Below are 144,179 nucleotides of genomic sequence, written 5' to 3'. Positions count from 1 at the left end.
AGCTCCATTTACACCCTCTGCTGCTCCTCACCTGCTCCCAGCCTCCCCAAACCACTCTGTGACGTGACGCGGCCATTACTGATGTGATGCTAGGTGAGGAAAGTGTCTGACACAAACATTTCAGAAACATGGTCATTGTGTTGTATATTACCCGCTAGTGCGCTGAACTTCACTCCATCAAATGCTAAGAGAGAGAAGGGGAGAGCTGATACACTTATCACCTGTCACAACTGCTCGTGGTGTGGTTTGACGAAAGGCTGCACTGTAGGCAGATTTGAATGCGAAGTACACCCATCTTATAGGTTGCGGCAGAGACAATTGTCCTGTATGGAGATACATTATAGAGATATATAGATATATTAGAATTTTTTTTTAATTTAAGATTTTTACATTTTTAATTGAAATTACTGTCCCTCACATGGGTTCAGTAAGTTGCATGATGCACAAATTCCCACCAAGTGGACAAATGGAAATATCTCTGATGACTATTATCAGTTTTGTCTTGTTTTTCTTCATAATAACGCAGAACAAAACACAGTCTTTAGGTCTGTTTCAGTCTTCATCAACTCTTAAAGCTCCTCTGGTTCTTCTGGTGCTTAATGCTCCATTATGGTCATCAACAAAACGTTAACCTTGTCGTTCTGGAGTTTAGTGCCGCAGTGGTAGTGTGAAACCAAGTTAACAGAGCTATTTGCTGAAAAAGCTGATGAGACTAGTGAGACTACATCAAATAGTAAAGCCAAGGCAGAGCCAATGAATGACAATTGTATAAGTGACCTCACTCACATTACTTTAGATATTATGTTGTTTTAAATATGCTAAACATACAGCTGTGGTACAATTTATAACCAGAAAATTACAGATAATGACAAAGACAATACTGATGGTCTACATTACATACATGGCAAGAATAATATTATATCCAGGTACCATACAGATGTATTCATTCAGCTTAATACAAACCACACACCGACAGTGCAGAGGCATGTCCTCCTTCACTAAATTCACTAATCTCCTCTGTCGTCGTCCTCCTTTCCTCCTGCCTGGGAGCTCCACCTTTAACATCCTTTGTCCAATACATCCATTATCCCTCCTCTGCACGTGTCCAAACCATCACAGGCTTGCCTCTCTAACTTTGTCTCCAAACTGCTCAACCCGAGCTATCCCTCTTCATTTCTAATCCTGACCTCATTCTGGTCAGACGCACTGAAGATCTTAGCGTTTTCAGCTCTACTACCTCCGGCTCTGTCTCCTGTCTTTTGGTGTCAGTGTCACCATCTCCAAACCATACATCAGAGCAGGTCTCATAGCAGGCCATTTTAAAAATCTTCCTTTCTAACACTTACTGCTACCTTTCTATTATAAAGCACTTCTGGAATTTATTTCCACTCTGCATGCATGAGTTATACACTCTGTTTGTTTGGATGGTTGACCACAGGTATTTAAATCCATCCACCTTCATTCCCTTTACTCCTTGCATCTCCATGCCCGCCTCCTTTTCAGTCACACATGTTCTGCTTCTGATTTCCATAGCATACTCCTACATCCCTGTTCTCACTAGCAATCACAAAGCAGTCTGCAAAGATGATAGTCCACAGAGACTCCTGCCTCACCTCATCTGTCAACCTGTCCATCACCACTGCAAACAAGAAGGGGCTCATGGCAGAACCTTGATTTAACCTCACTCCTACCTTGAACCAACCTGTCACTCCAACTATATACCTCACTATTGTCTCACTGTCCTCATACATGTCTTTACCACCCACACATACTTCTCTGTCACTCATGACTTCATCCTACAGTCCCACAGCTCCTGTCTTGGCACCCAGTCATATGTTTTCTCTAGAGCCACTAAGACTCAGTGAAATTCCTTCTGACTCTATATTTCTCCAACAACACTGGAGTAATTTAATTTTCAGCATGAAGCCATAATGTTGCTCACTCGTCATTATCTCGCTTCTTAACCTTTAATCAACAACTCTTTCCCATACAGTCATCTCTGGACCTGGAAAGCTGAGCTGGAGACTTGTCAACTGGAAAACTGTCAAGAGCGTATGGTACTGTTTTTCACTGTAAATAAACATCACTACCCTATAACACAAGCAGTGTTTGTGCTGTGCTAGGGTCCACTAACTCGCTTGTGTTACACAGGGCCTCTGCTAGACCCTCTCAACACACCCTCAATGTACAGCTGGGTGTGCCAGGTCTGCCTAGCATCCTCCCTTGTCAGCTAATTCAATTCACCACCAGGTGGTGGTCATTTGAAAAGTTCTCCTCCTCTCTTCACCCAAGACATATGGCCACAAGTCTGAAAACCGATCAGCCTGCGATTTAGGGCATCCTGGTGCCACACGCACTTGTGGATAGTCTTATGTTTGAACATAGTGTTTGTTATGGACAAATCATTGTTAGGCAATAACTAAACACCACTCTAGTTGAGATCTGGCAGGCCATTCCTCCTAATCACACACCTCCAGGCCACACTGTCATTATCCACATGTGTACTGAAGTCCCCCTAGAGGACAATGGAGTCCCCAGTATGGGCACCATTAAGTGCCCAGCAGGGGCACTTGATTATGTGTTGTTGTCTGGTCATGTAAATAAGACAAAGGGCTTTTAACAGCCAAAAACAGAGACAAAAAATGTTAAAAGCCAAATAAAATCATAGGTAATTTGCTGATTTCTATATAAATAAAAAACTGCTTTAGGCACATGCCACATCATGTTAATGCATTAGATTGTTAGAACATATCGCCAGTGTTTTAAAACAGGTTTATTTCTCACTGTTATTTTAAAGCATGTTGGTTTTTTGTTTTTTATTGATTTGTTTTTTGTTTTTGTTTGTCTGTCTGTCTGTCTGTCTGTCTGTTTGTTTTGGGGGGGTTATAAAAGTGAGTCAATAAGATTATGAACCTCTTTAAATCTAAAAAAAAAAATGTAATTTCAATCTTGCAGGTGTCTCTCTTTGTGAACCATTAATGGTATATACCAATTTATTTATGTCAGCAACAGGATGATGTTTGAATCTTAAGTGGAAGGTGTGGTACAGTGTAAAACCTAAAATAATCAGGGCAATTTCAGGTAAAAAAGTAAAATTCTTCTTCTTTTCTATTTCTCTATTTCATGTTTGCACAAAATGTCAGCTGTATGAATTCTTGAGTTTTTATCAAAAGCGCTGGTGAATATTTTTGAGCAGTTCAAGACATCTCAAGTTCATAGACAATGAGACAGGTATGTTTAGCTTCCATAAAGAAAGACATAAAAAGTGAAATAATAATGCCTCTTGTCATGGCTGCCATAGACGTGGTGGAAAAACAAATTAAATGCAGTAAGAGGCTTCCCCCTCCCTTATGTTTCGAGAGAAAACAAATCAAATCACAGCCAAGTGACACTTCATCAAGCGTTTCCTTCATCACTGCCTGATTAAAGTCCTGTCAGGAAATGTGCCAGTGTGCAAATGCATACTACAGCTGCTGATCAGATTTGGAGAACTGGCAGTCACAATCTTTAGAATGATGTGTTTTCAAATGAAAGCGAAAGAAAGTGTGACTATGCTTGGAAGGTGCCTTCCAAATTACCAAGAATCAAGAGATAAAAGAAACGATTTTTTTCTTTAAAGAGGCTTATCCCAATCTAAATCTTTTTACCTGTCTGGAAGCAACAAGCTCCAAAAGCAACTTAAAACCAGACCACTCAGCCTCTGTAACAGGATTTAGGTTTTGTGGCTTCATGATGTCAGTTTTTAAGACTTTATCAGTTGACAGTTTCAGGTTCCTGGAAGGCCAGCAGCCTTGGTATAAGAGCCTGGTGAGAGCTGCACGAGGAAAGTAACTACACATTATTGCAAATGAAACTCCATGACACAGAGGTCTTTGATGTATTATAGCAATCATTGGAAGTTTAACATTATTCTGTTGGTGGTTTTCATGGGTGTTAATGACTGTACAGAGTACGAGGACGACCAGTTTTATCTTTTAGCACTTACTTTATCTCATGAAAAAGAGGCTCCAATTTTTGAGGAACACGAAAACCTTTATTTTGATTCTATATTGTTGAACAGCCAAGAAGAAGCAGTAATCTGCCCAAAGTAAAATGGTAGGGGGGGAAATGCAGCACAGTGCAGCACAAGCAGTATGCCATGGCATAAATGATGAGCACTGTTGATCCCAGTCAGTGATCAGAGGTTTAAGGTCAGTGTCAGCCTGCCTCATGAACAAATCAATGATTCTTTAAGATTCAATCTTCACTGAATAAACTGTGTCCAAGTTCCTGAGTTCTAAAAAAAAAAACTGTAAGTCTGTATTAACTGGGAATCATCCAACGTGGGATTAGTTCTGGTGAGCCGAGCTTTCCTAGCACCTCAGCTCAAACTCAGTAACATAACCCCCAAATCACCGAAACACGTGTAATGACTATGCAACAGTTTCCTCTTTAACTTAATACAGTTTTTGGAAGATTAGTTTTTGAGTTTATGTGTTGTTGGGTGATGAAAGAAAGCATTAGGCCAGCCAACACTTGGCTGTGAATTACCTGTGAATTGTAATGTGCAAGAAAAACACATTTTGTGATCTAACAAACACATTTCCAACCTCAAAACATTTGCAAAGCCTCTTTTGAATATTTTGCAACGTGCAAAGTTTGCAATGTTGTCTTCTTCTCCCCCTCCTCTTTCACTAATATTAAAACTGCTCCTAAAAGCTGAAATTGTGTAAAACAAAGTGAGGTCGCACAGTTGCTCTCACCCGCTTCAGGTGGTAGACTTTACCTCATCTGACATTCAACATGCAAAAAGTCAACTTTTAAGGTTTGTTATTTTGATTTTTTATTTATTTTTGTTATGACGTGTTTTTCTTTCTTCAGTGTACCAGGGAGGTTTTATGCTTTTTTCTCCTCTTTCTTTAGCAAACATAAGCTTCTTTGCTTTATCCATTCAATATGTTTTCCTAGTTCATCTAACACTTCATGCAGTTTTTCCCTTTCTTCTTTGCATTAGCCTCCAACCATGACGCATTTGCATTGGTAGCCATTGGAGTCAGCAGAAATGCTGTCATCTTACAAGAATAACACAGGACAACCTTTTTGCATATCTCTGGGGTGCCACTCGCAGTCATAAAATCCACATAATATAATAATAATAACAATAAATGTCATACTGTAACTAACATAAAATTACATTAACTAAAAATAAAGTATTGTGCTTCCAACCTGTCACACAGTGTGACATTACTCTTTTTCTTGTGTTCCTTGTGTTGCTTTATGGAAATTTTCAGATTCCTGTTTTGATTTTATCATTCCTGTACATTGTGCATTTTGGTTGTTGTGATGTTATTGAGTTATGTTTCCCATGTGGAACTCTTTGTTATTTAAGTGATGAATTTTAGTCTTTATATTATTGATTTTATTTCCTGCTCAGACTTAATTGGTATCTGAAAGGACAGGAAAAAAAGGAAGTGAAAGGAGTGAGGTGATTACCTCGGTAGTGAGTGAGAATGAGAGCCACTATCCGGGATGAAATGTCCTGTGAATATAGTGAATACCTCAGGCAGAAGAAACCTGAGAAAGAAGAGTAGCCAGAAGATGAACCATCATGGAAGAATAGGCCCCTGCACAGTATTTACTGCTGGCAGAGAAAAGAAATTGATATTGAGAATGCCCCTGAGATGGTCAAGTGCATAACAGCAGATGCTAACAGGTAGGGCAAAATGGCTGGCATAGTACACAGGAGCATCTGTGGCAAGTATCGACTGAAAGTCCCAAGGTCGAAATAGGATATGCCTATTTGTGGTGGAGAATGACCAACCTAAGATCGCATTGGTTGTCCAGATACAGAAGGACAAACTGGTTAAGCAACCTTAGTAGTGGTAGGCGAGTAAAGGAAGAAGGCTATAGTGATAGATGTAGCTATACCAAGTGATAACAACATCAGGAAGAAGCTTGTGAAATCCCACAGGCTGACCGAGGAGCTAAAGAAGATGAGGAGGGTGAAGGCAACAGTGGTCCTTTGGTAATATATTCATCTTTTTTATTACTATGGTATACTTTATCCAGGTAAAATGGACAATAGCTATTTGCATTTTATGATTGCCTCTATGCTCATTAAGTGAATATGCAGTAATAAGTCCAATCTTATGTTACCCCAACTTCTTATGAATGCAAATTATCCAATGAATAACCCTGGGAAAATGATGATTATTGGTTTGGGCAGAGGAATTAGCCCAAAGCAATAGCTGATGATGAAACTGTTACGGAGGGCCAATCTGTTTACAGCAGAGCACTGTGTCGTCATTGTTGCAGCATGTTCAACATAACTGTATAACACGGGGGTTCATGTGCATTGTGTCTGTGTGTGTGGAAAGATAGTGGGTGAGCCACTGTTTACTCATGTTTATTCATAAGCCAGCTGTTGCATTTATGTATAAAAGTCATATCAGTTAATCAACTGTTAGGCAATAAAATTGAAAAAAAAATTAAAACCTTTACATCATGTTGGAAGGAGACAAAACATCACTGCTACAAATTTATGAAGATATAAAAAAGAAATGCCTACGGTAGATGATAAGATGACAGAGAATCACGAAAGGCAAAATTATTTTCTGCGCTTTTTTGTGGGGAAATAAGGCATTGTAGCTACTGATGAGGACTGAGTTGCACCTCGAACACGTTTTCAAGGCTTTGACACAACATCTGGTGATGTGTCGTTGATCCACTGTTCTGTAGAAGGGTTGGAGAAATGGAAGCCAGGCACTTAGGATGAAAACACAAAGCAGAGTCTTCTGCGTCAGACAGAAGACTCCTGTCACTGTCCGTGGTGCTGCAATTACTTTGAGAGCTTCCGTCTGAGAGAGAAGCTTTCCTCCTCTTCCAGCCCAAGTGCTCAGAGTAATGTTCATATTGTTCATATTGTTATTCAACGGGAATATGTGCCTTAAAGTTTAAAGTGTGTCTTTTCTTACATTAAAATCTGAGAAATGCAACACAAACTGTAACCAGAAAAACAAATAAGTAAAAATAATTTGCATTTACATCTACTCCCGAGCTGGCATTGCTGGGACTAATTCACCAGTCGAGTGCCATTAAAACCATTGTAGAGGAAAATGGTGTGATGAGATGACCTGATTAAAAAGCACATCAGTCAAACCTGAAACAATGCAAAAACAATCAAATGCAAAGTATAATTACAATGCTGTCATTTCCCCACAGAGATCAGATTTATTTTTATCTCTTCAGTGGAGTGGAAGCATGGGTGACTTTTAAACCACCAGTTTCATGTTTGCAATTATTCATTGGCTCAGATCAGTTTCCATTCCAATGCATCAGCCAGTTTTTTTTTTTTTTTTAAATAAACATTTTTACAAATGAATTCTTTTCTTGAGTTTTCAGGGGATTCGTAGTTTTTCATGCCAGAAACAAATATGAAAGAAGAATTGATCTGTATAAGGAAATTTACTTCATCGTATCTAAAAGCAGCAAAGCTTTCAAGCACAATTTCTCACCAGGAAGCTTCAAAACTTTGACTCATATCATTATTACTGGTTTTACTTTCATTATTTCTATTCCTCCACCTCTGAGTGTTTTCATTCTAGCCCCTCACAAGGACACAAAATTGGCCTCAAAATATATATAAATTTGAATAAAACATCAATGCTTCTACTTATTTTGGGGAAACTTACTATGTGAATGCTGTCGGTGTTGTACAAGTTCACGCTTTGCGGGAGTCAGATCAAAGTTCAGTTCAAAAGAATTAGATGGAAATTAATTTGTTCACATTCACAGTTCCCAACTGAGTTCACAGTTCCCAAAACGAACTAATTCATATTAATTTCTTACACTTTTTCAGCGAGCTGCTCTAAGCTATTCTTTTTTCTGTAGAACCACCAACGCAGCCCTCGATCACTGCCACCTCTTTAACTTCTTTCCAAAGCCAACAAAAAACAGTGCACATGTTTTATCACTTAAACAAATACATGATAACACATGGCAGCTCAAAACAGACCCGCTTTCAGATGTAATTCATTCTAATGGTTTCTTCAATCCATCAGCCACATGCAGATTTTTGTTCAAGACAAAGAAGACGAACGCCTCACCTCAATTTGATGTTTCCAATGTGTCAGGTTCACTGTTAATGTTGCTGATTTTCCAAGTTGATATCGACATGAGGTGTTTATATATACACTCCAGTCAAAGTTTAGACACACCTTCTCATTTAATGTTTTTTCTTTATTTTTACTACTTTATACATTGTAGGTGCATGCTGAAGACATCGAATATATCAAGTAAGATATATGGAATTATATACGAAAGAAAAAATTGATAATTAACTCTGAATATGTCTTATATTTTATATTTTAGGCTGTATAAGGACTATTTGACCAAGAAGGAGAATGATGGAGAGCTGTGCCAGATGGCCTGGCCTCCACAGTCACCTGACCTAAACCCAATCGAGATAGTTTGGGATGAGATGGACTGCGGAGTGAAGGTAAAAGGACCAGCAAGTGCTCTTGTTGGTCCCAGTTCTCTGGTCCCAGTTCTCTTTACTACATAATTCCATATTTGTTCATTCATAGTTTTGCCTTCAGTGAAAATCTACAATGTAAATAGTCACGAAATAAAGACAAACCATTAAATGAGAAGGTGTGTCCAAACTTTGACTGGTAGTGTACTCTCAGGCATCGCACTGTTCTTAACACTCAGTTTTAGCCATTTTACCTTCTGTAAAATGTCAGTGATAGCAGACATTCTTAGTTTGTGGACATACGATGGCTGTGAGCAGAAGTCTCTCCTTCCTCCTATTCTTTTGTTTGCGAGCGGCAGACAATCACTAAAAATCTGAGCTTAATGGAATAGAGCTAAAACAGCTTCTTTCAAATAGAAAAATGAGGGGCTCCTCCAAGGCCAGAACAAGATGGCTACGGATTATTTTACAATTATGAATCATGCAAAGATACTCCAGAAGAGTCCAAGAATAAAAATATGGAGGTGAAAATGAGCATTACGGGGCCCTTTAGGGGTGCAAGGACAAGTGAAAGCTGCAGAGTAGAGATTTGCAATAGCATAAAAATGAGTTCAGAGTCAAGCACGTAGCCTTATCTTTGTGACTCATTCCTCCATGAGTATGACTCATTCCAAATTTGAGATGTAAGACGGACCCAAATGCAGCCTGACCCAAGATTATACAGTATTTTATTCCGCAAGAGCTATTGTACAAGAGCATTATAACATAGGAACATATATAACATAGGAAAAAGTCATTTCTTCAAAATGTACTTTAAAAAATATTTATTTTAAAAAACTGAGCCTGACCAGAGTGAATGAAGAAGGATTGAGCACATCAAAGTTAAGCCAGAAGCAGATGATTTGTACAGAGCAGTTATGACTGGCAGATCTTTGGCTCTATAGATGAAAAAGCAGTCTTATTCAGACAGGATGAATTATCCATACTTACTGCAGAGTATGAGGTAAATGGTCACAGATTCTATTCATTCTGATTCATTATTAAATTCAAACCAAACCGGGTTGCAGAATGTAAGACATTGCATTACTCAATTTATAAGAGGCATGAGAAAAGATTGGATCGTATTCCTTCCAGAAAATGTCAAGCAGCAGATTTCAGAGATCAGTCTCAGCTCTGCAGTGACAAGAACTGACTAATCTCATTTATCACATAAAGTATTCCTAAAGTCTTAATTCCCTCTGAGCTACAAAGTAGGTGGGCTTCATATAACTGATTGTCCTCACTGGGCAGAAAAAAAGTATTCCCTAATTATGGAACACATAATGGTTATTATGTATTCAAACTATTTAATTATCTAATAACAACCTTTGTAGCGTTAGTAGTTCTTGTTTGCAATTGTCTTTTAAAATATATCTTTAACTTTTAGTTTTAGGCTGATTTCATCAATTCACTTTTTTTATCTATTTCTTTCAGCTATTTGAGTTATTTAGCTGTTGATCCTTACTTTAGCCAATTTAGCAAAATAAATATAAAAAGTAAAATACATTTCTTGCATTCCCCGTGTATGTGGACATACACGTTTCTCAATCTTTAAACAAATCTAAAGAGTAGATAAAGTCTGCAAGCAAAGAAACACTTAAAGAGTTTTTCCAGATTTATTTGCTTGTGTTTTGATTTGATTGTCAAGAAGAAGGCTGGAATTTTGTGACCGTGTATATATAAAACACACTACACTGTATAGTCAGTGCAATTTATAAAACAAAGCACCGAACATTTCGCCTGTACTGACTAGAGTTCTGACTGGCATGCTGTGCTGTTATGTGCAAATCAAAGAATGCAGTTTTCTGTGTTTCTATACAGTAAAAATTGACACTAGCCAGCCTTTGAACCCTCTTGCTGTGAGGCAACATCAACCACCCTATCAGCTACTACCAATTATATGCACATACATTTATACTAAGAAGGCAACAAAAAAGTGTAACGGGTGCAGAGTTTGGGTAAGATCCTATAGGGAGAGTGTAGTGTAGACTGTAACACCTGAAGCGAAAATGCGTGAGCACTGTAAAAGGAGCCAACTCCAACTATTTTTTTTCACCGTGACACAAAGTCTGTGTTGCATGTGAACATCATCTTAATCTGGTCCCACTAATCACTCCATATAAACTCTAATCAGATCCACTGTTGTAACATAAGCGTCACTTGTGTCTATTAGAACAAGAAATATGAATTTTATCTGGAGTGCATGGATTCATGGATGGATGGCTGGACAGATTCATTCCCGTAAACCTGCCTCCACTAAGCTGAGCTGTTAATACAGATAGCACCAGCATAGTTATTGCTGATTGTGTATACAGAGAGAAGGTGCAGTCAGAGTAACCTTTGTTTTTCTCCTCCAACAAAAGCAGATACAGTAAGCAAGACAAAAAAAAGATCTTAATTCTTGGAACCATCTCAGTCTGTAAGCCTGGACAAAAGGAACAAAGAGAATGATGCAGACAAAGGATGTTTTTTTTCACAGATAGGTGAGAAATGTTCCAATAATGCAGCAGCTTTGATTAGCAAGACCTTTGTAGTGTCTCAGAGATGCTATCAGTCCTGCTAAAGTGGAGACAAAGATCCAATATTGTACTCGCATGGGATCTCAGGAAAAAGAAAACACACTGTGGGGCTTTATAAGGTAGGAGATGGTGTTACTATATGCAGTGTTGGGAAGGTTACTTTTAAAATGTATTCCATTACAGAATACAGAATACATGACCTAAAATGTATTCTGTAACGTATTCCATTACGTTACTCAATGAGAGTAACGTATTCTGAATACTTTGGATTACTTAACATATTATCATGCATTTTACAACTACATGAATGTACTATTGCTGTGTGATTTATTACTATTACTGAAGGTCCGCGGCTCCGAACCGTAGTAAAGGGACCTCTGGCTAATACGGTGGGTTCTGTGTCGGCTCGTAGCTGAAAACTAGCTTTACTTTGTTGTCTGGGTCAACTTTGCTTGCGAGAGACAGAGAGAGGCGTTGAAAGGCTGCTTCAACAGAACTTATTGTTTCGGAGGAAAACAGGTACAAAGCGTACAGTCGAGTCTTAATAGCTTACTTACAACTGGGCTCGTCAGGCGCTCTTCTTGGCTGCAGTGGTTATTATTATATTTACATGCTTCCAGCTCCCGTTTTTGCTCGATGACAACTCGTACTTTTCGACTCTCCTTTTTCTCCCACCTCGTGCTCACAGACACATAACGAGTATGGCAGTCCATTCTCCCTGCAGCACGGACGACGCTGCCCATGATGCTACATTCTGCATTCTGCCTATTAGCTTAGCACAACAACAACAACAAAAGAGGCCTCTCTCACCCAGGAAACACGCAGAGCGAGAGCGTCACCCTGTAACCATGGCAACCGCAACGCTGCCGCCTGGATCTACAGAACGTAGCTGTCAAACAAAACCCAAACAGTCCTGACCCGCCACAATATGAAACAGGGAAGTACCGCCGTGTAATCCGTTTATTTCAACAAAGTAACTGTATTCTAAATACGACCTTTTTAAACGGTACCTGTAACGGAATACAGTTACTCATATTTTGTATTTTAAATACGTAACGGCGGTACATGTATTCCGTTACTCCCCAACACTGACTATATGTGTGCGTGTGCTTGTGCTCACAGTTTGCATGAAAGCATACAAGAGCAGGGTTGTGTTTGTCGTGAACCTTTATTTATACATTGTAGAATTATACATTGCTCTGCAATAACATCTAAGTCTCTGATATTGACCTTTTTTAGCTTGATATGTGCTCGTTATGACCTCCTTGGCATTCGTGCATCAAGTTTCCACAGTTTTGCTTTTTAAAAGGAGCCAAAGAAGGTGTGACCTTCAAGGCTTGCTTTAAGTGATGTGCAGGTGATAAGTGCAGTTTCTTTGGTTTATCAAGCAGCTGTGATGGGCCCCCATGGAGGCAGTATAATGAAAGGGTGACATTTGAAACCTTTATAGGCCTAATCACTACTGGCCCAATAAGACAGATAATGCATGTTTCTGACTGGCCTTTACTGCTGCAGACATCATTTATACCAGCATGGCATGTTTACTGTTGCATCCATTTTTATTTTTATTGCCTATGATGAGTTTACAGTCTAGTGTGTGAGACTTATTAGAAGGCTGAATTTCAGTGAATTTCACAAAATTTCGTGTCTGTTCCGGAAAGCAGCTCTCCTCTAGACATTTTCACATATCTTTAGTGTTTGCCATCCTTTTTATGTAGTATTCATGAAGATGAAGGCAAAATTTTAATTTGCTGCTGTCATATTGAAAAATAACCTCCTTTTTTACAGTATGGTAATTTCAGTCGAGCTACACTCAATGCATCACAACTGGACTTGGTCTTGATTTGCATCCTTTCTTCCATTACTGATGAAATCCTCCCTCTGAGGCAGCTTTTCAACCTTTGAATTAATGCACCCTCTGCAGTGCCTCTTCTCAGCAGGTTCAGATCATCAGACTCAGAGGTAGTGCTTGTGCAGTCTGCCAATCTGTCTCAGCATAATCATTACTCTGCCAATGAGAACTTTTGTATGATTTTCTTTTAGTTCTTTAATAACTATTTACTGTCTCGACAGGAGCAATTATTGGGCATATGGTAAATGGTAAAATGGTAAATGGCCTGTATTTGTATAGCGCTTTTCTAGTCCCTAAGGACCCCAAAGCGCTTTACACAACCTGTCATCCACCCATTCACACACTGGTGATGGCAAGCTACATTGTAGCCACAGCCACCCTGGGGCGCACTGACAAAGGCGATATTTCAAATAAGATAAAGACTAGGGTGACGCTATTGGCCTTGTGGCTGTAGGATGCTTTGGAACAACAGGTATATGCTATAAAAGAGCAGGACATAACACTCTTGACTGCAGCTAGTTTGTTCCTGTGAACATTTGCAGTATTGCAGTATTAAAAAGACAAAAAAGCAGACTCACAGCGAGGGCCAACACGGGAAATAGGCTACTAATGGGCATGTGCAGTGAGTCAAACAACATGGAAAGAGACTCAGAAGCTAGAAAACATTTTCACCTACATGCTAAGAGAGCAATTTTCTCTGAAGTGAGCACACATTATCTTTGAGTCGGGGATGCAGTTCCTGGAATATTTCCATGATAAGCACACACACTGTGTGAAATTCTAACATTATTATGCTAACACACTCATACTGACAGCTGTTCATACAGCTACAGGTTAATCCGCTGTTATACCCCGGATCATAAGCCACAACAGAAAATGGAGACTGACACAAGAGCTTTTAGAAAAGTGGGTTTTACTTAAATTACTAAATCATCTCCCTCCTGTAGGTCTACTATCTGCAAGAAGCACCATATGGGTTGTGCACCTTGAAGTCTCTTGTTGTTTTTCTTTTCTTGCCAGTCAAGGGAGCCTGGAGACCAATGTCCAATTCACAGGACATAGAATGACACTTCTGTGACTGTTCAGAGCACCTAGACTTCTTTGGACTCAATTATCCTTCTTAGGGACTTTAACACTTTGTCACTGCCTAATCTAAATCCTGGACAGGGAAGAACGCTGATTTGAGCGCGGAGTCAAGGAGGCCATTTACGTGAAAAGGGAAAGACCATCTCTGAATCGAGGAGGGAGCCTAAGGGTACATCTTTCGCCATCTTACAATGCTGTGATTGCAGCCATTCCCCAACTCTCTGTGAATGGTACTCAGGGCCATTGATCAGTGGTCTTTGATCAGTGGGTTTTGGTCAGTGGTTGTTGATCAGTGGTCATGAGAATTTGCGTAATTATGATTAAGGAACTGACCTCCCAGCCCTTTGTTCCTTCAGTGGGCTGGTTTCAGTCATTATGCAAATGTACTGTTTATAAGGTTGGGGAAACCTGCAGTCAGCTGAGACTGAAGAAGTCACTTGGATGAGTGATGAAACGTTTCTCCCAGAAAACGCTACGTCCAGATGAACAGAATCAACTTTTGGAGACTAAATCTGAGTGGTGTTCTGTCATTCTGCGGAGGAAGGTGATGGCTTGCCCGTCTCAGAGGTAGAAGTCAGTGACATAGTTAAACAGTTAGTCCTGTTCTGAAGACACTAGTTTAATATTGTCACTTTCACCATCTCTTTCTTATGTTTCAGCCAAAAGTAACCATATTACTTTATCATATGACCAGTTTCTAAAAGGCAGAGTGAATTGCTAAATTATCACCACTAGCATATGCTAGCAATATGGGTACGCTGCACACAGATAACTTCTCATTACTACTAAATAACAAATTAATTATTTATTATTTCCCTCATAAAGGCCCGAGCCTAGACTTTAGCTGTTACTGTAAATAACAGCACAAATAAATAGCAAGGCACAAACACAACAAACTTGGTCCAGCGGTCCAGTGAAGTGAATCAACAGTAAAACACTTAAGTGCCTAGTCATCACCCATCTGTCACATAAAGTGGCCATAACAGCAATGCATAACTTTAATTTAGTACAATTTAAATGGAGCTGTTAGTGGAAATTATTTTATCATTTTTGTTCCATTCTTTTCATATTACTGTTTACAAAACCGAGCATTTTAAAACAACCAGAGTTATTACAATTCACCCTGAGGGCAACATGAATGTGTGCGCCAAATGAGAGATAATAAAGGATATGGCTGCTGAGTCTGTGCACAGCATACATACCACTGCACTGTAATTGTGCTTCAGGTGGATATTGTCTGTAGAAAAGCCCAGCAATGAATATACTTTTAATGCAAACTTTGTGTGTTTCATGTCAGCAGCACTTTTATGCAAATCTTTTATTCCTTTATTGAATCTGTTGTTACATTTAGTTTTGTCAGCTGGTACAGGTCACTGAAGCTAAAAAAGAAACAAGAAGCGACTTCAAGGATCAAGGTGTAGTTACAGCTTGCGGCCAAATTGCAGGTATGACCCTGACTGACCTTCCTCACCTATACAAGATTAAGACTCAGCCTAGATCCTAGCGGCATCTATCTGTCCACAGAAACTCTACACCAACATGTAGGACAAATAGTCAAAAACTGAATAAGAAGGATATCGTTGATCCTTGATCCCCAAATCAAGATATTTCACACAAAACAATCAGCAACAAGAAGATGGTCACCTCACTTGTATCCTTGTATAGGTAAAAATAAATCTTTAGCTGAGAAAGCAACAACCATAATATTATAACATAATAATAATAATGTACTAGAAGTTGTTTCCTGATGTGTGCTATTACTCTTTAGTATATACAAAAAATATACAGCAAGCATTAAAAGGCTGCAAATATGTAAATACCACATTTACAGATTTTATTTCAACCCCCTTAACGTTTGTGATTTTGTTATTATGAGGAGGCTTTATTTTTCATAAGTGACAAGACGAAGCTTTACTGCTCAACAGCAGTTTTTCTCCTCTATTATAAGAACTTTGACTTGAAGAATCAACACCAGCTGACTTGACGTCATTGTGCTCTAATTTCGCCAGAAAGTAATGCTTTTCATTCTTTGTAATTAACGGCTCCACAAATACTTTCTGTGTGTCATGGGAGTGTTTTCTCCTCTTTTGAAGAGAGGCAGACCATGACCCATTCCTCCCACACTATTAACCACTTTTCAAAGTAACTTTTTAATTCTGTGCTTGAAGTTTTCACTGGCAGACTGACTATTCTTGCTTTATGGTGTTGATGAATACAGACAGTGCAACTGCTCTATTCAGTTGTTGTTTCATACGATACAATGTCCTACAAGATAGCTTGAAGTACTCTATCTATCTAGCTTTTCTTCTTGATTTTTTTTTTTTTTTTTTTTTTGCTGTTACTTCAGGCTACAAATTATTCTCATTCACCTAAAGGAAAGATTAGGCATCTAATAACCAGGTGCAGCTTGTACATGGCTACAGAGGGTCATAAGAGCAAACACCGGGCAGGAAACCATCTACCCACAGGACATCATTAGCACCACACCGAGACCAGATCTGCTTATCTGGTCCAGATCCATCAAGACGATCACAATGTTGGCACTCCCAATACGGTGAGAAGAGCACATTAAGGAATTTGCTAGTTCCAGACACTGGTGGACTAATGGTTGTAGAAAGCCTTTAAAATAAGGTGTCTGCCATTAGGTTCGCAGGGAGCTGAGATAAGCTGCCTGGCTCAGGTTTTATCTATTAAGTCAGCTTGCATGCTCTTTGTAACAAATTATGATTGCTCCTAACCTTTGAACCCAATCAGTCACTTATAGTAGTGATGGGATTTCCGGCTCTTTTTAGAGATCCGGCTCTTTCGGCTCGGCTCACTAAAAAGAGCCGGCTCTTTCGGCTCCGAACCGGCTCTTCAGGTTGTTTTGTTGCTTTAATTATTTAATCATTAACAATAATATAAAATTATGCAGAAAAGGAATTACTAATGTAAAAAAAGTGGTTTTATTTATATATGTTTATATATGGCCCCTAGAGACAAAGCACGTACAAACTCTAAAGCATATACAAACTCCAAAAAGCACGTACAAACTCCAAAACACATTTCTAGCGTTTACTGAACTTCCAAAACAGAGCTACCCAGATCACTTAAATTACACAATTGAAAACATGTGTGTATTGTTTGTGTATTTATAGACAAGCACTCATATTTATTCAAATAATTTAAAAAAAAGTTCATTTACCTGTTACTACCACACACCAAATCCGGTTGTTGATACTTCCTGGCTTGTGTAGCCACTAGGTAACAAAAGCTCAACACTGCGCCCTAGAAACCTGGAGCACTTCTGTTGTCTTTTGTACGTGTTTTGGAGTTTGTACGTGCTTCTGAGTTTTTACGTGTTTTGGAGTTTTTACGTGCTTCTGAGTTTTTACGTGTTTTGGAGTTTGTACGTGCTTTGTCTCTAAGGTCCACCATAAATATACTTTATTTATTCACTCCTCATAAAATGTAATAAATAAATCATATAATACAAAAAACAACTATTTACATTTTAAACTTTTAACTATTTAAATTTTCAGCTTTTTCCTTTTAAACAAATTTAACGTGAAACAACACTGCAAACCACAACACAATTAAATATAAATTAAAATATTAAAACAAAAAGAAGATGCACCTTCTCTGTCATATGGGCCTGCATGATTTCTGAATCCTTTATCATCTGCAACTGAAAATAGTGGATGATTACTATACCTTTCTAATGTGACGTTGTTGTCCCTGGCTCTCTTTCTCTCTGGCTCTGTTCCTGTGCTACTGTGAGTGCTACTGTGAGTGTAACTAACGCCCCTCCCCCCTCTGCCCGCCATGCGGAGTTTAGCGGAAAAAAGGGCGAGAGAGAGGGTGAGAGAAAGAAAAAAAAAAAAAACACCTCACGGCTCCCAATAAGGAGCCGGCTCGCGTCGTTCACTTCAAAGAGCCGGCTCTAAGAGCCATTTCGTTCGCGAACGACCCATCACTAACTTATAGTGTTGTGTTATTTTCCTTGAACAAAGAGTAAAACGAAAAGAAATGAAATATGTCAGGGTTTTGGTTCAAATAGCGGGCATCGTAGGTAAGGTAATCCATGGTATATGCTGTTCAGAAAGAGTAATGCAAACAGTGGTCTCTAGTGTTGAATCCACAGTTGTGACACCCATCCATCAATCCCAACTTCCTCCTTTTATAAACGGCGAGGCTTTAAAACAAATTCTCCGAACAGCCGTCTTTGCCTTTTACGCTAATGTTATAAATACTAAGGCCACTAGAGGGCGTGTTCACAATGAAATGTAATAAACTGCTGGCACAATAATAGATTTATGGACTTGTTTTTTAATGGAGGACAGTTTGTATTCTAGATGTAAATAGCATCTCTGATATTTTATGCCATAAACACAAGGTAGATGCTTCCGCTGCATATAAATAGCATAATTTCATGCCAACCATCATTACACGGCAGCATCATTAAACACTGCCTCAGTCAAACAGACCTCCAGAGACAAGCTCAAGCCAAGGTTTGTAATGCCACACTGGTCATACTCTCAAGCCTGCAGCTGTCTCGGGTCTGGTGGTGGAAATTTGTGTCCTTGCATTGGAGTTTTATAACTGGACAGTGTTTGTTTCGTCCTACAAAAAATATATATATATGCATATATAGCGATTTTTGTCTAAGAATTTTAGAGTGACATACTGACCTTCTACTAAACCATGGTTCTCTTTATTGATGTTAGAGTGAATCATGTTTGACTCTCAGACACACATTTCTATTTTCACACAACATGTTATAATTCTGGTTTATTTCAGCACTCTAGGTGTCCTTGATGGAGATCCCTAGTGCGGACTAAGCCAGACATTTATAATGGTTCCTGCATCTATACAACAATAGTGGAGAATGACGATGACATTATCAACAGAGCCACACTGGCCACGTTAAGGGGAAAACAGCAGGCTGAAATAAAGTGGAATTCTCTGTAACCCATTAATTGAAAATGTTTTTAGAACGAGCACGATAATGACTCTGAGAGTGTAATGCTATCTTGGGAAACGCCGTCTGGAGTTGCTAGGATGCAAACATCTGTAAATGCAGTAAGGAGCATGGCGGAGCTGTTAATGTTACCCTGTTTCCTGTGGGGTAATAAACACACCATGGATGGACCGTGCATATGGTTGTCAAATAGTGCTGGGTTTGAAAATAATGCTACAAGTAGGTAATAAGCTTAAATATCTAAGGTGTGTGGAATCTAGCTGTTGTTAGTGAAAATAAGAGTGTTGGTGATTTTTCATCAGACTTAAAATTTATGGTCCCAAGGCTAACAAAAAATGCCATAATTTAGCCTTTTAAATGCTTGTTTTTAAAATGTCATGAGCACAATCAAATCCAGGGCTTGACATTCATGCTGTGCCCAGCTGGGTTGCAGAGTTATTTTATGTGAGGGATTCAGTGAATAAATACAACATTTCTTCTACTCGTGACACATGACGTAGCTTGTAGAAATATTATATTTTTGGGGAAGATCGCATCGCTGAGCTCCCAAATTCGCTGCTATGTTGTGTAAGACTGTAACCTCCTCAAACAAAAAACTCAAAATTGCTTGTATTGCTGTGTCACAATCCTCAACAAATCTTAGATTAAGCACTGCAGCTTGATGTGCTTCCACTGTGAGAGATTATGCAACTGCATTTCACTCTCCGATGAATTAGACATATTCCTTTGCCATTATTCAAACTGTGGCAGATGGGAAGTGAAGTCATCAGCATGCGACGCCTCTAATGCCAGAGCCTGGTTGATGTATTCTGAGGCGGGATGTTGCTATAATCAGATCTAATGGAAACAGATGTTGTGTTCCATGGGACATGGCATCTCTAGCACAGCGTGCTGCCTGCCAGGCAGTTGGTTCATGAGAGACATCGTGCTGCTTTTCATCTTTACACTTCCTACACACCAGAGATAATCTTTCGGGACCAGTTGTAAATAACAACCTCACTCACTAACCGAGGCAAAGTGCAAAAGAGAAAGGATCACAAATGCACGCACAAAGCTGTGTTTATGTGGTAATTTTCATGCATTTTTTTTTTTAATGTGTTTATCTACTCTGCATGTGGAAGAACACAAAAAGAAGCAAATTGCTTTTTTCAATAGCCCTGACATAGCTGCACACAAAATTATCGAAAGGCCAACAGAGAGGCTAAACAATTTCCTGTCAAGTGCAAAAACAGTGGGTGCAAAAGTGGGGGTGCGAGACAAAGAATATTATTATGCATAGACGGTATGTTGTTGAGGATTTTCTAATCGGAAGTCATTTTGCACTCAGTCGTAATAAAGCTTATGGAAACCAAGGTATCATGTCATCATTTGGCAAATTTCTCTTTTAGCTTATATCTCTGAAAGCATGGTGCATCTTTGTTACCAATTTACTAGCTCATGCTTACAGCAAATATGTAGCACCAAAAGACTCTTATAGCTGCAACAAGAAGTCAGAATGGAGGAGTGTGTTACAACTGACCGACGACAGGGCAATCAAACTGATGACATCCCAGCTCTGTCACGAACCATAAAGAAGGCAGAAACGGCAAGACAGAATCCATTATCCCTTCCTCTTCACTCCAAATGAGACCTCTGCAAGCACTCAGAGCTCTCCTTAGTGCCTTGTGAAGACATCTCAGTCAATGGGCTTTAATCACATCCATTTTCCTTCTTTTTTCCCCTCCATTAATAAAAAGGAGAAAATGCCTCAAGCTCAATCAAAGCAAATAACAGTGAAAGGAGCACCATGTCAATGTGGGTGGACAGACAGCATTTAGGGAGGTAAAGGGTCATAAGTTTATCATGATGCAATAACCTACAATGTTCTCATTAGAACCAAAGCCACATAGCATTCGTTTGTTGTTGTCATTGGATGAAGGAAAGCTAACTTTTGTTTTAGTTCAATTTTGACTCACTGAGTAAATATTTAACAAGTAGATTTTTGGCTTGATTGCTAGTTGTTCACTAGTCTCTTAAGTAGTTTGCTTATCTCACTTTAGTTGCTGGATACATTCAGACAGGATGATATGTTATAGGCTAGTTGCACTGTACACTTTAGACTGTTTAGACAGTCTAAAGTGTAGACTGTTTTTAGACTGCTGACATCTGGAGAAGATCTTGAACAGCTCAACTAAACAAGCAAATATGTACTGACGACCAGTGTTGGGAAGGTTACTTTTAAAATGTAGTCCATTACAGAATACAGAATACATGCCCCAAAATGTATTCTGTAACGTATTCCGTTACGTTACTCAATGAGAGTAACGTATTCTGAATACTTTGGATTACTTAATATATTATCATGCTGTTTACAACTACATGAATGTACTATTGCTGTGATTTATTACTGTTACTGAAGGTCCGCAGCTCCGAACCGTAGTAAAGGGACCTCTGGCTAATACAGTGGGTTCTGTGTCGGGCTCGTAGCCGAAAACTAGCTTTACTTTGTTGTCTGGGTCAACTTTGCTAGCGAGAGACAGAGAGAGGCGTTGAAAGGCTGCTCCAACGGAACTTATTGTTTTTGGAGGAAAACACGAGCACGGTGTACAGTCGAGTCTTAATAGCTTACTTACAACTGGGCTCGTCAGGCACTCTTCTTGGCTGAAGTGGTTATTATTATATTTACATGCTTCCAGCTCCCGTTTTTGCTCGATGACAGCTCATACTTTTCCTTTTTCTCCCTCCCTCGCTCACAGACACATAACGTGTATGGCAGTCCATTCTCCCTGCAGCACGGACTACACTGCCTATGATGCTACATTCTTTAGAGCTATACCTGTAGCATTCTGCCTATTAGCTTAGCACAACAACAACAAAAAGGCCTCTCTCACCCAGGAAACACGCAGAGAGAGAGCGTCACCCTGTAACCATGGCAACCGTAACGCTGCCACCTGGAACTACAGAACGTAGCTTTCAAACAAAACCCAAACAGTCCTGACCCGCCACAATATGAAACAGGGAAGTACCGCCGTGTAATCCATTTATTTCAACAAAGTAACTGTATTCTAAATACCACTTTTTTAAACGGTAACTGTAACGGAATACAGTTACTCATATTTTGTATTTTAAATACATAACGGCGGTACATGTATTCTGTTACTCCCCAACACTGCTGACGACTCAGTTCATTAAAATGAAAAACGTGTTACACAGGTCCGCAGAGCTGATCACACATTTCTTTGTTACTGCAAGTGAACATTTCTTAGATTAGATTAGCTTAGTTTATCTTAGATTAGATTAGATTAGATTAGATTTTATTAATCCCTCAGGTGGGTTCCTCCGGGAAATTCTTATCATATACATTACATATACTTCATTTATCCTGAAAATTAAAAATGACTGTTACAGCAGCAAAAACAGAAAAAAGAAGCTCACATAAATGGGGAAAAAGGTGAGGACCTCAATAAATCTAAATCTAAATATGATACAGCACTGACCAAGACTGATATGAGACAAGAAGGGTTTTTAATATTGTTCTTCTGGCAGCTGAGCTGAATAGGTTAAATTAAGGTTTGCTTAATATTGGTTTTGCTAATTATTTATTTTATTTATATTTTCTGCAGTCAAATGTTCTGAGCATTGTCTTCATTTTTATTAAAACCTCTCAGTATCAGCATGTGGGATCCACTTATTTTGAGCATCTGAAGGACTCGAGTATTACCACTATTTGCCATGGCAACGAAAGCAAAAGAGAAAGAAAGCAAGTGACAAGATTCCAGATTAAAATAACTCTCTGCCCATGTCACAGTCCCCGTGTTTGACCATGTTTTGAGTTTGGTATCTTTATTTCATTTATCAAAGTCTGAATTTCTGTTTTGTTTGACCTTCCCCTCACTCTTCATCTTAGCATCTATGTAACTTACCCGCTTATGTTCCTTATGACAATTTGTGTATTTCTCTTCGACTGTTGTTTTTGGACTATTGTTTACTGTCTGATTAAAAGTTTATTTTTGGTTATGTAGCCCACTTCGCCTGCATTTTCAATTCTAAGAACTATGACAACCCAAGGCTTAAAATATCAGCCCCACAGCATTGTGCTCCTTTTTAAAATGGCACACCGCTGAGACAAAGCTGCATGATGGTCTTAATCAAACGCATTCATTTTTAATCTGTGCTCCTCAGTTACTGGGGTTGCATTTGATTAGTGCTCACTTATGAATTCCAATTGAATATGTGTTTGCCCCAATATCCCTGGCTTGTTGCATCGCACACAATTAGTTAGTATCTTCAGTGTTGTTTTGACTGGCTAACACACTGCAAATACACAAAGCAGTACAAGTAAGTCATTAATCTGACAGTGCAGAGACGGCAATTAGGAAAAATGCCACAAAGTGAGAAAATCCAAGCAAATACAGAAACACCTCAGACTGAAGTGACACGTGAAGTCAACTATCTGAAAAGGTGTTGATTTAAATATTGTTTTCAGCTTCAGCTTTCTGCTCAGGGCCGCTGCACCACTCACTTCTTTTTTCGTGATTGGATCAGTTTGTTTGAAATCTCAAGCATATACATCTTTAATTTGGTGAGAACAACACCTCGATTTTGCTATTACCAAGCAAACATGTGTTTCTGTGCAGCTGTGTGCCATTGTATTACTTGTTTTATGTTTTACCCCATTTTACCAGGAAGCCTAGTTACAAAAGACACTTGACCAAGGTAGCGGAAACACACAACATGACATAGAAAACTCCACAATAACAACAACAAAAATCAGCTATTTTTAACACAGAGGCCTTGAAGAAAAAACAGCCACACACTGTTAGAAATACAGTATGGGGTGGCAGGGATAGCTCAGTAGGTAGAGTGGTGGCCCCATGATCGTAAGGTCGGGGGTTCGATTCCCCTGAACAGCTACCCTGCGGTACCCCTGAGCAAGGTACCGTCCCTACACACTGCTCCCTCGGTGCCCAATGGCTGCCCACTGCTTCACTGAGTAAATGGGTTAAATGCAGAGAGGAATTTCCCCACGGGGATCAATAAAGTACACTTTCTTCTTTCTTTCTTATTTTGATATTAAAATGCTGTTCCTTTTAAGAGCAATGTAAATAGCCAGATACCATACCTTGTTATATTGTACTCAAAATCCTGCTGTACTAGGTGTCCCTGTATGGGTTACACTATCTAACCAAAAACATCTCTCCAGAGCCACAATATATTTTTTGACAACATCTTGCATTCACAATGAGAGGTTTGGACTTTTCTCCAGCGTGTCCCAAAGATTCTCAGTGGGGTTAATGTCTGGACTCTGTTGTGGCCAAACCATGTGTGAAAATGATGACTCATTCTCCCTGAACCACTCTTTCACAATTTGAGCCAGATGAATCTTGGCTCTGTCATTTTGGAATATGCCTGTGCCATCACGGTAGAAAAAAAGATCTACTGATGGAAAAACCTGCTCATTCAGCACATTTTTGCACACATGATGTTGCCAAAACTAAACCTGACAACTGAAGCAACCCCAGATTCTAACACTGGCTCCATAGGCTTGTATATCAGACACACGATGAGTGCATCAATCATGAGTTCCTCCTTCCTGTGCCATTTTCAACAGTGCTTCAGTGTAGGGGGAGAAAATGAAGAAAACTACAAAATACAGAAAACCTAACTAGACACTAAAACACCTATGACTCTGGAAGAGGATAAATCTGGACTCATCAGATCTGTTTCCATACCTCCAGAATCCCATCTTTATCCTCCCTTACAAAGCCCTGTTTTGCAGATTAGCTTCCCTGTTAAGTGGTTTTCTTAAAGCCTGAGTTCTCTTTAGGTTTGCTTGTCAAAACTTTACTTTCACTGTTCAAAAAGCCACAATCATCTGTGTTGATTGTTTACAGTTTGATTTCACCAGACAATTTGGTGAGTCCTGACCACAATCATTTAAGATATTCTTCCTAACCAATTATCATCTTCCTCAAAGATGATAAGTGGTGAAGCTGTGGGTGCATGAGCGAGGAGGACTAATGCGCCTTTCAAAGAAATAGTTTTACACTTTAAAAAACACTACACTATACACTAACACTTACTGAAGACAGCACTTGGAAACTATAATGCAATATCTCAGATCTGGTAAATTTAATAGTACTTTAACAGGGAAATTTGTTACAGTGCCTCCTTAACTATTATTAGTGTAAATAAATTTAGTTAATACTCACTATGCTTGACTAAATATGCCAAAATGGTACTAAATGCACCAAAGGCAGACTTGGATGAGAAGGCAAACATTACTTAAATAAGATGCTACACCCAGCAGCCATTTTTTCTTGTCTCAGAAAGAGCAACAAAAAAATTCTTGCAGGCAGAATCACCTAGTCAAGAAACAGGTGTATGAAGTCGACAAATGTGACACAGCTAGTTAGTTATTGAGCTTCAGAAGTGCTGGCTGGTAGTTGATGATATGTATTTGCTTTGGGCAGAGTCGTGCAAGCTGTTTCTCAATTTTTCTAGTATCTGCCTTATAATAAACAAACAGAGTTGCATCAGTGTTCTCATCTTTGCAAAAAAGAAAAGGAACAGGAACAAAAACACAAGTTTATTTCAAGGGTGTGAAGACACTTATATCCACACCTAAAAAACCTCGGGAAAGAATGAGCCCTGTTTGTTTTCAGTCCTTTCCTTTCAGTCCTGTAGCAAAAATAAAACACTATTCAGAAGGGAGATATATTGTACATCACCAGCATCTTCCATATGCCTACCTGCCTCCCACAAGGCAATGCGTGATCTATCTTTTCAAGGTAAGGACCTCACTTGATGTGATGGAGCACCTTGAGGAAGCCTATGAATGCAAAAATTGCATGAAAACGGTTATATACTTACAGATGACAGTGAGGTCCATAGCAGTGAGGTCCATAACAGCCTCCGTGCTTTCCTTTACGTCTGAATGCTTCTGAATAAAATGTGAAGAAAGCTGAAATGCTTCTAAAGAGGTTACAGCGGGAGCAAGGTTTTGACTCCTTTAAGGACCTTGTGTAGAGATGGCTTACTCTTTTCAAAAAAATATCATCAGTGCAAGAGTGATCCCACTTTTCCAACTTCAATGTCAAAGTCGGTGTGAAGGGTGTTGCTTAGAGCCGAGAAGCCATTATTAGACATACTGTTGAAACGGCAACATTTTAATAGCATCCGTTCACAAGGTTGCTGTGAGGACAATATAGAATAGGAAAAAAATTGCTATCAATGGTGTCAGAAATGATTTCAGATCTATACAGTAACACCAATCATTGACAGACGTCTCTATACATGAAGTGACCTTGAGATAGCAAAAAGTCAAGGCGAGCTTACACACAAGCTTTTTGTTATCTCCAGCAGCGTCTACCTCAGAATATCAGTTTTAAAGGCATGACACATGACACGTTTTCAACAAATACATATTACATCACTTCCATTTTCCTGTCACAGGGTATATTATGTCCTTTCCATTTGATTCCTAAACTTTTTATTAGTCTCTCACCTGTTAAATTATTCAAGTCAAAATGATAGTGTCTCTGTACCTCACACAGTCTTCAGTAATTTATTTTGGTAGTAAAAGGGAAGCCGATTGGTTGTAGATGTGCTGAAAATACCTACAAAGCAGGACTATAAAGGCTAGAATCAGTTGCTAAGCTGATCTAATAAAGTTTATTTATAGAGCATATTTCAAAATACAGAGTCTTAGCGCTTTACTGCTATTGAAAGACACTCAGCAGCCAAATGTAAAGTAGACAACCTGGCAATCTGAACAGTAAGCATAAAATAATTATTCAGCCATTTCTTCATAATTATTAAGATACAAGATTAAATGTCTCTTAAGATATAATTTGAAAATGAAGAGCAGACCTAATAGGAAATGGTAACTAGTTCCAAAGTTGGAATTGATAAGTAACTAGAATTTGAAGATCACCAGATACATCTGGTTTAATGATGTGGCCGAGATGTGGAAGTGTTAAGCTATGAAGGATAAAAAAAAATCAAACAAAGCCTTAAAATATATGTTTTTTTAAAATGTAGTCATTAAATGAGATTAAAAGGCAGCACACAGATTTTGGAAGTGGAAATGACTTGCAGTTGTCTAGATGATATAAAAGCATGCATTGCTACTTGTAAGACTCTAATAGAAGTGATTTGATCTTAGAAATTATTTTAAATTGGAAAAAAAAACTGCCTTGATGACTGATTTGATATTTGTCATATTATGAAGATCTTATCAAGTTTCTTTTTAATAATAATAATAATAAAAAGATCCCCACGGGGAAATTGCTCTCTGCATTTAACCCATTCACTCAGTGAAGCAGTGGGCTGCCATTGGGAGCAGTGCGTAGGGACAGTACCTGGATCAGGAGTATCGAACCCCTGACCTTACGATCATGGGGCCACCACTCTACCTACTGAGCTATCCCTGCTCTGAAACCAAGATGAAGATCAGGAACAGTGAGTATGTGGATAAACAAATAACATAGCTATGATGGTATCAAGGGTTCTGCTTTTTTATCTTTGCTGTTTTGTTTTATTTTTATTTTTCCCACAGGGCATAGCTGAATTGCTGGAGAAAAAAAAAAACCCAGGAGGGATTTCTTTAAAGTGATTATGACCACTCCAGTGCTTGTCTGCATTTTGTCACTGGTAGTTCCTGCAACAGTGAAAAAAACCTCCCTTATGGGGATTGCCTGTCATTCTTTCACCTTTTTTGTACAAACTATCTGTTCTGGCCTTGGCTTTACTTATTTTCTGCACTCATCCTGCTTTGATTGTCTATGTATGCAGTGTGACAACGAGCAGGTCAGGAGGTTTCCACCTCTCCTTTATAAAAGACATTTTCACACATGAACTCCTGACAATGTCGTCAGAATCAGCTTGGGGTTTTCGCACATCTAGCACACAGGCGGGAGATAATTTAATTCAGACATGTTGCTAGTACTAGAAAAATAATTCCTATTTAAGCTGGGGCAATGCATGGGTAGAGCGTGCAAAAACATGACACCTATTAACCCAACAACCTCTGATATTCTCTGTGCTATAATCAATTATTGTCAGATTTGAGTGCATCAGAAGCCTTTTTTTTGCACATCCACCTTTGTTGGGTAATGTATAGACATATTTAGAGCCATATAGCACGTGTGCTGTAACAGCAATGTGAAAACATCTTTTGAACTAGCCGCTTTAATGTCAGAAGAAAACATTCAGAAAAATGTTAGATTAAGTTAAAAACAAAAAAATGTATATCTCTTCAGAATGTGCCTAATGAATCCAACTACTCTATTAAAATAAATTAGCAATATCCATCTTCTTCCGCTTATCCGGGGCCGGGTTGCAGGAGCAGCAGCCTAAGCAGAGAAGCCCAAACCTCCCTCTCCCCAGCCACCTCATCCAGTTTGTCCTGGGGAACAGGCCAGTCGAGAGATATAATCTCTCCAGCGTGTCCTGGGTCTGCCCCGGGGCCTCCTCCCAGTGGGACATGCCCGGAAAACCTCACCAAGGAGGTGCCCAGAAGGCATCCTTGTCAAATGCCCGAACCACCTCAACTGGCTACATTCGATGTGGAGGAGCAGCGACTCTACTCCAAACCCCACCCAGATGGCTGAAGTTCTCACCCTATCTCTAAGGTAAAGGCCAGCAACCCTTTGGAGGAAGCTCATTGCTACTGCTTGTATCCGCGATCTCGTTCTTTCGGTCACTACCCACAGCTCGTGACCATAGGTGAGGGTAGGGACTTGGATTGACCAGTAAATTGAGAGCTTCGCTTTTACACTCAGCTCTCTCTTCACCAAGATGGACCGGTACAGTGCCTGCATCGCTGCAGATGCAGCACCAATCCGTCTGTTGATCTCCTGCTCCCTTCTCCCATCACTCGTGAACAAGACCCCGAGATACTTAAACTCCTCCACTCCACTCCTCCAATTCCAATCTATTAAAAGTAAAAGTCTTGCATTCAAATTTTGACATAAAAAGAAAAATTTCTCATGGGTATCAATGTTGTGCTTAAATCATAATCACTCAAATGTGAGTTTCATAAAGTTGTACTAAACTGGTGAAATTGTACTATTAAATACATTAGTTGCTACACTGAACTTTTCAGTTTGGTAATTTCCTTTTGCAGTGTTAGCAAATATCTTATCTCAACCTCTAACAGTAAACCCACTATCAAAATTAAAGAAAAGGCTGCAAGAAACAAGTGATAGGCATAAAAGGCGATAATGAAAGTATCATTGCTAATAGAAGAATATAGAGAAAAGTTTAATCTTATATAAGCTTAAATTTTCCTGACTCTGATAAGTAGAAGAAACAGGCAACATCCAACAGTAATACCGGCAAAAGATTAATGAACCTCTCAATACATAAACTTCTTATCTAACATGGAGAATACCCTGTCCAAAGCTCTCACACTAACCTTGGAGAAAGGTGTTTTTCAGCACTTCCTTACATACTTTGTTTTTTGTCTAATATCAAAAGAGCAGCTAAACACAGCTGTGTGTAGAAACAGCCGATCACCTGATTTTCAAATGAGCAATAGCCGCTTAGTGTTTAAAACGAATAATGTTGCGAAATGCAGTGAGGCTTCAGTGAGGCTCCAACTCTGTCCCATAACCTGGAGTCAAATATCAACAGTCAAATGAGAAGCTTGTACTGTAAATGAATTTTGCTCCCACTGCAGACCTGCAGGAGAGTGATAAACTGGGGGAACAGACATAGACGCGCACTCACATATACACACATATACAGGGTTGTTGAGGACCTACCGTGCTCTCCTCTGAACACCGGAGGCAAATCTAAGTCTGCCTGGATCCTACTCAGTTCCCACCAGATAGTGCAGAGCAAGATGAAGCTCTCCTCCCTGTAGTCATGTATCTTAATGCTAACATGCAGTGGAGCAAATGCTCAAATTAGGAGGAAGAGGATAAAAGTGGGAATTTGGTGCTGAAGCTGGGGCTGGTGGGAGATTGCGTGGAGGATTTTGTATTGATGCCCTAGGTGAATTTTCATGCATAGGTACAAGCAATAACAACCAAAGAGTATTACAGCTCCAGTGAGACTTACCAACAAACCCTAACCGCAGTTAGTGTTGTAACGGCTTCTGGACATGGAAAGCTGGAGATATTCCTTTTGTTTTGTGCATGGTGAGCGTGAGCAGGTGTTTTACACACTCTGGTGAATAGATGGGGTACATGAGGAAAATTGATCCATCACCGTAGAAGTGTCTACGTGCTTAAGTGCACCCACTCGTTCCCTTGCTTACTCAGCATATTGATTTAAAACAGAATAAACAGCCACCTGCAGTGAAAGCTTGCGACTGATACATTCCCAGAAAGCGAGAGATGAGCAATTTGAAAGTCATAAATGTGGACAAGAAGGGGTAAGAGCTGCTCCTTGGTTAAATATGAAGATTATAAGGTAGATGAATGGATCATCAACTCATCACTTAAGTGTGAAATCTATTTAACATGGAATATGTGCAAAAAAAGAAAAAAACAAAACACTGGAGTAAACTACTCTGATCAGTTCAGGCAGACACAGAGTAATAATCACATTTTAAATATGATAAATTGGAAACTGTCATTTTAGGTCATGATTGTTTACGTGGTGATTTCATTACATTACAATTATTTTGTTCTGTTTTATCTTCTTATGGTTTTTCTTCAGTATGTTGCTGTTTTAGAAATCTTAGTCAAAATGGTTACAAAATATCTATGATGTGATCTACAACTGCACAATAAAATGTAACACTGATTTTACCTGGACCATTTGAGGGCTCACAAATGCATACTCCAATCCACACACAAATACAAAGCAATCTGATCACATGTAAAACTATTTTACAAATGCGTTCATCCAAACCTGAATAAATAGCAGTCATTTATGCACTTGAACATTTTAAGTTCAACTTCAAAAATTTGATCATTTTGTCACCACTTCACCAAAAAACATAGATTTACCAATTACAAACACTACAGAGTAGCCCATTAAGGTTAATACATTGTTTAAATAAGCTGCGGCTACAAGCTGTATGTTGTTCTTCTGTGAAAAGTCAGTCAGTGCGTAGCTTACCATGGTTGTACTGTACATCCTCTGAAGTATACGCTAACTGATGTGTGCCCCAGTGAGGCACGGTATTTAAGTTACTTTAACCTTGCCACAAGATTGAAGTGCAGTCTATTTATTTAGAAGAAAGAAACGTCCATTTTATTTGAAAAAACTCTGTAATATTGTGGAAGCCCAGATGTCCCAATTTCCACTGGGACTTCAACATAGCATGCGTTTGTGGACCTCTTGAAGGTCTTTTTCATTTCAATATAAATGGATATAAATTCCTCACTAGACAACAAGCAGCCACGCACTCATGCCCCTAACTCTAAAGGAGTCTATCAGAGAGGAGGGTTTTGGGCTACAAATGCTGGATTTGACCTGATTGTGACCCTAGAATTACACTTTGTGAGAGAGTACACAGATTTCTCACACCACTCCTGAAATACCCTGCACTTATTTTCACACAGTAAACTAGTGGAATAGTTATGGAATAATTCTTTATAGTAGCTATGACCTTTTTTAATTGTTTACCTATTCCTTAATTACTTTGATGTAGTATGAATGCCCATGGGGAAGGTCTTTATCGGTAGGAAAACTTTAAAAAACACTTATAAAACTTAGTCTAAAACTTGTGCCCTCCTTCGCATTTTCCAGTGAGCTGGATGGTAGTCCTTACTGGGCCAATTTTTGCCCCCGGGCCTGTATTTAACACCCCCACACTACAGTAATAGCTGTCTTTAGGGGCGTGTCTATAGAAGAAATATGTGCAGCAGGACTTCACTTTTGACCTTTGCAAGGTTTTATAGTTTGGTTGACCCTGCACCATTTCTTGCTGACCTTTTCCTGAGTGTGGGGCCACATAGGACTTCGTAGTGTAACAGATAGTTGTTCAGATGAGGTTATTTGGCAATACGGGAGTCTGCATATACCCACAGTGAGACACTAAAATGAATATTTGAAAAAGAACTACAGGAAATTTCAAATACACCAAGAAGGCTATGTACTCTGCCCCTGATTGCTGATCACTTTAAATGAGCTGTATGCGATGCCATGCTTAAAATAAACCCAAGCCCTGTAAATCTCACATTAAGTGCCTGAGTGTATGTTATTGTGGCTTTAACCAAAAGTCAGACATGCAGTGCAATAAAGGGAGCAGACAGGCATCACATTCACTATCAGCTCATTTCATGTCCCTGCAAGAGACTGAGCAATCACACCTGACGGGCTTGTGGACAACAAGCCCTTTCAGATGAGCCTTGCATTTTGTGCAGCATGGCAAAAGTGTAATTGCCCTCCTTGTCAGGCAGTGTCATTAAGTCAGGCAAAGTGAAACATGCCATCCGGTTAAAGTGATAGGACACACAAGAGGGAAGAGGCAGACTGGTTGGCTAACAGAGATCTGTGCTGAATGCCAAATAATTCAGCTGTTTACAAAGTGTAAGGATGGCTGAGAGTCACTCTGTGAGAGGACTGGAACCGGGAGGTGACACGGTCACATTGATTATTTGGATCCATCGGCAAGTTGATGTGAAAAAATATTCAGGAAAAAAATAGACAGATGATTTGGACACAGAACACAGACTCGGCCGACTTGGAAAAATAAACAGCAATTGAAATGCTTGTCTTTACTATACCTTGTTGCTTAATTAATAACGTATTATTAAACATGTTAAAACGTTAAATGGTCCAGGGATCCCCTGGGGGTCTTATCTGCAGTCAGTAGAGCGTTTAAAGCAGCTATGATCAACGGATCAAAAAACTACTTACATGTGACAGAGGTCACTCCTAATAACCAGCAGAAAAATAGCATATGCCTCTGCAGCTCTTGACAGCTTCTCTTTTCCACACTCAAGAAAGTCCTTTGCATTTGCAATATTCTCATTTTTTGTGATGCACTCATATAATGTTAACTTTATGTTCTACAGGCATCACACACCAGAGCAAATGCAACTAGTCTTTAAGTCAAATTTATCTAATTTATGAATTATCATTAAGGTCATTTTTTAAAACAAAGTGAAAGGTCAACAGAACTTTTTGGACTGTTGGAGCATATCAACACATCACCTTTTTTGTGCTGTAAATTAAAATTGGTGTCAAGTGAATGTGTGCCAAGGAGGAGGTGCCAGGGTTCTGTGACTGTGTGTGATTCTTCCACATGCTAATGAGGCCTTTGTTTGTTTAATTAATTACTTGTTAAATTACCAATACGTCATGTTTCTTAGACAAAATGACACCAACCCAGAGTCAATAGCCGAACAAGCTGTTTGACATTGGCAGTGAAGATTTTTTATGAGCACAACCCACGTACTCAACTCCTCGCTACTGTGACACCATTTATGAGGAAACAAACAGGCTTTCCAAGAGCGCAAGATTTTATTTTATTTTTTTACCCACAAGCATTATTGTAACAAAGAAATAATCAAATACAAATGTTTCACTTTTTGTGCCAAGTTTAATATTTGGCAATATTTAATTAATGCATCAAGATACTCACATTGGGTTTTATTTTGTTGTTGTTGTTTGGGGTTTTTTTTAGGCATTTCAAGGTTTTATAACTGAAGGAGTGTTCCAGAACAAATATCAATTTAACCACTTTTGCAGTAAAATATTTTTATATACTTAATTTCATAAATTTTCATTGCACTGTTCCCCTTTGAAAGTGGAAGTTCAGAGTTTTTTGAGGGGAAGCCAATCAGAAGTAAGGGGACTTTTGGGGACTGGAGACATTTTTCAGACAAAATAAATTTAAGGATTCCATAAAGGGCCAATAAAGGACCAGTATAAGACATGTGCTACTATGGTGAGGGGCGCCTATAGCAGTGTGAATGTGAACAATGTGAATGCTTGTGAATGTTAGGAAGCGCTTAAGACGTAGGAAAAATTGCTTCTCTGAATGTATGTGTGAAAGAGACATGCTGCATTAGAAAAGTACTATATAAGAACTAGTCTCTGCATAAATAACAGCAATGAGGTCCCTGTACAAAATAATCACCTGAACATTTCTCTCAAAATAAATATAGCCCAAAAGCCAGAGGGTCCCAGTTCATGATGAGGGCCAGTACTCAAATCCTACCAAGAACCGCTACTTTCAGTTGTTTGAAGCGACACCAAACTAACAAGTCATTAATTTATATGCCAGCAGTAAATACAGGCCTATGTGTTATTCAAGTGTCTTAAATACCCATAAATAATGGTTTTTGTGTTTACTAGATTGTCAACTGTGGTTTGGTGCTTTTCATATTCAAGTTTAAAAAATAAATAAATAAAACTGAAGCTTGAAATTAAGCAGAAAACATCTTTAATAGAATGGAATACAGTACAAATCACAACATAATGCTCCACATGCAAATACTGGTAAACTAATCCAGGAGTTTCACATATGGAGAAGGTCATGTCACAAAAAACATTTCTCAAATAACAAATTACAAAAAAATGAAAAAAAAAAAAATCATCAAATCAGCATAGGAAGAAACTTTTACTTCATAATGATACTGAAAAAAAGGCATATTCTTGAAAATGGCATTGCTTCCTGTATAAAGTAACTGTAATTTTAGTTGAGGGATTTCTATATTCAGTTCAACCTGAAGCAGTTACTCAGTTGTATAGTTTTTTTCTTTCCCTCCAGTACTTGATCGGTCACACATCGCTAGTTTTTCTGTTATTCAAATCAGGCTGTTTGAGAACTACTTAATAACTTAATGATAAATGTAAATAAGATTGCTTTGGAAAGATTTGTAATCAAAACAAGTCATCTTTGTGACCACAAACCAGTTTTACATGCATGCCACATAGTGACAAATATAAGGCTGGAAAACAGTTGGATATCTGGCCATGTTCACTGCAGTAGCATTTGGTTAATGAGGGGAAAAAACTGGATGAGATATTCATAGCCACAGAAGACCTTGTCTGTGTATATTTGTGTTTTAGGGGGTAGTGTATATAAGATAATGAAATATGAATGTGAGGCCACATGTTCGACTCCAAAACTGGATGAATGAGCCACTGGCTGGATGGATGGGTAAACGCACAGATGGGATTGGGTGTGGTAATGTTTCACGCAGCCGACCGCCGACGAATGACAAACGCTCCCCTCTGCAGCTGCCCCAGGTAGATCCTCATCTTTGTGCTGTCGCTTGTTTTTCTCACCCAAATCTGGAAATCACACACAGAAGAAACCCTCAATACAGCCAAACTGCTTTCTTCTGCATGTGCACGTTAAAAGGAAGCTGGAAAAGTTCCTCATGAATAAATTCACATTTAACATTAAAAATGAACAGTTTTCCTTCCATTTTAATAAATTTTGTTTTTGAAAATCAAAAAAAACGAGTCAAATCTGTGCAATGAAACAGTTGATGATATCCGTTTTCATTCAACTACTCAAGCAAAACTTTAATGTCGCACTTCATTAATGTAATGGTATTCACCCATCATAATGCATAATGTATGGCACAAACAGAAAAAGGGAGCTGCACAAAGACATCAAGCATGACAACAAATAATGTAGGCGATACCAGAGGGAGAAGTTACCCTCATTCAAAAATCAGTAATGAATAACTTTGTCTATTGTTATTAATGAACATAAGGGAAAGGTTAGCTGAAAAGGTAAAACCGTAGTGAGTTGTAACATTTGCCTGAGTTAAAAGGCCATTTCCAAACAAAGTGAAGATTATTCACAAGTACAAAGCAGTTACCAGTTTTTCCAATGTAGATGTTCCAGCAAATTCACCCTGAGGCCACCATACAGTGCTCAGACAAACTGCCAAAACCCCAAGAACTACAGACAGGCTTTATTTGGGTTTGTTTTGAACCTACAGGACTTGAGCACCTTACAGGCATTGTGTCAACCATAAACTCCTCTGAGCACGACTGAATGGCCATTGCAACACCTTGATTCTTTTTAAAACTCCAGACGTCAAGTTGATTAAAATGCTGTGGCGGGACCTTAAGAGAGCTGTCTAACCACTTGATGTCAGTAGATTTCATTCAACTGAATTCTGGTTTTAAAGTCTGATTTATACTGCGGGAAATCTATGGCGTGACCATCCACGCACCTGTCGAGAAAAGAAACTACACATTGAGTTGATGGCGTGGAAGGGTGGAGTGTAGAGTTAAAAGAGGTTTCCTGTTTTGTTACAATGTAGATTTCCCACTGAAGAATAATACAGGCATTACCTCTCCTAATTCAGGTGCGTAATCGGAGCTACGGCGTTCGCAGTAGGACAAACAACTCTGGTCACCCTTCATGTGTACTGAAGTATAGGCAGTCAGCTTGCTGTTTACCTTAGCTCTCAATAATGTGTCCATGTCTATTTACTCTGGAAGAGGCTATAAAGCTTTTTTAAAGAAGTCTGATACAAACTGATTAGTCAGTGAGTCTCACTTGTGTCGGATCACAGCATTTCTGAGGTGAGTTGTTGAGCATATCTGGTACATTTCTATTGGTAAGTGCTGTTGCCATTACTGATGTTAGCTGCTGTTACCCGGCATTAGTAAAGAAATTTCCCTGAATCTAATATTTTTGGACTCTGAAACTTGGAAAATAAACCTTCATACAATGTTTATGAAATCAAACTTATTACGAGAGTGAAAGTGCAATTTTATTTTATTTTATTTTTTATAGTACACTCAAGCCTGACATTAGCTGTCAAAATGTTAGGTTACAACCGGCTGTTGTTGTTTAGCCAGCTCATAGTCAGCTGTCCAGAGGGTCGCATATGTAATCTGCTGACAATAAGAAACTGTGACAATAAGCTAATTTATGCACATTTCAGTGTGTTAGCCCCCCGCCTTCAGTTCAGGAGATGAGGGCTGAGTTGTGGAGGAATAGAATTAGGTGGAAATGAGGGAGGAGAAAGGCATAATGAGAAAGAGATGACAAAAGGATGCATGTAGACATTGTAATGGCCATGTACAGTTTGGAAGAGTTGTTTGTGATCTTTAATTTATAAGATAAAACTATGTAGCTGGTCTCAACCCACATACAAAAAAATGGAACAGTAACTTCCATGGTGACTTTCACAAACCAGGGTATGCCCCTATGTATTTTGTGAGATTATTCAATTTCTTGAAAAGTGCAATTACACACTCATCAATGGACATTTATTATTACAACATTGTTTTTTCTCTTAAATAATTGCAAAAAATTACTTACTATACCTTTAAAGTCACTGCTGCTAAAAGACTGTAAATTATGGTGTGAGCGTTTTTATTTTTGTTAAATAAATAATGAAATTGTTCAATATTCCTGTTTTGTTCATCTAACTTTTAAAACCTGGAAAGGGAGTCATAGGCTTTATAATGTCTCCTGTATTTAAAAAGCTTAGAATTAATAGAGGGTGTACCATTTTTCTTATGTGAGGATATGTTATTGTTGTTTTAGTAAATTGTAAAAGCTATCAAAAGTCCTATCAGATATCAATACAATATATTAACTAAAAAAAAAAAAAAAGAAAAAAAGAAAAAAACAAGGCATTTTCAAGCTTGTAATGTGCTTGTGGAAACCCAGAAGTACAACTGCTGCACAATTGGTCTCAAATGTCATTTTGATTTTCCCTTTGTTTTTTTCCCTCCCAAATTGTTTTCTAATATCCTAAAACAGCTGGGCACCATACTTTTTAGCAGATGTTCCTCAAACAGAATTGTATACTCAGAGACTATTTTCAGCTGTTTATCAATAAACATTTAGTGCTCTGGTGACTATTCACAGCAGCAGGATAGTACATGTGGCATAGAGTCTGGTAATGATGGAATATGTTGCCCCGCGCAACAGTGTGTCTTGCTGATGTCTTTTTAATGTTTTTTTGGAAAACAATTGAGCGCTATGCCATGGAGAAACATACGATGTTGAGCTTTGACTAGAGAGACTATCTTATTGGATAGGACAATGCTTATGGTCTTCTTGTCTGGTCATCTTATAGGAATGACAATTTTTCTAAAGACTATATACACAGAATACTTCAATCTTAATTAATTATACAGTTCTGTACGCAATTGGATAAGATGCTGATGCTTGGAATGAGAACTAAAACCCACCTCATTGGTTCCTACTGTGCTGATGACACAGCTGATTTTTGTGTTGTCTTTTGACTCCAGGTAGATGGCCTGACTCTTGTGGTACCTGTCAGCATAAACACACACAGACTAAACATCAAACAAACAAGTGCAGACTGGAGGGAAGTTCATTATAAATAATTTTACCCAACTGAATAAACCACATTACTCCTGAGAAGGCACTAAGTAGATAATTGGAATGAAAAATCAAAACAAAAAGTCTGTTATTTTTTAATAGCTCCAACCTTATAGAGGACAGAACAAACCTAGAGGAAGAGACTGACAGAAGGTACTTCATTATTAAGGGCCCACTGAAGAATAATGACGCATGTGCCTCCCTGTGGCTTTTTCAGAAGGCTTTCCAGTGGTGGCATCTTCTTTAGCCATCAATAAATGAGACTTTGCCTTGAAAGAAAAGTGCACATAGCTCTGTCTTCTCAAATTACTTTGTCTATATGAGCGGCTAATAGGACAGAATTCTATTATTTTTACCCATCTTCAAATGACCTTATGCTCTGACGTGTCTGATTCACCACTCAGCTCTAAAATCGAAGAGCAAGGGAGGGCTGTGTCTATTCGGGGATTTTCACTCTTATTTTGGCATAACAGCAGGGAGTGCGTTGCTGGTTCTTGTGCAGACATATTCTACAAATATGCATTTTTAACAGTGCCTTTAAGCATAGTATTCAGTAGCTCCTAAGCAATCTCTCTTTAGCGCAGAAAAAAAAATGAGGCTGCTATCACAGTGATTGTAAAATATCTTTACAGGCTCAAGCTAACATCCAACTCATAACAATGTGGCCATCTAGTGGCGACGCTGTGTATGAATCGCTATCGTGTCAGAGATGCGCAGATTAAAACTTGAAATTCACCATCTTTTATCATAGTAAAGTTTCCCATCCTCGATGCGGGCCTCATAACGCTGGGTGGGGCTCTCCATGGGAGCAGAGGGGACATGTTCTGGAGATGAGGGAGACACTAGGGAGGGAGAAACACCCGATTAATATCCCCCTGCTAATATAAATGTAAGAAACAAAATATTACTGTGATGCATTTTATTGACCCTTTCTCCTAGCAGAAGACCAATGCTACTCTCTTTGTCTGAGAGGTATTAATTTTGTGCTGTAACTCAGTACACACATAAATGTTCATTATAAAAATCCGTAGTAGAAGGCACGTGCAATCATACCTGGTCGCTTTGGTGATTTCAGCTGTAAAAAGCAGGGTTGACAAGATTTATTACAAGGAATTGCTGAGTTATATTGCTTTCCAAAAACACATCACATCTAGAAATTTAGAAGCACTCACCTTATTAAGTGTTCTTAAATCTTCCATTATCTGCTCATCTGTTAGCAAATAATTTAGCTGAGGTTTGAAGAGTCAAAGAAAGTTTTTTGTTTGTTTTAAGACACAAAATCATTTTTTATTTATTTTAAGGTATCTCAAGAAGGAATATTCTACAGTCACAAGTTTATGCAAAGGATATCTGGTGCAGGTTTTCGCCGCTTGTCTGGTATTGGGACTGGATCGTTGGGCCGTCTCCTCAGCTTCCGGGTCATGATAGGCTTTACCTCCATGGAGTCTATGAATAGAAGAAATATGAGTGTGAGCTCCAGATGCATAGATGAATAGAGATCAGCAACTTAACTGTATCTGAAAATTCAGATTTCATTTGATGACTTAATATTAAAATATGTAGAAAGAAGTAAAATACAGCCACCCACATACTTTTTTTTTTTTTTACCCCATCTCTCTTTTGCTGAGCAAGTCCCTGATTAATAATCCTGTTCTGGCTCCCTTACCGCCTGTCAGCTCCATTGTTAATTTCTCGTTCTCAATCATCTTCTTTTTCTCCTCCAGCTCTGCAATTAGGTTTTCCTTTAGCTCAACCTTTTTATCATCGAACTCCTTCACTGCTGCCTTTTTCTCCTTGATGTAGTTCCTCTCCACCTGCTCTGTCTGCAGAAGGTACAAAGCCAGAAAAGGAGAAGAAATGTATGCTTGTATGTCCAAAAAGTACAAAAAAAAAAAAATAATGGCTGATTTTGATTTTACATTAGCGTCAGACCGTCTGAGATACTGTTGTACTTACCTCAAGCTGGAGAAATAGATCTGTAAATGGGAAAAATAAAGCACAACTGGTCACATGAAGCAAACCATTGTTCGATGTCATTAAATTCAATTTATTTACCCTCATAAAAATCATAAAAGAGAATGCTTATAGCACAGGAGCACAAAGTACCAGAAGCTTATAGTAAAATACTGAAGTTCAAGTAAAACTCTGAGAACAATAAGGCACTGACTGTTTATCTTTTAGTCATTTTAGCGTTAGAAATTAACTGATCATTGGTAATTACATACTTACTACTCTCCACTGCAGTGATTATGAGTGTACTACCAGAGCCATTTGGCACTGCATTCCTAACTAAATAAACACTCATTTTGATCAGCAAAAAACTAAGTACATTCCATTCTGGCACACAGCAAGCAAAGGAGAAAGCTGATCACAAACAAGACAAGCTACGGAGTCAACAAAAGCAGAGTATCCAATATAATTAAAGCAGTCAAATGGTTAGAGGACAGGCTGGAAACAGAGAGAAGAAGCTCAGTCTTTTACAAAACAGCATCCTGTAAGTTTAAATGAGTAGACAGTATGCACTTTCATTCCACCCAATACAGTTAAGTGCATCACATGGATTTATGTGTTTGGGACATGTGGGTGTGAGCAGGAGCCCTGCGGAAGAAGGCACACATGTTGTGTGAAGTCAACCACCAAATAACTTAAAATATATACATATATAGCTTTTATAACAAGTAACTGAGCAATATCGTCAGCTGTCTCTTCAGTGAGTCTCTGATAACGTGGCTAAAACTCCCAACTCCACCACCTGGAACTATATCTTGTCATCTTTTTAAGCCTAGCGTAGGATCAGTTTGCAGCAGATGCAGGTTTATATTATCCAGCTCACAGCAGATCTCCAGAGCAGAACAAGGACTACTATTATTCTTACGAAGCAGCTTAATGATACTGAAAACCACCTCAGAAGAAGGCCTTATATGGGAAGGTCAATTTAAGTGTGTGGGAAAAATTGCTGTTTAAAAAGTCCAACCAAGACATTGGCTTGATTCTTTCATTACCCATACTTCTCTTCTTAAATCGATAGTAGCGGCTAGGGCTGCACGATTAATCGTTAGAAAATCGCGATCTCAATTCATACTTATGTGCGATCTCATTTCCAAATGACAACGATTTAAAAAAAAAAAAAAAAAGACGACGACGATTGTACCGCATTTTGATCCGGGACGTAATCTGCATGAAAACAAGCGCTCACTCTTCCTGCTCAACAAATGACAAGGGCGGAGCCTTATACCACATGATACAGAAGCTGGCTGCTAAAATTAGCAGGGAAAAAACAACGGAGAGCTCGTCAGGGATGAGAGAAAGTGACAGGAGAAAATCCGTCCCGGTCAACCACCCAAACATCAATAACGGGAACCTTATACAGCGCTGCCCTATACCCTTTGAACTCCCGCAGGCACAAAGAAATTACGGAGGCTATTACTTATCACCTGACCAAAAGATATGGCTCCCATGAACACTGTGCAAAACGAGGGATTTAGGAAAATGATCAACACCCTAGACAAACGCTACACAGTGCCATCCCGCAACTATTTTTCTATTGTTGCACTACCTGCTCTATACACGCAGTGTCGAGCAACGGTGGAGATGGAATTTCAAGCAGTACAACATTTTGCGGCAACGACAAAACGTGAGACATTTGTTGTTTTTATGTTTATTTATTGTTTTTATGTTCAGTCTCAACTGTTACGAAGTTGATGTGCAGTTAATAAGCGCAATAAATATTTATACTGGAAAAGAAAATCGTGAGAGAATCGTGATCTTAATTCTAAGCAAAAAAATCGTGATTCTCATTTTATGCAACATCGTGCAGCCCTAGTAGCGGCTATTTTTATTTTCAGGTACACACAGTCGTGTGTAGCCCTGTGCTTTTCCCTGAATAAACAAGCCAAACTACAGCAAAAAGCTTCCTTAAATCTAAACAGCGTGCCCAACATTGGTTGGCATGGATGCATCAGAAGTAAAGCACTTCATGTTCTTGCCTGCATTTCGAAGTCTCTCTTTGTACTGTTGGTCCAACTTCTTCATCCTCTTCTGATACTCTTGCAGTGTGCCTAAAAAGACACAAATGTGTTTTAGATATTAATGCTGGCAGTTGTTCACTCATGAAAACACACCATCCAGTATTGTAGACTACCCACTAATATTTTTTTTTTTGCTACACCTTTTACACTGAACCACAGGGTAGACTAAAATACACTGACACTGTGATTACTTTGGGATTTGCAAAACATAACTTATCATTCTGCAGTTTCTACAATCATCAGCATGAGCAGTAAAAGCCTTTTGGGATAGCTGACAGTACTTTCAAACAGCTCACTCAGCAGTTTAGAAGCAGTTTGCATCAGTAAACAACAGACAGTCTTAACAATAAAAATGAGCTCATGGCAGAGGGCCATTTGTCATCACTGTTTTATCTTTTTAGCCAATGACAAGCGAGCACTTTTAAACTGCTCTTCTGCCTGATGATGTAATTTCTAACCACTAAGCACCATGACTAATAAGTAAGGTTTTGGCTATGCCCTTGACAAGTCAAAATTAATCCTCATGCTCACACACAGTACCACACAATAAAAGGCATCAGTCCTTCAAATATGGATAATTCCTGACACCTCCATTCATATGAAAATAAGTCAAAATGATTACCTTCTTGTAACTGCTGCAGCTGCCTTTTCAGAGAGGCCAGTTTGTCTTGATACATTCTGCAATGAAAGAAAAGCTAAAGTCCCAATCCCCTTACAATAGCACAGTAACTTAAAACTTCCATCACCAAAAACGATTTTCAGTGAAAGGTTAGAGCTGCTGATCCTCAGTTGGCAAGAAACTTACTGCTCCTTAATTTCCACATAGTCATCTTCGTCATGTTTGGCAAGATCAGTTTCACTGGCATCCTCAGTGTCTGGAAAATCAAGAAGAAAAAGGAAAGGATTTTCTCAGCTAAAATTTGAAAACATTTTTTCCCCAAATACTTCACATGTGATCATATCAGGAATGTTTACAGGCACAAGTTTTCAAAAACAACCTTGATGCACAGATGGCAGAGATATCTGCAGATGAAAGTATGTGCGTGGCACAGATGAAGCAATGGTCTACACCCTGCTTGGGAATGCCCAGGGGTTGAGAATGTAGACAGTGGGAAATCCACGTATGCCAGGATAACAGCTGATACCTCTACGTATTCTTGAATCGACCGCAGAAAACGCTCAGCTAAACCAAACTAAAGTGGGTACATCGGCTTAACTGCCCTTGGGCTTTTTTTCTCGATGACATTTATAGAAAGAGTGATGATCTATATTTTTAAGCACTTTTCGCAAGGTGTAATTACCAGTACAGATCCCGGCTAACTTGGTAGTGCTGTCAATCCAACAGCAACTATCTCGAAACAACGCCAGCATGTTTCACCAAACCTGGTTTGATGTCAGAAGCTCGGGAACCAAGTTATAACCACATATGTCTGACGAAAAAAAATTCACCGGCTTTACGTTGAAACGTCAAGACGAGCAAAGACTAAGGCCCCTCTCTGTATTCAAGCTGACACAGCACCTTTCATTTTCGGCTAGCATTAATGTGCTAGCATAAGTTAGCCGCGCCTGCTGATAAAGAGTGTAACCCGACTCTAGCTTACGTAGTTAGGCTTAGAAGAACATATCCGGAGAAGAGAAGAAAAATAAGTCCAGCTGTTCGCTTTGGAGGTCAATGTCAGGGAATTGGCTAACCTTGCAGTGTTGCCATCGCCTTCCTCTGATCCGGTCTTTCTTTCCCTTTCCCTGCAATCCGTTCTGTCTCAGTGAAGTGTGTGAAAAGGGCAGAGCAGTGGACACAGCACGCAGGATTTCGCTTGCCTTCCTGCCGACCTGTTAATGCCCGGAGCTAACGTTACGTAGCAAGTTGGCTCATTAACGTTTGGACTGCCATAATTTTTTTAAGAAAAAAAAACCGAATAGTTGAAATTTATAGCTGTGCTTCGGGAGCACTGTTTTAAGCGCACATGTGCGTCAAGGCACTGTGGTCAGTAGTGTTTTCGTTGCGGTTTTCATGCTCTTGTGTATAACGCTAAAAATTAATGCTAGCAATCTTAGCGTGTTTATCACTGATTATTTCTTTCGCTCGACTTGCTGCCAACTCTGAAAAAAACGAACGGTTTGCTTTGCTTAGTGAGCTTAAATCACATACTTCTGAGACAGTTCCACACCAGGCAGACTCTTTGCTCGTGGTACTGTGTACCTAAACGTAGCTAGAAAGCTAACTAAGTAACGTGTGGCTGCATTGAAGTAGCTTTCCAGTTTTGGGAGCGAGAAATACATTTCAACTTGGTTTGTACTAGCGCATACTACGCTACATGGACAAACGGTTTCCACTGGAAGGGGGAAAACGACTTAAATGCTGCATTTTAAGAAAACACATCCAAATTCATACAATAAAGCGCGCATTTCCGTTTTTTCCAACAACTAGACAGAGCCCGACAATCGGGGAAGATATTGTTGAAAACGTTACCTTCTTCCGAGTCTCTCCCCCTGAAACTCCGATCGTCGTCGTCATCCACGCTATCGAGTTCTTCTTCATCATTGTAATAATCCACCATGGGCGACAGCAAAGTCGAAGTCATTTATGCGCTCCGAAAAATGTAAACAAACACAAAATAAACAATCGATTTGTGTTTTGCAGCTTGCTTGGAAGAGCGCCTACAACTGGTAGGACCCCCGGGTGTCAAGCTGTCCAAGAATACGCCTGGGTAGAATTTCGATAATAAACGAGTCGTATAAAACATTTAATCGCAATTTTTAATAGAACTAGCAGAAAAACTTTGAAACAGTCACCGCTAATTAATAGAGGCCAAGTTTTCTATGAGTGATTTGAAATATATGGTAAAACATCTAAACAGGCACATTTCCTATCACATTTGGATAGTTAATAAGTTTCTTTGTTTTTTTCACTACTCTAAGGATTAGCATCGGAAGGTGATTGGTGAACGCCAGTTTTTTTCATTCATGCCACTGCTGATCCCTGTCAGCTGCCTCTTCCCCACCCCAGTGTTCACACATTAACTCAGAAACATTTTCAAACAGTAGTGACCAAAAGAACTACAAAATGTGTTTGTGTTTCTATAGTAATTTTTACAGAAAATCTACGGACAGCTCAAGAAAAAAACAAAACAATCAGATTTAGCATGCTTTATTTAAAAAAATAAAAATAAAAAATAAACAGATAAAACAAAACAAAAAAAAAAAATCACAAAAGCATTCAAAGAAACAAAAACGTATGGTTTACTATTAACCTTTTTTTGGTGTATTTAGTGTATTATGTTGAAAACCTAAACTTTAGGAAAATGCAGTTTACTTTATATGAGCAGAATATGCTCAGTAACGATCTTTCATTGACAGTCTATGGAAATTTGTTTGTTTGTTTTTTTGGTTAACGTTGACATTTACATCCTTAATTTTGGTATCATTTTGGCATTATTTTGGTCATTAGATATGAATTTGACTAAATTAGTGAAATAATTCTGTCAAATAATTGGTGAAATGTTATCATTTTAACAGCAAATATATCAGTGTTGTACTTGGACAGACATAAAAAGTGATAGTTTGACCCCAGTGATGCCAGTGGACGAGAATACTGTTAATCATATAATGCCCAGTTCTACTTGAAGACAGCTTGCACTTCAGTAATGCACTTTGGTACTTAACTTTATCATTTACGTCTCATGCTTTTATCAAAGCATGAGACGTTCTACTCCAGTATATTTTGAATTCAAATATGATACATTATATGGACAAAAATACGGCCATGGAAATCCATACCACGAAATTCCTGCTGCACAGTTTTGATTTTAATACTAAGGGACAGTTGCAACTCTGTGCCTCAGCACTTTGTGACCCTGCTTTGTAACCTTTACATGGTGTACCACTGTGTGGCTGAGTTACTGTGGCTAGTGTGGCTTTGCAACAACACCATTTAGTGGTATAAATGAATGGAAGAAAATTCACAAATGGACTTCCCACAGAGGCATGCTCAAATTTACTGAATGACCCATTCTTTCACAAATATTTGTAAAGGCAGGCTGTGCCATTGTGTGTACTCAGCGTGGCTGCTTGAGTTTTGTGCACCTGTGGCTATGGGACTGAAATCATCTGAATTAAGAACAATTAGGAGGTGTGCCCAAATACTTTTATAGATATAGTGTATTTTTTACTCCATAAAATGTATTTTAAAGCTTGAGTTAGTTATTATTTTTTCAGATTTCTAAACATAAATCTACTGTAGATAAAGTTACCCAGCAGAATATGATTAATTAATCAACACCAAAGTGACACGATAATAAATCGTTAATTGTGAATGAGTGTTACAAAACATATGATTCTGCAAGCACTTTTGCTTGCACTAATAGGCAGTAATGCTAAATACATTTACATTAATTAAATTAATTTCATCTTAAAATGAATTTATTAACAAAGAATTGATGTTGGGAGTGTTAGGCCTACCTCTAGAAGAGAAAGGCATTTCACATTTATAGAAGAGAAAAGAGAAATAAATGTTTAAATAGTTTACCAGTTACAACAAAGAGACACTGTAAAGATCCTATGTTTAGGGCATAAGTCAAGCAATGGCTGATTGCAAACCACATCTGTGATTGCTTTTAACTTAACATAATGTATTGTTTGACAATCTGTGTTTTCAGGTCTGTTTGTATTTTTACTATATTTTTTAATAGTTTCATGTTACCTGCCCAAGTAGTAATGATGTAAATTAGTAGTTCTGGGTAAAAAATCTGGCATATCTACATTTTAGATGTCTATATGATGTCCATTAACATTCACTGTTCCTTTTAAACAATCAAAAGTAAAACTTTTGATTTATTGGGGAAAATAAGTAAGAATACAACTTTTTTATTGATAGTCTGAATACTTGTTTCTCCACATTACAAAACAGCTATTCAGTAGAATGGAATTAATTTAAACAGATCTAGATTTTTATACTCTTAAGTGCCACTTCTGGCATAATGTCTGTATTAGGAAACAGGTCTGGATAAGCCTGAAAATTATAATACTTGAGTTCATTTTTATTATCATATTAAGGAGTGAAACTACAATCCACACATTCTCCTCACCTTACATCTATGTCTACACATGTCCTTATTTCCATGCCGCACCCTCCCTCCCCATTTTTCCTGTTTGTCATCCAAAAGGTATCAGTGGAATCCGTTAGGCCAGGAGCCAGTAATCATTATCAGCAAATATTCTTCATTTGCATCTGAGGTTGAGGTCCTTGCTAGTGAATACGCGGTATTCGTTTCGGATCAAATATTGTGGTTTCCTGTGCCCCATCCTACTCCCCCACTGGTTTTTATTGGTCTCCCCGCTCCCCCGGCCATCCTATTGCAAAAACTCCTGGAAACGACCCTGATGCAGAATAAACGCAATAATTTTACAGTTAAACTTCCAAAGTACAACAGCAGGTGGCATCATCGCACTGAGCATATTTAGCAGACTAGCTGGCTTGCCATCTCTGAAGTTGCAACAGAATCGGGATGACTCAGTCCATGCATCTTTAATGATTTGCAAAGGAAATTGGGTAAAGGATTGTTGGTCGTTCACTTTCAATAATATCTTTATTAATATCTTTATTTTTGAATGCTGCGCCACTGTAAGAATGATTCATACTTTAAAAAATTGTATTGTATTCGGACAAAACAACTGAGCATAAAGTACACGCAAAACAATCAGTCAGACATATATTATGTGGAAAATACCAAGCGCGCAGAGCGCACATCCTCCAGCGGTCGGTTCCCAACACGAGACAACTTTATTTCCGCCTGTCTGTCAGAGTGGCTGTCAAACACGGGCTAGGGGTTGTGCTCCTGCTGCTCCGTCATTCAGGAAGTCTAGACCAACTGACAGCACTTCGAGAAGTCACATCGAAATCTCTAGAGTCGGACAAAATAACCCTGAAGTGCGTACGCTTTTCACCAAGGACGAATTTTACAAAAGGTGAGTAGTTTTTTCACTCCGCTGTTGCGCTGCTGTCAACGTTTGTCCCCATCCACTGTAACGGTTAACAGCTCGTGCTAAAAGCCTCGCGCGCTGAGAACTGAAAATGACACTTCCTCTTGGCTCAACGGCTGAGCTACTGTAGCTAAATGTCAAAGCGGTAAAAGTGGATACAAAGGAGTAGTAGTGTCGATTAGGTTGCACCTGAAGTTGGTAATGACTATCATCGCCTGTTTTCGACGTTGTTCGGCTTGTTGTTTGAACGCAACTCAGAGGTGGTGAGTACGGAGACAAGCATCAGCTCGTTGGGATTAAGTGCGTAGGTTTGCTTTTTAACGGCTTTAACGAAGTGTGCACGTTTGCTCGTTATTGCACCTTTTTTAAGCCTAGGCTGAATTGTGGGTATTTTTTTTTACGCTGTGAACTGACGAAGAAGAAGCTTTGCTGTTTGGTTTGTTCCTCGGGGGGTGAGTATGCTGAGCAAACGAATGACAGCTTGTAGTGAAGTGAACGTTTGGGGTTTTTTTTGCAACAGACAAGGTGGCTGGGTGGTGTATAAACTTGTCCCTGGTGTTATTTTAGCAGTCTCACGCAGTGTGAGTGTCAGTCCGTTTGAATCTGTCACGTCCAAAATGACTGTGGTACCTTCCATTGCACATTGTTGTGAGTGAGCTTTTACTATCAACGCACGGTCACAATGGCTTTCGGTTGAGACAGTGTAACGTCCACTATGCATGACACTACGCATACTTTTACTACGTCTGTCTGAAGCCTTTTTACACAGGCGATCATGATCTGGACACCCTGTTTTGTTCTGTTTTTGTGGGGGGGTTTTAGGATTTAGATTGTAGGATTAGACTGCACTAATTTAATGCAAAGACAACAACGGTACGTCATTCATTGTTTTATTATATAAGTCATTCATGGCTTGAATTGTACCGGACATCTTCACCTGCACACGAGACGGTGCTCCATTAAATGGGCAGTAGTTAAAAGTAAATGTAGGCTAATACGACGCGCTCGAAATGGCAGATGTAGATAGCAAGCTGAGCGCTAAAACCCAAGCTGACCCAATATGATGTCATCTCTTGTGTGTAGAGCGCATGAGTGAGGAAGCAGACCCGTGTTTGACTGCTAAACTGTGTCATTTGTAAAGATTTATTTTAAGAAGCCTGCCCACTCAATTTCAGGCATGGATCGCGGGAATTTAATCCCGTATTATGACACTGCACCTGCATGCAATTCACATCGATTTGTAGTATTTTTTTTCTTTTTTTTTCTGTTATGTCATTTAGCTTAGGAATGATGCACTGTAGATGAAAACCCTGTGTGAATCAATTTTGCACACTGTAGTTTTACACAGTGGTTTACTCATCTTGAGATAATGTTAATTGAGTATTGTAAAACTGATGTCAGTTCTCCTTTATAACATCTGTCAAGTTTGTCTTTCTGTGCTATGTCCGAGTTTCTGTGCCCTACTTCGGTTTTGTTCAAAGGGCAAATACGTCACTGTTGTGCAAGTGTGTTGTGTCCGTTTTTCACATCATTCATATCTAATCGGTTCATCGACCACCCAATCGCAGTTCCACTGAGATAGGGAACAGAAAGTGTCACACTTCCTTATTGGTATCTCCTTTTATGATTTTGATTGTGCCATTTTCTCTGAATGTTTCAACCCCAGTCCCAACATAGACTAGATGTTAAAGGTACATGTAGCTTAATGGTGCACAGATAATGATGGACATAGTATTTTAGTTCACATTTCAGATCAAACCACAAAGTGAAAAGGGATCTATGCACCAAAAGAGGCTCAAGAAGTGCTTTTACTGTGACAGTGTAGAAACATTAAAACATTTTTGGAATGGGTCGGAGTGATATATGCTAAAATGATTTAAAAAGAAATTCCATTAAACCTCAAGCTATTTTTTTTCTGTTTGTAGCCAGGAGGACACGACTACAATTAAAATGAAGAACAATTAATGAACCTCAGTTGTTTGAATGCCAAAGAGCTAATTGTGACGTGTTTGTTGGGTGGGGGAAACACTCAGAGGCCAAATATTACCCACAGGATAAGATAAATAATGTCAATTCTTCCACTAGATAGAATAACACATATATTAAAAGACACAAAGTATAATTGAAATGGTTTGGGTGACATTTTGATTTTTGTGGATGATTTGGATCTAATAGGAAATCAGTGTGAAGTGAGCAACAGCCATCCTATACGCATTTTTACAATGTTCACAGAATGTTTTGTCTTTAATGTAAAAAAAAAAAAAAAAAAAAAGTTGTTTGGGTATTAATTACCTTGTATATTAACAAAATGAGTGTTTTCCTGTTTTTTTTTTTTTGTTTGCATGTTTATTTGTCTTTAACTTGTTTATTTTTTTAAATTGTTGATAAAAAATCTAAACTATTTAAACAAATACTCAGTGCATGTAGAGGAGACAGAGATGCGTGTGTGCGTGCGTGTGTGTCTGTGTGCGTGTGTGTGTCTGTATTCTCATGAATTCAGGAAATCAGTTAGTGCTTTCAAGAAGGCAAGGCATCATGAAATAGAACAGTGGGGAAGGACAGCCTCAAAATTAGTAATCTAATTCAAACCTGCAAGGATTCAACATGCTGGAGAGAGAAAGTGAGAGACATGATGGCTTAGTGTGCTCTGACTCTGTTGTTCTACTCCATAGCCAAATCCCTTATCCTAATGAGAGAATTTATTCTGTTGGGATCTTCAAATTATTGCATTAATGTCACAAAGAGGAAATGGACTCAGCAGAATGGAAACCACAGTTCCCAGTCTTTTATGACAGACGTGGCTTGCTTCTTCTGGGTCTGTCCACATGTCATTGGGATGTACAATGGGCTGCAGCAGATTATCTGTACAACAGATACTGCCATCTTATAAAACAGGCTATATTAGTTATAATAGTTGTCCTGACCTCTATGTGCCCTTTATAGGTCTTGTAATATGCTGCAGCGTCTAATGCAATCTCTGTCTGTCTCAGTGAAATCCTGATTTGTTTTATTTCAGAGAAACTAGAAGCCACTGAAGCCCTCTACTGGCTTTACCGAAGCTGGGATTTAAAAAAAAAAACAACCCAAAAACTTATCACTGGGAAGAGTTTAACTGTATCAGCTATAATCGAGAAATTAAACTCCCAGTCCCCCTATGTGAATGTTAAAGTTATCGAGTTGACCTGTTCTTTTGTAAAACCTAGACAAGCCTACTAGTAGGCCTCTTACAGTTTGGAAACAATTATGTAATAAGGTTATTGGCATTGTCATATCCACATATTTGAAACAGAAATTGTGATATTTTACAACAATTTAACCCCTCAATGAGAAAGAGCTGAATTTGCTTCTAGGTGAAACCTGTTGAAGTGAAAAGCTTTTTCCTTTCACACGATGAAAGGCTGACTTTTGAAACCTATATTACAGAATTGTCAGTTATCCAGTGCCACAGCAGTTTGGTGGTTTATGCTACAGTGGCAGGGCACATCAATATTAAAGGGCTTCTGTCAGGCTTAATGTTATGCAGTGATCTGGTTTAGGATGTCTGATACAGGAATGTTGTCTCAGATGGTAAGGAGAATTATGCCGTTTCTACCCCCACCACTGATGTGTTCATGCATACTGCTTTTAATGATGATTTCAGTTGACAGCAAAACTCTGCACTGTTGCAAGATCATAGTCTTGTGAAGCCAGCAAGAGAGAGTACCAGCACAGATATGTGTTAGCAGAATTTATCTATAGAAGCACTTTGTTTGATTAGCCAGTCAGAACTACCTACATGTGCATGTTCACAGTAGGTGCGTTCCTAAATCTTCTTTTGGTGTGCATTAAAGCAGTGTTTGTGTCCAACTAACAGTGTCTATTTAATTAAATGTGAAGATGGTTAGTTCCTCAAAGCCAATGCCCTTTTTATAAACCATCTGTTGATTCATGTCCAGCTCATAGTTTCTTTTATCGGCATCACTTCTGGATTTTTATGGCAATGGCGTATTTGCACCACTGACCATCATGGGGAAAAATGTGAAATGGATCTAGTCAAGGCCCAGCAGCTGGTGCAGACCTGAGTCATGGCCTTGGTCTACTGAAAGCTGTCTCAGAGGGGGGAAGCCACGGCCCAGCAGATGTCTCATCAACAAATGCCTCCCCAGTGAGTGTGCCACTTCTGCTGTTTACTTGCCACCTTGCACAGCTGAAAACTGTATTAGTCAGACCAACCACTTTAGATCTTGAGCAGAAGTATTCAGCTGTCGCCCACTGAAGTTTTCACAATGAAAATATTGCACACCTAAAAAGGTAATTATTGCAGCAGTTCTGATCTAAGTATGTGTGTGCTTATTCATCTGGAAATTCCAATTGGATTTTATAGGCTTTTCACTAGTGTAGCATCTGGCTCAATTTCTTCACTGAGCACAATAATGTATGTGCTGCATACTATTATGCACCACATATTGGTTGTTAAATACGTCATTCTTCCTAATGTACTACATGTCCATTGTTTCCTTCATTGTTTTTTTTTTTCTTCTTTTCAAATTGTGTCACAAGATAGGTATTTTGGCAAGTTAGCCTCTGTGGGTGTGGGAGGTTAGCACGAGTGACTTGATTACAGAGCTTTATTAGAAGTGTGCATCCAATCCCCTGGTGAGGTTGCAGCTGTGACCATGAGTAGGCCCCCCCCACCCACCCTCTTTTCAACCCCTATTATGTCCAACTACATCTGTCTCCCTTTTTTTTTTTTTTTTTTTTTTCCGTGAAACATGCAAGCCTATCCCTGCTCTTCTATGACTAGGCCAAGTTGAAGTGCTGAGGAATTATGAGGAGCCATCACCATCACCCAAAGAGACATTACCAATGCTGATGGCTGACTTGTCTTATCTCTGCCCACCACTACCCCTCCTGGGCCTAAGGATTAATTTAGCCTGGCAGAATGGCGGAAAAGACTCAGACTGGACTATTTTTAGAACTACATGGTTCACTGTAATATGGGTCTTTAAAAAATTGAAAGTGTCATGTCATAGGCCTACCATTTGCCTCTGTTCTGCTGACTCTCCCCTGCATGCAAGCCAACTGGGAAAACTCTAGTATGCACTGTGAGCCTCATAGAGTGGGGCATGTCAGCAGGGCTTAGGATGCATGAATGTGATGGACACATTTACTGATGTGAGTGGGGGTGAGGTAATACACCGCACCACATCTATTTTGGGAGCTTCCTTTGGCTGCTCAAAGCGCTTTTGTGTCACACGGTTATTCACCATAATTTTTCACTCAGCACCTTTGCTAACATGTCTCCAAACTTCATTCATTTATTTCAGAGCACTTTTCATTGGTGTGAAGGTTCAGAACCTTCATGTTGGCAAAATTGTGGATGCTGTGGTCAACAGTGACCAGCAGTAACCATTATAATAGCTTTTATTCCATAGCACTTCTGAAAGATCTATAGGGCATCTAGGATCAGTAGTGCTACCTAACATGATGTGAATGTTTGATAACTTCTCATCATGTGAGCTACCAAAGTGCATGCCAAAAACGCCCTAGTCCCAAGGGAATCTAGGCCTCTGCCCAAGCTCTGTGCAGCTCTAATACTGTGACTGGACAGCCTCCATTGGGTCAAGTGGAGATTTGTTTCTGATGAAGCTGGGGGAGATTGTGCCGTGCTGTCACCAGCCAGCAGTGTATCAAGACAAATGTGAGTTTTATTTTTCATTTTTAGCTAACTCTGTATTTCAGCCTGGCTTCTTTCACAGGCACTTATTTAAAAGGCAAGAAAACATTAGGACAAACAAGGCATGGTGGTTGGACTAAGAAACAACCCTGAATTTCTCTTGCACTTGCGTCTCTTCCCATAGTTGCTACTTTCCAGCCAAGCTTTTTGTGTTATCTCTGTATTCATCAACCGGACTGTTGTGTGTCATAATGAATGAGGAACATAGGAGTTTCTCATGGAAAAAAATGTAAGGCCAGCCAAAGTAAGTACTTCAGCCACCCCTTTCTTGCTTAATAGTGTTTACCAGGAGAGCTTTTGATGCCTTTATGAACCCTGAGAGCCTGGGGTTAAACTGAACAATTGTCCAATAACACTGCGACTTACCAGTCAACACCCAGCCACTGCTTCCCTCAGTCATTATAGTTTACTCACTCACTCTCTCACACACAGGCTCTCATCATGACCCAGAAGGCTGCAAACCTTAGCATAATTGCAAGGATGATATCGTCCCAGACGGCTAGATAGGAAGTACTTGCATTGTTAGGCCAAGAGGGTATCAAAGAAGCCGACATGCACACGCCCTCACTGGGTTGTCATAGACGGTAGCCAGCCTGACCCACGTCCAGCTATTGTTTCCTGGTATGATACAGGAGCCATGTCAGATAGGAAAGCCTATTGTGCTTTCATAAACAATTTAGAAGGAAGTATCAAGACAATATTACTGCTAGATTAGATGCCAAGCTTCAAGTTGCTTGTTTAAGTTGTGATTATTATAATACACAGTATAATTAAGAAGTTATTCATTGATTAGCTTTCAAACTGTTCATTGTATAGAGAAATTAAATGAGCTGTGCTGAGCATTGGTACTCCATTACACATGACTGCTCTGATAATAAATGAAACAGAGGACCAGCTGCAGGCACTGCATTGGTCAGTACTTGATATTCATCAAGTCTAAAAGCTTCTGTTGGTCTGCCACTCCTTTTTATTCCTCTTCAAACATGAAAACATCCTTTCTCTGACTGTGATATATTTGGCTATTTGTTACAAAATGTTCCTGTTATTTATTTATGCCACTTCCCTGTATCAAAAAATATTTGCAATACAAAAACGCACATGATTAATTATTGATTTGGCAACACATAAAGAACTGTAGGGTTTTGTTGACCACATGGTTCGTGACCTTCTATCAGTGTGTACCAGTGATATCACAGTGCACAATTAAAGCAGAGATGCAGGGATAGTAAGACTTTACCAATTCCAAAGTGACATGGTGCCAGAGGCGTTGAAGAACTTAATAGGTCCCACCAGGAGCAGCAAGCCTGGACTACCAGTCAAAGCTAGAAATGATGGGAAAACACCAGGATAATTACAAAAAAAGCTCAGGGTGATTTACTGATTAATGACACTGTTCTTAAAATCTGTCTAGCACTGCTATTTTTCTACATGTGTCCTGGAGCAGGAAATAAGGCTGAATACCTTCAAAATTGTGATAGGAAAGAAAGTTGCATACAGCTAGGCTGCACACAATGGTTTTTAGCATTTTTCCATCTGGTTCTATTAATGGATCAAATAAAAAGTACAATGAAATTGAGATTGTTAGTATCACAGATCTTGCTGCGGGAACTACCTGATTGTCAGTTAACAGCTAATTAAAACTAAATCTGTGGGCATAAAATTAAATGATAAAAACATTTTAATAATACATTAGTTGTTAAAATAATTCATCAATCAAAGAAGAATTTCCTGTTTTTTCTAGATATAACTTCGGAAAATAGAAGTTTAGAAGTGCTATATACAAAATTCAGGACCACTGAGTACTGCTCTAGAGCATGACCATCTCAGACCGGAATATATAGCCACACCTTTCCCCCTTTCACATTTCATTTCCAACCTTACTGTTTGAACATGGCACACAAGCGTGAAAAGATTGTTAACACTTTTAGCCTTTAAAAAAAACCCCCAAAAAACACTGGGTAGCTTTTACAGGCTATGAGTCACCTGATGCCCCCTATTGTGATGCGTATCTGACTGCTTTTTTGTTGCTCTCCTCTGCACTCTGTTACACTATGTGTGTTTGTGTGTGCCTGCACCTCCAAGAAGAGGAGATACAAACTGAAACTGAGAACAGCAAAATGGCAGTCGTTTCATCTCTGAGAGACAGCTGAAAAGAAATAAGTGGACATAATTTATGTAAAAATCAGAACAAATATACTTGGAGTCAATTCTGGCATGTAGGGCAAATTAGGAGTCATAATTTTGCTGGTGTGGCCAAAAAAATCCACATAGAAATAGCTTGGAGTGGGCATGCACTGGCGCAATAATACATACAACAGATTAGGACTTTTGCAATGAATCTCCTCCCTCGGATCGCTTAGGTCATTATAGTTAAACTTAGCACTGTCATTCTGGCCCTGGGGAACAGAATCAAAGTGCAGAACCGTGTGAATGTTGATGAAACTGTTGAGCACTGCGAGGCACATCATAAAATCTCTACTTAGAATATTTACTGGTAGCACTTGTTGCAGCTGGATCACTGAACCATGCTCCATTTAAGTGCAGCAGGAAGTGTTATGGAATTTCTTATTTTTTATTACTCTTCATAATTGACCAGACCAACCACATCTCCTTAACAGATGCACATATATGCAGAACCATCCTCATCACAACATGGCATAAAAATACAAATCACTAACTTTTTAAATAAAATTCTCTATAACATTGGTGCTACCTTTAAGTTATTTGTATGGGTAAAATCTGGCCTCCATGGGGAAGATATCACATTTATTCCCCATGTCGTGTTTTTTTTTTTTTTTTTTTTTTTTTTTTTTTTTTTGTGAGTGTGAGTAAAAGAGGTTTGGATGAATCAGTAAAGATCTAAAAGAGGAAAGGGGGGAGGCTAAGTTCTGAGCCTGAATTAATTCCCAGACTAATTGCGGGCAGACTTTACAGGGGATAAAAGCTGAAATCCTAAAGCTTAAAGCTCATGGGCCCTCTCCCACTCTGTGTAAACTCCAATGATGATGTACATAATTTATACTGTCAGTGTATATTTGAAAAAAGAAGAGGAAAAAGCAAAACACACGGGAAATGACTCAGTGGCCTAGATGCATGTTTCCTTTTTGGGGTTTCCTCTGCTTAATTTCCTCCCTTCATCTTTCTCTTTCATTTTACTTTAGCATGCTGTCTTTTCTTTTTAAAAGGCAGAGTAAAGAAAAAAATGTTATAGGTTGTTTCTCCTGATGTGTTGTATGCGCTGAGACATACTTTTGACAGATTATCAATCAAGAAAAATACATGTTCCCTTTGATTCTCATTAACATACAACTAAATCAGTTGAGGCACTGTGACATGAGCAAGCAAAGTTTGTTGTGTTTGTCTAGAACAACATGCAGGCTTTGACACACACCTCTTATGGCCCTACTCCTTATAATTTCTTTTAAATCATTATTTTGGTCTTTTCACGGTTAACTGACAGACACAGGCTCCATTAGAAAATGGCAGTGGTACGCTAGCGCTTGCAGGACGGCTTTATTCAGTCTATTATAAAGCTGACATCTTTCGGAGTCCTACCCATTAATGTATAACTGTGATGTGCAACATCCCATGAGGCCTCAACAAAAGACTGCATGACATCATCGCTATTCCTCCAAGAACACAGCCTTCAAGAAAGTCAGAAAGGGTGTCTCATCTGTCCCACATAGGAGTCTTAAATGGAATCCATTCACTGAGCTGTGAGATTTAGTGTAGACTCATGTTCATTGCTTTGGCTTTGTCTGAAGAGAAGGCAGTATTGCTCTGAATTCGACAAACCTTGCTCGGCAGATTAAGAAAAGAAGGCCACTGAAAAGATTAAGATACTTCTCCAGGCAAGGAATCTGAATCTTTGTTCTAAGTCTCTTGCACCAGATTACAGAATTTAGGGAAATCTGATTCACTCACCCTGTTGGAGGCAAATGCTCATATGCAAAGACTGTAGTAGTTTGAGTTCCAATGATGGCACTGGAGCTCCAGTCATTCCCAGCTAATGGCAGCTCAACCTGCCTATTAAATTTTGCTCTTATTAAAATTTCATTATGAACAAAACTCAGCAAGTAGCGGCTACATGTCCTACTCAGTGTAATGACTTCTCTTTTGCACGGCTTTCACCATAAAGCATGCAGTAGGCCTCTATTAATCTTTCTGCTGCTTGATTGGAAAATCCTGTTGGGCTTTAGAGTAGCACTTCACTGAACTCAGCCCTTCACTATACATGTGCATGCGCACATTTGAAACTAGATCAGCTGATGTGTACTTCCACAAGTTAAAATCCACGTCTGTGTGTTTTCGTGCACCTTCCTCAGTGACTATACTTTCATGTAGTGACTATGTGTATTCTTGTGTGACTGTTCATGTACAAAGTGTTTGTGTGTGAGCATTTTCTCATATGTTCAAGCTCATGCATTTTGCATGGCCTTTTGGGAAAGCAGAATGGGGCTACAGCAGTTGGATGATTCACTGTCTGGTGTGGGCATCTGACCACTACCACTTGTTACTGTGGTCTCAAGGACATGCCTAGTGAAGGCTATTGCTAAAAGACTCAAAGAGCAAAGAGTGTTCAAGTCTCTGAAGAACTTAAAATTGATGAGTACAGTAGTGTGTAAAATTTCTCTGTTATCAGTACTTGCCATGTCATGTTTTAAGTAAATAATTCAAATCATATTCCTTTAAATATTATTGTCTGTAAGGCCTTATCGCCTAAGTGAACTGGATATCTCCATTGTGTTTGTGCTGTGGGTGTGTTTTTTTCTTAGTTTTTTTAAAAAAATTTTATTGGAATTATGCAACAATACAGCCCATCTGAAAAACTTGATTTGATGGGGGGTGTTTTATTCAACAGAAGGCAAATTATGTATTTCATTTTAGCCTTAGTAGTGCTGGAAAGTACTTTATCGACTGCTCATTGAAACACTGAAACACATTACTGACAACAGAGAAAGGTTCTGGTTTGCTATTTGGCGCAATCTTGAGTTCAGTATCTTGCCCATTGGCATGTGAAGGAGCTGGGTATCAAATAATTAGTGGACAATCCACTCTACCACCTGAGCAACTATCCACAGCTCTTGTGTGTTTATGTGTGGAACTGAAGAATATTTTTTCAACCACAATGAAAATCAATACAGTTGAGAATTGATAGTGTCATAAACAGTCCCATGGTTATTGCCTAGTCGATATGGCCTATCTAGTCATCCAGCCCCAGCTGAGCCTGCATAGATATGGCCAATGGCAGGGGATGTTACACACATTTATACCAGTTTACAACCAAAAGCAGTCCAGTGTGTCACAGATTGTCAGTAACAGCTCGGTACCTGAATGCTGAGACCTCTTTGACCAAAAGGCATTTGCGCCTAATTGTTTTCCTTTTTTTGTGAATCAAAAAAGGGATTTTTCCCCCTAATGATGTAAAGACACACGAGGCCCTGGTTTTACTTCAAAGTAAATTTGTTACTTTCCTATTTTCTTACCTAAACTACATTAGCACCAGAAATGGCTTTTAAAATGAACATTTTAAACATTTCACACAGTAACTGTAATATCATTTTCAACTTGTGTAAATTGAAAACTATGGGTCTTGATTCAGTTGATTTCTTTAGGTGTGAAAACATTATGGTGGAAAAATATCAACGTGCTGTGCCCCATGATTTGCCTTTCACCCACCCATTATCGTAGGCAAACTATGGGTATATATTTAGTCATGACATCATTACAGTAAATGTCCTTCATACTATACTCTGAAAGAATAATTTGCTCTGCTCATGTGACTGTAGTTTTTTGGTTATGCCACTTTTGTTAAAGCATTCAAAAGCAGTAGAGGCCTAGTGAAGTGGAAATCGTCTGAAATACTTGCTTTTTTGTTTCAAGGTGAGATACAGGGCAGATATATGTATGCAGTTATGTGTTTGTCAATCTATTTGTATGAGCAAGAATACATTAAAAGATTATAATAAAAACATTTTTTTTTTTAAACTAGGGAGAGGAACGGAGCATGTGCAGAAGAAAAACCAGTTAAAATTTTGATTCAGTGTGGTTCAAAACCAAATGCCATCATCCTTAGCATAGCATGCAATCATTCCATACCCTTTTTTTATGGTTGTCTTTGGGCTTTTTGCTTGGACCTGTCTTAGGTGAATCAAAACCATAAAAATTACAGGTTGCACATGTGGAAGGATTTTTTTCTTAAATTATGCTTACCCTCACTTACCACATTATACATGTATTTTGCCTGTGAAAATCTATAAATCAATTTAGTGTTTAAATTTCAAAACATAAATGATGTAAAAGTTTGGATGGCTTATTTAGAAGCTGCTAAAAATGTTGTAGCTTCTGTTTTACTGTAGAAAATTTAATGTTTGCAATATTAAGATTTAGAATATTCCAACCAGGTAATTATAGCTATTAATATGGCCATAGATGGGGTTTTTTCCATTGTAAAACTGTAAAAGATGCAAAGACACTAATACCTTAATAATTTTAAAAAGTAATTTGCCGGGGTTAGAGAGCTATGATTGTGCTTGTTAGTTGAAAGTAGGTGTCATCACCTGACAGTATGTAGACAGAGTCTGACAAATACTCTAAACTTGGTGACACAAGACTTGAGTTTTACAGATTAAATTAGGCTTGTCTGTGGGATGATGATTGCAGGTTACACCTTGTTGCTCTGTTTGACTGGCCTCAGTCACCCAACCCTGTCATTAATATCTATAGTGCAGGCCCATTAGCTAGCTGGAATATCACCTGAGCAGGTCATAACAAATTTGAAGATGAAGCAAAATGTTTTGCAAAATGCTGGTATCTTGATATGTAATTGAGTGGGAGATCATTTCAGCATACAGAAATCCATTAAACAAAACAAAACAATGAAAGGATAGCATTCTTGATTTAAGACCTATGACAGAGTTTTGACTTCTGCTGTTTGTAAACTGTCTAACAACATGAATCAAATATGGCTCAGTGAAGGAAAAAGAACTTAAATCTTATTAAGCAGGAATCCACATCTCTTGCAACAACAAGTAGGCTGACATAAGTGTTATTTGTTTTTTTTTCTTTTGTATGAATTCCCATCCCTTTCTTCTTACCAAGCCATTGTTAGTCCATGCTCTTTTGGGCTACATAGTGAACTGTTTTCTGATCTGATGCCCCCAGCAGGATGCGATCATCTGTCTGTGCCTTGACCTTTATGGTCATGGTGACATGTGGTTGCTGTTATGGAACTTAAACATGCTTTGAACTTGAACAATTATTGCCAGGATTGAAAGAAGACTCATGTTACAGTCAAATGTTTTACCCGAGCCATTGGTTCACCTTAAGCACCACTCCCACTCCACACTTTGTCACTTTGTAATGATGTCACCTTACTTTATCCTTTGCTCCCATTATAGTTACAAGAGCTGCTGGAGGACTTTGTCAGTTGATCAGGAGTTTCATACAGAAATATAAATGCTTCTGAGGCAAACCAAATAATCTTTTCAGTTCACATAATTGTAAAGTTAATTATATAAGACAACTGACAAAACGTATTGAAAGAGATAAAAGTGTCTAAGTAAAAGATAAAATGAAAGGATTTGCAAATGATAAAGGGCTTCATCAACAATCTACTAATGGTAATTTTGTGGAGAAACTGTTTTGGACTACAGCTGTTGTGTGTTCATTATCTGTTCCTGGACATCCTAACACTTAGCAGCAAGAAAAACATAGGTGTAACTAATCCCATCAGTGAAAAGTTGTTTATTTCAGTTTTAAAGTGATGCAGTCATTTTAATGCCATCTGTGCTTTCACTCTTGTGATGTTTTTGAAACTTCCCTAAAAGGCAATGGTGTTTTAAAGGAATTTGATCTGTGTTGTTGAGTGCCTGGAAAGTGCCAATTAAAAAAGGAAAACAAATACTTTTGAGAGGTACATTTTTCTAATTACTCTGGGCCATAAATGAAGTCACTTGTGACTTCAGACCACAAAGGTACAGTTATCAAGTCATAGAGTTCTTGAATTAATCATAATTTGGAGACATTTTTAAAATGTGTTTTGTTTGAAGGGTTCTCAAGCCAAAAGGCTGTGTAAAAACATAGATGAATACAGTCCATCAAATAAAGATGCAATTAGTCTTAAGAGCTTTACAAAAGAAGCCAAATGGACTTTAGGTTTGCAAAAATGGTTTCACCTTTCATCCAAGAGGCTTCTTCATTTCTGAAGAAGGATGCAATTACTTTCATTTCACCAGTTACTTCACTAAGACTAAACATTATTATGAGCTCTAGAGACAGAGACCTCTTTTATCCTCTCTTAATATCTGCCATCAATCTTTCTCTCATTTTAATCAAAAGACCCATTATTAGCACATATTACCTCTGTCTGTATACACATACAGGAAAGTGTACTTTTACTGACTCATACTGTACATACTCATACTGACACACAGCCCAAAGCCAGCGTACAAATTTTGTCCAAGCTAAAAAGAGAATATCTAGGTTAGTGTGAGCCCTGGGGCTAATTCAAGTGTTATTTTATGGTTGTATTTATATTTATTTATTAACATCATGTTCTCTTGGGGACCATGAGTAAGTCATTGTTGCTAAGGTGCGCGCAAACCCTGCAAACCACTTCAGATTAATTGAATGTTTTGGATATAATTTGCATAAATCCAACATGTGCATGTTGGTGTTTGTTCAGTGAGTCAGCTTAGAGGAGGTGGCGCTGGTGGAGTCGTGCTTTTAAAATAATGAACTGATCCTGTGCAGGGCCTACGAGGGTTTTCAAAAAATAGAGTTTGACCAAAATGATTGCCCAGGAGAAAAGGAATTACATAAACATGGACCTCCCACATTTAGACATGTTTTAATTGCAGGCACGTCATAGAAGATAAAATATACAACAGAAAGCTGCCATGACGCAGCTGTAAGGGTCATAAAATAGCACACTGGAGCTTAACTGTTTCTGAGATTAGGTAAGATTCAGAATATTTTTATACTGGTTATGGTAATACCAGTTTCTAAACGGTTATATTTTGACATATGTCTGTGTTAATACTGAATCTTAACAGTTAAAGAAACAGATTTATTCTCTTTAGTTAAAATTTTAGAGCCTATACTTTATTAAACACCAAAATTAATATTAAATTACAACAAAGTTGAAAGTGCTGAAGATTTTTACTTCAAAAAACATAAATATCAAAACACAGTCTTCATTCTCTGGCACTGTCTGTATGTGTAGAAAAGAGTAGTAAAAATCCTGTTATGTTTTCATCCACCTTAAAGTGGAACAAAGGCGTGTCTGTGTTTGATGTCAAAGTTCAATAACTCTATTGTCTCGTGCTTTGTTGGCCTTGTTGACTGCATGCTTCCCTGTCCTTCTTTTTTTGTTCTCAGTTCTTTTAATAGCCTATCTTTAACCTCTTTAATCCCTTTGCTTTTTTCATATCAGTTTTGTTTATTTGAACTGTAGAGTAAATAGAAACCTTTACTTAAACTGTTGCAAAGGAAGATGCAATTTGTTCTTGCAAAAAACAAACAAACAAACAAAAAAACGTGCTATAGCTTCCTGCCTGTTCAGTTTTTTAAAGCCAGTGTGATGTGAGTAGTTGTCAGATGTTCTGATTTAGAGTTTGTAGATAAAATATTTACATGGAAATATTTGATGTGGGATCCTCAGACAAACTGAATGTCTGACAAACATAAAAGTGCCATAAAGAAGTCAAGTACACTGATTTGCTGTGTGCCTACACTGGCCAAAAAGCACCACAACTATGAAATGAATGTCTGTCTAGGTGTAAAATATTTACAAGGCCATTTGTAGAAATGTGCATATACTACCTGAGCTCTCACACATATTTTCTGATACTTTAATAAGTTTTTATTACCATATTGAGATCAGATTTTCTGTGTATATTTTTCCTCATTAAGGGGAAAATTAACTATTGAACTCTAGATTATCTATGCAGATATTTCACAGTATGACATAGTTATTGTTTAAAACTATCAAGATAACAGTGGTGACTGCAGCTGTCAGATAAAAAAGCAACTAAAAATCCTGTGCTGCAGTTTACATTTAGAAATATGTTTTATTCTGTTGGGAATTAAAAAAACAGACAACACAACAAAAAACTTCTAACTCTTGCTTGGATTGTTTTTTAAAGCAGCTGGGGTGGTTCTTTACTTTTTTGGTGCAAACTTTAGAATTGTTCAGTTAGGATTGAATAAGTTTAAAACCAGAAATCTGTTCAGAACAAAACCTATTCCAACGAAAATGGTGGTCTCACCACCTTCCATATATTTCCGAGAGAGAGGCAACATTAAATTGCCAATTAAATGCATTAAATTGCTGTTCTTGTTTTCATTAATACAGCTTCAATACTGTACTGCCCACCAAACTGGTAATATGCCCAGAACAAATTGCATCTTCCTTTGCAACACAGGATGGCCATTTTTTTAGGGATGTGTGCATGTACAGGGCTCGCAAAATTGCTAGCCCGACATCCCGGGGCTAGCAATTTTTCCAGTCGGGCTACCAGAATCTATCTCTGCCCTGCCCGTCAGGCTATCGTAGGAAGGAAAAATATATGTCAATGCTTTTTCTGTTCAATCAGAACCAAGTATTTGAGTTGATGATTGTAATTTTTATACAATGTCGTAATTTGTGTTTCAACAATTTTTTGATTAATGTTTTGTTTCTGTTACAATATTATACTTTAATGTATAATATTGTAACAAAAACAAAACATCAATCAAAAAATTGCTCTTTTTTATTTGGGCTACTTAAATTTATTTTGGGATAAAGGCATTAAAGATGTATGCTGAACAATCATTCCATCATGGAAAAAGGAGCAGTTCAATAAAATAATTACAAACCAAAATTATCATGTATGTTAACTTGTGACCACTGCTATAGGTTACAGGGAACTGCACATCATGTGAAATTCTTTGTTGTGCTAGAATGTTTGTTGTGACAAACCAAAACTAACCAGATCAAAAGTATGCACTGTAACAAAAACAACCACTAAACATTTAAAGAATTTGCTCTGCTACTTAAGGCTGATATGCATTGTTGACAGTTGTTGTACTAAGTGTATAGTGGACTGCAGAAGGCTCAAAGTAAAGGGAGACTTGGCCTACTCTCATCACAAGTGGAACAGCATCTCATTCCCTGTTTTGAATAATTTGGAGCTTTTGTAGTTAAATGCTTTCTTCTCCTGCTCGTCATCTCTACTTCTTTCTTTGTTGTGTGTGTGGTTGTAACCTGTTGATCCTTCAGCTCCCAGCCAGACGTGCCCAAAGATAAACCTCCTGCTCTTCACCTTTTACTTTCTCTTATGTGCAAAATTGGCTGTGAGGGACTGTTGAATAATTTAGCAGCCTGGTGATGGGGCTCTGTGACACTGCTCTTAGTGTGTTTACTTGTTTCATTGTGTGTGTGTGTGTGTGTGTGTGTGTGTGTGTCTGTGTTTGTATTTATTTAGGGAGGAGGGGTTTGGAAAAAGACAGTGTGTGAGAGAGACTGTGAGTTTGGGAAAAAAAAAAACAAAAAAAACAAGACAGTAGACCACACACACTATTGACAGGGTTGGAAGAAAATGTTCAGCTGAAAAGGCACTAGCACAGATAGTTGCCAGAGAGGATGAATGGCTTTAATGAGAAAACTCCAGGCTTTGCTCTAGAGGGACAGACACACAGACCGACCCCTCTGTATTCATGGGATTTCTCTGAAAAAGCTTTCACAGTGAATAAAGGATGGTCTTTGTGCAGCAGAATGAGTGTGACCAGTGCTGTGCGTATGTTTGTGTGCCTGCATATGTGTGAGTATGCCTAGCTTTCATTACCATTTTCAGACAAGTGCACATGTGTCCAGCGCACAAGGTATGCTGGCAATGCATTAATTGGGGGATGTTTTAGATACCACACAGGTTGGCAACTTCATTACCTCAGTACAAATGAAAATCACTTGTATAGAGAGGCTTGGGTACTGTGAATTTGCTTTACAAGACTCCAAATTAGGATAAAATACTTTTGTAGCTTCTTGGATGGAAAAATGTTTCAAAGCAACTCAGAATAATCTCCTCTGAACTTTTAGGTCTTGGAAAGAACATTTCAAAGATGATCCTTGTATATGCTGAGACTTATGTTAGATTATCTGTGTGATTTGATTTTGCTGGCATTATCTTTCACTGTGCCGAGATGGATAGAAGCAGTTTTTCCAGTGCAAACAATCAGAAGTAATGACTTTATTTTTAGCAAACCAACATTTCTATCTTCACAGAAATCTTTTTGTCTTGCATTTACTTTTTTTATTCCAATACACATTGTCAAACAGAAATTAAACTTTTTTTAAATTTAAGATTTAAATTTACATGGCATTAAATGCAAAATGTTTCTATCTGAAAATCTTTTTATTTTCCATTCAGTTACTTTATAAATGAATTAATTGTTTGTTTATTGAAATTTTCAATACATTTTCATCACTACTCTCTCCACGTCTTAGATTAGATTACGTTTTTAGGCCTCTCAAGTCTAAGAGGCCTAAAGCCAAAGATATAATAGGCCTCCAAAACATTCTCATGTGTGAAGGTTTTATGTGTCTTGGTTGTGCTTGTTCCATTCTCATTACATAACACTCTGTAGGTCTACATAATTTAAAATGGCTTTTCTACATCAATGTGGAGATTAAAATTGCCATTGACCTACAAAGCTGCAAGACACAAAAGGGCCGTCCTCCTCTGCTTTGTCACAAGTGTGCATTGTGTAACTTGGGACTATTGAGAGCCGTTCTACTGTAATAGACATCGCGAGTAACATTAGGGCCATTGTTGCTGGAGGTGAATTTTTAAAATGATTGAAATTGCAATAATTGCAGGCTTATATAAAGTACAATATGCCTCTTTCAGAGGCAGGATTTCAACTTCAGTATTGTGTAAGAGCATAAACAGAAATGAAGTAATGGAATAAATTTCATAGCATTCGTTGCTAATAGATAACTAAAGTCTTAGGTTCTGTTCTGACCAATTCTGCTTAAATAGAGGGACTGGGTAACACTATGGTAATATTGGATGAACCAGGACCTTATTTTGGTTACAGTGAATTGGCATGTCTTGGCACTTTATGGTTGATTACAGTAACTTAATCACCCCTTTCGGCATGTACTTCACAGTAGCTGCAGCAATGTGCTGGTAACATTATCTCTTATGCACTAGACTCACTCAAAACACTGGACCCATGTCACACACAATTTACACATACTTGCGCTTTGACCTTTTGGAACATACGGGTATCAGCCTTCAATTTCACTTCACTAAAAGTACAGCACAGAGTCTGATGCTTTGAAGCATTGTCTTTCAGGGACTTTCATGGCTGTTTTGAAAATGCATTTTAACAGTGAATATCTTTAAAGGCCGAAAGAATTTAAGATTATCAACATGTGTTAATGACAGTAGTGACCGGGAACATTTGGGTGGCATTATTTTACAATTAGAGATTTATTCAAAGTTTTTCTGTCTTGAATGATCAAAAAAGCTGTCTGGAGACACAGTATAGCGCACTTTATACACCGCCATTAGTGACCCAGTGACATTATCTTCTGTCTAAATGCTGGTTCTTAAACCTGTTTTTGCTATGTATTCTGGCAGTGCATTTGCAAGAAAAAAAGTTTTTGAATCCTTTACCATTTGGAATAACCAGTTTTTGGCATTGATTACTAACAAAATATAGTGAACCCAAGCTGTTTTGATGAGAAATCATCTTTGTAAAATATGAGTTTGGCTTACTTATTGGATGACTTGATTGACAAGCTCTCTTCAGGTCATGGCACAGCGGCCATTGGTAAACAAGACATTTGTCTCTCTTGTGCTCTCTTTTTCTTTAAATCATCGTGTTGTTCATTTGCTTTTGAGTTTTGGGTAATTGTCTTGCATCACTCACCCTCTCTGACATTTTTTTTTGTAAAATTTCTTGATTCAGATTTGAATTCAAAGTTTCTTCAGTTATTGCAAAGCATCCAGGCCCTGGGGTAGCAAGCCATGATATTGGCCTCCACTATGTTTCACAGCTGGAATACAGTTTTGTTGTTGAGCGGTGCCTTTTTGCCCCCCTCTAAATAGTTTCAATCATCTGACTGCAGAATATCATCCACAAGTGTTGTGGAACATCCAGCTGATATTATTTGGAGTATACTTTAAAAATGTTTTCATCTTGCGCTTCTGTTAACACCATTCTTATTTAGTGTTTGTGTTACAGGGAACATGAATCCTTTGTTTTTTGTTGGGGTTTTTTGTGAGGGTTTTGGGCCAGTCAAATCAAGACTTCTGCAGATGTTTTTCCCCTATCCTTGCATCCTTATTTTACATTATGTGAATTTTCAGGGTAAGGAAGCGTAACAACACTTCTTCTTCTTCTTCTTCTTTTTTTTTCTCCCCCTCACACAGTAGTAAACAGACACTCTTACCTAGAGCTGACAAATGCGACGGAGCGTTTTCTAGCTCTATGCATGATTTTTAAAATGCTTCCTGTGAAAGTTATGGCGATCCAGACATAGTTTTTTATAGCGTGGGGACTTAGTTTTTTCCCTTTTTTCTTTAAGGATGTGATTACTGACCAAAAGTCTTCCACATTTTTTTTTTTTTCCATTCACACAAAGGAAACCCCCCAAAAACAAAAAAACCCATTCTGCTGATAAAGCTGCCGATTACATTTGTTGTCTCTGCATTACTTTAAGTCACAATCGTAGGCACAGTAGCTCATCTCTAATCTGTACTTCATCCCCACGGTGCTTAAGCGAGATAGAAATGTAGAGGTCCATCAAAGTAATCTGTGCAGAGTTCATCATAAGTCATCTAAACCACAAATAAAGTACCCACTGTGAGGTTCTGATCTGTTGTTGCTTTAAGGCAACAAGAGCGAATCACTTCAAATAAACTAATGAGTAAGAATTGGCCCAGGGTTTAGGTCGGTGGATGGGCCACTTATTTGTCTAGTATTTGTCCCTCAATTCACCAACGCCTACATTTATGTTGGCATTAGGCTTAAAACTAATCTGAGAAGGTAACAGTCTTGTGTGCGTGTGTGCGTTTGTATGCATGCATGTCTCAGTAGTGCCACTAAGCTCTTGAGATGAGAGCTGCCCTGAAGTCTCCAAATCCTGCTTTACAGCATAAACTATGTATGTGTATGTGTGTATTCTTCACTGTGTGAAAATGAGTCACTGCTATAAAAATCCACACCATGCCACCCTGGCAGAATAATCAGAACATAATGTTTAGTTTCTTTCTATCTCGTTGGATTAGTTTATTTTCATCCGGGAAGAATTTTTCGTGTTGTTGAAATAGCCTCGTATTTTGGTTGCCTCGGCTTTATTTAAAGCGGTGTGTCACTATGGGACATGATTTTAAGCACAACTCCAAAATGACTCATCAAAAACCCACCTCAGTCATCCTCAGCCACACTGGGAGTCATTGATTACATTTGTAAACTTTGAGTCTTAGTGTCATTCATTTAAATTTAGGAAAATCAACACTCAAAAAAGAAGGATGAACTATTAAACTAGCCTAACTGGTTTTTAGTGCTCCAATTATGCACATAATTCAAAAGTTGGCTACTGAGACCATTTCTCGTGCTTTCAGTTCTTAGATTGCACAAAATTCCCCAGGTTTCCATGAAGGAAGTGATGTCATTGTTTATAACGTCTACAACCAGTTTTGTGACATTTTGTTTTTACATCTAAAAACTGAAACCAAAAGGGGATTAAAGTTGGACAAAGTCCATGTTTAACACCCTGACATCTCACTTGATGAATTGTTTGGCCAATCACCTTGAAAGCCGTTTCTGAATTTTTATTTTATTTTATTTTATTTTATTTTATTTTATTTTATTTTATTTTATTTTATTTTATTTTATTTATTTTTACCAAAAACAAGAAATGCAATGTTAGGCGGTTGAAGCAGTTTTTGTTGGCTAAGTTGTGTCTTGGAAATTGACAACATGTGACTCAAGATTTCTGATTCATATCACAGTGTGTCATAACAGGAGGAACAGAAAGTAAGAGATGGATTTCAGGATTTTGATTTCTAGGCAACACACTAATGAAGTTTATGAAAGAATGTTAACATAAAATGTCAGAGATGGTGTTATGCATGTTTTTCAGAGCATATGTTACCTTAATTCTTCTGAACTTGGAATAAGAAGTAATTTGATCAGTATTTCACTCATTTATGTTTGTACATGGTGAGCATGGACTAGTTAAGAGCCTTAAAATCAGAAACTTTTCACATGGGCTGTCACACTCTTTAACTTATCTTCTACAAACCCACAATATCCCTAATCCTTTTTTTTTTTTTTTTACTTTACTGTTTAAGTCATGACCACATGCTCTGTGCCTTAGTCTCAGCCATTTTTCTGTTTTTTTTTTTTCTTTGTTAAAGCACATTTCATCATGTCATGCTGCAGCTGTCCCGCTAACCTTTATAACCTTCTTTTCCTCCAACACCACGACTCACATGCATGCACACCCACTGAATGCTCTGAAACATTTGGTTGGCATTGCAGCAGTATGCTTCTAAGCCACCAGGCCAGGAGACATTCCAGTTTAACTTTCATTTTTTTAAATTTAATATGACCTCTTTTCTGTTTCATTCACATAAAATGTGTAAAGGACCAGTATTTACAAAATTGCCTTAAGACTTGATTATGTTTGCTTGTGACAACAGGGTTTATCTATTGTAACTCATTCTGCTGATTTATTCTTCATTTTTGTACTGTACATAAAATATTCATGTTTTTTTTATTCAAATGAAGTATCTTCACAGTCTGCATGCATATTCTGTGTTTATACCTCTAACCCTTAATCCATTAACTAATTGCGCAGTTAACAGATAATTATTCAGCAATCCAATTTGATAAAAGATTGTTTCAATGAAATTATGACAATTTGTACAGCCATGTCACATAATTAACTGAACAAAATTTTGACTCATTTCAAATTAGTGTATTTTAAAAGCCCTTATATAGCTCACACAGTACACTACATCAGTGTAAAATGCATTATTTTATTTCAAAGTGAAGACAATCGAAACCTCTTTAAAACACTCACAATGCTGCCTTTATGTTCTTATCAGTCCATCAAATAAAATTGACCTCGTCAAGAACTCGAAGACTCAAATAAAAGATGCAAATAAACCTGTACTGTTATACTTATTCCCACTACATAGACTGTACATCTTTTTCTTTTCATTGTTGCTTGGTCATAAATGCCAAGCCGGGTGGATTAAGCGAGGAGGAGGAGAAGTGCAGCCACAACTTTCCCAGAGGCTCATGCAAGCGTCAGTTGTGTTATAAATCATTCAGGGACACTCAGAAGGGGCACAATACATTTTTATCTCTCTTCTCTCATCTCTGAATCCCCTCTCCCTGTTTTATTATTGAATGTGGTTCCTTTGAGCGTCCAATCTGCCACTCGGCACCATCAAAAAGAGAGAGGAGGAAGTAGTGGGGGTTAACCAATAAGACACAGAGAGAGAGAGAAGGGTAAAAATGGCTGTAATGTGGGAGGCGGAGGAGATGAGGAAAGGACTCATTCCAGTTTGATTAGACACAGGAATTCGGTTGCTCAAACAAAAAGGTCACAGTGTCATTTGTGTCCTAAATAACAGATCTACTGTAAATCTTGATTGTCCAAGACAACAATTGATTTTTATTGTGTGCCCGTCTCAAAATGATTATGTAGTTGGGGGTGAGGTTGGATTCACTGGTAGTTGATGCTGTTCCACCTGCTTGTCAGAACGAAATAAAGGCCAGTAGCTGACAGCGCTCTGCTGTCAGAACAACTCTCTCAGATTTGATGTGTATGTGTGAATCGACTATATGTGTAATACTGTGTGTGTACGTGGATGAAAACAAAATATTATGCTTGCTTGTGGGTGTGCTTGCAAAAGCTTGTGTCCATAAGCACTGTATGTAGTGTCCTTGAACTCGTGTATTTGAAAGAAGATGCATTTGTCTGCAAAATAGGAAGCACTTCTTCATATAAAATGCTCGGATATCTAGCCTGAGATGTTGTCAGCTGACTGTAGTCTGGCATAGACCTCGAGCTCCCTGTGAAAATGGCCAAGTGGGTGTAGAAAATCACTCAACATGAACATGGTTTTTGTATCTGTCATTCTGCATAAAGGTAGACTGTGGATACATGAAGATGGCGGCTGTATTTTTACTGCTGCACTGAATAAAGTTATACCAATGAGCATTTTAAGGCAAAAAACATCTTACGCCCGCCTTTTAGAGAAAATGTACACAGATTACATTTCCACTAAATTTTCTGTTTTTGTTATGGAAATTACATTGCCATCTTTCCCGAAACTGAGAACATAATAAGTATCTATCACTAAAAAGATTTTCATTGGCTGTTGAGTCATTTCACCATCTGCTGTTATCAGATGTGTCATGCTATTTGTTTCAGTTCCAGAGTGCACCTATGACAAGGTTCCAGTTATAATTTAGTGTATCTCATATATATGCTGTTGACCTGATGAATCAATCAATGGAACTTAAATTTTTACACTTTTGATTATTTACGCTCAGTGATGATTTAGTGACCTTTGTTACCGTACACTCTGTGAGCACTACACCTATGGCTGTAGAGAATTCCTTATGGTTCTTACTGGTAAATATTACTTTCCTCCTCTCTTGTTTTATGAGCCAATGAACAACCCTTTGGTACTCTAGGGTAAGGAAGATGATATAAAATGTAGTTCAGATGCTTGTTGAGACTGTAAAATGTTGTGAAATGGGGAAAAAATACTAAATGGTTGACAAAGTAGGCACTTTCAGAGTGAAGCTAATGATATGAGATCAAATTAATAATCATAGTGTCTAAAATATCCCACCCAAAATCTTATTTGTTTATTTTTGCTTCTTATTCTTTTTTTTTAAACCCCAGGAGCAGTATTCCACCAGTCATGAGGGCATCTGAAAAAATGCAACACTGGATTTAAACCGAGAAGAGAGAGGGAAGACAGGCTAGTCCTACACACCCCTCAACACATTTCTACAGGTAGGTTATGTATTTGACTCTCTGAGGCTGTTTGATGTATTGTTTTTGCATATTATGACGATCTGTCTATGAGCAGTTTTTTATTTTTTGTTTAATTTTATTTTTAATACAATGAATTCATTTGTGTGTCAGAAATCCCCTTCATGTTACAGTTAAGACAGATGACACAGGGATCAGCCAAATGCAAACTGGGTCAATATTGAAAGCTTCTGCCCTGCTGGCTCTCTGATGTACTTAACAGCCAATCACCTCTCTTTCACACTGATTTGCAAGAATTTTTCCTATGGTTGTGACATGCAAAAAAAACTTTCTTGCCTGGACCAGTTTTGAAGTTAACAGCAGTTTAAATTAAAATGAAAGTTCATGTTATGTCACAGCTACATCACTGTTCTTTTTTTCTATAGTCATGGTGATTGTGTTTTTGAAATGACTCGGATTAAGTACTGCAGTTGAATTTGGTGGACAAGGGTTGCATTAAAAGGAACGTTTTTGTTTGGTTTACTTTGTTATACCATAGTTGTTTTCAGTTTTCCATAGAAAGTCATTTTGCTCGGGCACCGCTAAGCTGTAGCGATTGAAGAACTTGAGGTTTGTCTGTGGTTTGCAGTCTTTTATGAATTAGGCAAAAATGTAAATCCTTCTGCCAACTTGTCATCTTTACACAGAGAGCCCACAGCCATCATTGGAAGCAGTGAAAAGGAAAGCGCGTGTGAGTGAGTGTACATTCTGTGCCGTAGGCAAAGCTTGCTGCTGAGTCACACCCTGATTGGATAGGAAAAAAAGCTTGTGGGGATTGGGTGTGGTAGAGAGGAATGATTTTGGTTACAGAACGCCTCTCTAGGCAAGGATAAAGACTTATTTGAAATGTCTCGACTTCCCCTCACTGTCAGTCTTGTGAGCTCAAGGGCAAAGAATCTGTTAAGTTCACACTTTAGAGAGCTGCTTCACAATCAGGTCCATAAGACAGGTCACAAATACTGCTTAAAAATGTAACTGGCAAGGTGTCGAGGATGAAACTGAGTGAACTTTTGACTTTAGCTGCAAATGTTTCATGTCTTCACTTTCTTCATAGGAAAACAAGGGCTCACATGGCCTGAGGTGATTCTGCCACCTGATTAAATGTTAATGCCCTTGGCAGCTTTGTGTCATGGCTTCATATGAGAATGAAATGAAAGGTTTTTTGTGTTTATTTTATATAATATGCCTAACTCTTCATGCTTCCTGCATACGTCCTCATGAGTATGGCTACCATTTGAAAGAAGATGAATTAACTGTGAACAGAGACAGACTGCAACAATAATTTAGGCCTCGAATTTCACTCTATTCCAGGCCACTCTGTTCACCAAACCAACAGACTGCTAATCTTGCTTGATAACCCCATGTGTCAGAATATTAGATTCTGTTTGACTGAATATCATGCCCATAATAAATTTAATTTGATGGGTTATTTGTAGTACACAGATAAGAGCTACAAACTGCAAAATCTGTCCTTAAAAAACAAACAAAAAAATAACCCTTGAGCTTAAACTGAAAGCTCCAATAATACTGATATACCTGTTTTTGACAGTCCTGACACCTATTTCTTCAAATACGTTATCTATCCTTTTTATTATTGGTCTCTCCACCAATCCTTTATTAATTGATGTTATGTTATGGTGGGTGATTTGTCTAATATTATGCATATAGAAGCAGGTAGACTTTGCTTCCTTTGATGAGAGAAGGGTGCCGGTTGCATGTGTGCATCTTTGTGGAGTCTACCCGTGCACCATGGAAATTGCAGAAAGATAATGCACTTAATAGTTGATGGTGGCAGTTTGCTTGATGCTTGCATTTGGAGTTTTATCTACTTGTTCCTGATTTTAACATTGCTCAACCTCAGGACAGGTCAAAATGACCCTCAGGCTTGTGCTTCAGTGGGGACTCCACAACTGCCTGTGCTTTAGAGTCATCAGTTCACTACATCTGCCTGAACTCAGTGGCCAGGCAGCAGTCTGGAGAATTGCCATTCAAATTAAGCTATTGTACTATTGAGGTGGTGCCAAATATATGTAGTCTATCCTTAAATGGCCATTTGTGTTGATTCAGAACATACACTTCACAGACTTTCCACAATAAGAAAGAGTGTTATCACATCTGTAGCTTTAATTTGGCTTGTCATCACTATACAACCTTGGATTGTGCATTTAAGTAGGCTTTTATATTATTCATACAATAACAAGGTTGACCCATTTTATGCCATGCAGAGGCATAAACACAGACATGCATGCACATGTCACACACACAAATGCCGTATCCTCCAAGGACCTTCTCCTACTCCGGTGAGATGTGAGGCTCTATCTGCGCACACTACTACACTAATACACACTACTAAGGCTCTAAGCCCGCTTTCTATAATGTCATGATAGGAGTTGAGAGAACTGGATTATTACGTAATTTTTATTCTTTCACTCTCACACACATACCCACCATAGGACTAGCCTCAGTGTACAGTTTGGTGGATTTTCTGCTTATTTTTTTTTCCGTTTCTGATTAGAGCTGGTGATTTGAATCCCAGTAAGAATTCCCACAGTCTGTCTAATTCCTGTTCCTGTCTAAAGCTGGGAGGAGGGCCAGTAAGCTGCTAAACCCCCCTGGCTATACAGAAACATATGGGCAATTGTGTGCTCTCATTGATGTATTGGTGCAGATACATGCTTGTGTACAGTACCCTGTTTATCCATGTGTAAACATAAACATAGATACATTAGTGCATACCTGCATTTGTGATATAAATGTACACAAACAACCTCAGAAGCATGTACTTCATTTGTGCACACATGACTTTAGATAGACGTGAACCTACTGTAAATGACTGCATGCAAAGAAAATGTTCCTCTTTCTCCAAGCTTCTCTTTTTCAGGCAATTGAATAGAATAGAATAGAATAGAATAGAATAGAATAGAATAGCCTTTATTGTCATTGTACAAAGTACAACAAAATTGGAGTGCCACTCCCTTGGTGCAAAATGCAATAATAAATATAAATGTAAAATATAAAAAGTACAATAGAACAACTGAAGTACTCAGACAATAATAAGTACGATATATACAGGATAGCAGCATAATATAATGATAGTATGAATAGCAGCATAATGTAGTGACAATGGCAAGTATGGTAAAGTTAAGCAGGTTCAATTGTTTTGTGCTTATTTACTACGGTGATAGCTCTGGGAAAGAAGCTATCCCTGAATCTGTTTGTCCTGGTTTTATGTGACCTGTACCGTCGGCCTGACGGTAATAGTTCAAACAGTTGATTACTGGGGTGAGAGTAGTCCTTAATGATATTGCCAGCTCTGCTGAGGTACCGAGAGTTTGCAATGGCCTCCAGACTGGGCAGAGAGCAGCCAGTGATCTTCTGGGCTGTGTTGATGACCCTCTGCAGTACTTTCCTGTCTGCAACTGAGCACCCTGCATACCATGTTGTTATGCCGTACGTTAGGATGCTCTCTATGGTGGCTCTATAGAATGTCACCAGCAGCCTCTCCTCCAGGTTGTTCCTCCTGAGCACTCTCAAAAAATGGAGACGCTGCTGGGCCTTTTTTACCACCGCCGTGGTATTTGCAGTCCAGGAGAGATCATCAGAGATCTGCACGTTGATACTGTCATTTATTGATTATTATTGATACGATCTTAGAAACTTTTTTAATAACTCCTGTACAATACAATGGGTTTCAGAATTAGTTTATTCACCTTTTGCACAGAAGACACTCAATATTTCTGTGAAGCTGTCATCTGTTTTCATTTATCAATAATATCAATTATACAAAACAATTCTGTTTCCTCTTTTCTCTCTTATATGTCTATGTGGTAGCCCAGTTAATTCTTATGCCCTTGCACAGTCTATTATTCAGGTATTGTTTAAAAGAATATAATCATTTATTAGAATAAATGTTTTGTTGGTGTAGTGTATCAAGATATAAGCACTGTTGTTGTTTTAATTTTTAATTTATTTATTTATTTTTTTACAAATATGTGCACTAGAAAGATAATACATTACATTTGTAAATATCATGACAGGATTTTTTACTGGTAATACCTGATAAAAGCTTGTCAATGCTAACCCCTGCCTGGAAACGGTATGTTTTGAATTTTTTGGGACCAAACACTGCCAATTCATGTATGAACTCACTATGAAGAATTTTAGTGGAAAATCCTTCTAATTGCTCTTCAAAACATATTAAATTCTTCAGTGAAGCTGTGTTTGTGTAAGTACTAGTCAGATTAGCATAAATCACATAATCTCTTTTGCACATAATTTGTATTTATGATGTATAGCTTATTGTATATAGCAAATCCGGTAGCCTAGTTACCCACCCGGGCCTCACACACATCCCATTTACACACTAGGTGTACATTATTTTTGCACATGCAAAAAGATTCACACCTACGCATATGTATAGTGTCATTCTTTGAAAATGTGGCTATGAGTATGTTGTAAAAAATTTACACACACAAGCATTTAATCTGTCTGAGCCATTTGCCTAATCAGCTCTCTCAGAACAATGCCATTCATAGATCCTTAAAACACACACACACACACACACACACACACACACACACACACACACACACACACACACACACACACAGCAAACTGTCCAAACACTGGGCTTTGCTGGGCTAGTAACAGCTTTACGAAGCCCCCTGAGTTACAACCTGTTGTTGCCACATTGCATCACTTCACACATTTCAGGAGACTGGAGGAGGAAGAATGGAAAAGAACGAGAGAAGGTGGTGTTCAGTCTCTGGAGTGATCACATGAATTTGGTGTTCATTTGCTTCATTTTTGTCTCTTAGAACAATCTCCTGACTGTTTCCATCTTTGTGGCTTAGATCAGCTTTCAGAGTTCGGGTAAAGCCCACTTACTCTGTTGGACTTTTTTTTTTCTCCCCCCTCTCGTTTTTGTTACCCTGTACCAAGTAATGAATGCATCATAGTGAGGGTATGTACATGTATATCTGTACTTATGTGCACTATATGCTGTGGGTGTGGGGAGAAAGGTGAGATGGAGGTTGTGTCAGGCTTTTTTTTTTTTTTTTAGTAGTTATGTTAGAGAGCTTCAGCAGGAGAGATGAGAGAAAGACGGGGCTGATGCAACCAGGAGACACACAGACAAATGTTTCAGAGTCACTAACACAGACATGGACACACACAGGTTCATATTGTAGGTGCACTTAGGAAAAACAAATTAAATACTTACTGCTGTATATATGTGTTTATGTAAGCATAAACATTGCACACACATGCATCCAGATATAAGGCGATGTATGCAAGTTTCTTAAACTGATTTATATTCTTTTATTGCACTTTTATGTTGGAATAAATATAACATACACATTAATAAAATAGTACTAATGTTTAACTTACAACCCACATTATTGAAAAAGCTCATTGATTGGATATTTGATGAGATCACAAAGAGCTTCGAGCTGTTTAACCAAGTTTTTACTGAACCATTATGCACCAGAAACTGCACAGTATAAGTTTGTGTACAAACAGCTACATATATTGTACACACTTCATCAACTGTAAGATTTTTATTATAGTCATGAAGAAGCCATATTATGGTTTTATGTTTCTGAGAAAAAAACCCTCTATGACCAATAGATGCCTTAAACTAATTTGTAAACCTGCATGTATGATCTCTCACCTTATACAGGCTGATAAACTGGAACCATGGCCGTTGTTTATGTGTAAATCTGTGGCTACTTACAAGAATGTTGTGGAGCATTCTTCAAGAGAAGCCAGGGCTAAATGCCATGAAATTGATTTTAGTCAGGCTACAGCATCAGCACAACTGATTTACCCAAAGCTGAGATGTTACGGCAGCTTTTTAAATGGCAGCAGGCTGTCACAGTGCTCCAGGAGACCTTTCTATATGCAGAAGTTCATAAGAAGCAGCATGTGTGTCATTGTGGTTTTCTTCATCATTATTTCTAACATTCACTGAAATAGACTGTGGGCAGTGTCACTGTATATTTTGATTTATATTTAGATTTTGGAATATGAAGCACAGCAACAAGTCTTTTTTGCTGCAAACCACTCACTTTACTTACTTTGATATTTCAAAAGTCTTTAAAACTTACTTATGTCCAAGCTCATATCCTTTACATTGAATTGGGTAGTGTCATCAGCCCAGTATATCTGTGGAAAAACTTATCAAGAGTAGCACAAGAAGCTGACAGTAGCTTCCTGGTTACATCAAGTGGACAGTTTAAAGTACAATAAAAGCTGTTATTTAGCTTTTTGTGGCCACGTGTTGGAAAAAAATCCATGTTTCTCAAACGAAATTCCAATAACCAAAACATACACGAAGCCTAGTGACACATATTTCTGTCCATACTCAAAACCCCAAGGCTGGAATCATTATGCGTCTGGTGCTATGGAACAGAGGGCTCAGGACTTTGCCTTTAAGACTGATATTTTTGGAGTGGGTGCAATGGCTTAGATCCCTTTAAGAGCAGAGGATTAGGATGATGCTGATGCTTAGTGTCTTGGCCTGGGTGCCTGTGTGTCTTGCTGCCTCTGCCTGTATGTCAGCTTTCTCTGTGTGGGGCTGGCCTTTGGAGCCAGATTTACTTGCTGCATCTGGCTGATGTGCACACAGATTTCATGGTAGAAAGAAAGAGAGAGGGAGAGAATGAGAGACACTGGTATCAGAGAGATGCTGTGCGACTGCGTGCATGGGTGTGAATGTGTGTTGCATGTTCAACGAAGCTAACTGGAGCAGGGTGTCCAGGATGCATACACGCTTGATGGCCTGGCTGCAGCCTTGTGATACAAAACAGTCAGCATTAGTGTGTTTGTGTGTGCGCGCGGGCACCATGTCCATGTGTGGAAATGATGCATCAGTGACTCAACTTCTGCTGTCAAACATGTGCGTGTGACTGTGTATGTAAGTGTGACTGTGTGTGATGAGCAGCAGGACTAGACGGCTATCATCGTCATTATTAGCAAACATTTTTTTATTAATTTTTTTCCTGTCTTATCACCTATCAGCTGTCAATGAGAAGCACTAATGAAAATACTCAAAGAAGCCCTGCATATTGCACATGAAATAAGGATATTCTGTGAAGTGACATTAAATCAAACAGTGTCTGGATGTTCACAAGTATCAACAACCATCCTTGGGTGTAAATGCATCTAATTTTAGCATATATGCTAGGAAACAAATGTGTTGTTATCCAGTGCACGGCAGTAAATATCAGCCTAATAGTCTATTCTCTTGACCTTTCTTTTTCCCAGGTCTAGCTGGCCAATGCCGGACCCGTCGTGGATATTTGGTGGTGGTAGTAGCAGAAGTAGCGTGTATGTGAGTGCGGTGCCTGGCGCCTAGCCCATGTCCAGCACATAATGCCGTCGTCCACACGGAAAGGAGTACCGAAGGACCCCGAGTTGGCAGACCTCTTCTTCAAAGATGACCCAGAGGACGTTTTCTGTGACCTGCATGAGATCGGCCATGGCAGCTTTGGGGCCGTCTACTTTGTAAGTATCAGTTCACAATTATGGTAACTCTGGCTTTCAAAGGCCTTGAAGTAAATTAGAAATTATTCTTTTTGAGAAAGATTTAAAGCACTTAATTTGAGTTTTGCAGCTTTAGCGATACAGATCTGAAAGAACAGCAAAAGTGGTTGGATCATTTAAGAAGTTGCATAAACACTTCTAACATTATATATTGCAGTTTATCATTGTTATTAGCTAGTTACATATACACATACTTACATTTCTTGCTGAATAAAGGAATATGTATCCTGTAAATGTAGTGCACCACATTATGGCTCTTTGAAAGCAGTTAAGTGGAGACAGATCCTCTCTCAGCACTTTTTCTGTTTCTTATTAATCTCATCATCACTAATTACTCATCAAGCTTTGATATTAAAGCTGCATGGAGGAGGGAATGAAAAGCATCTTGTATTCTCCTTTTTCTCCTCCTTTCTCCCTTTTCCTCCAGATGCAGGACTAGGGGCGATAAGCCTCCTCCCTGCCTTGCAAGACAGCTGTTCTGTTGATATATAAATACAAAGTAGTAGAAGGGGGAGGATTTTCTTGACTGCCAGGGCTTTACTGTCCCATGTCATGTACACGTACACACAACCAGTACATCAGTAGTAGTCCTAGTACCCATGTCCGTCTGCCTAACAATCTCCTGTGTGTGTCTAAATCCTGTATATAGCTTTAAATAAATAGCTTTATTTTTTCAGTGATTGAACTAAGGATACATTATGATAAAAAAAAAAGTTTTTATTGTGTTATACAAAATCGATACATACGATACTCTAAAATCATTGTCAATGGCAACTCATGTTTACAGCTTTACAAAAACTACTACTACTTACTCCCTTATGTTTCATTTATGCTCATTTATTATATCTTTTAAGAACAGTATTTATTTAAACGTCACAATATTTTCTATTCAAAGCAGGTAAGGTTGTTGTTTTTTTTTTATTTTGTTTTTTTTTTAACCAATTCTGATACACTCCAACCTGAAGACAGGTTAGTATAAATTTTTGCCTGAGAGATGAATCAGTACAAATCACTTGCTGTTATCTATTACTAGTGGCTAATCGGAGCTTCTCTCACCTGAATTTTAGAAAGTGGATACTCAAAGGACACCTTTTGTTTGTTTGTTTTCTTTTTGAAGTTAGTCTGAATCTGTAAAAGTAATGACTATAGGAGAAAAAATACAGTAGTTACCACAGTAAATGTGCATTGTCAAATACATAAATTCCCTAACTATAACTGTGACTGCTTTTGTGCTTGTGTAAAGACAAACGAGTAACTCCCATTACAGAAGGAAACAAGGGGAAATTACCTCCTGAGAACACAGACCCAACACCAACAAGAGGTTCACACACACCCTGATAATGGTTGCTGAATTAAAGAATTGTAATTAGTAATACATTCCCTTCTAATGCAATTAGCAATACAATTAGCCTATTTAAATTTCTTAGTTTTGATTGATTTTTGTTTCCTCATATCTAATGCCATCTAGCTGTATCCTATCACAAGAGGAATGCATGCTCTTGTGCATAAACTGACAGGCAATCATTGGGATCAAATTAATCTGGAAAAAAAAAGTCAAATGGGAATACTCTCTTGCCTCCTGTTACTGTAATTCCATTTGAATCTCAACATGAATTTCCCATTCAATTGTAAGTGGGATGAAGCTCAGATAAGGGCTTAGGCTGAGCCACAGCCTAGCTGTCCCTGAGGCAAAGTGCCTCAGAGGTTAACACCATGGGTTTATCATGCACATGTAAATGTAGACAGATAACTCAAACATTTAAAGTGGCTGTAGATAAACCTCACCTGATTTACGTTGTTCAGGTGGATATTTATTTTAGATTAAAGTAAGTATTTACGTTTACTTGCACTTGGATGTTTTACATTAGATTGGTCCCTGAACTAATATGTACCACTGTCCAATAACAGGCTGCTATAGCTCGTGCTTTTTAGGTACAGTACATGTTGTGTTTTGTTTTTTCTATAATTATAATATTTATGTAGTGACCTTTTGAGGTTAACTTTCACATAATAGAAGACCAAAAGTTACCCTGTGGGCATTAAGATCACTTTTGAATCTATATGTATGTTTATGTTGTGGAATGCCAATATAACTTTGTGGCTAGGGGACCAAACGGGTACCAAAAAGGTACCGAAAACAAACAAAAAAAATGACAAAAACAAACATGAGGCCTTGTTATATCTTGTGGGAGGTTTACTGTATTTGTCTTCGTGTGTGCTGTCTTTTCCTAAGCATTTAGACCTCGTGTTTAAAGACCTTAATAGAGTGTGATCTTTTCTATTTTCTCTCTCAGGCTCGGAACTCCTACTCCAACGAGGTGGTGGCCATCAAAAAGATGTCCTATAATGGCAAGCAGACTACTGAAGTAAGAAAATATACATGCTGGAAAATGTAGACATGGCACATACAATGTGAATGCACCAGTTTTAGATGATTTTGTCTGTGGAACCATATCAGAAGGACCAAAAAAAGAAAAACCTCAAGTGAGCATTTGGTTAGGTTTGGTCAGATAACCTTTTTTTTTTTCTATGATGTGGGAGGTATAGCTCAGAATGCAAAAAGCAGCATTACATCATTTTCTGCTACTTCACACAGCTTGATGCTATGCTTGTGAAGTTGTGAGATGTCTCATGTGGTGGTTAGTTACTCTGAAGGAACAGAAATAATGTGAAAATAATGGAAGATAATTATTCACACCAGATGCAAAGCTTGGAACAAACATGTGTCTACCTCAAGAAAACTGCTGGAAATGTTTAGGCAGAAGCATATTTCAGAAGGCATCCTATGGGATCACAGCTTGTTCTTCAGCTGAACTCAAGCCCACATCTCAGTGGTTTAGTCAACTTGTATCTTTTTATAAAACAGTGAGTGATGGTTTTGTGTGAGGGCACTTGCAAGCTATTGTCAAACTTTTCCATACTAGTTGAAGTGGAGCCAGCTTTCAGTTTGTTTATTATTTATATTGGTGCAGTGCCTTTAAAGAAAACCTTTCTGTCAATAGACAATAGCGAGAGAGATACAGATGTAAAATATCTGTCACTGGTTAATGCATTGTATTTAAAGTCTTAGTTAAGTGTTAGTTTAATAGTACCTAAAGGCTGGAATCATTCTTTCCTTTTGCAGAAGTGGCAGGACATCATTAAGGAAGTCAAGTTTTTGGGACAGCTGCGACACCCAAACACAATTGAGTACAAAGGCTGCTACTTGAAAGACAACACTGCCTGGGTTTGTAGATCCTTTTCTACATCCTCTTTTTTTTTTGTTCAAGTTCCTCTTTTTTTTTTTTTAAGTCTGGCAGGATACTCGATTTATCTTTCTCTCTTCTGCTCTCTCTCATTCTTTACTTACATTCTTTTGTTTTCATGTCCTGCTCGATATGTTTTCCTACTGTGTACTTATGTTTCTTTGTGTACACTGATCAGCCACAACATCAAAACCGCCTACAGTGCACTGCCAAATCAACTCTGTCCCATTGGGGCTTCTGGTGTCTGTCATAAGAACATTGGCTGCAGATTGCTGGGTGGTGCTTCTGCGGGTTGTGCCTGCTCTGGTAGATCCCACTGATGTTTGACCAGTTTCGAATGTGCAGAGTTTAGAGGCTAGGGCTTGAGCTATTTCTACACACTGTCCTGTTATGCAAGACCTCTGCCATCAAGATAATAAGTGTTAGTCACTTCACTTTTCTGTTTGATTTTAATGTTGTGGCTAACTGTTGTACGCCCACTTCCTCTACATTCTTTAGACTTGGACTTTTCACAAACTTGACTTAAAGCTTTAATTAAAATTTATGATGGTGCTCATTCCATGTGAGTGATTAGTTTCCATTTTATTTGAGGTTTAACTATTTTCTCTTTCAGCTGGTGATGGAGTACTGTCTGGGCTCTGCATCAGATTTACTGGAGGGTATGTTTATCAGTGTTTGATATGCCAATACAATCAGATATTTCATAATTTTACAATGGCTTTTTTGTCAGTAACAGGGTGGAAGTGTTAACATTTTTTTCCAGGAAGTCACTCCTGAAACTTTTGTAAACCCCAAACTTGTCAAAACAAAACTAATGAAAAGTAACTTTGGTGTTTTAGCTTGGTTGTGCACTGTAAAGTATGCCCTTTAGCTAATTTAAGCTGTTTTAGGAGCAGAAGTAGACTATGACTGCTGACCTTATTGAGGATCTTTTTGGACTGCCAAAAAATAAGGAACTGCCTGCTATCAGATAACTGCAATTATCTTTAAAAACTTGTAAAACCTCATGTTCTCCAATTTTCTGTGATTATTTGGTTCATTTTGTGGGCCTTACTAAATACTTGCTGTGATTGTATGCTTAGGGTCACTCTCCCCATTTGCGTCCTTGAATACTGGAGCAAGATAATGTAATGTAAATGTGTAATCTGCTTTAATAGTATTACATTTTAAACCACTGTTCCATCGCAGATGGAAAACATATTTGTTTCTTAGATTTCAGCGCCTGGCAAAAAATATCTATATCACTTTTAAGAGCTTGAATTCCCTCTCCTGAAGCTACTGACTTATTTTAAACACCCATGCAAATACTCACTACTGACAGAGTACACAGTTGTGACAGTCGTTCCCAGACTGTTTTGGGGAGTTTAGCCTTTATATAAAAATTCTCAGTCGTAGTTCTGCAGTGACCTTTTGCCTTGGCACAATTTTTAGAACAGCAGGACTCAGGGTGCCAGCTTAGGAAACTCAACTGTTTACTGGGATTACTTTATTACTGCAGTGTGTGGACAGATCAGTACAGTTGGTCTTAATTATTAAAGCCATGATACTGTGCTTTCCAGAGCTGAGCACATGAAGTCTGCACTTCCACAATCTTGGATAGAAATAACTATTTGAATCATTCATGTTATTTCCGCTCAATCCATTCGTTGTACTTATTTCTTCCATAGTTCATAAAAAACCACTCCAAGAAATGGAAATTGCTGCCATTACCCATGGTGCCTTGCTAGGACTGGCTTACCTACATTCCCATAATATGATTCACAGGTGAGTCTACTTCTTTCTTTGCTTACAGGCAACATAGAGTGAAAACATGGAACATGATAACATAAGACAGTTACGTTCTTCATTTATTGCAGTGTTTACTAATTAAGTTGTAAAACATCATGTCTATACTTACTCACTCTTGGACATCACCTTCCCACCTTATTGCTGTACACAGTTGTATCTTTTATGGTGGGAAGATATGATTGGCATCCAACAACCACATCAAATAAATCCTTTTTACTATTCTGTATCATTTTAAGTTTCAAAGGGCATAGATTTAAAATGTCAAATCAAACATGACATCTTTAAATACCCAACTGTGTTGTGTTGGTCAAAAGTGAATAAAAACTGGACTGCCTGATTGGAGGTAGGACTAACTTGGCACATATAAGTCACCTGGCACATATGCATAATATATAAGTGGAGCTAATGTGACTTTTTCTCTTTTCTGTCTTTGCTCTTTTCCCTTATCCAGAGATGTGAAAGCTGGTAATATCCTGCTGACCGAGCTGGGTCAAGTCAAACTGGCTGACTTTGGCTCCGCCTCCATTGCCTCACCTGCCAACTCCTTTGTGGGCACACCTTACTGGTCAGTACACACAAGACAAACATGGAACCTCATCTTCAGAGAAGAGAAGATTAAGTTTCTTCTTTATCTTGCACATGTTCAGTACAAATGAGCTATTTTATGTCTTTTTTTTTCTGTTTTTCTGCCAATTTTATTTAGACATTGTTGTTGGCAGATGTTTGTTGTTCTAGAGTCATGCACCTAGATAGACACATAAACGTGAAAGCAGTTTAATATGTGGGTTATATGCCTAAACAAGCAAATAGCAGTTCTCATAAAATCCATGAGAAAGTTTATTCATTACATTGGAAGCAGTGATTAACGTGACTAACATGACTAACATGCTGCATCTGCAACATATTAGTCATTATTAATTCAGTTTGAGAAAGAACTGACAAGTTTGTTTTTTTTTAATTCATATTGATAGTTTTCCGCAATTGGCTTTCAATTTCTTATGCACTAAAATAAAATATTCACTCACATATTCACAGCAGCTTTAATGGTAAACAAAGGCATCCCATATACTGGTGGACTAGTAGTCATGCATACGAAAAATTGTCACACAAGTATAGAAACATATATTCCAAAAACTAAGCTGCTATCACAGCATACCAGAGTCTTTAAAAACTCTGAGAAGCTTAGAAGATTATAACATTTTCATGGATTTTTTCCATACTTGATAAAGTGTGTGCATACGCATGTGTGCGCGTGTCTGCCTTTGTATTCAGGATGGCCCCAGAAGTGATCCTAGCCATGGACGAGGGCCAGTATGAAGGAAAAGTGGACATCTGGTCACTGGGGATCACTTGTATTGAACTGGGTGAGCAAACACCTACCCACTGGTCAAATAATACATTTATTGGCTCAGACTGAAATTCAGCAGACTTAAGCTGATTAAAAGTTATTTGTTTGTACTACTTATTTTTTAGACTTCAGCTTCTCCCTCATTCAAGGAGAAGCTGATGCGAAAATGTGCACACTGTATATGTTATTGTCACATCCTTTCTCATTTTAGCGGAACGTAAACCACCCTTGTTCAACATGAATGCCATGAGTGCCTTATATCACATTGCCCAGAACGACTCTCCCACACTGCAGTCCAATGAGTGGTAAGTTTTAGCACCTTGATGTTACAAAATTACCATACACACCCCAAAAAAATCCAGTATAACCACTGATATAATGCATCCAGTCAACCGTGAACATTAAAGTCCATTCCAGTCAGGGTTCAGCCAGAGTAAGACATCCCTGTGTTAATCTGCATGACCTGTGATCCCTGCGACAGGCCATGTGCAAGGGCACACTCTAAGTCTCTTATGTAATTACCTGGGAAACAGCTACCAAAGAAACACGCTGCAGCTACCCACACCATTTCTGCTGAGCTTTAAGGCAGCATCTAAATAAAACAGCACAATTATTCTCCTGTTATTCCAAGTAATTTAAATCACACTTTAAGCTTGCCATACTAATATACAAATATATTCCTCCATGCACGTATGAGGTGTTCTAAATATGGGAAAACAGCTTGCTTTATGCATTATTTTATGCAGCTTTCAGCCTCACAGCTCATGACTGCGGAAGCTAATAGATTCTCTAGGGAATGTCCTTCCAGACATCAAAAAAAATTTAGCAATTTAATTTAGGCCAGCAGGTTTTAAACAGCTCTTTGCTGTCTCTTTGCATCACCAATATATCCCACATTGTCAGACAAGACCAGCGGAGCTGCTAGATATTGTCATGAAATGTTTATGGCATCTAAAAAACTGAGAAACAGCATTTAAAACTGATATGCTTTTATGTAAATTCAAGAAAAAAGCTTAAATGAATTACTGTTTAAAAACAAATCTCATCATAAAAGGTATACATTTTTTTTATCTGGAGGACTATAAGAAGTGAAATCATTTATTCAATATACAGTTGGCTTAGTTAGTAGAATAATCCAAGCACTCTACATAAGCCACCATAGCTTAGCTTTTTATGTTTTTTATTCTCAGTTAATGAATAAATGCTATATAAGCTATGTAATATTTTTATATCTTTATATTTATTGTATGAACAATGGGCTCAGTATTAGCTAGCACAATCTTGGTAGTAAAGGAATAATTTGGGAACAGAAGAAAAGCGGATACATATTCAGCAGCATGTATGAACTGAGAACTAGGTGATCTCAATTAGCAAAAAATGCAAGACACTGGCAGGAATTTAGCAAAGGAACAAATATGCTACTGCTCCTCTGAGTTGCTGTAACCACAGCATGTGTGGTATGATTGTCATTGGGGAAACGGCACTCATCAAATATTAACCCTGTGCTTGATGTTCTCCCTGTAATTTACTCCTGTGTACTTCTGCCATGGTATGCATGTGATGTCCTAGGTATGCAGTGTCGTGCAGGAGTTCCTTGTAATATGTTGTAAAAATTTGTCTCTGTCACACAGCTCCTCAGGAGTAGCTGAATGCAACCGTTTACCTGCCTCATACTGTAGGAGAACATGTGCATCAGTTCCACGCAAGCGTTCATTAAATAACAATGTTTCTTTTTAAACTTTTAAGTAGGCACGAGTGTTGTGAGCAGGTCATGAGAAACGTGAGGCAAGGCAGTTCTTTAAAGTTAAAACTTGCTGCCTATGACATCTGTTGTAAAATTAGTCTTGATTTCTAGTATCGTGCTTTAGGTGAGCGATTGTGTGGGACAGCACAGGGTTGTGGTATTTTTGGAGGAGCTCCAGGGGCCCGAGGCATTAGCAACATCCAGATGAGACAAGTAGAGACATTGGCTTCATACACAAACACAAGGCCAGATTGTGAACACATTCGCATGACCTACAAGACTAGGCGTGGATCTATGCTAGCAACTGAGAGAGAAGTAGAGGTTGAGGGAGATCTCAGTCGTATACCCTCAGTGTGTATTTTAATAAACCTAAAGAGCATTCCAGTCTATTTTGTCTTAACAACTCGTAACAGCAAACAAAACATATGGTGGTATATCTACCGTGCTAGATTACCATGATTAGATATTTAGACCACAGCTCCACTGGCCTATATTTTTATTGCTCCACATATTTACATAATCCATATATAGTTCCCATTCGGGGCTACACTAAGAGATTATGCAAGATTGTTCTACTTAAGTCACTGATATATTAAACACCAAAGAGCTGTGCTCCTCCTTCTACATTAGTCATTAATTGCCAAAAAGGACAGATGGCATGGCTTTTTAGCTTGTCACTGTCATTTCTACTTAAGATTTTTCTCATTTTAAAAATATTAGTCCAAGAAGGACTAGACTGACTTCTTTCTCACTGTCCTCTTTACCTAGGTCTGACCTCTTTCGCAGCTTTGTTGACTATTGCCTGCTGAAAATTCCTCAGGACAGACCCTCGTCGGGGGAGCTGCTACGAGTGAGTGGGTTTCCTCAGTAATCTTTCCAGCTGTGACCTCACTTCCTGTCTCAGTCAGTCATGAGGATGAGTCACTCCCATCCACCCACGGCTCCCTAATACGCAAGCATATATACACTGTCTTCTTCAAGCACAGGAATCAAGCATCCTACTGAGATTATATTTTTTTTATTCCCCCCGTTGCCTCACAGCCAAGGGATAAGACACAGGAAGACAATTGAGCTCCACAGAGCTGCATCTCATTACTTTTATTGTTGCGACATTTTATACGGTGTGATAAAATGAGTAGAAAGACAAAGAAAAGAAATTTATTGTGTTGGACATAAATAATTGCATTTGAGTACTGATGTTGACGAACACTGATGTGCCAGTCGTTTTGGCACAATCCTCCATGCTCTTCAGAGGGTATGAATGTGGAAGCGCAACGGTTATTTTACCTTAAAACTCAGATATAATATAACTCATCTAACCCCTTAAAACGCAAAATGTTACTGTTGTCAAACACAGATAAAATAATCTTGTAAAACTTAACGCATAAAGCTGCAAGTTCTTTTTTTTTTTTTAAAGCCATCCAGCCAGTGACAGCCCATATGTATCTCCAAAATCACAATGAGTATACACGCTGATAATCCATGCATGTCCATTGTGTTTCCCTGTGATTGAGGAGATGATCTTTTTGTTTGTGCGACCAACAGGTAATCCTATTGGTGCACTAAGAGTTTTAAGTTCTTGGTGATCACGCTCAGTGGTGTTGAAGCCCAAGCAGGACTTTTCACACCTGTCTCACTTTATGGAGGAAGGTGTGAGGTTAGGAAGTGGTTAACTAAAGGGATCTGGACTGTTGTCTGGATAGGATGGGGCTTTTGACTGGAATGCACTCTTCCAAGCACCCCTGACCCAAATCCTTACTGAAAAAACATTAAAGAGGGATAAGTACCAAACAGACTTTGGATCAGTGTCCAAGGGCCTGCTTTATAGTGAAGGGCTTGGGGGTTGGGGTGTTAGTTTATGATTAATACCCCACTTTCTCTTCTGAGACGCACACAAATTTACTCTTCATTTTAGTGCAGGCACACACACACACACACACACACACACAGGCACACGCCCCTCCAAGCGCTTTAAAGGGAAAATCAGGTCACTAATCTGTGGGCCTTGAGCTACCAGTGTACTGGCTTCAGGTTAAATTCACTCTCTGTCCTTTAAAACCTCATTCAGAATAATGGTAATTACGAAAAATAAAAGAGTAACCATTCAGTGGCCTCAACCCCCCATAAGTACACTTCGTTTAAACGAACATACTCACTTGAATAGTTGAAACTAACTCTGAGTTTCTCAGCTGTATAAATTTACTTGCTAACCACAGATATTTACAGCACAACAGCAACTTCCCAGAGCATGAAAGGAAGTGTTCAAATTTAATTTTGTGTTTGACTAATCATCTAAAACTAATAGCATAATTGAGTTGCCCTAGTTTACAAGAAAAATCAGTTCAGTGGATGGAATCATCAAAATGTTTGCTTTTTTGAATTCATGATTTCAATAACCGATTTATGAATAAATATTTTGTGATTGTTTTCAATGCAATATGTAGCTTAGACTAAGCAGGAAATGATAAGGTTTGCAAAAATGATGTGTTGCGAGTAGCTGGTTAGACTACTTAGTCTACTAATTCTCACTTTGCCCAACTTGCAAAATTCCACTAACCTCAACCTGTTTTATCTTTTGTATGTGAAACAACATACAATATGATGTGTTCATGAAGTGTTTAATATGTTCAGAATTCCCTTTGTTTCCTGTTATTATGCTAAAAGTTTAACTAAATGACTGCTTGCTTCATCCATATACTTTCCTGCAAATATGAGATTTTTACTAGTGTGCTCATCTAATTATTTTCAAGAAAGCCAAAAAATTATAATCTCCCCAAAAATGTTGAACTATTATTTTAATACTTCCAACATATTAGCCTTTTCCTTTAGTGGCTATTATTGCTATCAGTGTAGTATATGTGGACTGGTCTAAAGTAGTAACGGTAGCCTGAAAAGTTAGTAATAGTATGTGTCAAAAACAAATTTATCCTAAAAGAACAGGCTAAAACTGAGTATGGATGAGTACTGCTGGTAGAAGGCAATAGTGATGCCACGATACATATACCAGACAAGACTCCAGGTGCTGTAGATTTGCTGTCACTTCTTCTTTACACTAACCTCATAATGAGGAGGAATCCTGGAGATAACTTCACTGGATGATGGGATGGGGGTGGCCAACCACCCACATTCTGCTGTAGGTCAATCAGAAAATGGGACAAATCACTTTCATCTCTATTTTCAGTGTGTGATGTCATTCCTCTGTGTCCTGACTAACCCATTACACCGGCATCTGTCACATTGAGAGGAAGGTGTGCAGAGAGTGATGGTTAAAAATACACTTAAATATATGTATTTTTTTCATGCAGAATATAATATTTTAGTCACATACCTTTAGGTTGAATACATTTTAGCCTTTTATGCAGCCAATATTTTATGAATGACAGTGACTAAGAGGAGGTGTGAACATGTTTGTGTGTTGTAGTGGGAGGAAGTGCTGGGCAGAAATATCTGTTCTGTTTTTATTTGTTTTGCTTTTTTTATTCTTTTTTTTTTTACACCCCTAAATTGTTTGTAAAAAACAAACAAACAAACAAAAAAACCACAAATTAAAAATAGCCATCCACTATCACTCGACCCCCACCTTCTCTCCCACAAGCCACCAATCCCACTCTGACCCGTTGGTTATTCATTGAATAATTACATAAATGCACAATGTCCCAACCTCCACCAAATTGCACCTACATTAGATTACAGAGGTTCATCTCACTAGCACTGGACAGACTCAGCAATGATAATCACCTAATTGATCTCCATAGAAGTGTGAAACCATTATATCATTCAGTGATCATATTTTTAAAAGGAAGTCTGACCTTTCACATATTTTTTTTTCTTCTGGAAGGATTTTGCTTTCTTTTAGTAAATAACAAGGTCCAATTTGCTTTGCTATCCCCTGATAGAAGAAACTCCTAAGTATGTTTGTTTTTCCTCCACAGAATGTGTGTAGCTCATTCTAAAAACAAACAAACAAAAAAGCACAAAAGCAAAGGATACAGTTTAAATGACTAAAATCTCTCAATTATCAATGCTTAGTGGGATTTATGTTATATAACATGATTTAATTAAAGTTCTCATTAACTTGGTGCAAGGCCAAATGCATTTCAAACAGTATTTATTGAAATAAGAAGGATTAGGAGTATTTATAAAAATCGATTATATGGACCTTCTCAGAGACTGTAGTAGAGCTTATTGAGTGCTGGGACCAGAATGGGTTGAACAACCTACAGGCGCCCTCTAGTGATTGCCAGAGTTGTGGTGCTCATTGAAATAAAATTTTAGACATGTTTAAATGACTTCCAAATATTTACGAACAACTTAAGAGATCTGTAAATGGTGCCAATGTTTAAGATAATGCAAAAGAAAGTAGTTAATATATAAAATTGTCATCTTCATTCCGGTTCAGCTTATTTTATTTCCCTTATAAATGTTTACTGCCAATATTGTAAGTAGTCTGAGGCAATACTTTCTGAATTTCTATTGAAAAACTGGGAAGAAAACATCCATAATGTTCAGTTTAAATTAAACTGTATGACATGAAGACAGCAATTGAAATGCAAATAAAAAAGATAACCCTAATAGAAAGATTAGCTTTAGTTTCTAAACCCAGTATTTTCCTCCTTGTGTCGTAATAAAGTCTGACTAAAACCTTGAACGAAGTAACTGACTGTCTGTCTTTTTCTCTTCAGCATGATTTTGTACGTCGGGAACGCTCGCCACGCATTCTCATTGACCTCATCCAGAGGACCAAGGATGCAGTGCGTGAGCTCGACAATCTGCAGTACCGCAAGATGAAAAAGATCCTATACCAGGAGAAACACAACGGGCCCATGGGAGAGAGCCAGGAGGAGGAGGAGGTGGGAGGAAGAAGAAAAAAAGGGAGAAGGGAGGTTAATGGGGAAACAGTTTATGCATCAAACTTAAATATTAAACAGACAAATGAATGTTAAAAAAAAAACTAACAGAAACAGAAACCCAGAAACAGTTCTTCAATTCTTAACAATAGTTAATATGAAGATGAAAAATTGCATATATGTAGCCACAGTCTTTAAGTAGCAGAGTTGTACTGAAATAAGGTTTGGATTCAGTTAATCTGCAGTATTTTCACAAAGTAATTGAAATAATTATTATATTTAAAATTTCCATCACCACTACATAAAATAAGTGCTTGTACTTGACACCAATGACAGAGTTTAAGCTCATTATTTCACACAGTTCTCTATCTGTAGGCCAACAGATGATTTCAGACAAAAGGTTGAGGGACAGCATAGTTTATCTGCATCCTCAGGATGACACTTAAGTCTCAGAGATGGTGACTCCACACTAGTCAGTACTGCTTCAGCACTTTTCTCATGCAGTCTTGGTAGCCTGAGATGAAATGTCCCTTAGTTGACCTGGCCTGAAGTAAAGTGAACAGTTATGGACAGCTCGTAGCGACAGTAATGTCATCCTACACCATGTGACACAATTCACAGCAGCCACCAGACCTTAGTGCAACAAGACACTGCTGAAAGCCTTACCCTGAAAAACCTGCTGTACCAATCCTTGTTTTATGTGGAAAGACCGAGTAAATATCCTGTCCTGTTGCTTTAGACCTAAGTGAATTGGCTTTTGCTTCTAAAAGCTACACAGTTTCATCCCGTATCTGTCTTGTACACCTTCAAGTTGACTTGTAATCTGAAGACCTCTGTCTGACCACTGTCCATTAACAAAAGCTCAGACGCTACTGAATGACTCAGACACACACATCTTAACAATTAGAGGTTAATAGGCAATTTAGCATGATTTTCACTCTAATGCAATCTATAGGGCATCAGTGATTCCCCCCCCCCCCCCCCCCCCCTTTGTATTGAGGCAATTCCATTTAGTGGTACAGTTTGAAGAAAGCCTGGGTATAATTGGACGAAGGTCACGGGTGACTTTTGTTGAGTGTTTGTGTACATTTGTGTTTCTGAACACGTGTATATGTTGTGCGCACTTGCAGGACAGCGAGGCAGCCAGCTGTAAGATGAACAGCCTGGGCAGCAACCACTCTATTCCCAGCACCTCGGTCAGCACGGGTAGCCAGAGCAGCAGCGTGAACAGCATGCAGGAGGTGTTGGATGACAGCTGCTCTGATATGACCATGATGCATCCCCAAGACTACAGCAGCACCCTGGACTCCTCCCCACACACCAAGAAGGTAAAAATTAAGGGTGAAGACGGGATGGTGATTAAGGCTGAAAGTTTGAAACCACTATTGGGAGTTCTTATTGTTCCCAAAGCCTTTTAACTGAGCATCAGCCATCATACTCAAACAGTCAATCAATCTGATTTTTTTTTTTTAAACTAAATACAATTTAAAATATTAATTAATTAAAAAATATATAAAACTGGAGACAGTTATGTGACAGCCAGAGACTAAACAGACCCTGAAATGTGCCATGGCAACCAGTTGTCAACTACAAAGTGTTCATCACTTTAAATCTAGATGGAGAGTGTTACAACTTGACAGCAATCTTGGAATTGATTAGGGGGTTATCTTGAGGCCCCTATTTAAATGAATGGAAAGAGAGCCATGGCTTTCATTTCAGTGGTCACCGAGACATTAAAAAAAAAATCTATAGCATCACCATCAATTTAATTAAAAAAAAAAAGTTAAAACTTTTGGAACTTGCCATCATTTTAGCTTATTTTAGCTAAAGTTTTCTTTAATCTACAAGTTACTTCAGCTCCATTAATTGCTCAATCCAGAGTGCTGACATAAACATCATCCTAGTGCACTCTTCCAATGGGAAGAACAAACAAATATGAACTCAGCAAGCCAAGTTTATAAATTACACATTTATAAACTTGGGTATTGATTAGAGAGCTATTCCTGCCACCACACCGCTTTAACTTAATGAGTATGTTTTTTATTTCATGGATTTTGGGGGCAAGGGTAACAAAACTGCAACATTTAGTTTTAGAGACATGTCTCTTCCTTCTACAATATCTCTTGCGTAAGTCATTGATACCTGTACAGTACTTCAGAGTTATCGTTTTACTGCTACAAAATAAAGAAGATTATAAAGTCTGAGAAATCAAAAGTCACAACAAAGGTCAAATCAGATTTGTAGTCTGTTTTCTGAGATGCCCCACTGAAAGAGAGACAAAAAAGCCAAGCCAAGTGGAATAAAGCACAAGGACAACTTTGTACCCAACATTTTTCCTGTCTTTTGAAATGGTATTAGTAAACAGTCTTAAACACTTTTCCCAGAGTTCAGTGCATGGAAGAAGAAACAAAGACAGCAATCGTAATCAACAAATGCCATGTTACTGGTTGACTCACTTCTTTTCTGGGTTGATAACTGTCTCACTTAACAAATGAAAAGGAAACATGGCTGTGTGCAAACATCCTTTGGTGTCTCGCACTGTTCAAGAGTATGCATAAACCCCTCCCCCCAAAACCATGGAAACCATTGACAGTCCTCACTGTTTGCAGATTGCTTCAAGTTTATCACTGACACCGTTCACACTTTGAGAACAAAGGCCGTGTATACATGTGAACTAGCAGCAGCGCAAATTCCCCTTGCACATGTGGCATCCTGTACACACACACACACGCGCACACACACACACACACACACACACACACACACACACACACACACACACACACACACACACACACACACACACACACACACACACACAGGTCAATACAGTGCTTTACATTCTCATTGGAAATCAACTCTGTGAAGAGAGGGCTGTCACTTCTGTCATTCTCTTTCTTCATTTGCTCTTTGTATTTTGACAGAGCTTGAATAAGGTTGTCACTTTATGAACAGACAACCAGTGTGCTGTTTCAAGTTCAGGGGCTGTGATGAGAACAATTAAAAATGACACACATTGTTTTCTGATGGCGGTGAATTTCCCTCCACGCATAAAAGCACTTGTTGGTCCCTGGGCCTCCCTGCATGTTTGTCAGTCAGATTTTATTGGGGGTGCTGGGTGTTGATGTTTCATCATGACATGCAAGCTTACAGTTGACACAGTTTTATCAAATGATGAAGAATCTTTGTGAAGTGTAGAAGTTGTATGGGTTAAATCAGTGGGGAGTATTTCTTTTGTAAGTCACAGAATTATGGTGACGAATTTCAATACTGGCACAGTTTTAATAATTTAAAAAAAAAAAAAAAGTTGAGTGCCCTGCAGTGCAGCATAGTTTACACTATCATTTTTTTTTTAACTTTGGTCACTTGGTTGTTATTTATTCTGTTTTCTTTTAGTATTTACCAGTCCTAAAATTCTCTCCTTTGTTTTCAAACAGGACCATCAATACAACTGGGACGACGGGATCCACAGGGACCATCGGCCAGAGCCGACGCCAGCTTCCTTTGATAAGAGCAGCCAGGCTCAAAACTACAAAAACCAGGGCCGCTTTGCCACCATTAAGTCTGCCTCACTGGTAAGAACCTAAAACTTTCTTCTTTCTATTGGTGTTTTCTTTTCAAGGTCCTAAAGCATGTTTTCTGCATGCTGTAAATGTTTCAGTGTCATTAATTTGTTCTACTTATTTGACTTAAAGGTTGCACTGGTTTGGAAGGCCAAACAAATTTTAAAAAATTACTTCTTGAAGAAGCTCAAATCTCTCAGTTTCATGTTCACACCACAGCACTATGAGGGCATTAAAGGGCATTTTTTTGTTTGTCTTTGTTAAAAAGCTTACTGCGAATGTGGTGCGTGAATGACCTCAGTCTCAGTGGGTGTAATGTTATTGTATGTCTCCATGTTTAGATGTTTTTGAAATATTTATTTCCCATCTTTTGGTCTTCACTTTGTTTAGATCGTTGTCTACTATATTATTTCTCTGCTGTTTTTTACATTCATTCACCCCACTCCTTTTGTTATCTCCTCTTGTACTACGCCTCGCATTACCACTCCCATCCTCCCACCCTCTCCTTTATTTCTTCCTGGCCTCCATTTGATAATACATCATTCTCAGATCTGACTCAATATTCTGAGTTGAAGGGGGTGGAATACTCTCTCTCTCTTTTTCTCTCTCTTGCGCTTTCTTTCTTTCTATGACTCTCTTTCTCTCTCCCTCCCTGTCTGTTGTCATGGAAACCGGCTCTAGTAACTAGAAAGTAGTTGTGGTGGTTTGTGTGTGTATGTGTTTACCCAACCATGACCCATTGGTTTTAATTGTGAGTTCCCCTCTGCTGCCAGGTCTTAAACCAGAAATCTTGTCACATACAAGAGAATGTAAGCAAAGAAGTGTGTGTGTTTGTGTGCACAAGCAACTGTGTGTCCTCATATTGTCCTTGAAGAGAGCACGAACCAGTGACCGTCCGATGCTGTGTGTGTTTTCTGTTGACCGCAACCGTAGTTCCACGGCACTGAAGGTTACATGATTTTGTTTTTGATTGTCATATGTTTATAGGCTCTATTGATTTGCAGATGATTAACAGATGATAATGATACATGGTATATGTAAGACTGCAGTTGGGAACTGTAGTTTGAAAACCCTCTCGCATAACTGTCAACTGATGTAGTCTTCCAACTGCTGCTGACCATGCATCGTAGGGTGACGTTTCAGCCTAGGAATGCATCATCAAATGTTTAGCTCTGCTGTTTTTACCTTTTTAAAACCAAAAAGAGTTGCTTGGAAAGACTTATTGTCACTTTCACAGCATTGGAAAGTAGTTTCTTGCAAAACCGTAGGTCAATCTATTCTTGTTGAGGTTTTTTGTTTTGTTTTTTTAGTACACACATTATGCAGAAATTTAGGAGCAAGTAATATTTTGATTTGTAACTAATGTGATTTCTGAATTTAGGAAACCCCTACAGTACTGCATTAGAAGGAAATATAACAATGTGATTTACAAACTGATCATGACTTGCTTAATATCATTTAATCACATATAATTTTAAAAAAAAAACAATAAAAAAACCCCACTTTTTTAAAGTCCTCCCTTTATGGCACTTAGGGAAGGAAGTCGATGTATACATAAACAACCTCACATGTTCTCCCACTGACATGAAAGATTAGAGTGGCAATAAGCCTGCTGGTTTTTTTACCTCCTCACAAGATGATGAGATGCCTTTTTCATCAGAAAACAGGGATTGTAGAGTTTATAGATATTTGTTCTTAGCCACAAAAGATGGAAAATTGTATCCTGGATCATTTTCTCACTTAAATTTACCATAAAAGGGAAAAAAAAGTATTCCTTCCTCACCTTAACTCTTTGTTAATTGTTTTTTTTCCCATTTATCCTTTAAAGAAACACTTCTAATCATACTTGAAAATACTTTTGATCTAATGCATATTGCGGTGGATTAAACTTTTCGATAATGGCAGCTGAGATTACACATTGTGTAACTGAAAAAAGGCAGCCTCTCTGTAGTGTAACAGTGCCGGTCCTGCCCACCGGCACTGGAAGAGATTACATCATCGTTTTCTTCCAAGCACAGACATCCTCACATTGGCCTCGACTCACTGAGACTGGAAGCAGGTAGACAAAGAGGGAGAGGTAGGACAGTATGGGGGGGTCCAGATGGCAAGGGGTAATTGATAGCCAGATAGGAAGATGGAGAGCAACACAAGTGAGAAAACATAAACAATTAAGAATGGTTTAAATAGGGGGGAATTATTAGCTAAAATAAAAATAATTATAAACTATTATTTTGAAAAGAAAAGTCATGGTGATTTGAGGGAAAAGGCAAGAGATTAAAGATTTAGTGAACTGAAAGAGAAAGTAAAGGCATCTTAGAGGACACTGATGGCAGATATTGGGGAGATAAGAAGGGCAGAGAAAAGGATAGAAAAACAAAGGTGAGACTTAAGAGCAGTGCTGATTGAAATCTTAACTGACAAAAAAACCCAAAGAACATCACATTTACTGGTGAAATGAAGTGTGGAGTCTGAACAAATGTAGCAGTGGGGAAACAAGAGAAGAAAGGGGTAAAACCAAAGACATGAGAGGTATTGTGGAAAAGGCATGAAAAGAAGGTGAAGGAGAGCAGGATGTAAAATTATCCAGGGACATGTGTGGAAAAGGAAAAAATGATGAGGGGACAGGAACACTGGAAAGACATGGATGCAAAGTGAGAAGGTGAACGAATGTGAGACAGTGAGTGAGAGCGAGGGCAGGGGTTATTATAGGTTAGATGAAGCCACTGACTGACGTGTAAGCTGGTGTGAGAGACAGCATTGTTGTAAAATATTCACTTCATCTATTCTTTAGCTGCTGGTTGCAGTTTGTAACCTGACAGCATAAACGCTGATGGGAAATTAATGTGTAGTGTAAGGCATATCAAAATGTGCTCTTCCCCCATCAGTTTTCTTGCAACTTGCAGAATTAAGGTTGTACTTGTTAACTTTCATGTTATGCGGTTATATATATTAAAATGTTTGTTCTTTACAGGTCAGTGTCAAAATTTAATAAGCTAGATGGACATCGTTTGCATTAGTTCTATTTTTGTGATCAGACTTGAGAAGGGAGATCTCCTCACATTTGACAGGAAAAAGGCATGCTATACAAAGGTCTGAGGCCTTTTGCTTCCTCCTGTAAACCAGATGTCTTTGCTACATGCTACTATACATCTGCAATAACATTCAAACTACAACCATGCTTTTTCTATGTGGTACCTACCAGGGTTGAAATGTGTTTTCCTTAATGTAATAAGGAAGCGATAAAGAAGAATCATGGAGGTTTGACAAGGGGATAGTCTTCTTCTGTTACCTACCAGGAGCATAAATATTTACTTGGATTTCGGCGTTTTGAGGCTCTTGATATCGATGCAGGTCTGGCTCTTGCCCTCGATGTTGTGTTCTCATAAAGTTACAATTGTGATATTGCATATTCATTGACGCTAAATGCCTTGCGAACACAGAGATCAAACTAAGTGGACTGTTGTAGTTAATTTATTGCAAACAAAAATGCATCAGTCATCACTTCTATTTAAGTAGGCTTGCACGTTCACACAAGTTAAACTCTGTGAAGACGGATCATCTTGAACTGCAAAATAAGCAAAAATTAAAGTTTGGGCGCTTAATTCCCACTCACTCGAACATTCACCTTTAGCCTGCATGCCTTCCCTCCCTCCTCTCCCTGAATATGATCTCCTTTCCAGTCCCAAAGCCTTGTGTGAAAGAAGCCGTCACATGACTTGACTTGGCCCTTTGTGGCTGTATGCATGGTGGCAGCGAAGCAAGTGACTAGGATTGGGAGGTTCTATTACAGTAGAGGTATTGATTCAGAGCCGATTAAGGAGAAGGGGAGCTCAGCCTCCACATATTTCCACCCCATTTCCCCCCATCCTGTTTTGTTTTGTTTTTTTTTCTCCATGTAGATGCTCTTATTTTACTGCTGATTATTTCTATTTTTCCTGTTTAACTCTCTCCCAGCCACTCTCCATCTGCTGTTTCTCCTTTGCAATCACCCTCCCTCCCCTCATCTCTGGGCCTGCTCCTCTCTAACACCCCCCTCCAACTTCTCTCAGTCTTTCTCAATGAGGTATTCATGTGACCCACCTGCTGTCCGCCGCTTAGCGTTAGCCTGACTAAAGAGCCGCTCTGTGCTCTTGTTGGCCCGCGGTGTCCAACTGCCTCATTCACAGTTCACACGTCTGCCTTGGCCGCTGCGTGCCCAGGGCGCGAACCAAGGAGAGGGAGGGGGCTCAACGTCCAGTAAAGTGTGTCGTGGGGGTGGGGGGGTCTCAGGGTGGCATCGGAGCTCAGGCAGGGTTCTGTCGGGCATAGGATGCTGCACAAGGTTCCTGGATGCTGGTGCACTTGGCTAAAGTTGCCATCATGTTTGGCCTGAGGAGTTCAGGTGGAAGTTATGAGAAGATGCGGAGCGAGTACTACCTAGATGTGGAGAACCCTTTTTGTCCTCAGGTTGGTGGGTCAGGTCAAGGTTTGGGTTAAAAGCAAGAATAAGTGAAAGTGTTAAGAAATACCAGTAAGGTCATTGCCTCAGGTTAAATTTAGTCATACAGTAGATGTTTATTATTGTCTTTACAGCATTTTTGTTTTCTTTCCCACGCTCTGACTTAAATACATTTGAGGAACTTTGAAGTCGGCTATTCTGTGCAGTGTCTGCGAATCTGAGATTGTCAGATGAAAGAGCTTTTGTTCAGCTGAAGTGGTGGATTTCAAATTATTTGCTTCTTAATGTCATTATTTTCATATCGCATGTTGAAGATTCTTTCTTGTACATGTAAAACTAGCAAGTAATGTAGTCTGATTACAACAGGTGAACTGTTTTGTTTTGTAACGGTTTTTGTTTGAGGTTCTTCTCGTAAATGAACTGAGATACTTTGATCATATTGAATTAATCAGTTAGGCATTACTGTTTGGGGTTTTTTTTTTTGGTTTTTTTTGGTGAAGTAATTTGATTTGCATCTTCTAACTTTTCTCTCACCACAGGTGACCAAACAGATTCATGAGCATGAGCAGGAAAGTGAGCTGCGAGAACAGATGTCCGGCTACAAGCGCATGCGGCGGCAGCACCAGAAGCAGCTGATCGCCCTGGAGAACAAGCTCAAGGCCGAGATGGACGAGCATCGGCTCAAGCTGCAGAAAGAGGTGGAGACGCAGGCCAACAACGCCTACATTGAACTGGAGAAACTGGCAAAACGGCATGCTGTGCATTCTGAGAAAGAGGTGGGACTTTTGATGGGGTTACAGGACATTATGAATAAGTGCAGTAACTGTTAGGTTATTTCACAAATGATCACACTGACTTACATGTATGATGCAACAGTTGGCTGGTGGACCTGGTCAGCTTTGAAAAAATGGGAATAATATTGAAGCTGTGACATTTCTAATGCTGCTGAAGAAAAACACGTCAAAAAGTTCTATTCTTTTCTAAAGTGTTGCTATTTTAAAGCTGTTCAATGTTGCAATGAGTAATGAGGACGTTTTTGTTAGAACTTAACCCACTGCTGCCACCCAATGATACATGTGATGAAACACAGGGGCAGAACTGGGTCACGGAGTGTCACGCTCTGAAAAACACGTTATATATCTTTGTGATTAGCACCCAGCGTGTGTGCTGCAACAGTCAAGGAGATAGTTTATCTGTTTATGTAGACGAGTCTGTACATCTAAACGGTGTCATGAATCGGTGACATGTGGCTGTCACAAACCAACATGTTACTAGATATTTACATAGAATTCTATAACTATAACTGCAATGTCTCTTTTCTTTTAAAAAAAAAAAAAAAAAGGTTGTTTTATCATCTAGAAAAAGAAATGTTATGGTAATTTTATCTGAAGTACAACATCTGATTTAGAATTGAAGTGCAGACTAGAATTTTTAACTGGTCATATTATAATTTGAATTTTAATCAACCAACCTATTGTCTTCAAATATACTTTAGTTAATTTATGTTAATATACTTTAATGTTCTTATATAGGTTTGTGCATGAATGTATTTGTCCACAGTTTGGTGGCGTGCTGTCTGTTGCTGGTCAGGGGCATCTAACCATGCTCTTGTCCATGTCTATTCTGTCCAGATGAAGACGGCGCTGGCAGACGAGAAGAAGTTCCAGCAGCAGATCGTGGCCCAGCAGAAGAAGGAGCTAACCACGTTTCTGGATAATCAGAAAAAGCAGTACAAACTCTGCAAGGAGAAGATTAAGGAGGTATGCTGGGCTCGTTGGTTTCCTCTTTTCTTCTCAGGCGCGCTCCTTCGCACGCCTTCTCATGGGTGACACGTGACCTTCTGCGCTCTGTGCTGAAGAATCAGGCTCCCACACACAAACATACACTTCCACTTCAGCATGGTCTTTTGGAAGTTGTGTTGAGTCACTCAGCCTACCAACTGTGTACCTACACATGTATGTACACGCAAACAAGAAAAGTCAGAAATCCATACGCTCACCGGAGCACTTGTGAACCACCACAACCTTGTAAAAGAATCCAGAGAATACTCTTGTGGGCTGGCAGTGTGATACACTGTGTTTTCAGTTACATGATAAGTGACCAAAATTAGGTCAGCACAGTTAGGAGAAAGCATCGCTGGCAGAGAGAGATATTTCCCACCAACTGAGGGCTATAACGGAATTAGACACCACAGAGAGCAGGGATCAGGCTCATGTGTTAAGTGCATTAGCGCGAGTTGTAGATTGCTCATGAAAGAGAAAGAAAATCCCTTTATTTAGAAGAAAAAGATTTTCTTTTTCTTCCTTTGGCTTTAAAAATAAACTGTTGTTCAAAATAAAAGGTCACCTTGAGTTGACCAAATGGTCTTACTAAAAATATTTGATAAAGTTGATTTGAATAGACGTTTTATTTTATTCCCCAGCAAAAAATGGCTTACAAATAGCTTGTTTAGGCAACATTTGTTTTTCACATATCCATTAACATCCCAAACTACACAGTTCACCACTGACTGCTTACAATGAAGGCTTTACTAGTAATACTTCTATCTTCTGTCTTGTGTATGTTAACACAATCTCCTTTCTCCATTCCCCCTTCTACTTGGAATTTCCACCTCTCATCAGGAGATGAACGAGGACCACAGCACACCCAAGAAGGAGAAACAGGAGCGTCTGTCCAAGCACAAGGAGAACATGCAACATTCCCAGGCTGAGGAGGAGGCCCATCTGCTGTCCCAGCAGAGGGTCTTTTACGACAGGAACTGCCGCGCCTTCAAGCGCAAAGTCATGATCAAGAGGCACGATTTGGAACAGGAACAGATCAGAGAGGTGTGGAGGACATACAAGTTTCTAAAACTCGTGTGCAAGTTGTAAATCTATAAATGTTTTGCTTTTGGATAATTTTACTACTGTAAACTTCTGACTGAATTGATCAAACCATATATGCCCACATCGCGAGTTTGAATCCTAAACCCTCGTTTAGTGTTTATGATCTTGATGTATAAAAGTCCCAAAAATGTTTTCACAACAAACAGTAGTGTGTTATTTAGATCTGTCAGGTGTTTTATATTAACTGTAAGCAGGATTAACCCACAACAAAACAAGCCAACAATGCCATAATCTGAAAAGCTGTTGAGTGAGTTTAAGGAAATCCAAAAACTTTCTGTGGGAAAATGCTCCAAAATCAATGTGATTAAACTAGAAGCAAGAGGGGGGGAAAGTAAATATGTGATGTTTATTGATTTTTTTCTTCCTTTTTCCTCTCAGCTGTTACTAGTTGCAATCAATGCTGTAAGCACAAAACAGTAAAATTGATTTCTGCAAGGGAATATGTTGATGTCAAATTGATGCTTATCAATCGTACTTGCTGAGATTCATCCTTCTATTCCCTTGCTGTAACCTCCATGTCTCCTCGTGGCCCGCCTAGGAGCTGAACAAGAAGAAGACCCAGAAAGAGATGGAGCATGCCATGCTGATCCGCCACGATGAGTCCACGCAGGAACTGGAGCAGAGGCAGCTGAAGACCCTGCAGAAGCTGCGTATGGACCTCATCCGCCTGCAGCACCAGACGGAGCTGGAGAACCAGATTGAGTACAACAACAGACGTGAGCGTGAACTTCATCGCAAGCATGTGTTGGAGCTCCGGCAGCAACCCAAGAATCTCAAAGTGAGTCAGCGCAGAGACCATTCGATCTAATATTTTAAATATTGTTTGATGGATTGATATATAAGTGCTTGAAATATTTCAAATCCCTTTTTCCCATCATCCTTAAAAGGAAAAAAAATCCCTTGCCTTTGGGATCCACTTCTACGATTGCGCAAGTGATGAGCAACATCTAGTTTTTGATAAAACTGTGATGCAATATGAATGTAACAAATTAATTAATTTGGGGGAAATGGTGTAAGAATATCCAAAATATGTCACCTATGAATTTCATTTTAATTTGCCTTTAAGGTATCAAAGCCTCGAACTGTGCCTTTTTGATTGGGACATTAGACCTCTAACCTTTCAAAAATGTGCTCTATATAACTCTTGATTTCATTCTCACTGTCACCGTTTTTCTGGCCCATCCTTCAGGTTTTGGAGCTGCAGATCAAGAAGCAGTTTCAGGACACATGTAAGGTGCAGACCAAACAGTACAAGGCCCTACGCCACCACCAGATGGAAGTTACGCCTAAGGCCGAGCACAAGACTGTGCTCAAGGCCCTGAAGGATGAGCAGACACGCAAGCTGGCCATTCTGGCTGAGCAGTATGAGCAGAGCATCAACGAAATGATGGCTTCGCAGGCGGTGAGCAGAGAGACGTATTTGCTAAACAAGAATTTCTCTTTACTAAAGTGCAGGCGGTCACGTTAAATGAATGAAGTATATGAAGCCTTTCTTTCCACCTGTTGCTTATGTTCTTGTATCTTTCTCCTGTTTGTTTGTCTCGTGTTTTGTCTTTCTCCGTCGTATCACACCCTTTTTTACTCCTTCACTATCTCCCTTCATGTCTTACTCCAACCTTCCCTCCTCCCGCCCCTTTCCACTGGCTTTCCTTGCCCTGTCTGTCCCCATTGCCCTTCTACTATCTTCCATCCCTCCGTCACCACCTCCCCGCCTCATTTCATCTCTGTGTCTTCTTTCCCCGCTCTCTCTCTACTCTCTCCTTGTGTGTTCCTTGTCCGTGTAACCCCCGCCCCCAACTTCTCTCTCTCTCTGTGTCTTTGTACCTCTCTCTCCCGTGTTGCCGCCCATGGTCGGCTGTGTCAGCTGCGTCTGGATGAGGCCCAGGAAGCGGAGTGCCAGGCCCTGAGGCAGCAGCTGCAGCAGGAGATGGAGCTGCTCAATGCCTACCAGAGCAAGATCAAGATGCAGACCGAGGCGCAGCATGAGCGTGAGCAGCAGAAGCTGGAGCAGAAGGTGTCGCTGCGCCGAGCACACCTGGAACAAAAGGTGTTGTGAAATAAACACTTTATTTTAAATGAGAGCTATACATTTGGGGGTTTTCAAGCCTTCATAGAGCATGCTTTATAATCCTGTTCATTCATAATTGGTCAGTTTAGTAACCATAAATGAAACGCACAAGGAGAACATCTTTTGTACTGTCTTTAAAACAGAGAATGAATTCTTCAAACACTTTAAGACAAACTCATAAATAAAACACCATTACTGACATGGCAATAGGGATGTGCTATTTCCCCTCACATTTAGAACAAATTATCTTTTGGCCTCAGTCTATTGATCAACTTAAAGTATCCCCACTGATTTAACAAATAGAGAATATTTGCATCAATTTAATTAAATCTGTGACTTTCATCATCAAAGAAAATACAGCTTACCTAATGTGCTTTTTCAGTACAGCGCTGGAACGTAAGCAAGAACAGAACAAAAGAAAAGTTGTATCACTGACAGCCTGTAAGACAACAACTGCTCCAGAGCAACATAAGGCTTCAGAACAAAAGAATTAAAAATACAGTTGGGTTAATGCAGAATAAAAGTATGATGTTGCAAGTTAGCTGGAGCCCGCCATAGTTCAAATGTTTTGTACTGTATTAAGTGCCTTTTAAATTGGAAAAAAAAAGGTTTTGCTCTTATCGCTATTTCTCCTGTAAAATCTTTTAAAGACCTAAATAGTGATGATTGTCCAGACATCATCTAACTTTTCCATAGACGTTATATAAAAGATTCCAGGTCTGAAAATTGAAGCCAGTGCAGAAGCGCTTTAATTCGTTATTCTTTCTCATTGCCAATAGGGGGCAACTACTCATACTGGCAAAAATAGTATCTCAATCAATAGTTTTAAATGTTGTTTAATAAAATATAAGGTTCATTTTTCTAATTATGATCCAAGTTGGTATTAGCAGTTTTTCTAATGCATCACACTTAGTTTCAAACATGAGAAAGCAACAAAAAATCTCAGTTTCAGACTTCAAAGACCTGACTTTGCAAATCAAGAAACTCTGTGTCCATTTTTTATATACAGCCTAATCTGATATGCAGCGTAGCATGCCATCTTTTATTAGAAGGAACAAAACATGAAAAAATAAAATGTAAAGCAAACAGAAGTCCATTTCTTTGACTGATACTGCATTGCTTTTAAGTTTTGAATACATTTTTTCTGCATCCTTCTTTGACGTCACTCCTATTAATCCATGAAGGAAAGAGAGTTTTTAAAGCTTCGTCTAGAGGCGATAATCTGCTCAAAAGCAACTAGTTCACCTGAAGCTTAAGCAAACAGATCGGGGTATTCATTTGCATCCACATCAGCAAGCAGCATGGGCATTAAAGGTGACCCCGACAGACATACACAAGTTCACACAGACACACAGATTTCCCTCACCATAGGTGGTGATGACAGTGGCATGGCTTCCTGCGGGGCGCAGACAACCATTTCTTTCCCACACACTTGTAATGATGGTGAAATCTCTAGACAACAGTATTGAGCCCTTATTACAGCATCATCCTCTATTTTTAACAGCTAACAGTTTATGTGGTGTAGCTTATTATTAAGCTTGTTCGTAATAGGTTGCTGTATGCGTTCAGTCTAAAGTGCCTAAAACGTGTGCAACCTGCTCTCACCTGTGATATCAGCAGCTGTCATGGGGCTTTATCACCTTTGTTGTAATTTTCCAAACATTTGATAGTTTTATCAGTCTTTGTCCCGTAATGTGATGCAAGACACTCCTGATAGACATCTGCTGTCTTTAACGTGAACCTTTATATAACCTGTATGGTATAGCAATGACATGTAATAAGATGAGAGTATGCCTCCTTCAAAAGTGGCCTACGTCATCGATACAGTCTAGTAGACAGCACTCCGACAACAAAGAAAGGGACCTTCGAAATGCCGCCCGCCATCCAGTGTAGCCGGTGCAGGCTGTGGTGGTCTGTTGCCATCTCCTGGCAGCATCCAGATCTGCACACCGAGACGGATGATGTCATGGTTTTAGAAGCACTATTGTCCTCCGGTTCGGTTCATGGTCAGAGTCTGGAGTTTTCTGTGCATGCTCAGTAGTTGGCAAGATTGCCGTATTGCGCCACACACTGCTTTGTCCTCACCTGTGGACGTGTGTGCTGAGTTGTGTTTGTGGTGAGTACAACTTGACAGACTTGCACCTTTGAGGTAACGAAAGCAGTTCATGAAGTGTGCCTGCAGTTATGCTCATCGTAATGTTGTGAGGATATTTAAAAAAAAAAAAAAGCCCAGCATGAACAGCTCTGCAGTTGTCATTCTCACTTAAGACACATTTGATCAAAGGAAGCGAAATACCTCATGCTCACTGTCTACACTTAAAAAAAAAAAAAGAATCTTGGGTATGCATATTGAAAATATCAACTGAAAACAAAAAGGTCTGCCCCAGTGACCGAGTAGTGAACAATCTAACAATAAAAAATCACCCAAGAATAATGTTGAAAAATATTGTTGCAAATCTCTGCTTTTCTTGCATAAATGAACTGGTTTCACCAGTTACTCAGAGGTCCTGCATTACATCACCAGAAAACTATTCTCAGCTCTACGAACAGGCATTATTGATGTCATTAATGCTTCCACGCCATTTCTGCTTTTACAAGTCGAGCTACGACAAAACTCAAATACACTATACTTAAAGAAAAATGTATTTTTTAATGAATAACTAAGGTGCATAGGTCACGTTTTAGAGTGTCACCCAGTTTAGGTTTTTCCTTGCTTGAAAATAATCACTGGAGTATGTTTATTATATTTATATTTTAATTGTATATGTTGGTCAATTAAGCACTCAAAGAGATTTTTACTACAAGCATTACCCCCTCAGTCACACACATCCATGCAATGTGTCATATATCGCTTCAACTCTCACACTGATGGATGCATCGGGCGCCTGATACGCTGTTTGGAGTATCAGTCGAGCATTTTGCCCAAGGACACTTGCTGATATGTGGGTTGGATTGAACCCATCACCCTTCTGATTAGTAGTTGACCCTATCTACCTCCTCAGCCATGGCCATCCACATTGCCCTCTATTATTATTTTCCAAAGCACTGAACATTCAAAATTGTATTTGTTTTTGTTTTTTGTTGTTTTTTTAAAGTGCAGTGTTGAAGATGCTTTATATCTGTTTCAGGCTTACAAAAAAGTTTTTAATATTTAAACTGGAGGAAAAATCAAAAGCTAATGATCATCAAGAACAGACAAAGGTATCTTAGAAATGAGTAAACTACATTTAACTTTGAGTATTTCTTGTTCCCATGTCACCTGCAGATTGAAGAGGAGCTGGTTTCCCTTCAGAAGGAGCGAACCGACCGCATCAAACACCTGCTGGAACGCCAGGAGCGGGAGATCGACACTTTTGACATGGAAAGCATGCGTCTGGGCTTCAACAACCTGGGCACCTTGGACTTTCCCAAGGACGACTACAGATGAGGGGCCGTTGTTTCTGCCGCCGCCATCTTCATGTAGTCCCCCTGGGGCAACCGTCTGCCTCAGAACACCCCACCTCTCCTTTGACCTGACCTGACAGTGCAGGTGTTCACAGCTGCTGATGCCCTTCCTCAAACACACTTTAAAAAATGAAAAGAGAAAAAAAAGAAAGAAAGAAACTGCTTCGAGATCAGTTCTGGTGTGTTTTCTGGGCCCGTCAGTCAGGGTCGATGGCAGGTTTGAGTGTCCCCCACCCTTCCCTGACAAACCAACCTATACTCCCTCCCCCTCCTTGCCTCTGTGGTGTCACAAGATGACAAAAAAATATGCTGGATAACTTCCTGTGGTTGTCATGTTTTTGTAAGAATAACATAGTCACAGTGTTTCTTGTTTCTTGTGCAATGATGACACTTTTGGTGTGACTAAAAGTGGAAATTGAGAAAAAGGAGGGAGACAAAATTGAAGGTCGTAGGATGAGCAAAAATCGCTTCAAAACCATGCTTTTTCAGAGGCGATACGTATATTTGTTACTTTGTTTTTTGGTCTCGAGCAGCGCAAAAAATAATCTCTCAAAGCGAAAAATCAAACCAATCCTTCCGCAGCTGTTCATCTGGGCTGCTTCTTTGGTATTTATTCACGCAGACATTTTTAGGACCAATTTAAATAATTTGATACTTTGACGGAAAACTCACAATGTGCATACAGGTACACTTATAGTATATGTGATTCCTTCATGTGATTACTGCAGGGTGGGTGAATCATGGTACTCAACATGTGTATTGTACTGATTTCTCTGCACTGGCAGCCAATGTGAAATATAATACACGTGAGATGTGAACTCCCAGCTAGCACAAAGGGCTTCATGGGGAGGGCAGGGGGACTTGTACTTTGTGTATAGAAGGATTTATGGAGAGCTTTTACTTATTTTCGTATTGTATTTTAACTGTCACTTAAATCAGAAAAAGAATTTTTAAAAGCGCTTTTTTTCCCCCTCCCCCTCTCTTCAGATAGTATTCCAAATCCAGGTATCTATCAATGGATTTTTCAGTTCATTTTCCCCCCCACTTCTTGCTTTACACAACTCTAGAGCTGTGTAGTTTCTTATAAACCAGACCAGTATGATGCTTTATTATTGCATGCACTTTAATTTTTTTTTCCAGGTTAAAATAAAGGCATGAATCTGTCAGAGCTTTTAATTATATTTGTAAATAAAGTGCTCATCACACAAACTGAAAAGGTGTTTTACATGTCTAAGGTAAAGTCTGGGGATTTACTGTGAAAAACCGTGGAAAAAAGATTAGATGTGGAAAAAACTCAGTTTAATCATATTGTTTAATTTTGCAACCATCTGGACGTTTGGCGTTTTACCTGAGAAGTGCACTGAAGATTTGAACTCAAATCTCAGGCCTTAAAAAACTAAGTTGGGCTGAATTAAACCAACCATGTCTACAACTTTAATATTCTACCTTAAGCTTCATCTGCATGGTCCAGCAGGAACTACTACTGTAGTTGTTTACATGGACAAAGGTCACTAAAAGCCTGGTTATGGCTTAAGTTCATGGTAATCACTTTCTCCTCGCAGTAAATAAATTACTAAATATAGTTTACCTTCCAAAATGAAACTTTTATAGAACACTTTAGGTCTCAAAGGAAAAATTCCTAAAATGATTTATTGCATTTACATTTAAAAAAATGTTAGAACAGAAATGCATTCTTTACCCAAGCCTTACATTCCTGGCACAACCCAGAACTGCACTAACGACGCCCTATGTACTCTCTCTTTCTGGACTTCCTGTTTCAGATATATTTTTTCATACAGGTTGCGATCATAGTCAAACGCATTCCTGTGAGTCTTAAGGATGTCACAGCACCATGAGCTACTGTACAGACTATTAAAACAGGAAGTGAGTAACAGAATAGCTGGCAGCAGTCACCTTCAACCGTCTTTTTCACACACAAGTTTGTTTTGCTTCTAGTATCTGCTTTTTTTTTAAAAAATGGGTGGCATCAGAGGATGTCCTTTTTGTACATTCTTAACTGACCAATCAGAACTTATTAGTAGAGGCATTTTGTGGGCACGGTCGAAATATTTTATTTCAGCTTAGAAATATCAATATTGTATTTTCAAAATCTAAAGAGGTCTTTTTTTTTTTGTTTAGAAGTAGGAATGATTTTATCAATTCATTCCTTTTCTTGGTGGCGCCCTCTGCTGCCCCTTCAGCTAAAAAATGGCTCCCTTAAATCAGCTGTAAAGATTTGAGAGCTTCCTCTGAAATTTGTCCTGGTAGTTTTGGCATAATCTTGCTGACTGACAGACAGCAAGGTGTTCTAGATCTCACAGAAAACATTTCTCCAAGGAACACAACCATTTTATTGTCCATCAGATTTATTGCAGCTGAGTACAGGTCAGGTTTATGCCAAGGAGTTGTTTATTTTTGTCACAGCATGAGTAGGCAACAGTGGGAAAATAATAGTTTTTATTAATGCTGCTGGGGTGATTCTGTTAAGTCCTTTTTGTTTTTTTATTTTCCAGACAGCTGCTCGTACAGTTTAGGGACATAGTCATCCCACTCAGCCTGGTAGCAAGTTCCCGCCACTGGTGCTCCCAGGTTGTATTTCTCCCTGAAGCTCTGGATCTTGAATTTGCCGCGGTTGTCTCCACAGCGGTTGGTGAGGTCAGGCTCGCTGCAGGACAGGGTGCCTGACTGCTCATACACTAGCCACACATACCTATGGAGACCTGAGTCGGACAAGCACACAGGATTTTAAACGTTGAATTACACACTAAGAAAGAAAAAATATTACTTTATTTTAAAAGAGCGTGAGCAGCAGATACCATGAAAAGAAAATTGCATGTCTAAACCTTTTCCCCACATTTCACACTAGAGAACATTAACTTTGTTTTATGTGCCCCCCCCCAAAAGCCCTCTCCTGCCTGGCAGCTTTTACCAGTAAGAATTGTGATCTGTATGCAAAATTGTGCCAAACACATTTTGCTTATATAAGACGAGCTCTACAGATTACCTATTGACTCCACTTGTTCATGTGTTCCATTTACTTATTTATTAATTTCCATTTGTGTCATTTCTGTTATCACAGTGCATGTGCATCAGGGCATCATTGGTGTTTTGAAATCTAATTTCACACATGCACCACAGCCATGAGCCTTCTGCTAATATTAAAGAGCGAGTCAGATTGAATATTAATGGACGTTTTTGTGGCAGTTGCCACCTGGGAAACTTGGATTCTCCCAGCACTGTCCAAAGGTTTATTAGAGTAAAGCTTCATTCATTCATTCTTACCTGTGCCATTAGGAGGACCAGAGCCCACATAGTCAGACTTGACGCAGCCAGATGACACATCGTTTCCTTTCATGTTGACTACCAGAAAGTGGTGCCACTCCCTTTAGTGGAAGAAAAGATAATCAGTTTGATATTGAAAATCTGAACTGTACAGAAACTGTTCGAGTTGTCATTGCTCTCCTCGTGCCAAAAAAAAAAACAAAAACAAAACGTAGCTATGAAACTGTGTTAATGAACATGATCAAGAGTCAAAAGTAAGCGGCACAAATGAAAAGCCTAGGCCCACTGCAGTGGCCTCCCAGTAGGTCCTGTCTGTGCTCCATTAACATGCTCCTTTCACCTGAATTTGGGGTTCTTCCTGCTGGGAGCGTCAGGGTCGGTCAAGGCCAAAGTGTACAGTTTACTGGAGTCACATCCTTCCCATTCGATGCAAGTGGGTCGATTCTGCACCTGCAGCAACACGCGGACAAAAGTGCGTCAACTTTCACTTTTATGCCGGAGTTTGAGGCCGTTTGGGGGCGCTAAAAGCCATCGACTAAAGGCATACTACCAGGGAGCATTATGTAACCCAATTCATTTGTGGTAGACGGTTACAATACTTACTAATCTTACCAATCCCATATAATCATTTATAATGCAGTGTTAGTTTAGAGAAATGCACAGTACTTTAAACAGCATTTAAACGCATCACCAAGAAGCGACGCTAGTAGCCACACTTGCTAACAGACAGTGGTTAGCTGACAAACCTGTGTTGGGGTAAGCACTTTTCCCAGCTCATCTATTTCCACAGATCCGTATTTTACAGTCAGGGGCTTTGCAGGCTTTTCCTCGACCTCCTGCAGGGCAAGAGACCCGGTCCACTGGCTCAAATCTACAGGCATTTTGAGGCGTTTGCTTTGCAGACGATTCAAACTGAAATGCTACTTGCAGATGTACGACAACTACCAACGGTGCTGCATTCAAGGACCAGCAGAAGATGTGCGACATGGAATGACTCCGCGTGTTTAAGAGTTAGAAAAAAACACTTAAACGCTTCAAAAAGAAAAATATTCCGTTTTTAAAATTTTGAAATAATCCTTAACAAACAAAATTCTCAAAAACTATAATTACTGTACTCTTTTGTCAATCATCCTTTTCTATTAGCTCCTGGCATTGGTACTTTAATATTATGAAAAATGTTGCCCATTTGCACATACTATTGATAAATATATGGTGCTCAATGCCGGCATTTCTCCAGCATATGGCCCTTATTTGAGGCGTGAATTAACATATTATTATTATTTTCTATATTTGGCTCTTCATGATGAATTATGGTTTTCCCAGTAATGTGATTCCAATTTGAAGGGCACAAACAAAAACCTACAGGAAACGCCGCCAGAGGGCGCAGTCCCCGTTACTCTTTTGTGGATTGTGATTTGCTAAATTTTCCGTCAATCACATCACCCGTCCTGAGCTCCTCCCTTCTCCACCTTACGTGCTCCATTAACAAATTTAATATTTCCAGACTTTTCCATCTTTAAAACGTTGGCATTATACTCTGTTTTAAGCAATGGGCGTTAACGTATTCTCGAGACACTTGAGCAATTGAGCAAAAGGAAGAAATGATGATTATTATTATGTTATTATTATTATTATTATTAGTAGTAGTAGTAGTAGTATTATTATTATTAAGGTTATGGGTAGTGGTAGGAGGGTATGTTTTGTTTCTGGTTTGTTGTTGTTATTGTTGTTTTTTGTTTCGTTTTTTGTCTTTTCAGAAATAAGCACATCCTACAGTCAGCCCTCCTTAAAATTTTAGCAGCCTGCAGAAAATGACAAAAAACAGGGCATGCTTTGACTTTAACTACAGTCTGACAGTCCAGTCCTAGTATTTGTAAAGGGTAGGAAAGTGCATTTCAGATTAAATAAGTTTAATGAATGAAAAGAAAAAAATGAAAATGAAACACACTGAAACAATGAGTAAGCATATGTTAAATGCTTAGCCTTCTGACTCCAGACAATTTTAAATTAGGTTAGAGTATGGTTGTAGCTTAGGCTGTGTTGATTTGTGATGTTTAAGACTCCAGTGAAAGCTCTCTCTCCCTTTCTTCACAGGCAATACTCCTATTCCTGCAGGCCAAACTTTTTTTAGTATCCTTATGCAAGCTCATGATTGTAATTAGGTTGTTATTTTAGTCTGTGTGACATTACAGCTGCACCAGATAGTAGTCCTACTGAGAACCACAATCTGCCTAGAATAAAAAATCTGGGACTGTAATCACATAAAGTGATTCATGCAGAGAGAAGCATACTTTGTTGTGTATTTGTAGAGTTTGAGGCATCCTTTTGGTTGCTCATGGAGTTACTCTGGGAATTGAATGAAAATGAAATCAAAGGCCATCATAAATGCAAAGGGTTGGCTTATGAAAAACATTTCATGAAAACAGATGTATTTTTAAAATAGTAATTACCTAATAAGATTATAAAAACAACTGAAAACTGAATTTTTAAGAGAAGGAAGTAGAAATAGATACATTGTTGTTTCCTAAAAATACATAATTTTAACCAAATAAACGGTTGACAACTGATATCTATGATATCTATCAGTGATATCTATGTTTTTAGTATTATCTTAGCCCTATTTATAATGTCAGTTTGTTACAATAATAATAATAATGATAATAATGGATTGCATTTATATAGAACTTTTCGGGGCCCTCAAAGCACTGTACAATTCCACTATTCATTCACACTCACATTAACACACTGGTGGAGGCAAGCTACAGTTGTAGCCACAGCTGCCCTGTGGCAGACTGACAACAATAACAGCCTGATATCCATCTTTTCTGACTACAATCTCTTTTACTACTTTTTAAAAAGGCAAGAAAAGGAGCTAATTTATTACCTGCGATAAGAAAAAAGAAAAGTAAAACAAATGGCTGTGGTGTTACTGCACCTTTAAGAAGGTGAGCTCAGGGTGTGGTTTCTGTCCTGGTAAAGTTTCCGGCTTGGCATGCTCATGTAAACAGAGCACCTCTACCAAATCTTGGTGAAGCCTAAGAGAAGGACAGAAGTCGGATCATGTCAGACCGCTGCCATCTGCCGACACTGGGTTCCGTGTGCTGTGGTGTATAATGGGCAGACCGGTGCCCGGTGTGTTGCTGCGTGTCACCGAGGTGCTCCCGCAGGTGGACTAGTCAGACAGGTTTGACCTAGAAGTCGCAACTGTTCACTCATTTCTGAAGGCAATGTAGGAAAGTTATCATGAAGGTAGCAGCAACGTTAGCGCTTCTGCAGTTGTATATTTCTGCAACAGGTGAGTTCGGATCGACTCGGAAAACACAGGTGAGTGTAAAAACCCCGCTTCAATCTTTTTTTTTTTCTTTTCCTTTCAGCTGAACTCGTTACAGCGGAAGTTTCGGGTAATGTCTCAACCGAAACGGCCCTGTCAGCTTCACCGGGTGACATCGTTATACTTCCGTGTTACACAGCAGGTAAAGTAACACCGGTGGTAACGACATGGACCAAAAATGGACGGGAAATCGTTACAGTCGGAGATCCCACTCGGCGCCTCATCGTGAACCCTGATGGGAGTTTGAACATCAGCGCGACGATGCCTGGAGATGAGGGGATTTACCTGTGCAACTCCACACTATCTGTCAACAGCTCCTTCCTGGCACGTGTGCTGCTTCAAGTAACAAGTAAGTGTATGCGCACATTTTGAACAATGAGCTCTTCACGGTGAGGTAATGTAGGTGTTGCTTGCCTGAATTCTTGGAACATTTCTAGCAAATGCAAACTGGTTCATCTACATAACATGTGGGCCAGTTCTGGACAGCGGCTGACTTTTGTAGATAGGTCTAAATGTGCTATGTGGAGTTTGCCAGGCCTTCACTTTGCTGCATGCTTCTCTCAGAGTATTCTAGCTTCCTCCCACAGTCCAAAGACATGCATACTGTTTACTTAGTATGTCTAAATTAGCCATAGGTGTGAATGTAAGTGAACATGAATGTAAGTGTGTCTCCATGTGTTTGCCCTGTCATGTACTGCTGACCTGTCAGGGGTATACCTGGCCTTATGGTCAGTGACAAATGAGACTGGCTCCCGTGCCCCTGTGACCCTGAATTTGAGGTTAAGAAGATGGATGGGTCTATTTTTAAAGCGCTTATAGCTACACTTTGAGAAGGCGGCTATGGTCATCGTTCTTTGATCTTTAAGGTCTTTATCAGCTAACCACTCAGTGGAGTACTGCAATACCTGATCACAGTCTTCTTGAAAAATGCAGACTTTTTCCTCTATCGCTGCTTGAAGAAAGATTCTGAAAACTGTCAGTAGGCGTGGTGCTCATTTTGAGTCCATTTTCATCCAAAAAAAAAAAACAAAGATCCAACTAGCTCACCTTTAAAACATCAGCCCTGACCAGTACCCAACATGCAGGTTCTTGGTGCCTGATTTGAAGTGGAGCTGTTACTGGTCCAGCTGTGGCTCGCTCATCTAGTCCATCAAGAGTCACACACCATCACACTGGTCCACAAAAACCTCAAAAATCTGTCTTGAGATATTTCTTGGTTCTGAATACACTGAATACTTTGTACTTCTGGGTACTCCATGTAGGTTGCAGTCAGAGATGGGCAGTTACAAGTAATGCGTTACTATAATCCGATTACATTTTTGAGTAACGAGTAAAGTAAGGGATTACTATTGCAAAAAAGGTAATTAGATTATTGTTACTTTCCCGTAAGCACGCTGCGTTACTGCGTTACTAAAACCGTGATTTTTATTTTTTGCGAGAGTGTCTCATGACCAGTGTTGGTCAAGTTACTTGAAAAAAGCAATCAGTAACTAATTCTGATTACTTCCCCCAAAAAGTATTTTCAAAAGTAATTAGTTACTTAGTTACTTTTTAAAAAATGATTTACAACCTGAATAGGTGATAAAGCAATAGATCTTTCAGCCCAATTCTATTTTTTCTGCATAATCCATCATATAAAATGTAATCAAATGAAAAAGTCTCTTTTTGAAACTAGTTTTATTAGCTTTAATCTTTTAACTTCACGCATGAGGCAAATATTAAATTATATGCAACATTCTCTGACTGGAAGAAATTTGTTTAACATTTAAACCTATTTTCTGCATATTCCAGCACATAAAATAAAATAGTTTTTTGTGTTTACACTCACCTTTCAAATAGATGCACGTAAAACACAGAAGTTAAAAGATTAAAACTAATAAAACAAGTTTTAAAAAGAGACTTTTTCATTTGATTACATTTTATATGATGGATTATGCAGAAAAAGTAGAATCGGGCTGAAAGATCTATTGCTTTATTACCTATTTAGGGGATAAATCATGTTTTAAAAAGTAACTAAGTAACTAATTACTTTTAAAAATAATTAATCAGTAAAGTAACAGGATTACTTTTTTCGGGAAGTAATCAGTAATTAGTTACTGATTACTTTTTTCAAGTAACTTGACCAACACTGGTTGCTGTTATGGACAGCAGTGGTGGATGATTGGTTTCTGGCAGGTCAGCGTTTGATTCGCAGTTAATTAGCAATTAGTTTTTCTCAGCAGGTTTCTTTTGACACTGTTGGCTATTGGCAACAAAACATTTGATGGTTCTGTGATCACGCGTCGATATATTAGAAATTTCAAGAGTGCGACATCATTCAGAAAAGAGAGTAACAGCTGAAGTGTTAAGTAGTAATGGGAGCCAGTTAACATCTGTGCTCTGAAGCTTACTAGATAGAATCATGGTTGGACATCAGGCTACTTGATTATGGAAGAGAATCGTCATCATGCTGAGTTTGGCAAACGTAGTTTATTTAATACGATTACTTGTTGAGTTGTTTGGTTTTCCATATCTGTCTGACAAAACACTCCTTCCACAAGTTTGGACTTTTAGGAATGGGTGTGTACAAATGTTAAAGACAAGGGGTGTGGAGGAGTTGTAATACAAAGTACAAGAGATTCTCTGTGAAACAGACTGTAACAGTCATTGTTTTATCTTGATTTTCTGGTTTTCATAATTGATTGCAAACCTAAAATCCATATTTAAACGGTACTGCTCCAGGCTAAAATTGAAAATAAGAGTAGGTTTTCTTTCTAATACCAAATGAAACCACTGCAGGACAAGTTTGCTAAAGAGAACCTTGACACTCCACTCTTCTGCTGGTAAAATGTTTTGTGAACAAAGTGAAGCTCAATTATTCAGAAATAACATCCACTTTGTGTGTCTTGGGCACCAGCATGAAAACATCATCCAAAAGGTGAAGTGTGATTGGTTGCTGTTTTTGCTGCTTCTCTCCTGAATAGTTTTGGCGGGCAAAATGTGTTTATCAAAGAATCTTGCAGGATCATTTCAAGGTGTCTGCACCTTTCTACAGCGGGACGTTAAACTGAAACATCAAAGTAAATGTGCTGCAGAATGACTCGGATCAAAATCTGAAATTAGCTTAAGAGTATTTTTGTTTTATATGCCAAAGACAACCTATGGGCTATATTTTGGTGACTATCAGAACACATTGTATAATAAGACAGACAGATCCACTGAATGTGTTTTTCTTGCTTTTATTGGTTCATAATGACACTTGTTATATTTTCCTCTACAAACATATCTTTAAAGTTGCTTACAGTATTTACTGATCAATAATAAGTTCTTAAAGTTATCTCATAAATTCAGAAGTTACTCTGAGTGAGGTTATACTAAGTTTTAATGCACTGTATGCATTTCTCTCAGGTGGACCAGAAAATGTGTCTACATCCATCAGTCTTGCCACTGCACTGTCCAATGGGACCTTTTACACATATCGGGGTTCATCCGTTACTTTAAGGTGCTCCGGCTCCTCCTACCCGTCTCAGCACCTGACCTGGGCCTTCAGAGGTGACTCGTCAAGCAACGACTCGCTGGTTTCGGGCTCTGAATCGTCCCTGGAATTCACCATACAAAACATTCAGCCCAGCGCTCAAGGAGTTTACAGCTGCAGGGCCCACAACCCTGTTTCAAATGTGACAGTAAACAGTAGCACGGAGCTGCTCGTGTACTGTAAGTATCATGAACAGGATCATCTGCTGTGACTGTAAGCTTGACAGTGTAAAGTGGGATTTTATGTATGTTTATGTGTGTTTGAATCAAAGACTGAGCTTTGGTTTAATGGCAAAGACAATGCAGCAGGGCTGAATCCTGTATAACTTTAAGTTTGTTGACATGCAGGCCTGAGTTTTAGTGCTGATATTAATGTGATAATTTTCATATAAACACACCCACTGTTTATGCATTCTCCCCTTTTCATTTAAAAAACACATCCTTCACTTTAGCATGCCCACTTATAAAGTGGTGTCATTATTTAGCAGAGGAAACAAAAGGGAAATCTTGAAGATTGCATGTGACAATTTAGCCAGAGAGTGGAGCTGAAACACTCCTGGGTGCTGTAAGCTTCACCAAAACCTGTTTTCTTATTAAACATTAATGGGTTATATTGCTTAGAAGCAGAAAACATTTCATAATTTAAATTTTTAATATGTGTTTTAGATTTACAGTTTTGTTTATAATTCACTCAGTGGGAATAAAAAAAAACTAAATGGCTCTTCAAGTACAACTTGAGGTCAAATCCACAAAAAGAAACTTAGTACAGTGTTTTAGGTTTATAATGAATGTTAGTCAGTAAGCTACAAAACTGTAGACATGTTGAAATGTTTGCACGGAGACATTCCTGGACAGAAAAGCTGAATAAAATATTTAGTTATTCACAGTTTTATCAGTAAAACTGCTAGCTGAGCATTAAAAGATAATCCAGTCCAGTTCAGAGTGGCGTGGGGACTACTTTTTCCCTCTTAACCTCTTGCTGTACTACAAGAGAGAATACGATAGAGGGCAAGCAAGGCTGTGGAGGGAACAAAAAAATGCATACTGAGAGATGTTTTGATGGGCTGAAAAAAAGCTGAGTCAGTACCCACCAGCAGCTGAGATGAGGGAAAATGAATGGCAGGAAAGGTCAAAACATGCTATCCAGGCCTCACTGAAAATATTACACTCAAACACTGTGAATGTCATGATTAATCGTGGCGTAACTGTGGAATGATTTTATCTATGTGGCTTCCGTTACGAGGGAAAAAAAAATACTATATTATGTGCAGGGTAAGGAGGCTGTGGCGGTTTATTGAGTCACTGCGATAACAATACATTGAATTGACTTCCTGAAATGTTTGCACGCAGCTTGTTCCCTGTTTTCGCTGACTTCCTGTAGCTCGCTTTTCAACACGGAAAAATCAAATCCATTTTTACTGAATGTTTGGAAATAATAGGCTTGTTTTATATGTCAGGTAACACTTTGTTTTACAGTTCCAGTATTTTCTTAAAATTTGTTTGAGCACAATTGTTATGTAAATGTGTTGACAGCACAGACAGAGGTTAACTAATATACATCCATTTAAGCAAATTATGTCAGTCTTTGCTCGACAGTATGCAAATGTTTACAGGTTTTTATGCTGTGTTTGAAAGAAGAAATTTTCATTAATGAAATCATAATAAATGATTACTTACTCTGCTTTATATCAAGGTTACACAGGATAACTAAACTCAAACAGCTTTCTCTCTTCTTCCTACTTATAATTAATACTGAATGAAACAACTGAAGTTTCAGTTCACTTCAGTTCAATTCATCATATAGTGTCAAATCGCAACAAAAGTTGCCTCAAGGTGCTTTATATTGTAAGGTAATGTCCCTACAAAAATACAGAGAAACCCCCAACAATCATGTGACCACCTATGAGCAAGCACTTTGGTCGCAGTGGGAAGGAAAAACTCCCTTGTGACAGGAAGAAACCTCCAGCAGAAGCAGGCTCAGGGAGGAACTGCCACTCAGATGCTTTAAGTTTCACCAGAACATTTAGTAATTAGTGGAAAATATGGCATCAGAGATGGGTTTCTTCTTTATTCAGCTGCTCCCTTTAGGCGTCTACTTCCATCTCTATCATTCTCCTCTGTCACACCAACCCTCTGCATGTCCTCCTTCACTACTTTCATGAATGAATCTGTTTTCTTCCTCTTATCCTCCTGTCTGGCAACTCCATCTTAAACATCCTTTATCCAGTATATCTGTTCTCCTTCTTTGGTCTCCAAACTGCTCATCCTGGGCTGTCTGATGTACTCCTTTCTAATCCTGTTCCTCCTGGTCACTCTCAAAAACTCTGCCAACTCCAGCTCGACGTCCAGTCTTTTTGTTAGAGCCACTATCTCCATACCATACATCTCATCGGGTCTTACTATTATCTTGTAAATCTTCCCTTTCACTCCTTCTATCAGATTCCCCCCCGACACTCGTTTTTACCCACTCCACCCTGCCTACTCTCTCCATTCCCTATCTCGCGCACTGTCCGTTGTTTCGGTTGACTCTAGATCAACCCCAGACATAGGAGTGAAGTATCAAAAGTGAAATTGTTATTCTAAGAAAAGTTAAGCTCTCTTAGTACAAAATCATGGATAGATTGAATGTGCAATGGCACTCTAAACACTTTACAGAATTCGTAACAAGATCAGATAGACCAAAAGTGAGCCCATGATCGAATGATCGATACATAAAAACGTGTTAACTGAATGATAGAAGAGCATCACAAGTGCAGCACTTGATAGCTTGTCGTCTCTAAAGCAGCTTTTCAGAGCAGAAACAAGCTAACACTTTGTGCTAACACCTCAAAGCTTTTCAAAAACGATTTGAACATCAAAGAACACTAACTGGCATAGACGTGCCACGCAGTGACCTGTGATTAACCCTTTATGGGGGATCTTGAGGCCTGATTAAGCCAAGCATTCCTGGCATAACATTCCCGACATCTTTGGATGTCTTTGGACTTTGATAATGTGGGTTGGAAGCAACTTGTGGAGCTCATGAAGCTCAAGTGCAGCTTTTGTTAAGGAAAACAAGGCAAACCTAATGCGAGGGAATTCTTAAGCGATGTATGTAATATTGTTATGTATAAAAAAATATTTTTAGTAAATAAAACATAAAAAAAATACTTAAAGGTCTAACAGAAAAATCTCAGTTAAAATTTGCTCTTAATTTGAGTTTTGCTTTAAGCAGCTTGAGGTGACTGTTATTGTGATTTCCTGAACATACAGGAGTGAAGGCGAAATATTTAAATGACAGCATTCCTACTGCTCATTACTGATGCTTTTATTTTTATTTCTTTTTCTCCTAATTAGACGTCTCAGACAGACACCCTGAGTGTAAATGGACACTGACACAGAACATCTCTCTAGTCCAGTTCACCTGCACTTGGTTGGAAGTTTATCCCACCCCAAAGCTACGTTGGGATATGAGACCATTCCAGGTGGCGGACAGCCTCAATGTTACGATGAGCCGCTCCATGCTGTCAGACGGGCAGACCGTGAAATGCACAGCCCAGCCCCAGCACCTCGGCTCAGAAAAAGAGAAGTCGTGTTCGTTTACCCTCGGTAAGCTTGTTGTAGGGAAATGAGCCTCTTAACGATCCTGAGATCTGCTGAATCTTTAATGTACTTTTGACTTAAGAAGCCACAGTGACACTCGCTGCTGTCAATCACTGTTTATAGTTCTGACATCACATTTATGTCGTGGTTGAGCTTCTGTGCAGGTAGTATATTTGATTACTCAGAATCACAATAGTTTATTATTCTCAGCGAGGAAGTTACTTTGTGACAATAAAAAAGGCCACTCAGAGAGCGCAAAAAGTGTGACCTTCACTCAATTTACACCAAAATCGAATCAGCTCAAGCTGTTACTGGTATCTACTATCACACAAAATTTCAACATGATAGCTTGAAAACTGCAGACACTATAATGCTAACAAACAAACAAACAAATAGAATCCATTACATACTCTCTCCCTTTGGACGAAGAACAAAAACTATGAAAAAGAATAGTGCATGAAGTACAAATAAAAATAAATAAATAAACACTGTAGTATTTAAAAATATACACTCAAAGCAAAATAAAAGTTAAACAATATCACGTGCAACATTTACTAGATGATGACAAGTGAAAATAATTCAGGCATCGGTCTGTAATCACTGATTAGTCATAGGATTCGTCCATAACTTGAATACCATCCTCCTTTCTCACACTGACAAGCTCCACACCCACAACGTCACCAGCCTTCCAGATTAGTGTGAGCCTGTTGGTGTACACCACCCTCTGCTGCCCCAGCACACCAGTGGATGGCACTGGCCACCACAGACTCCTCAAATTAAAAACAAAAAACTAATTAGTGCAGGTCTACACCCAGATTATTTTGTCTCAAGTTTTTTAAAATTGTAAAATGCAAAATGCATTGTGGGTATTTTGTCAGATGATCTTTCAGTTTAAAAATCCAATTAAATCTGATGAAACAGCTATATGGTACAGCCCTATAAAATTACATGGTTCTTAACAGGAACATTACCTATAATTGAATAATATTTTCAAATTAAGAGCATGTGAAAAAAGTCTTAGAAGCACAATGTCACTTTTGTCTAACATACCAGTTTTTCCTTCAGGGACAGAGTTTCTGTAAAAACATCACAGTAAACAGAAACCATCCGCATGATCAGATATCATGTGACGTATGTGAGAAAAATATGTGCTGCAGGAGTAGGAACTATGTGAGCAATGCATATTTGACTTACAGAATGATGGCGTCCTCCCTTGAAGCCAACAGGTCAAAAATATCTGGTCATAATGTGAGAGAGTCACAACCCAGGAAAACTGATTATGTTTAGCATTACTCCAGAAATATGGCTAACATTGCCATACTCGTCATAAATGTAAAAGTAACTTGATTAGGACTAATCCTAATTATTGGGTATTGTTTTTAATATTCATATGAAGTACCATAATATTTATTCGATTAAGCTTTCCAGCCCTGACAAGAATAACACTTAGCAGTGTGCTCATGAGAACACAACACAGGGCATGTGGGCTGTTAGTGAGTCACCCAGTTGTGTAAAGGTTATCATCACATGAATGCCTTATTCAAACAATGAGTTGATGCAACAGGATGCGAGTTGCTGTTCTCTTATCAGCCTTCTTCTGTGAATCAGAAACACTGAACAAAAATGACATTTTGTCAAACAAAATGAGTAAAATTCCAAAATATTCTTGTTTATTTACAAATTGCAATTGATATTTACTGAACAAACAAAGCAATAGTCCAACCAGTTTGGAGGTCATGAAAAAGTATGAACAGTGTCAGCTTTAGAGCTGGAGTGATTGGTTGATATATCAAATAGCGGATATTAGTGTTTTTAAAATGTAAAAAACTAAAATTTAAAAACAAGAAAAGGTGTGGTAAAGTGTGAAAATACTGAAAACACATTTATTTTGAAGTTGGAATTCATCCAAAATACAAACAAACCTTCAGCTTTTGCATGAAAACAACACGATGATATTATTGCAGCACCAAAACTGTCACCAGAGGGGAAGAAGAAGCTATAAAATTCCACTTCTGAGCTTAGCCATGTAGCAAGCTATTTTGGTGTATTTTTGTCCTCATCAGCCAGCATGACTCATAGAAAGGGACTGTTTGGTCTTAATAACAGACCAAAAACCCCCAAACATATTGTGTTAATTTATCAATTTGTTTTTAAAGCAGCATTTTTGTTTTTACTGAAAACATATGATCAGTATGATCATATGCTCTTTTGCTCTCTTGGTAAGAGTTGGATAAGAAGACGAGAAGATCAACAGCTTTCATGTCTGTACAGTATATGTAAGGTTTCTGCAAGAAGACAGCTTATTTCCAGTGTTTATTTATCGATCTTGGCTCAAACCTCAGTAAACCACAAAATGCTAGTTTTGAAAGTAAGGGTTAATTAGAGAGCTGAAATTGTTTTTAAGTGTGGTCAGGCCTGGTTTTTGGTCTTCATTTTCATTTACAGTGTTAATGTTGTGCTGAAATGTTTCCTGGCCACAGCTTGGCATTTTCTGCTGAGAAATATTTGTCCCCTCTTGATTGTTATTCTTCCTTTTTTGCATATTTATCACACTTACATGTTTCAGATCAGAAACCCAGGTAAATACAAAGTGCAGCTTTCACTCCTCGGCCGTAAAACTTGGGTGATGTGGACACCCAAGTTTGTGAATGTGATAACTCAAGGATGAAGCTAAAAAGCTATCCAAACTACCTGGCTATTGTGAAAAAGTTGTTAAATCACAAATTAACTTTGATTAACCACATTTTTTTTGGGGGGGGAAAGCTGAGTTCAATTTCATTACACAACCATTCCTCATTACTGCCAAATCTAAATCACCAAACAGAGCCTGTCTGACATAGTGAAGTAGACTAAAATATCTTAAAGAGCAACACATCATGTCATGATCCAAAGAAACTCAAGAACAGATGAAAAACAAAGTTATTGAAAGTCTGGAAAGGGTTACAGGGCTATTTCTAAGGCTTTGGGAGTCCGGTGAACCACAGTTACAGCTATTAAGTGCAAATGAAGAAAACTTGGTGGTGAACTTTTTCCAGGAGTGGCTGGCATACCAAAATTACTCAAAGAACACACTGATGACTCAACGTGAAGTTACAAAATAACACAGAACAACATCTAAAGAACTACAAACCTCACTCGCCTCACTTAGGTTCAGCAGAGGTGTTCATGATTCAACAATAAGAAAGCGAAAGAAATATTCTGTGGACTGATGAGACAAAAGTTTAACTTTCTGCAAGGCTTGTGTCCCATTACATCTGGCATTCATATAAAGGACATCGTACCTGCAGTCAAACATATTGATGGTAGTGCGATGGTGCTTCAGTGGCTAGACGACTCGGTGTAATTAATGGAAGCATGAATTCTGCTACCAGAAAATCATGAAGAAGAATGTCCAGCCTTGGGTCATACACTGAAGTTCAAGCGTACTCTGATTATGCAGCAGGACAATGATCTGAAACACACCAGCAAGTCCATCTCTGAATGGTTCAGTAAAGGCAAAATGAAGGTTTTTAGACTTGAATCAGATTGAGATGCTTTGGCGAGACCTTAAAAAGGCCGTTCATGCTCGATGTGGCTCAATTAAAACTATTCTGGAAAGCAGAGTGGGCCAGAATTCCTCCACAGCAATGCAATCAGTTACAGTTCTTGCATCCAAGGGTAGTACAAACAGTTAGGTTTGGGGAGCGATTACTTTTTCCACGTAGGCCAGGTCGGCTTGGGAATTATTTAACAACTGCACTTTACTTGGGTTATCTTTGTCTAATATCAAAACTTGTTTGATGATCTGAAACATTTAAGTGTGACAAATGTGCAAAAAATAGGAATTTGGGAGTAGGGCAAATACTTTTCAAGTAAGATTCCTCATATGCTTTATATCCCACATAAATCAAGTTTTGTAAATGTAAATACATTTGACTTTTTAAAAAATATCCGACTGAAATTATAAAGTATCTGATTTTTTTTTTTTTTTTCCTCCTCTCTCACTCTGTCAGAGCTTCCCTTCCCCGAAGGCGAACCAATGGTCTCTGCTCTGGAGGCAAGCAACGTAACACTCGCATGCACTGAGACCACGTCCAAGCCTCCTGCAATTACCACATGGAGAAAGGGATTACAGCTGGACTACATTGAATCTGGATCAAAATACATCCTGTCTTTGGAAGGCCCGGTCTTCAAGCTGACCATAGTAAACGTCACTAAGGAGGACGAAGGCTTCTATTTCTGCCACAGTGAGAACCCGCTCGGACTACGCGAGCTGGAAGTGGAGCTCACTGTGAAGAGTTGAGTTTTGAATAAGAGGAATATCCTGGCATTAGTAGTTTTACAGAATAGATCATTTGCATGTCTTTGCATTTTTTTCAATGTCTGCGTGAGATAACGAATAGACATTAAGCAGAAGTGTAAACAGCATGCTAGTCACTACAGGTGTTGACTCCGCCTCTGGAATCCAGATAAACCTGCTGCTCCACCCTTTTTTGTACTTCATAAGCTTCTCCTGTTGCCTTTTTTGGTTTCAGCAGCCTCTTCCGCGTACACAGGAGCGGTCATCGGCATATTTATAGCAGCACTGATTGTGGGGTCAGCTGTCATCATAGCCAAAATTGTCTACAACAGCAGAGACCGGATTTGCCTGGGTAATTTTTTGTTTCTTTTCATAAATAAATTTTGTATCAATAATAGCCTCTGATCACATAACAATCCATATGCTGTGTCTGCATTTTAAATTCATAGGAACTGTATTAAACATGAAAATCTACTAATACTGATGCCATTCTTTGTGTTTTTGTGTCAATAGGTGGCTTTGGGTGAGTATTTCATATTTGCTTTTGTCATATATACTAAATGCTTACTTTAGTTGCTCAGTCCATATAAATTGAGTTAAAGTACTTTATGCACATCTGTGTTGCATTTGAAATGCATTGTTTTTTTCCATTTAAAAGCAAGCAACCATCAAGTAGTATCATTATTTTCCAGTAGTTCTTTTTACCCCTCGGCTGTAAAAGGCAGATGGGGTGTTGTGTTGTGGCCTGATGGGAAGGTGGGCAGGTCATTTGTACACCCAACTTTATGAATGTGATAACTTGAGAACGACGCGAAATAGGAGAATCGAGTTCATACCATAGGTGTACCTACTAAAAATTTCAGACAAGTTCCGATCTCAGTGACCTCATTCTCAAGTCAAGGTCAGAGGTCAATCTTGTAATTGTAATAACTCGAGCACGAGGCGATGTAGGATTTTGAAGTTGATACCATAGATGTATCTATTAAAAATCTTACCATTATTTTCTTTTTAAGTTAGATTACAAGAAATCTAAAATTATGAGCACTTGTGCTTTTACAAATATGGAAGGATCTCAGATAAAGGACAAAAAATAAATCCTACCATCTATACATCTTCAGCACCCTTAAGAGTAATTCCACCTCTGAGCAGTAGACGATATCTTGATACCATGCTCAGCCTGCACACACTTGCTGCTGCTTTTACAAGCTGCTTTGCAACTCACCTCTACTGCAGCTTCTCCATTTCATAGAGCTTTTTAGCTTGCACAGAGGGGGTCAAACTCCAGTTTTGTGATTGAAAGTGTGCTCTGCTGCTGGTGCCTCAATCTTGTTTAAAAACAAAATGCTTCTTTAAAACTCTTCACCTTACATGGCAGAACTGCGTAAAACAAGTTCTTCAGCTAAATTATCACAGTTGTTTAGTTGGAGGTCTAGCACATATAAAACTTAATTTGCTAAACTGAAGAATTTTAGCTTGTGGTCTTTATGATGATCATTCACATTAAACACATTTCTCCAAAGGACTTTTAGTGGCCAAAAACTCTTGGCGAAGATCAGTTTTAAAGATTTAGGCTGCACGTGTGCGCCTGTGTCATACTATTCTCACCTCTGCAGGCAAGTGGAGGACGACAGTGGAGACGTTCTGAGTCTGGTGGAGTCGGATGACGAACAAGTCTTCCAAGATGCAGTTCCCCGGCTGCCTCCAATAACCAACGGACATCACACAACACTTGTGCAGATACATCGAATCCCATCGAGTAGGGCTTCATCACAGCAATTTATAAGTTTTCTCATTTCAGTGTAAAAATATTTTGTAATATAAAAACGTCCCTCTTTTATTCAGGTGATCACGAGGATGCAGAAACTGCTGACACAAGTCCACAGCAGCAGGAGGATACCGTACAGACGGAAGAGCCAGTGCAACTTGTAGAATTTTAGGTATTGGGGATTTTTTTTTTTTTTTTTTAGAGCAATGTTTAGTTTTAGATAAATTTACTCCTGAAGAGAATGTGAACAGAATCGGTGGCAGAAACCTTTTTGTCCTTCCTTTCTATTTTTTTTTTTTTTTTTTTTTTTTTTTTAAAGACTCTATATTTTTTGTAAATTAATTTTGATTGATTTGTTTATACAGTATGTAAAAATAAATAAATGTAATACAGTAAATGTGTTTAAACAAATATTCTTTGCATGTTTTTATGAGTTTTGTATTTTTAAAGGTGTTCACTATGTACACTATGCAGACCAATTTATGTGACCTTTGACTATCTCGGTCTAGAATGCAACTCTGCTGCAGAACTCTTTTTTTGTTGTTTTAAATGCAGCAGAGTCAGTTCGTCACTCATCTGGGATTTATGCTACGTGTAAAACAAACTTGACTCACTCACTTGAAAATATTTACACAAGATCTACGTGAGAGGGAAAACTGAAATTAAAAACTCTAAAGGGTTTGACAAAAAATTTGTTGATTTACACAAAATTATTCAATATTATTAGAATTTATTATTAGTGTCCTTTTAATGCAAAAGTACAATTGAGTCTCTCATTCACCTTCTCAGTTTTTATAAAGAAGATTTTACTGGATAATTAATAGTCTAAATAATTCACTGTGTAAAACCATCAAAATCATATAAAATATGTAATGCTCTTGTGTTTCTTTTAAAGGAGACAGATGGATCATTTGAATGGCACTTTAAATCCAAACAGTCTGCAGGCTTTAATAATGCATTAGGCTGTTAAAGGGAGATCCAGCCTCACACGTAACTGTCTGGAAATAGGTCCTCTGATATATTAATAATTCATGGTACATATTTAAGATGATGTGTACACAGTACAGAGACTTTTTCACTGCTTTTGAGGCAGCTATAATGTTATTCTACGGCTATGATCACATCAAGTTTGTATATTTTTCTTTTACATTAAAACAAACCTTAATAGTCACACATGGACACCAACTGAAGAAGAATTTACCGGTTAGAAAAACAACAGGAGACAACGTGACATGAAATGAACCTGTGTAAAATAAAAAAAATGTTATGGATCATCAGGTATTTAAACTGTTTTCATGCACTTTGTATAGAAAGTTGTTCTGAAAGGGGTTTTTTTTGTTGTTATTGTACAGATATTTGATACTTGATTTGCAGGACAGAACCAAAAGGGGAAATAAAGGATAAAAATATAAGCAAATATTTTGTGAATATTTGTGTACGTCTACAGAAATATTACATTACTGTACTCCTCTATATCAGCAAGAAACATTTTACTGTAGTATAAAATTTGGGTGCAAAATTCTTTCTTTAAAGATTTTTGCACCCAAACACCCAAAGGCGATCACTGTATGCTAAAGAGACTCGTTTTCAAAAAGGAATAGATAAAACAGAATCTACATGAACAAGAAATAACCCACAAATTGTATTTCTCAATGGCACAAATTAATTCACAAATTTAGTAGAAGTCCCTGTTGTTACTAGATCAATACTCATTCCCTGTAATTCAGTTTGAACAATTTTATGTCCTTAAAAAGTCAAAATTATTCAGAGTGATCTCAACTAATAATGATAATATTCTTCAATACAGCGAGGAAAAAAAACAAGTACAGTAGGCCAAAGTACAGTAGGCCAAAAATAATCATGCATGATGCAAGAGAGCAAAGCTTGCAAATGAACTTCACATGAAGGCTTAGTTTTCACAGCTTTTTCACTTTGTAGTTTTGCACATTTTCTGTTGCTCTGAGTCAAATAAAAAACTAAACATTGTTTATGAATATTTTAGTGAGAAATTTTCATATTAAATGTGAACTTCAACCCAAACAGTTGACCAAAGGTACCAGGGTATTTTCCACTATCATAATAGGGGCGTGTCAGTGTTTGTGTGTGTGTGTGTGTCAGTGTGTGTGTAAGAGAGAGAGACCCCACTAACAAAAAAAAGTCGCTCCACGTCCCTGAATCACTGACTTTGGGTATAATAAAGCCAACTCTCGTTATAACGAGTGGATAAGGTGTAAGGAACAAGCTGGATTGTTGTTTAATCTCATGGGGGTGTGGTTTAAGGGTTATAATAAGGTTACGTCATGAAAGGAGACGTGATCACGTTGGGCAATGGTACAAATGAGTCAGATAACAGGAACTCACTGAACATTTCGTTTCTTCTTCTCACGTTATCTCTGACAGACAGCACTCTGTCGCCTCTGCTCTCTGCGGACGTACAAAGTGTGAGCTCCTTTAGTTTAAATGCTGCGGTCAACCGGGAAGGACACGTTCAGGAAGTCGGTCACAAAGCGAAGAATGTGAAAAGCGAAAGGATGTGCTCCACGGAAAACAACCCAGAGCTGCAGCCGACATGTAAGTGAATATTTGCGACTGTCGTCCGAGCTCGGTGAGTACGTTGTCATCGCAACGATCAGAAACTAGGCAGCGGTTACTTGGAGATGGCATTAAACCTCCAGAGGCACCGTATACAACCGAGCAGGGGACGCTGGTGGGTTAAGAGTTGCAAGCGCTGTCAGAGGATGAATGTGCCAAACGTTGATTATGTGGTGTCTTTCTATCCTCCTTCAGCGTCCGACCCGGCTCTTCTCCTGGAGCTGAAGACCAGGCGACCTCCGTCCTTGGTGGAGAGAGCTGGATGTGAAACCTGGAGTGTTGACTTCTCTCCGGATGGAGCTTGGTTCGCCTGGTCCATGGGACACGGGATCGTCTGGGTCGTCGCCTGGCCTCTCGACTCCGAGTAGGTTTTACTGTATATTTAATCCGCACGTGATGCATTCAGGTCGCCCTCGAAGATTCTGGTTTCCGTGTCAGGTGGAAGGTGGTGGTGGCAGGTCCTGCACGGGCTTTTCGAGTGAATGATTGATTTTTTTTATTTGATTGATTGTGGCACAGAGGCGCCCGCAGGCAACAAGAACACTTGATTCGAAATGAATACAGTGACGAAAACACGGGGACACTCGAGCTCAAGTGCAGCCCTGTTCCTTCTACAGAGGCTACTACACAAAAAGTGTAAACATCTTTTTATATACAGTAACTGTTATGCAAAGTGACGGAATCTTTATTTAATCTAAAATATATCGGAAAGTCTAATAGTATTAAAAATATATTTTATTTTTACCTAAAGTAAAATGTGTGTAGTTTTATCTGTAGTAATACCGAACAATATGTGTCAGTTACTCTACAAAATCTACAAAATCAATAACTGAAGCGTCAAAATAAGTACTATACTCGCATCAAAAGGACGAATAACATAGGTGCATTAAAAGTGTACTCGAGTAAATGTCCAAACTGCTCTTATACAATCACGCTGGGCTTTGTAAGATTAACAGTGGCAGGGGTGGGGATGGTGGTGGACAATCAGATTTAACCCCTTGTTTTCTTTTTTAATACACGCCTGTATTTATGTAAGAAATCAAGCCACCTGGGAAAAAGTATTACTTCATGTTCGGCTAGACAGAGTAAACAGTTAAAATGTAACCTTATGATAATATCATTTGGCTTCTATAACCCGTCTCTGTCTTGCACAACTCCACAATAATTATCACAGTCCATTTCTGCACTGGCTTTTGTATTATAAGATCCAGTGTTTAGTGTTATGTGTGGTTTTGAAAGTTAATCCCAGTATGTGAAAATATCCTCATGCAACTGAGCAGTATTTTGGAAATAAGGCATGAATGCGATAAAAACTCCAGAAAATAAGCATTAAAAGCAGCTATTGTTTAAAGTAAGACCAGATATAGATTTTAAAAATAGCTTTAAGTAATGTCATTTATTCCTTTTTTCATTTATTTATTTATTAAAAATTCTAATTTTTCTGTATTTAATATTAAACTTTTGGGTCTTGCTGTTATGCCCTACACCCCCACCCCCAACCCCCTACCTCTAAATTAGGCCCCTGAAATTATAGTATTTTTCTGTCTAGTGCCCACAAAGAATTTCCCTTCGGCTCAGCAGTGTTCATTAGTGCCAATTTGTTTGAAAAATGCTCAGCACTGCTGCCAATACCACACAAAATAACAAAACAGTACTCTTTTTTTTTCTTTATATTTTTGTTGCAGTAAAGAATTGTTGCTCCATGAACAATGTTTGAATTTGCCTAAATAATTAAATAAGGCAAAAAAAAAAATGTGGCTTACAACTTTAAATACTCAGTAGATTTTGTTGGTACATTTGATAAAACATATGGAAGGAGGCAGAAGAATGCAAGTGGATGTATTCATTCCAGCTATTATTTTAGATTAATGTGAAAGAAAAAAGCAAAACATGAAGACTCAAATTTCAGCTCTCAGTTTACCGTTTAGTTGTTTAGATCTGCTGTGACCAGCAGCACTTGAAAGCTGCATCATTTAATCACCAACTCTAGCTTCACACCGCCTACACTGGAGTTTTTTATGGCATCTGCACTCTTGGTGCTCCTTTCACCCACAGAGAAAGTCAAAATGGAGAGACTGACAGAGGAGACAAAAGCTTCAGTTGTGGTCACCCAGTGTGGGGGCTCGCCTTCGGGCCCAGACCTCCGAAATCAAATGCAACAGCGTGTCCGGCTAAAGCACGATCAGAAGGGAAAAACAGCCTGCTTCTGGCCACGGGCTTGGAGAACGGGGTGATCAAAATCTGGAACGTTTTAACAGGTGAGATTTTTATTTTTCTGTGATGGTTAGTTTTGCTTGGCTGAATTAAATGGATTTTCAAATCGCTTGTTTTTTCTTTTCCTTTCCTTTAGGCAGTGCTGTTTTTGATCTCCACGGCCACGAAGGGGTTGTAAGGGACCTGGTGTTTCCTCAGAATGGGACGCTCACACTCATATCATCCTCTCGGGACAAAACTTTGAGGATATGGGACCTGGCTCATAAAGGTATTTTTCAGATATTTATGAAAAATACCTGTGAGTGGCAGTCACAACTGTCTTATTTTGAAAAAATGTTTTGGACAAAATATAATCTACATATTTGGTGCGTCCTTTTTACTTGGGCTCAAATTGTTTTCTTGCAGATAACCTTAGAACTGCGAGGCTTTTCAGCTGAATTTTCAAATGTCAAAGTACACCTCGAGCTTGCCTGATCACGCATTTAAAAAAACGTTAAATATTAACTGTCACGTGTCACCAAACAACTCTGGAGGCTTTGCAGACAAGGTCTTAATGACTGAAGCTGTCTAATCATTACTTCACCCCTGTTTAATCTTGTGAATCTCAGCTGAAATAAACCTTCTGTTCTAATGTAAGAGGTTAAAGCTAGCAGATGGCTGTGCTTACACATTCAGGAATCAGGAGCTGAGATGTACTGTCATTTTAAAAAATAAAGTAAAAATAATGAGGCTCTGTAGTCTCTCGTCTACATTTACCATGTTTTTCCTGTCTGTTTTAGGGAAAAAGGTGCAGGTGCTTTATGGCCATAAAGACTGGATTAGTTCCTGCTGCGTATCATCTGACTGTAGCATGATTGCGTCTGTCGGGAGATTTGACAGGGTGAGGTGTTTCATTGCAAAAGTACCGTATTGGGTCATATTCATCAAGTCCTGAGCGCTGTAAAAGATAACTTAAGTAATTTGTTTGTGCATGTAAAACTCAAACACTTGTAAATGCTTAATGTCTCTAAGCTTGCTGAATGTGTCCTTTTGTCCTTCCTTTTATCAGTTTCTAATGAACATTATCAACATGGATTTGGGCGACCCTGTTCATTCAACTGTGTCAAATTTAATGTTGTTTGTCCACAAGTCTAATCAGGAGACTGGCTCAAAGTGCGTGATACAAATTGTCTAAAAGGGCAGCTTTAAATGCAATCCTGCATCACGTTAATTTTTCTAGGACAATGAAATTAGTTTGAAGGTATATTCAAGTATTTTCCTATTTGAATTCTTGCTCCTAACAAGTTTGTTGATATTTGCTTATGTAAAGTATTTAATCTTCTGCAAACTTCAGTTATTTTAGTGGTGTTTTCTTTTGACAGCTACCAGTATTGATGGATATGAGTTGCATACGTCATAGACAAATTATAGGAAAAACCTGAATGCTTGATCTCTCCACTGAGCGTGGCTCTGTTATGCTGTGGGGCTATTTTAGGACATGTTGTTTTGAGTAATCATCTTTATCTGGTGATGAAACAGTTCTGTCCTCATGGGGGTGGTCTCTCACAGGATGACAATATCATTATCTAAAGGCACTGGTTGGTTTGAGTATGAAAATACAGAGACTTATATTTTATGTCTTTAGTCAGCTGACACCAACCCAGTTAAACACCTATAGGAGATATCCATTTTCAGTGAAATTATCTGCTAGTGGGTGCTTCTGAATATCTATTGTAGTGGTCTGACTGTTTTACCTGCTCCTGCTATTAAAATGTTTTTAGGCCATTTAGCATCTTCTAGAAACTTCTGGAGCACCAGGAAGTCTTAACACTCCAATCAAACTGACAATTTTGCATATTCTCATTTTCAAAGGAAAGCAGACAGCATAACGTTGTGTGATATTAGACTTTAAGAGCATAGTCACTCGCTGCTGCGTGGTTCAGGGAGTCCCGCTGACACCAAGCAAGTACATCACTGACAAATTACTAGCTTTTGTAAAAACATTTTTTTCAGTTCTGCAGCAATTAATTACCCCAGGGACAAGCTACTTTGAGCGTCGACTAAACCTACATTAATTTTCCAAATTAAAAACAGGCCTTCCAGCAAGGTATAAAGTCTCATTAACCCTGCGTGATTATACTTTGATCAGATGGTGTGTCTGTGGAGTCTACGTTCATATACATTCATCAGGAACCTGACAGGAGGGGCCCACAAGACCGTGTACCTCCTGTCTTCTTGTGACTTCTCTCCTGACGGAGCAATTCTCGCCACTGCAGCCTTCAGCGGCTCCAGTTGGTGGATCGACCTCTGGGACCCATACACAGCAGAGAAGCTGGCCACTCTGGCGTGAGTTTGTACAACTTTGAGGGTTAAAATTGTGCACAAAGACTCCATTTTATGGGTTACATAAGAAGACCGCAAATTACTCAAATAAACGGGTTGTTACCACTGAGTTTAAGTACAGAAGCTTAAATCTGTGAACCAAACAGCCCACACTGTCATTATCTCTGTTTGCGTATGACACGGCGCGTGAAAGTATGTCCTAGTGTCCTTGTCTTTTGCAATCTGTTTTATATGTATACTATGTGGAACATCTGACTTTGACTTGGTGCAGTTCAAAGTCACATCTTTCTCTTCTGCACAGTGACTACTTTGAAGATTATGGGCAAAACCAAATATCAGCAATACAGTTCTCTCCAAACGGTCTGCACTTGACACTTGTGACAGACGACAGGTCAGTTATCTGAAAATGCTATATTATATAACTTAAATGTTTTACACACTGGACAGATGCTTTCAGACAGATGTGTTGCGTTTGCAGAGCTCTTAGGATTTGGGAGCTGGGGGAGAAAGGGATGGTGATGGAGACAAAAAGAGACAGAGACTCTAATGGACTGTGCTGCAAGTACCATCCACAAGGGGGAGTTGTTGCTACGGGGTAAGGATGCTTTCATTTCAGCATAGATTCACAATATTACAGAGGGTGGTCAATAGACATTATATGCCAAAATTCAGTTTACCCCACTTCCTAGCTTTATTTATTTTATTTTTTTATAAAGTATATTTATACAACTAAACTTATGAATGATATGAGAGCCTAATTTCATGGATTTTTAGTCAAGAAAAAAACCCAGTTATTAAGCTGTTAAATATAATATTGGTGGGGGGATCAGATATGCAGATCCATCTAGTGCAGTGGCTCCTTTGAAAATACAAAAGTGGCTGAAAGCAATGCAGTGTCTAAAACTATGTTCTAATACATAATGTTGGTAAATTACAAGCAACGATTTTGTCTTTTCGAGTACTAATAGTCAAAGCTACCTGTCGGTACCATGGTAACATCAATCTTAGGCTCGAGTTAGTACGGAAGTTTGATTCATTTAAAGGTGAAAATGAGACCTGTCTTTACATTATTGACACCATCTGATTTGCATTAGACGGATTAAATCAGCGAGCAAAATTAGGACCATCCCTGAACACACCAGTCTAAAGTATCTTTGTGAAAACTGGCCCCTGAATAAACATGCAAATGTGTCTCTTCTGGCAGAACCAGAGATGGCCACGTGAGGTTCTGGAGGGCACCCAGTGCGGTGCCCAGCTTGTGCCACCTGTGTCGATCTATCCTGCGCCACTCTATCTCCACGCACCAGATTGAGGCGCTTCCCCTCCCCAAGAGGATCCTCGAGTACCTCACATACAAAAACATCCCCGAACGCCTCAAGTCCTGCTGCTCCTCAGATGAAGAGGAGTGGGAAAGTTAAATAGGAACTTTAAAAATAAATAACTGACATTTTCAGCGATTAACTATGATCCTAAAAACGCCTTGTATTTTCTGATAACAAATGCTTTGAAAGCTTGATGAAGCATATTTTAAGATACTTTAGATGCAACATTCCTGCACTAAGATTTCATTTATTGCACTACTGCGGTACTACAAAGCAAACATTCAGTGTTCACATTGTTGACTTGAATAACAGTTTTATACTATTAATTTATTGTGTAAATATCAGATATATATCATTTCTAATTCCTGTGTTTACCATTATATGCACTGCTAATGTACTGGCACATTAATATTATAGCAACTGGACTTATAAGAAAGGGTTTTATTAAACTGATTAAAACATACACATGTTCAATGACTTTTTTTTGGACAAGAATGAACTGATTACCTGGTTGCAGTGATACTAAACTGAAAATAGGATTTTCCAAGTCCACCTTTTAACCAAAAGTGCCAAAAGGATCTTTTGTTTTGTTTTTTTCACTGTGCTGATCGACTTCCATCTTGGTTCTGTATGCAGATGTGAGTGAGTCAGATAGCTGCTAGCATTGTTCCAGACATCTTTTACACTGTACAGCAGGTTCAGTGTGGTGGGCAATTATGCACTGGACACAGTTTTCTTCCCAAATAAACAAATAACTGGTTATCCTTTTTATCCTGATGCCCCCCCACTGTGGAAAAAGACTATCATTGCATTACTGTATCTAAGGTGCTTCGCTGACCACGAGCTCTCTCACTGCCTGGAAAGCTGCAACCATTGAGCTCAGCTGGATCTTCTCGCTGGTTCCCGATGCAAGCCGATGTCTGAAGAGATAAAACATGAGCAATAATGGAAATAAAAAAAAATTGCCACAACGTGTGGAAATCAACATGTTGGCGTCTTTATTATATTAACATGACTTGTTACATTGTAAATATTTTTTGAAAAAGCATCGCACTTACTCTACGTCGGCCAACTTGATGAGCAGACTAATCCGAATAGCGGGAGGAAAATCCACTTTAAAGAAAAAACATTTTTAAAAATTAGATACTTCGCTTTTGATAGTAAAAACAGAAAAACTTTCATTAATGCACAAACTTGTGAGCTTAAAACTTTAACACTGATCATGTCACTAACCGCCAACCTTTCAGTGGGTTTTAAAGTGGCCTCATTGCATGTTTTCTTTAACATGTGCTGTTACTATGGTTGACACTCATGTTTCTGCTCCAAATACTTTATGGTTAGGGCTGGTCTGTGAGCACAGCAACCCCATCCACCTGTTCAAACCTTATGTTTGCGAGAAGCAGCCAATCAAATGTTGGCATAAAAGGAGGGTGGCTTTTGTGCTGCGGTGCTTAAATTAAAGAAAGAAATAAAAACGTGATTTTTTCCCCCCTTTGCATGTTCCTTACCTCTGTGTACAAGCAGATGAACCTCAGTGAGAATATCATGCAAAGCCAAACCTTTCAGAGTCTTCAGCTCAAGGATTTCTTTCATCCATGTGTTAAAGAAATGCAAGATCATAAACTGTACTACTAATATGAGTTTTTGTTTGTTAACCCACCATTCCAAAAAAAGTCACCAAATCCTTAAAAACATGTGCAAAGCATTTAGGTACAGCTAGCTTCTATTAACCTGAAGTTTTATTTGCAAGAAAGAAATGTTCTTTCTTGGAATATGGAATATGCTAAACTTCATAAGAAATGTACAAAGTATAAAATGGCATAGTCAGAACTTAAATATAGGATACGGTTGTACGCTGAGGTAAAGTCTTTGTTGAGGCACCAGTCGAGGATGTTGGCTATATCTGAGCGGAGGGGGTGCCCTGTGCAGGTGTACACTGTGTCTTCTGTGACATTCCCATAGGCCATACTGGTGCTCTGAAATCACAGAGATGGATGACATGCAGTACAGTTTACCCATCTGCAGTTTGGATATGTAACATTGGCCACTTCATTAGATATGCCTGTTTGAATTCTTGTTAATGCAAATACAATCACATGCTAGCAACTCAATGCATTACGGCATGTAGACATGGTCAAGACAACCTGAAGAAGTTCAAACGGAGCATCAGAATGGGGAAGAAAGGTAACCAGAAACTGCTGGTCTACTGGGACTTTCCCACACAATTGTCTCTAGGGTTTACAGAGAATGGTGCAAAAAAAGGAGGAAATATCCAGTATGTGGTTATTCTCTGGGAGAAAATGCGCTGTTGGATGTTAGAGGAGAACGTGCAGCTTAATAGAAGGCAATTTGTGCTGTAACACTGTGATGACAGGGTCAGAATCTGGCTTGAACACATTTATTCTGCTTTGTATCAACAGTTCAGGCTGGCGATGGTGTAATGTGTGGGAGATATTTTCTTGGTACACTCTGTGTCACAAAGCTCAAATCATCTCAGACTGCTTTCTTGAACATGACAATAAATTTATTGTACTTAAATGGCCTCCACACTCACCAAATCTCAATCCAATAGAGCACCTTTGGGATATATTGGATGCAAAATGTAGTGGAGATTTACATCCTGAATGTGGAGCAGAAAAATCTAAAGCAACTGTGTGATTCAATCATCTCGAAGGAATGGTACAAAGAAATAAGGCAGCTCTGAAGGCAAAAGGGTGGACGCAACTAATCAAGTGGCCAGTGGCGATATTTTCGCTGTTTAAAAAACGGCCACACTGAACATGACATCCACATCTTAAACAACGCTGATGATGAACTTCTGGCCATACCTGCAGTATGTTGAGCGATCTTCTCATGTCACCCGTTGATAAGGTCACAATAGCCTTCATTCCATCTGGCGTGATGTCAATACTGTCACAAAAAGTAATGACATAATCAACTATTTTTAAATCATATCAACGTTAAATTAAAACTTGCGACATGAATAAATAACTGATGACATTTAATAAATAGAGCAATCAAAAATAATTCCAAGTCCGTTCATTAATTTCTTCCATCTCAAGTTGCATGTAGCAATAAATGTGAAACAATGAGAAAATTCATTTCCTATTGTGGTATTTGTTGGTTTTTCAGGGCCTGGTACAGTTGAGAGGACAGGGTTGATGTTGCCCTCTGATTTAAACTGTTTTCAAACACACACAGAAGCCCTAAACTTCTAAACATTACCCAACAGAAATGTAACATAAGAACAAAGACTCTGGATTTTAAACAATCTTTAATGTGGTTGGTATTATGTTTGTCTCTATTAAAATTAAACTACCATAAAAATTAGAGAATGCTCACTTACAAGGAAATGAACAAACTTATAAATTCAGCAGGGGATCAAATAATTATTTCTCTCAGTATATGCAGATTAGCGGAGCCCAGGGAGGCCAACAGGTACAAATACATTTGGCAAGTTCATTAGCAATTCTGGGAATAATTCAATGAGATGTAAAAAAAAAAAAAAAAAAAAAAAAACAGTAAGTGGAGAGAAAGCATTCACACATTAACTCACTTCTCCTGCTGGATAACGTGCTCCAACCGAGGGATCATCTGGTCTGGCGAAAGCGGACCAAAGCGGAACCTGGTGCAGCGAGATTGCAGGGCGGGGATGATCTTGGAAAGGTAGTTGCAAATGAGACAGAATCGAGTGTTTTCTGTGAACTTCTCAATGACTGAGACAGAGAGCAAGGGTGGGATGAAAGCAGGGAAACAAGTTTAAAATGTAAATTCTGGCAACATCTTAGTAAATAAAAAAAAACTCCACTTTTTTGAATAATCTATCCTAAGGACTTGCTTAATATTGCTAAGATTGTGCAGGACACTCGTAAATCATCTCACTGAGAATTTAGAATTGACAGTAATATACCAATAATATCATCCACTCTTCCTTCACCATGCATCTATTTAGAAATATAAAACTGCACTGAGCAGCAATAGATGCTTTATAAATGAAATATGGAAACATTATTAGAAAAACACAGGTTGGACTAAATTTACAAAATATCTCACAGTTAAATTCAATCATTATTTCCACTCTTCTGCAAAAAGTGTAAAGCTTTTTAAATAAATATCCAGGTTTAAAAGTAGATACACTGTAAGTCAGCAGCAGCCAAATTGCCTGCTCACTGAGCCGTGTGCCTCACAGTGGGTAATGCCTGAACGAACAGATGGCTTACCTCGACGCAATGCATTCTGGGCATCCTGGGTCATGGCATCGGCCTCGTCCAGTATCACCAACTTGAAGCCCTTCCTGAAGGACAAGATATATAAAAAAAACAAAGGCAGCAGCTTACATTTCCATTGCACTTCTTAACTGCACATAAAAGTATTGAGAACACTTATTTCTGGTCAAAATCTCTACAAGTATAAGTGTTTAAGTCTTACTTGAAGATGGTCCTGGTGCTGGCAAAACTCAGAATGGGACCTCGTACTACATCAATACCTCTGTCATCAGATGCATTGAGCTTTAAACCAAAATTAGTTATATTTTAATGTAAAATGGCAGAGTTACAAGTTAAAAAACCTTTACAATTCAGCAAACCCAAATCTTCTAATGAGGAGTTGTAACATACCTCCAACACCATAGAGTTGAACTCCTTCTCTTTGTACAGCTGCCTGGCACAGGCGAGTATGGTTGAGGTTTTTCCTGTTCCAGGTGGGCCATAGAACAAAAGGTGTGGAAGCTTGTCCTCACTGATAAACCTTTGGACTGGAAATAAAAAGAACAAATGAAAATCAGTTTATATACAAGTAACCAACATTTCTTTAACAATCCACATATGCCCCCCCCCTTCCCCCAATAGTTCTATAAATTTGAAACATAAAAGTAGTTTGATTATCCATAAGTGTCATGTTATACAGTTTTATAGTATTGTTATTGCGGCAGTCCACATACTTACTAGTGCTCAGAATATCTTTGTGTGAAATCAGATCATCAAGTGTCTGTGGTCTGTATTTTTCAACCCTGAAACAGGAAAACACACACACACGCATTCATACTTGCAATAACTGCTGCGTTTACAGCAAGGCAAATAAGCAACCTCGAAAGAATTTTAAGGCAAATTATTGAAACGTCTACGGACACATATGATAAGCGCTGACAAACGTTGACATATCACATTACACATGGCCACTTTTTAGTTCTGCATCCATATTTTTTTCGTAATATCACCCTTTATTATAAACAAAACGTCAACTTTAAGGTACTTTCACCGCAGTCAGAAGCTGCAGGTTTTCGGTTAACCTGTTGCTGAAGTGGCACCATGTTAATGCTTGATGGACTGATAAGATTTACGTAAGCCGAACTGAAGGTAAGCTAATTTCCTTCCATGTTACAACTATGCGTAATAACTAACGTTATTTCTAAATGTATATAAAGCTAGCAGTTCACAGAATGCATCAGTCTACTCAGTGCAGCGAGCAGCTAGCTTGACAGTAGGCATGTTAGCTAGCAATAACCTTTTGAACCATTCTGTGATAAACAGCGACTTTCAGCTCACCATGGTAAATTTCTGGTCTGTAGCGGCGCTTTACTTGTAGAAGCCATGTATCCTACCAAGCGTGAATATTACGCCAAGCTGAGCAAAAGGGTTCCAGAGTTTAAGCCACTACGATTACTACTGTTGATGGCCCTGTTTGGCGCGCTCCGCAAACAAAACGTACGTCACACGTCACCACGTACAACCAATGGAATCACATTGTCATTTTCATGGGCGGAGTATCGGTGACTTGTTCTCTGCTGTAAAAAATAATAACGGGATTTAGAAATTGTAACAATAAAAGATACACAATATCAAACATCATAACAGGTATATATCTCCTCTTTCATTTTTAAATATTGTCTCTCCCATTTTGAACAATTCCTTTCCCTAATCAGTGAAAATGAAAATCAAACTCAGCAGTAGTTTTTTTTCCCCAACAGCAAGAACTACAAGTCTTTAAAGATGCCATATGGTACTGAGGTCTGAATCACCAAAATAAAAGAAAAAAAGTGTTCTGGCTATCTTGATTTTTTAAATAAAAGTCACCTGTCACTAAACGTCTTGTTAAATTTAAAAAAAAGAAAGTTTACACCTTTCCTTCTTAGATGTAGTTTGTTCACTTTTATAGGA

The 144,179-nt window shown here is 38.7% G+C and overlaps 6 protein-coding genes across 14 annotated transcripts; 3 read left to right on the top strand and 3 right to left on the bottom strand.

Annotated features, from left to right (window-relative positions):
• Positions 1–34,222: 34,222 nt before the first annotated feature.
• On the bottom strand, positions 34,223–44,830 carry suds3 (SDS3 homolog, SIN3A corepressor complex component). Of its 2 annotated transcripts, none has more exons than XM_006803875.2 (12): positions 44,626–44,830; positions 42,961–43,030; positions 42,778–42,833; positions 42,114–42,185; positions 40,084–40,103; positions 39,794–39,950; positions 39,478–39,573; positions 39,300–39,361; positions 39,181–39,202; positions 38,864–38,969; positions 37,974–38,058; positions 34,223–35,093 (listed from the first exon to the last, which is right to left on the bottom strand). In XM_006803875.2, the coding sequence occupies exons 1-12, from the start codon at positions 44,735–44,737 to the stop codon at positions 34,995–34,997; spliced, it is 957 nt and encodes a 318-aa protein (XP_006803938.2). In that variant the 5' UTR covers positions 44,738–44,830; the 3' UTR covers positions 34,223–34,994. The 2 variants fall into 2 exon arrangements, with proteins under 2 accessions (XP_006803938.2, XP_006803939.2); XM_006803876.3 differs by lacking the exon at positions 44,626–44,830 and adding an exon at positions 43,848–44,205.
• A 3,114-nt stretch (positions 44,831–47,944) lies between these two features.
• Positions 47,945–111,031, top strand: taok3a (TAO kinase 3a). Of its 6 annotated transcripts, XM_006803874.2 has the most exons (22): positions 47,945–48,119; positions 72,776–72,889; positions 73,555–73,598; positions 80,174–80,413; positions 82,747–82,818; positions 83,577–83,678; positions 84,311–84,356; positions 85,365–85,461; positions 85,937–86,050; positions 86,758–86,849; positions 87,045–87,138; positions 89,346–89,427; positions 93,260–93,427; positions 94,555–94,752; positions 96,862–96,999; positions 101,965–102,201; positions 103,057–103,185; positions 104,047–104,250; positions 104,849–105,088; positions 105,500–105,712; positions 106,175–106,357; positions 109,644–111,031. In XM_006803874.2, exons 4-22 carry the CDS (start codon positions 80,282–80,284, stop codon positions 109,803–109,805), a joined length of 2,703 nt encoding a protein of 900 aa, XP_006803937.1. In that variant the 5' UTR covers positions 47,945–48,119; positions 72,776–72,889; positions 73,555–73,598; positions 80,174–80,281; the 3' UTR covers positions 109,806–111,031. The 6 variants fall into 6 exon arrangements, with proteins under 6 accessions (XP_006803937.1, XP_006803934.1, XP_006803935.1 ...); XM_006803871.2 differs by lacking the exon at positions 73,555–73,598; XM_006803872.3 differs by lacking the exons at positions 47,945–48,119; positions 73,555–73,598 and adding an exon at positions 48,193–48,397.
• Positions 111,032–112,170: 1,139 nt separating this feature from the next.
• On the bottom strand, positions 112,171–114,084 carry pebp1 (phosphatidylethanolamine binding protein 1). Its single transcript, XM_006803870.3, has 4 exons — positions 113,851–114,084; positions 113,445–113,554; positions 113,105–113,205; positions 112,171–112,542 (listed from the first exon to the last, which is right to left on the bottom strand). The coding sequence occupies exons 1-4, from the start codon at positions 113,983–113,985 to the stop codon at positions 112,325–112,327; spliced, it is 564 nt and encodes a 187-aa protein (XP_006803933.1). The 5' UTR covers positions 113,986–114,084; the 3' UTR covers positions 112,171–112,324.
• A 2,004-nt stretch (positions 114,085–116,088) lies between these two features.
• vsig10 (V-set and immunoglobulin domain containing 10) lies at positions 116,089–129,828 on the top strand. The gene is made up of 8 exons (XM_087848767.1): positions 116,089–116,399; positions 116,479–116,784; positions 119,823–120,128; positions 123,285–123,536; positions 127,523–127,807; positions 128,045–128,171; positions 129,423–129,565; positions 129,652–129,828. The coding sequence occupies exons 1-8, from the start codon at positions 116,348–116,350 to the stop codon at positions 129,744–129,746; spliced, it is 1,566 nt and encodes a 521-aa protein (XP_087704893.1). The 5' UTR covers positions 116,089–116,347; the 3' UTR covers positions 129,747–129,828.
• Positions 129,829–131,859: 2,031 nt separating this feature from the next.
• wsb2 (WD repeat and SOCS box containing 2) lies at positions 131,860–138,955 on the top strand. 3 transcript variants are annotated; one of them, XM_006803866.2, is made up of 9 exons: positions 131,860–132,145; positions 132,362–132,530; positions 134,222–134,424; positions 134,517–134,648; positions 135,160–135,260; positions 136,509–136,705; positions 137,004–137,093; positions 137,181–137,297; positions 137,907–138,955. In XM_006803866.2, exons 1-9 carry the CDS (start codon positions 131,875–131,877, stop codon positions 138,118–138,120), a joined length of 1,494 nt encoding a protein of 497 aa, XP_006803929.2. In that variant the 5' UTR covers positions 131,860–131,874; the 3' UTR covers positions 138,121–138,955. The 3 variants fall into 3 exon arrangements, with proteins under 3 accessions (XP_006803929.2, XP_087705472.1, XP_006803930.1); XM_006803867.3 differs by lacking the exon at positions 131,860–132,145 and adding an exon at positions 132,221–132,281 and having other exon boundaries at positions 137,907–138,954; XM_087849346.1 differs by lacking the exon at positions 131,860–132,145 and having other exon boundaries at positions 132,217–132,530.
• Positions 138,446–143,736, bottom strand: rfc5 (replication factor C (activator 1) 5). The gene is made up of 11 exons (XM_006803868.3): positions 143,568–143,736; positions 142,968–143,032; positions 142,641–142,777; positions 142,453–142,532; positions 142,245–142,318; positions 141,581–141,740; positions 140,853–140,934; positions 139,871–140,000; positions 139,533–139,610; positions 139,083–139,137; positions 138,446–138,944 (listed from the first exon to the last, which is right to left on the bottom strand). The coding sequence occupies exons 1-11, from the start codon at positions 143,612–143,614 to the stop codon at positions 138,845–138,847; spliced, it is 1,008 nt and encodes a 335-aa protein (XP_006803931.1). The 5' UTR covers positions 143,615–143,736; the 3' UTR covers positions 138,446–138,844.
• Between the last annotated feature and the right edge of the window lie 443 nt (positions 143,737–144,179).

This window comes from Neolamprologus brichardi, chromosome 12 (assembly GCF_056152115.1).
Source record: "Neolamprologus brichardi isolate AB-2024 chromosome 12, ASM5615211v1, whole genome shotgun sequence".
In the NCBI taxonomy this organism is placed as follows: Eukaryota; Metazoa; Chordata; class Actinopteri; order Cichliformes; family Cichlidae; genus Neolamprologus; species Neolamprologus brichardi.
This window is presented reverse-complemented; position numbering and strand designations above follow the sequence as displayed.

Excerpts from the sequence above, each read along its gene's own strand:
- suds3 (XM_006803875.2), bottom strand. The coding sequence starts at position 44,737 with ATGACTTCGACTTTGCTGTCGCCCATGGTGGATTATTACAATGATGAA. Across the intron at positions 42,186-42,777 it reads GCTGCAGCAGTTACAAGAAG|GCACACTGCAAGAGTATCAG; the intron begins GTAATCATTTTG and ends GTGTCTTTTTAG. Across the intron at positions 35,094-37,973 it reads GCACAGTAGGAACCAATGAG|ATTTGGGTGAGAAAAACAAG; the intron begins GTGGGTTTTAGT and ends TGTGATTTCCAG.
- taok3a (XM_006803871.2), top strand. The coding sequence starts at position 80,282 with ATGCCGTCGTCCACACGGAAAGGAGTACCGAAGGACCCCGAGTTGGCA. Across the intron at positions 86,850-87,044 it reads GATCACTTGTATTGAACTGG|CGGAACGTAAACCACCCTTG; the intron begins GTGAGCAAACAC and ends TTCTCATTTTAG. Across the intron at positions 103,186-104,046 it reads GCAAGGAGAAGATTAAGGAG|GAGATGAACGAGGACCACAG; the intron begins GTATGCTGGGCT and ends ACCTCTCATCAG.
- pebp1 (XM_006803870.3), bottom strand. The coding sequence starts at position 113,985 with ATGCCTGTAGATTTGAGCCAGTGGACCGGGTCTCTTGCCCTGCAGGAG. Across the intron at positions 113,555-113,850 it reads AAGTGCTTACCCCAACACAG|GTGCAGAATCGACCCACTTG; the intron begins GTTTGTCAGCTA and ends GTGTTGCTGCAG. Across the intron at positions 113,206-113,444 it reads AGGAAGAACCCCAAATTCAG|GGAGTGGCACCACTTTCTGG; the intron begins GTGAAAGGAGCA and ends CTTCCACTAAAG.
- vsig10 (XM_087848767.1), top strand. The coding sequence starts at position 116,348 with ATGAAGGTAGCAGCAACGTTAGCGCTTCTGCAGTTGTATATTTCTGCA. Across the intron at positions 116,400-116,478 it reads GTTGTATATTTCTGCAACAG|CTGAACTCGTTACAGCGGAA; the intron begins GTGAGTTCGGAT and ends TTTTCCTTTCAG. Across the intron at positions 120,129-123,284 it reads CACGGAGCTGCTCGTGTACT|ACGTCTCAGACAGACACCCT; the intron begins GTAAGTATCATG and ends TCTCCTAATTAG.
- wsb2 (XM_006803866.2), top strand. The coding sequence starts at position 131,875 with ATGAAAGGAGACGTGATCACGTTGGGCAATGGTACAAATGAGTCAGAT. Across the intron at positions 132,531-134,221 it reads GCCTGGCCTCTCGACTCCGA|AGAAAGTCAAAATGGAGAGA; the intron begins GTAGGTTTTACT and ends TTTCACCCACAG. Across the intron at positions 134,425-134,516 it reads AATCTGGAACGTTTTAACAG|GCAGTGCTGTTTTTGATCTC; the intron begins GTGAGATTTTTA and ends CCTTTCCTTTAG.
- rfc5 (XM_006803868.3), bottom strand. The coding sequence starts at position 143,614 with ATGGCTTCTACAAGTAAAGCGCCGCTACAGACCAGAAATTTACCATG. Across the intron at positions 142,533-142,640 it reads TCAACTCTATGGTGTTGGAG|CTCAATGCATCTGATGACAG; the intron begins GTATGTTACAAC and ends TTTGGTTTAAAG. Across the intron at positions 139,138-139,532 it reads TCATCTGCTTGTACACAGAG|TGGATTTTCCTCCCGCTATT; the intron begins GTAAGGAACATG and ends TTTTCTTTAAAG.